We start from the raw sequence: 127,321 nt of genomic DNA on the forward strand, positions 1-127,321 counted from the left end.
ATTTCTCTGCTCACTACGAATTGAAGGCAAGAGAGGAGAGGCTGGCTACGTTGGCACCGTGCAAGAGAGAAAAAAGACAAAGGTATACCCACTGAGATTGGAAAATATAGAGCACTCGTATGCCAACATCAGATCACTGCAGCTCACCGGGAGGATTAGAACACCGATGTACTGATTCCAGATATAATCACGTCTGGCATACGAGCGATAATTAGTACGTAACAAACAGCAAGCACCAAATTGCCAATAGTGTTGCAAACGGCCGCTTTACAGATGGTAGAAAATGCAAGATTTCGTTGTGTATTTGACTTTCGTTCACAGAAATGCTGTATGGGTGGTTCCGTGACTTTATCAACGACGGCCTATGCGAAACAGTACTTTGTTATAGTGCAGGAAAGCTAAGAGGGACGTGAACTTTCTTATCGCGCTATGCTCGAGATCTCGGTTCACAATTGGAAGTGGTTGTCAGAAACAGATCCAGCTACGTAGCCATTATGACGAAATGCTGTTGCGTTGTGTACTTCCACAGTTCACACTAGTTGTATATTTACAATATATGCTGATTGTGCATGACAGTGAGTAATTCGATATATGCATCGTATCGTCTACCAGTCGATTTTTATCAATTATTGATAATTGCTGTAAAGAATATTTCAAATGTTACTTGCTTTTCCAGACTCGAATCAGTATTTTGTTATGAACTAGACTGCAATCATTTTCTATCTGAATGCGGAAAGTGAATAGTTCCAGAGTACCAAATCGAAATGAAACCGTTGCAATGCGCTCTTCTGAGGGGAATATTCCTGCTCATCGTCTTGACAGGTGAATATATATTTGTGTCTTATTCACTGTTACAAAATGTCGCGCATTTGATTAAAGGTTTGCGTGTAAAACATTATTTGATTCGTACAGAATAGAAATAATTTGCTTTGCGGTGGAATGTTTACCTTATAACGCGAGGACCGGTCGGACGATTTTGTCGTGATAAAACTTTCTGCAGATATCATAGTCTTTTAGTAAGTCAGGGCACGGTAATAGTGCCCGGTATTTGTGCGGAGGCCCGATAATAAATTATAAATATTAGTAGTTCCAGACTCCCAGTACTCCTCTTAGAAGTGTATATATCGCATGCATAATTGCATATTCACTATCCAGCATGCGTGATGCGTCTAGCCTATGGCCGATCCCTGGGCATGGGCATATAGCCCGAATAGCTATCAAGTCCTTACGACTACGAATCTACGTGTATCCCCTCGATTTTACTAAAGCGTTCTAGAAACTTCCTTGCCAAAATCTACAAGTATCACCAATTACTATTCTTTACTCAAGTGGTGGGACCACGCATGACGCGTGGTATAGGGGGGCACCAGAGATCATTACGAAACATCAACGGGGCCTCTAACAGTCACAGGTAACAACCAGCAGGCTAAACCCCCGGCGGACCATATGTGCCAGTCATAAATTGTGTTTGATAATAATAAAATGTGATAATATATCGACTTCAAGTCGTAAGTAATGAATATCGCATATGGTGATGATAATAAATGGACGCTCCCTGAGAGCATGTTATTCAGGATACCCTTGGTAAATACCAACAAGTCTTATTGTTTAGTTTCGGACTAATTCAGGATATCGTCGACCCATCGATGAGTGACTCAGCCCGGGTCTGATAATTTTTAGCGTGGAGCAAGCAACGAGCGAAAGCGTAGGTCATGTGCGCTCCGAAAAGCAATATCGCGGCACAAACTTTTGATTATTGGCGACATCGCGATTATGTCGTAGAGCGGAATCTTCCAGTTGTTGAAATTGTTCTCTATATAGTTACGCCGGGTTTGAACCTAAAATTTATTCGAAACCAATCGAAACTGTAGTTTGCTTGCAACGTAACAATTTCAGAATTGAACAAATTGAATCAAGAGCTGCGACTTGGGCAATGTGCTGGCTATTGGTCGAAAACGGTCGGTGCGTTTCACTAAATCGCATATGGTGTGCAACGTGCATTTGATATTGAGGAAGGGTTTCTTCAAAACATTGACACTTCTGCGCTCCGTGCACCATACAATTTGACGCAAATGTTTTAACCGCGGAGCTGATATCGGCAATCGACAGTGGATATTTAGCTCGGAAAGGACTACGTCACAGTGCGACTGTGCGTACAAGAATCGCTGACGACTAATTCCAGCACGCATCCTTGCAAGAAACCGTATTCGTTCGTTGCCGATCAACGATTCGTATGCTCCACACATAGTAAACTAAGGGTGCCTTGTAAATCACTAGGTTTTCCTGTAATCCGGACCCAATGTACAGATTTCACATGCTGGCATATAGCAATAACACACCAGTTATCTTTTAATTCTAAGCACGAAAATGATTTTAAAAAAAACTGATTAATGCGCATATACAATATCACCGCCTTATAGATTTGTGACGACTGAAGACATATCAGTCAATTATTATTGTTAATCTGTGTTTCCTAGGAGTTCTTCTATTCTTCACCGAATTTAAATTTGCAAAACAGGCGCGCTTTTCGCGTGCAACGAAGCCTATATACTGAGTACTGCTGCACAGTCACTTGATTCAATACTTTGTTCACTTGCAGTAAGTTTGTGCTATGGACAAGCGCATTACTTCTTGCGCCAACCTGCAATCGAGACCGTAGTTCGGTTGGGCGACGTCACCACACTGCAATGCGCCGTTGCAAATATGGTGGTAAGAGTCTATTTTTCATCGACCAAACGCTGTGTCACAAGTGATAGTCGGTAAGGTTAACTTTCCTTGCGCTGTAATTAACTGACTGTTTTTTGCTGAATCCGCATCAGCTTCGAATTGTAACGTATACTGCAGTAATTTCGACATTCGAGATATTGTATATTACAAGGCAGTTCGTACAGTCATTTCTGCGTAGTCTGCGCACAGTCACATGGGCCGCGTAGCTAAAATTTATTTATGTTTGAAGTTTAGCATTTGCCACTTTGCGCCGGCGTTATAGATATGTGGACTTTGAAAGTCACCGCGAATGATGTACCAACGATACATCTGAATATGTTCAAATCTTAATGTTTGAAGTATTTCTCGCCTTTGCCGGAGTCGAGCGTGCTAATGTCATAATTATTCTCTTGGGGTTAGAATTATTGGATTTTGTAGCACGAAACGAACTGTACTTTGTCATATCACCTCTGTAAATGAATTCAACACTATTTTAATCAGACATCAGTACAATGGGTGGTCAACGGCTTTGCCATGGGACCTCTACGCGACGGAAGGTATCGATATGCGGGAAATAAGTCGAACGGTAAATCAAGCTTAATACGAGGAAGTTCCGTACTTAATGATTGAGATTGCAGGCGAATATAATCTGCAAATAAACAACACTCAGCTCGTCGACGATGGGATTTACGACTGTCAGGTGTTGAAGCCTAAGGACGGAAAACCTCTGAGATCGCGATTCGCCAATCTTACCGTACTAGGTAGGATCATTGCATAGCAAGGAATGCTAGCGTCAAAGAAGTGATCAATCGAGTGCTATCTTCGTTCCAGTTCCTCCCAAACAAATACTAATGACACCAGTCACGCGCGGTTTGATCAATGCGAAATACCCAGGTACTGTGACGGTAACTTGTGATGTGCCAGACACGAAACCTGCTGCCCAAATTCAGTGGAGAGTGGATGGCCAGGTTTTTTCTGACGTCAGTAACGCGAAAATGTCAGCCGGCAGTGGTGAGTAAATACGTAACGCGTGTCAGCTATGGATCCGAGCTCAGTTTTTGATTTTACACCATCAGAACCCAAGTTGCTGAGCACGGTTAGCGGTATCGCATTATCTACTGCAAAACATCACGATGGCTCCTTAATCGAATGCATTGTGGATCATCTGGCGTTGGACGAGCCTGTGATAAGGAGAGCGGTTTTGAACGTACTACGTAAGTACATTTTGTCATTATATGACTCGGATATGGGAATGATAACTTGCTTGATTGGCGTACACATCAGAGAAATACCGGTTCCTTTCGGGAATCAACAGTAGCAAAAACGTCCTGAAATCACTCCCATCATTTCGTCCGTCTAAAAAGCAGGTTGATTCACCTACTTCCATCGCAATCTTTTTTGTGATTGATCATAAATCATAATTACTCATTTCACAATTAGCTGTTATCTAAGCATTAACATTAACCCATTGAAACCCAATACCGCACAGTGTACAAATCAGGAACAACGGGGCGTAGATCCGATGTCAGAGTTGTATGAGATCCGGAAATAAACCCAAGTGTTGTGACTAGAGCCCGGCCGATACCGCGAAAACCGATATCAAACACCTTCACCGATAACTCGGCTGATATTCAAATATGGTGGAATCTATACAACAAAAAGGCGCATTTTCAAAATTACGGAGCATTTGATTCAACGAGGTTACAGCCATTGTCATACTAGAACATGAAATATACTAGGAATGCTCTATCTGGACACCTTGAAGGTGTAGACTATATCTGAAATACGGCAATATTCCCAGTCTAGCGGTCAAGGATTACACCTTTCTGACTTCCTACAACCATGTTGTGACGTCATGAAAATTGCCGATATTTGGTCACCTCCAATGGCCGATACCGATAATTCTTTCAAAGTGTGATATCGACATATCGACTCGATATCATTGGCGAACCGACGGTCGGGCTCTAGTTGTAACCAAGTCGCAATGTTCCGAGTCACATCTCAAGTTTACTTTCATAGTTTTGACTCTAGTCACGTCGTGGTTTAGTTTCATTTCGGACCTATTCAGTTATTCGTTTTCTTTTGAATCCGTTGCATTGGACGGTGTTAGCGTAACCAATCACGCCTAATATCAACATCAATTTAGAACCTCCGAGCCAGCCGGTTATCTCCGGATTCCGAGCAGGACCGATGCGATCCGGTGACGATTTGACGGTACAATGCACTTCGGCTGGCGGCAATCCAGCAGCGTCCATCTCCTGGTCGATAGTAAGTAGTGAAAGATATACTGCCGTCTCCGTGAAACACGATCGCTGCGGGTGTCATTCCGAATTCGCACCATAAAGCGATCTATCTCCTTCGACGTTGACGCGACTGGGAATTACATCGCCGTATCAATTTTAATCTGCGGATTCGCGACGTCGAACGACGGGAATTGTGTGTGAGCCTCCAACGTGTTCATCAAGTTCGGATGCTTATTATTAAAGCACAATCCGTAATTAAATATTGATGGTCAATCGATTATAAAGCGATCAAACGGAAGACGTCGCCTCTTGATACGCGAAATGATTCCCTTCGCGTCCCACACCCGCATGGTCCGTTCTAGTTTCCAGCAGCTTGCGTGCTATTTTCCTTAATGATGTTAATAATTGTAATGAGGGCGACCTTTTCATAGCGCGCGCTCACGCGGCGCAAGTAAACGTGGACGTTTGTCTATCGTGTTCACTGTGCACGTTTAATACTCGTATTTACGTCTTTGGATATGAAAATACTCCTATGACCCTATGGCAGTTTATAAAGGGTATTATTGCCCACGCGCGTGGTTCCAGCGTACATAGCTGAGCAATGAGCATGGATGGCCCGTCAAGCGGGCTAATGGAAATGTGCTGAACTGCTGATACTTTAAAAATCTGATCAATCCAGCATGAGTCTGTATTGTCAATACGTTGATCGAGGTTCCAGCAAGGGGGCCTGTCATCCAGTGACACGGCTATGTGTCGTGACGTCACTTCGAACTGGAAATATACTCCAGTACTTTTTACAATTGCGGCCTTGCTGTTGCGTTCATGGGCATTTTAAAACCTGGTTCTGTTAGCCGCTTCCAGTGTACACTGAGAATTGCCTTTCTCCAATAAATTTTGACGTTGGTTACACCATCTTAAATAGTTGTGCAGTTTTGAATTGTACATTATATCGAACAGTGTGGTGTCGCGGTAGGTGCGTAACCTACGGCAATGAAATATACCTTTGTATACATTTGTTCCGTTTCACTAATCAATATGAACTCAATAATACACGAAATACAATGTATTGCTGCCGACAGCCACCATGCAACTATACTATGTTACGAACAATACAGCTATAATTATCACATCACATTTCGGCACCGACGTCAGTAATCTTTGCCTGTGTTTGAGTACAAGTGTTATCGCAGGTGCGGTGAATCAATAATTTCAAATAATATAAAGAAGATGAGGGTGCATGTCACGGTGGAAGGCTTTTTTAGGAATATTCTCGATGGCGTGCCTTTGGTATTCTCGTGTAGTACGTGCACCCACCTCGCCATCCAGAAATGCTAAGAATAATTAACGATCGACTTATACTTTTGATGTTCGTCTCGTTCGACATACGATCTTGAAATTAACTCGCCTCTCACCCAAACCAATCAATATGCCCCAATGTTCACACGAGAAAAAGTATACTGACTGCCTTCGAGTTCTGATGGTAATTAATATTGTTGGATAACGACTAATGTGTCGAATTGGCGCTCACAATTCAAATCGATATTCACAAGACATTTCATCACGGATTTGCTAGGTCGAATGGTTACACTTACGAGTACTACAGGTCACGTTGATGATGTTCGATGATATAGTGTTAACTCTATGCTGCTTAATGTGATAGCGACTCAGAACTGTAGCTGCACCCATGCGCTGTCGGTTATTGTACCAAGAAAACGCTGAAATTTGTTATTTATCTCGCACAGGGCGAAAAGATTCTGGAGGGTGAATACCAAATATTGGACGACGGTGCACGTAATACTTTGCGGCACACGCTAACGCCTGAGGACAACGGGAAGCTTTTGAAGTGTACCGTTACAAGTCCTGCAATTTCGACCCCACTAAAAACACACGTGCGACTGGAAGTTCACTGTAAGTAATTGGACACGGTTCCTAGCCTAATGCCGGGTTGACTGCAGCTTATAAATGTTTTAGTCATAGTGTTGACGCATTTAGGGTGTGTGGTATTGATCTCTAAGTTGACGCATAGGTGGAAGTCGAGCCGTACTGTCCGCCAAATGGTCGGATTCGAGCCTGGCGCGGCCTGGACTCTTGAATTTTGTATTCGACCTCGTAGCTTGTGGCACTATCAAACGTTCATTTGTTTGTTTTGTGATATTCATGGTGTTTGCCGTCTACAATGGTCATTTACACCAGGCCGATATTTCTTGTATTTTTGATCCCGTATCTGCCGACTTGTAGCACGGCTCACTTTTAGGCTTTTTGTAAGGTAAGACACCGCTTACGCGGATGAGATGGCGAGGAGGAATCAAAAGTTCGTGTGCGTGGGTCAAATTTTTTTCAGTCAAATTTCGCCGCTGCTTCAGCGATATAGGACTAATGTCGAACACCGGTTCGAGATAGTGTCAAATACGCCAAGACGGGGATATCAATAAAGGTACAGAGGCAAATGGCGCAGAATCAGATGCATTTGCAGCTCAGTTTGTAATTTGCCTGGTTATAAACCTGTTGCAGAATGGCAAGTCTTTCTCGACTAGTCTGGCTTACACGTTACACAGTCGCGATGCGTCACTTCGTAAAGATAGCAATTAACAGCTTGAAATTGCATATATTTCAAGATCATTGTCAAAAGCAGTAACCTCGAGCCGGGTAAAATATCGCAGAATAGATCATTCGTATAGCAAAGTCAAAAATCGCTGAGTTGAAGCTCGCTGAGTTGAACAACATATAGCAGAATCAGCAATATTCTTAGATAAAAGGACATACCGTCGCATGAAATCGCCAGGTGCTCGTTTCAATTCGCGGACCAAGACTTCAGGGTCAGAGCATCAAAACACCCGAGCAATGCGATATAAAGCATATTAGTTATATAGCGAACGATGCCAATGTATACGAAAGTCGCGGAACCATATCGAAATGCAATTTCGAGTTGATCAACGACCGTTTGGGCAACAACGACGGTCAAAAACGTGTGTAGTCTTATTTTAGCGCATCAACTTGCTCACATTTTGAAGCGAAACAACATATATCTGCCACATATCGATTTGAATCACCGTTCGTTTTCGATAGATCCCCCAGAAAGCATCGGCATAGAACAAACCCCGAAAGACGGAGTGGGAGAAGGCGAAGAGATTACCTTCATCTGCTACCACACCGAAAGCAACCCATTGGCCACGTTGGAGTGGTAATATCGCAAGTTTTCCAGCCAAAAAAACGCGGTGGGACGCATTGGTTTTCAGGTTCATTGGCGAAGACAGACTGCCACACAAGATTGGTAGCAGCCAGGGTAGCATTCAATTTCACACGTTTACGCCCACCACCGGACGAGCCGGACATAGCATCGGATTGAGGCTGCAAGCGGTCAGGCGGGAAGATGCGACGTTACCGATCAAGTGTCTGGCTAGGATACCGGAGATTGGATATGACAATATGGTAGAATATTTCTTTCCAACATTTTCTAACTTCGTGTTTGGATTGTGGGAACAGTGAGGGTAGGGCCGTAGGCCAGACAAATATAATGGAGGTTATACATACAACGACATTACATTGCAGAACGCCAGAGAATAATTGGAAGACTGCCACCCATTTCCCTTAGATATTTGTGAATTGTGATGCGCGGCAGTGTTAGGATTTCGATGGGCAGGTATAAGTAGCAGTTATTTATCGACGGGAAAACGCATTCTCGAGGTAGAAGTGACGTAAATGTTCCGTATTGACGCGACAATTGCGATAGCAATCCGCAATCGTGGGTACAACAAACTACAAAAAAGATATTGCCTTTTCATGAATTTAATACTACATTACATGCAAATATTTTATTATACGATGGGCTTGACCGAGAGGCTTCGTGCGGTATTCAGGAGCAGAGCGATCGCCTTATTCGAATCAACACATAAAATATTAAATCTACGTTCCTTATCCCACAGAAATCCGATTCCAAAGTAATACGCGTGTGAAAATTTTCCGGTGTTATGCACATTCATCTCAATCTCTCACCGCAGGCTTCCATTCGACCCAAGGTTAATTATGCACCGAGGACGGTGTCGATCACAATCACAAACCCGCTCGGCTCGCCGCCAATCAATATCAATCCTGAAGACGTGTCGCTTTCATCACCTGTCCCTGGCGAAAAGGTGGCTTACAAAGCGGGCGATACGATATTGCTATCATGTGAAGCCGAGGTGAGAACGGTCAGAGGTGGTTAAAGTAATCAGCATTTCTACTGGAAAAAGCAGTCACGACAAAAATGTCTATTCACGTACATGTAGAGGGAGCGATTTATCAAGACGTATCAAAACTACTTCAAGCAGAGGTAGAAAACTTATATGATCTGAAAGGTACTTAAGTAGTTTTATAAAAAACAGATTTGTTCGGTGTCGAATACTTTAGTCGTGAATCAGAGGTGCACTGCTTTCGGAATTGCGATTGGCATCTTCGTGGCATGGCAACGTTACTGACGATGAGATGATGACACACACAATAAGCAGAGTGAATTTTCGAGGATATATTTTGCCACCGCATATACAGTAGGTTGGTATGATAATTTTACTCCCAACAGTGATGCAACCAATCCCAAAACTACCTTCTGGTTTACAAAAGCCGAAGGAAGTAGTTTGCGTCAAAAACTGTTAAGTATAAGTGGAAGTATAGTCTGTAAACGTGTCCCTTTTCAAGTAGGTAAAAGTTCTCAGAATAAGTAGAAGTATTTCGTTACTGACGGCTTCTGAGAACCGGGAAGAATGCTGACTTTTATACTCCGACAACACAGGGCGGTTTACCTCCACCGGCCCTGTCGTGGTTTCTTGAGAACAAGGGGCAAACCGAGGAACTTACCGCCACACGTTCCTCGAACGCGAAAATCGAAAGCGAAAAGAATGCGCGCGATGAGCTCGTCACGACATCCACTGTTGAAATCAATCTGAAGCCATTCCATAACGGGGCGACAGTAACTTGCAAGGCTTCTCATTCCCGATACCAAGCCGGAACATCCACGAACGTACATCTAACGGTTGGTGAAATACTTTTTGTTATCGTTGTTGCTGTGCTTTGCCATAATGCAGTACTTTTTTTGCTCATATATCCCTAAAATATTTTCGAACTTGCTGCGGACCCAGCCCTAAATAGGGAGGTATTTCTCAAAGTTATACTGCTCAATATTACGTAAATTCGTGTATATGTGTATTTAGTAATAATGAGGTCACATTTAACGCGTGTGAGCCATCAGAGCTCTACAAGAGACGAGGTTCGTTCACGCCGTACTGCGGTATCGAACGGTATATCCCGTAATACAGTAGTGGCGATCATCTAGTCGTTAAAACTTGTATGCGTACTGGGCCCTGTATACGACCGATAACGGTGACGCAACGAGAGCTAAAAGAAGGGTCTGCACCAATCGACATAGGCCGCTCAATACGCGAAGGTTTTCTGGATAAATAATGAATTATTTTAAAAAACATTCTTTATGCAAAAATGGCAGAATTCGTGTTAATTCAACGGGGAATTTCGGGTCCCCTCGGGCACGGTATTTATGCGAGACTGGTATATTTTGTATTACTTGAAGTATTCAATTTTAACCCCGTTTTATTAACGTTACAGGTAGCTTTTCCGCCAGACTCGCTTACTGTCACGCAATTTCCGTCGCGCTCCATCGCCGATAAGGCGATGTCGTTGACATGTTTAACGGCATCCAGTTTCCCAGCATCGGAAATCACTTGGTACGTAAAATTAATGTCCAAGTACCTTACCGTGGTGATAACTCACTCGTTCTCATTGTAAAAGGTATCGCGATAACATAGCCGTAAACACGGAATCGGTAATCAACTTACCGCTCGCTAACGGTACGCATGGAGGGTTTGTATCGTCCTGTCGCTTGAAGCTCATCCCGGATGTTAGAGATAATGGAGCGGTATACACGTGTAGGTGAGTAATCTATCATACAGATTGTCAATCAAATAAAACTCGCTTTCTAAGAAGGCAGCAATCAAATTTGCGCATTACGGCAACAACGTTGTCAAAACAGATATCGCATGTCCTAAAACCGTTGCGTATTGTAAGTCGTACGGGATATTCCAATAAGTTTTACTCCTGCGTGTAACCCTGTAGTTTTAGAGACGCCGATCGATTTCCAATCTAATCTAGTCTAGAGATACGTACTAGCACAGTATAATCTTATATTAAATAACCGCCACCTACTTATATTGCAGAGCTACGGTTGCATCTTTGCAACAAATGATAGACGATCCGTACACTCTCACCGTGGAATACGCCCCAACTTTTCGACGCGAGCAGACGTTTTCGTACAATATCACCGAAAATTCAAAAATGTCGGAAATCAACGTTCTAGTGGACGCTAATCCAAGCATAGTATCGTTCGCATGGTTTCGATATTTATCTTCCGACACCGGGTCTACGAGACTCGTGAAAGTGCCTTTGGTGTCGGACAGTAAACTCGAGTGGGAGAAGGAAAGTGGCGTGCTCCGCATTCGTGATGTGGAGAGGTCCGACGAAGGCGTCTATACCATATTAGCGAGCAACGGCATTGGGAGAGTAGAAAAAAATATCACTCTCAATGTTTTATGTGCGTATTTGGGTATTCCCAACGGGTTGTTCATCTCCTTATTCACTTGACGCGTGATTTCAGATGCGTCAAAAGTCATTCGAATAACGAAATCTTCCGAGTCGCTCGAAGAAGGGGATTCGGTAACACTGCGATGTGAGTTTGACTCCCATCCGCTAACGAAAACCCACGTCAACTGGGTAAAGGAGGTAAGTGATTGTACGCGTTGCAATGTGCACTTAGTATTATCAGAGTTGATGAAAGTGGTCAACGTTGGTGCTGTAGTATATTTCGTCTCAGTATCAAGTATAGAAGTATTGGTTTCGAAGGCATGGAGAAGTAGAAAATGAAGGTAGAGTTTGTTTAAGTTCGTATAGTTGTAGCGTTTAATCGGGGGCTGCTACTCGAAAAAGCGATGCAAGCACACCTTTTAAATTTAATTTTAACTTTTTACTTAACAAAATAACTATAGTCTTGGCTATAATTGTATCAAGTAGAGATGGAAGTATAGCCCGAAGATATAAACACTTCGGTAAGTAGTACAAGTCGACAGAACCTGCGCTTGTTCGTCGACAATTTCGTGTCCGGCTAGGCAGATTTAACGTGCGAAGAATCTAACCGTGGTTTCAGCTTTTTTCACTATCACAAAGTTATTTGCGTTATTGATCCAAGTGGTTCTTCATTCATCAGAAATCAACACCCCATATTCATGCATTGTACAGATGGTATTACCCCATAGGCACTCCGTACCACATGAAAAATTTAGAGCAATACGAATACAACAGTTGGAAAACACATCTATCGTAAATTTTGATTCATTCATCCAGGCAATTACATTGTTCGAATGTATAGCCAGGCACCATTACTTAACTCTGCGAGAGAGTCGTAAAACACCGCGAATGTCCTCATAATGTGGCGTATCATAGAGCAGTAATCCAATATGCTTTTATTCGAAGTACAGTCATGGATACTGTGGTGAATTATGCAGGGAATTCAGCTCGCAATCTAGATATCGGAGGACAGCCCTCCTCATACATTGCAGGGGTCGTGTGCACTGTGCATATGACGCCACTAAAATAAGGAAATCGTGTACCATACAGGCATTTTAAACACGTGCACATTTTACGAGCTCTGATCTTGACAGATCCCAGGTACCGGCCGATCGCATTATGATGTTCTTACCTACAAGCGTGTCAGCGTCCTGTCGATAACTAATCTGACAGCTGCGGATCGGGGAGCGTATAAATGTATTGTTGACAACGGTATCGGAGACGGCGATTCAGAAAGAGTTACGATCTTTCTTTCGTGTGAGTGAAAATGCTTGTTTAAAAGATATTGCGTTCACAATTGCAGTGTATGGTCATGGCCATTAGTCAGGTCGCGATCTTGTTGAAGTACCCTGAAATACGTCAGCGTTGCTTTCTCCACAGAGCGCAGTTTTCCTGCAACTTCCTTTAGATAACCGCATTTATAACATCCCTTGTTGTATTGCTAATTCAGAGTGTGTGAAGTAACCACATTCATAATCATTTATACATATGCTGACGTGGTAATTTCCAAACATAGATAATGGTCAGCGCCGCCATATTGTTTTACTTAGTCGAACAATCTAGAATTTTAGTTCGCATATTGTTTTAAATTCCCGCTTGAGAAAAATAGGGTGTCTACTCCGGTGGCGTATAGAACGCTCGGCTGAATGTAATGTCATTTCGAAATGAAGAACACGCAAATCCAGTTGCATGAGTTGAAATACCGGTACTTATAATTAACTTCGTTCTTCGTGCGATATAGAAATCATTGAATATTCCCGTATATTTTCAAATACTATTCGCAAGATCTTACACGAAACTTATATTCAGATGCCCCAGTATTTAACGGATCCGTCCCTGAAAAAGTACCGATATCGTTGAAAGCTGGAAACGCCGCTTTGGCAGCAACCACATCGCTAGAGTGCATCGTATACGCTCATCCGACCGCGACCATTGTGTGGCTGGACGGGAATAACTCCATTATCTCATCTGACGATGAAAGGTACGCTTTTTCATCCGCTTGCGTGATACAAGTTCTGAGAATATCGCTAGACTATGAAAGAAGCAGAGCGTATGTATTTGCGCTTAAATCCGCATAAGAAAAGGTGTCAAGCGGGTTCTTCGACGTTGAATGCCATCCTTGACTAATCCACAACTGTCGCTTCAACTTAATCCACACGCAGCGGTGGTAGAAGCAGTCAGTGCTGGTACACAAGTAGAAGTGGAAATAATGCCGTGATATTCTACTAAATTACAAGTAGAATATAATATACTTCAAGTGGCAATAGAATACGAATGTCTGAAAAGTACTCGTGTAGTAGATTTGTTCGAAGGGCACGATTAGCAGTTGATCGGCGGTGGCAAATTTGGCATTGTAGGCTGCATCTTTGTGTCAAACGCAAAATCACCTAAGTGACACTACAAATAGGCACAACTTTCGATATATATGCAGTAGGGCTGTTCAAAAATGATTTTTTTCAAATTGTAGGCCTACTTGATAAAACTGTTAGGCTTATTGTAACTTAAAAAACGCTGCACACCAATTTTGGCTCAATTCCGATCTATAGTGGCATTGCTGTAAGAGAAACTTTTGGATTTATTTAATAATATAAAATATAAATTTTATTCAAATTTTAATGGCTATCCAGTGAAATTGTTATATTGTCTGAAAAAAACGATGCACAGCGAATTTGAATCGATTCTAACCAGTAGGAACGAAGTTGTTGATGCTCAAATTTTTGATTTCAAATCATAGTATTTACGGTGAGTAGAGTAATGTAATAAATAATTAAAGAATTTGCCACCGTAAATACTATTTTTTCCAAATCCAAAATTTCGTACTCAATAACTTTGCTCGTACTGCTTGGAATTGAGCCAAATTTGTTGTGCATCATTTTTTTCGGACAACCTAACAATTTCATGGGGCGGCCAGTAAAATTTGAAAAAAAAATCATATTTGTTTTTATCAAATAAATCTAAAACTCATTTCTCTTACGGCAATGCCTCAAAGGTTGAAATTTTACCAAATTTGGTGTGCAACCTTTATTTAAATAACCTAACAATTTTTATCAAGTAGCCAGTACAATTAAATAAAATAGTCATTTTGCACAGCCCTAATACGCAGTTCCCGTGATACAGGTGCTATATAATCCAGCTGTTATGACACACTCATAATAGGCTATCCAGACAAATCCAAAAACTACTTTCTACCACACAAAATCGAAAGTGTTACAGTCAAGTACATTTGATAAAACTGTTAAAGTACAAGTTGAACATGATTGCTTGAGTTCTACAAGTAAGGAAAACCTACTTGAGAACTCGGAAAACGTCGTAGTACCTCGTTGTGTATAGACCACCGCACACTTACCAGTCTATAAATCAACTCAAACCGTTAGCACTCCTAAAAATAGATAACTGGTACAGCATCACCATATTGAAATATCGTTCGTTCTGCACACGAGTCAAAACCAGTTACGTAATGTTAGTAAATCATAAATCACGCATTCGAAGCCTCAGGAATCGCTCCCAACCGGATTTTAGTTGCATTTACGTCCGTCCGTATTAATTTCTCGTTTATTTGCAGTGCAAATCACATTAGTCTCAATCGTTTTTGAATTTAGCTACTCGATTACACAAAACGCCATCGATACGGAAACCGTCCAAAGCACTATGTCGGTTACGAAATTCACGGTCCCGGATCTCAACGAAAGTACGAACGGCGGGCCGTTGGCCACATTCGCCTGCGTGGCCTCAAATTCGCGCGGAGAGAGATCGAGACGGATCGAAGTCGTTCTACGCGGACCCCCGGACACGCCGAAAGAGTTATTCGCCCACAATATCACCGACACGAGCGTCACGCTGTCGTGGACGGCTGGATTTAACGGTGGATCTGAACAGACTTTTATTGTTCAGTACCGTACGTACTCAAAATCTACACAACAATCTGTTGAAGTGACGGCGGCAAAAAATCAAGTCACCATCACTAATTTGCGTCCAGATAAAGAATACGTGTTCGCTGTACTATCTACTAACCGCGAAGGACGAAGTGCTCCAAGCGGTAATGTCCGGTTTCGTACTAGATTAGGAAAGGATAGAAGCGCATCAGTTGAAATCGGAAACGTACAGACTTCTCAAATCATAGTCATCGGTTCAGTTTCCCTGGTCGTACTCGCGATAATAGTAATCAGTTCCGTATTGGTGTACCGTCGATGTCGCATGCCGAAGCAAACCTACAAGCCGAGGACCATCGAGACAGATTGCGAGAGTCTGCACACCGAGTCCAACCTGTCGTCCAGATGTTCTTCCGCGAAGAGTCCGGAAGGGAACAAGTCGGGCGAAGACAGCGAGCTGATTGAGATGCAAGGCGTCGAGTGTCGGAAGCAGCTGTTGGAAAACGAGGACGGGAGGTCTTCGTGTGGCTCTTCGGCGATTGTGGAGGGAGGTCGCGTTCATTGCTTCGAGAGAACTAACTCTCGGCTTAGTGACGAAGTCGCGATGCTGAATCGAGGTAACCGATTCATCAGATCATTTTAGAAATATATATGTATAGTTATGACAGTTGGTGAATTCCGATCACCCCTACGGAATAGGGATGGGGTAAATTTCAGACCTCTCGTTACGTATCATAATCGAAGTTAGATGATCAGTAAAGAAGTTGAAGTTTATCGGATTGCTCAAGTATTGCATGTAGGCTATATTAGGGATGGTGTGAACCTCTGACAGGTTCAGGTTCGCGTGAACGTGAACCTTTTTGAAAGGTTCTGTGTGAACACGAACGTGAACCTCATGACGTCACGTGACGTCATATTGCTAATTTAAACCCCATATTTCAATTTGGTGATTGCCTATATTAATCTACTGTACACGATACCGAGCGACGACTCGGGGCCACATAATAGCTCAATACTTGAGTACATATTGACGTTTGAAACGTCGCCAAATGTATCAACTGGGGCAATCAAATGACACAATAATCACATAAAATCAGTATCTTGCGTCGCTTTGCCAACAATTTCGACCTGATCGGACAATGTATTCGGCGTCTGAGTATTGCCACATGGATATTGAGCAGAGTGTAAAATGGGTTTCTATACTTGCTACCGATTAACAAGTTATACAGCAGTATAGCCAACACCCCAGTCGCACGGATTTGGTTTTTATGATACAGTATACATATGTAGTCAAGATTGACCCCGTACGCCTGCTAGATTTTTACATCAGAAGACGATATCAATCTCATTGATTGGTTGAATAAGGATCATTTGCTGACAAAATACAGTGTATTTCGCTCTTGATGTCATGTGATTGCGGGTCAAGCTCACAGCACAGAGACACTAAATATGCACAAACGGAAGGATGGATATTTCGAGCAAACTTTTGTAACAATACAAGTAAATTTTTGATATTGTCAAGGGCATGCTCGTTTAGTGTTGAATGTTTATGCTGCCAGCCCCATGCATAGAGTGGCCCGCAGTTGAAAGTCAATAAATTTGAACCAAAGATGTTATAATGAAGTGAAAATTGCATTATATGAAAAAGGTTCACAGTGCCGAACCTACCAAGGTTCTGTTGTGAACGCGAACCTCAAATTTTCCGAGGTTCACACACAGAACACGAACGTGAACCTCACGTTCACACCATCCCTAGGCTATATATTCTAAATCGATGAAGTAGAAGTATTGCAAATAGCTGAATCTATTCAAGGTAATATTTAAGTGGCTATCTACCTTTTTAGGCCACTTTGAAACAAAACTACTTCTTAGACATTCTATTTTCGAAGGTAGAAAGTAGGTTCTATGCTTCCACTTTGATTAGCATCCTTGAATACTTTCAGCACTTTGTTCACCTCCGCTGACATGTATCTTACCATTCAGGGTGTCGTACTCTCGGAGGATGCACCTTTTCCTCGTTCAGAGGTTTACCGGAGCCCGACGTATCGCCCAGCAGAAGTCTATTCGATTTCCGCAATAAATCGGCCAAATACACTCCCACCATAGCGGAAGAAGTATGCTCTCGAAAGGATTACGAGCCAACATACAGAATCGATGTAGCGCCCTCGGACGAGTTTCAGACTTACAGCAACAGTATCCGGAAAAGCTGCAGTACCGAGTTTCAACTTTCGCAACCGTTACGGCCCGATTATGAAACGGAATATACCATGATGAATAACCGCGGATTGACGAGTGGCACGCCGGCGGAAGACTATCAGCTCGTTTCCCAGGATCACCTCGGTAAGAAGATTAAAATATTGAACCTGATTGTTATAGCATTTGGTGAGACCAGTTTGCCGTCAATACAGATAGGTAGTGTGGAGCATGGACCGGAGCCGGATTGGATATCCGGCCGGATTTTTACAATTTTGGCCGGACCAGATCGGAGCCGGATCAGTACTTTTTCTGTTACGGCCGGAGCCGGATCACTACTTTTTTGATCCGGCCAGAATCTTTATGGATAAGCATGACTTTTATAACTATATAACTACCAACCAACCACATGCAAGTAACCTCCAAATCAGTGTGAACATAAACGAGGCATATTTATCAATTCACGGAACCTCCGTACCGAGTAGGGCTGGGTTTCTGGCCGGACTTTTTCATTATTGGCCGGACCGGATTGGAGCCGGATCAGTACTTTTCCTGATACGGCCGGAGCCGGACCAGAGAATTGAACAACCGGATCGAAGCCGGACCAGAGAATTTGTCGATCCGCTCCGCACTTAGGTATCGGACTATCGGTGAGGTGTATCTTTGCCTTTTGCACACAACTGTAGTGTACATGAGTGCTTAGTCCGTAGTAGTAAGTCCAAGTATAGTCTCAGTTTCAAGAAAGCAAGCCTTTTTAAAGACATTACCAAGTTAGATTGGAACGCGCTATGCCTGGTCAATTGGTGTCCGCGTTTCAAAACTTCGCACACATTTCTGTAGTAGACAGAGATGGTTGAAGTAGTCAACGCTTCTGCTCGAGTAGAAGTTAAAATAGCGCCATAAATTCTACTCGATTACATTAGGAGTTGCAACTTCTAAGGCGTGTTAAACTACTTCAAATGGAACCAGAAAATGAAAGACCTGAAAAGTAGTCGAGTATAGTTTCCAAAAGAACCTTTGACAGTTATTCGGTGGTGGCTACTTTCAAAATGACTAATGACAGCTAATCTAATAGGTGCACCGTGCAGTCCTCGAAAATATGTACAGCAGTTACCGTCATGGCTATTTTACGCCGTTCTTGTGACGAATTCGCAAACAAAGGTGGTAAAAACTTCTTTCTACTTTCAAAATCCTAAAGTAAATAGTTTGACATACAAAATATCAAAGCAGAGGTGAAAGTAGTCTAAAACATAGCTACTTGAGAAAGCATTACATGTAGCCCTTGGGCAAAAACCTACTTCGGGAAAGTAAACGCATTCGACACTGCAATTCGCAACTGAAAATATTTCTTTCAGGTCAGCCCCAATTTGACGCGTCTCGCTACTATCAGTCCCTCAAGTCGCGAATGTTCAACGGAAATCCACGTCACAACGGTTCGCCAACCACGCGAATGAACTGTGACCATCCGCACAACGCTGCTGTCAGACAAGACGACGGGTACACCACGATAGCGTTACCCGCGGGCAGAAATAGCCCGGGGAATATATCTGCCGTTAACAACGGTGGGTTGTATGTGAGAAGTATTGGAAATGTGGCTGATCGCAACCCCGGAATTTTAAACCAGGTGTGTGGAAATGTTGCGTACCCATGGCACGATCAATTTGAGTGGTCTGGTGAGGGAACATTGACGAAATCACGTAACATGTTAGTTGATTAGTTCACATGGCTACATCGTAGACTGCTGTAGACAGTCAAATTGCACAGTCAGCAACTAAATTTACGTTGTAAAAGAAATTGGTTTCCTTTGTATATATAGGGTGTATCCGCACCGAAGCACGAAATATCTACCCAGAAGAGGCCATCGTGTCCCCTATCCCCTGAATAGATTCTCGATTTCGTCAGGGCTGCCGCGTAGAACAAGTCTGTATTTAGCGCTCAGCGATTTTGTTCGTTTGTTTTTCAGGTGTTTAATTGTTATCACCTAAATTTAAAAGCCTATCAATCCTTTAAGAACCAAACTTGCCCTAATGAGGAATTAAAATACCTCTTTTCACGTGTCTAAAATTAATAGCCATCGCTGTTTGAGTGTCAAAAGAGCTTCCGAAGCACTATGGTAACTTCGTATTCTCAGATGGACGCAGACGCGCGTTACAGTACGACGATCGAAGCTAACTCTTCCGATTTCCCACCCCCGCCTTTGGAGGTTATCGCAGAAAGCAATCCCCAAGCGATAATGCAGTCGTACGGCGGACACGGCAACGGTAACTCGCTCCCAACGGACTATTCTACCCGAGACGATATCTACTCGAGACCAAATCAAGACAGATTTAGCGGCAGGCGAGCTGCAACAACTTCGGTCAGGTTTAGCGACGAACTTACCACGGCATTAACGCTGAAAAGAAGAGGGAATATACAAGGTAGAAGCGACCAAACTGCTCAGCATGACTCTACAGACGACGATACCGACAGCGGCTGTCACACGAGTGCGGACGATCCAGTACACCGGATTCGTGATATTTCTCCTGACAGAGCTGCTTGCTTTACACCTAACCAATTTTCGGGTAACCGAGAGATAAGGCTTTGAAATGACCACGCGGTCGACAATCGACATCTGCACTAACAAGCACGTTGTTCACGACGCACTAGCGCCACATGCGGTTCTCATGAAGTCATCGTTCCCTGACGCGATAAGCATAAATAACAGCACCACGCGCCGTCATGGTCCTGAATGAACTTGATACATTCCAATCCTGCAATCTTAGTATGTACATCGAACAAGCTATTTGTGTCTCACTTCAATATTTCCAACTGCACTGTTCGTTTTGAATATTATTCAACGGTTGGCTTAGTCGTCAACATTCTGAAATGACGACGGGTCGTTCACGTTTTTCTCGCGATCGTAACATCACAGTAGGATTGTTAATTCAGTCAGAACAATTATATTCATTTCATCATCGTTTGCACACGATTCCTCAGGCTGTGGATATTTTTCGTTCAGAATGGTGTGATGAAAATGAAAATTTCGTGAAGATGAAACATGCCCGAATCCACGCTGATGCACACTGTTCAATAAAACTTTTTTCTACGTTTTATGATGCGTGGTTGTAAGCCAATATTAGGGAGTTCTTATCAACGAAGGTCACACATTTCAGAGTAAACCAAAGTTATATATATAAGTGTGTGGATAATTCTCGAGACCAGTGGAAGTACGGAAATCATGGTTTTGCCGTTATTATGATCGGCTAATCAATAAAACCTAAAGCTTCACTTGGAAGGACGGCTTTCCTCGTTCTCTGCATGTACCAAAGTAGGCCTACATCGTCACGAATGACAGATACCTCTTACAAGCGATTTTGAACATACGAGAGAGAATGAGACTAGCGGAATTTGGAGACTTCTTTACGGAGTACCAACAATTTCGCTATCACAAAAGTTGAGGAAAGTTAAGAATTTTCGTCGTGCTTCGCGCGAAACGGATATTGAGTGACAAGTAGGCCTATGTTTTCACGAAAGTTGATTTTATCATTTAGGTAATAACGGGTTCCTTTCACACCGAATTTTCGCCCATATGACATGGTTCATCGCAGTCAATATGGCTCAGCAATAATATTTAGAATTTCTAATCGTAATCTAGCATTCTATCCGCATAGGGGGTGTTCAAATAGGGAACAAGTGATACTTGAATTTTTAGCGTTAGACCGTCGAGCGTCCAACCCCGTTGAAGCAGTAAGGACAAAATACATGAAATATATTTCCACTTTTAAAAATTGTAATTGTATTTCTCTTTATGCACGGCATCGTTACAACGATGTATTCTAATTAATTTGATTTCTTTTGTCCGGAACTCATGCACATAGAAGTTTAAAATTACGAAGTAAAATTAAATGTGAATGGCATTTTACGAGCTACCATACTGTTGTTTCACGTAATAATTATCGCAATGCAGGTCAGTAATGCCGTTTCTAATAAAAGTCCGTATTGCGTTTGCCTCAACCAAGGACCTTATAATACGGCAAAGGGCACAATTCCATGACATTATCTGAAATGGAGCTCTGGGGTAAGCAAAAGTTAAGAGCCGCTTCTCCAAAGCAAAATGATCATTTGCATATCCCACAATGCGGTTCGATTCTTCTGTGTGGAAATTTTGTACTGAGCAGCACAAACCCAGCTCTCTGTACCGTCCGAAGGACTTATGCATTTTTCGGCCTTTGACAGCCCCCGAGAGCGTATTTGCAACTGCTTTTAATACTTGATTACTTGAGTACACTTTAGCGTCGCCACTTTTACTTCTACTTGAAGTAGTTTTAGGATCCTTTTAAATGGACTACTTCTACTCGTAGGCCTATTTGAGTAGATTTTAGCTTCACTTCTTCTACTTCTACTTCGGTAGCTTTCTTGACTGCTTTGACCACCTGTGTATAAAACACAGTTTGTTTCAAAGGCAGCCCTAGTTGCACGGCAAATTCTGGTTTCCAGTGTGCGTACTGCGGGTGCAGGAGGATCACTTTGAACAGTTCAGCGCGAGTTCGCGCACTCGTGAGCGAGATAGTGTAATGGTTATACGTCCGGCTGCTCGAACGGTAGATCGTGCAAAGACTCGAAAATTGGTATCCGCAGCTATCTTACTAGGCGCTCAGCAATCACGGATAGCATGGAGGAGAAAAAAAACGGGGGCGCAGACTAAATGACCTCACGGCCGTATCGCAATTCCGTCGTCAAAGCATCTCGATGGTGCAGGCGAAAAAGAATATCATCTCTCTTTCTCTCTCTCACGGCCATTATGCACAGTGCAACTGCCTCGAAGCAATGTGGTTCACATGCACCGAACGACCACATTATGACTCCATATTATTGTGCACGAGTGCACGCTGCGAAATCCCAATTATTGGTCGTGAACTCCTGCGATAACCTAACCGTTGACATCGCTGGCCAACCAATTTCCAACACTAAAAAATGCCAAATACCTTGGTGTTTTACTGGATACGGACATGTCGTGGAACAGTGACATACAATCACTCAAACCTCAACTATCGAAGGTATGTGGTCTATTTCGCCGCCTTAGCTACACTCTGCCAGTCAGGATGCTGTTGATACTCTTCAACGCTCTATTCCTATCAAAGTTACAATACGGAATTCTTTGTTGGGGTGCTGCCTGCAAGAATGCAATTGACCGACTGCAAAAGCTTCAACATCGGATCATCCGTATCATTGCCAAGGCCTCGCGGGGGTCTGGATGTGCAACTGATAAATCGCTTCTTAAAAGATTTGGTTTTCTAAACATAGAAGATATTAGGAAGTTAGAAATTGCCAGGGTTGTACCGACTCGAGTCATGACTCGACTCGAGTCCGACTCGAGTCGCGATTTTCTGATGACTCGACTTGACTCGAGTCATTTTCTGAAAATGCGGTAATGACTCGACTCGACTCGAGTCAAACTGTGTATTGACTCGACTTGGACAATGCGCAATGACTCGGACCAAGTTATATGACTCGAGACTCTGGCGGCCGAGACCGACATATCATTGTAATTTCGAAGAATAGTAAAGTAACCACACTATTGGTATTTCGTCTCCTGGTAGTGGTAGCCTACTTGAAAAGGCTACCAGAAACTGATAAAGGTGAGAAAAATTAGTATATTATAAATGCGAACCGTTCGATTTCACGGAACAGAGTTATAAAAAGTGTTAAATAACAAAACTTCAACTGGAAACTGAGCCGTTAACGCAATGACTTGGACTCGGACTCGAGTCATAATACCATGACTCGGACTCGACCCTCTAGTCGCTGACTTGGACTCGGACTTGACTCGGCGGTGAATCGAAAATGACTCGATTTGACTCGAGTCAAAACTATAAAAGTTAGCTTGACTTGTGACTCGGAGCCTTGTGACTTGGTTACAACCCTGGAAATTGCCAAGTTTATGTATCAGTTCCATTGCGGTCAATGTCCCTCAAATTTCAACGACTACTCCACCTCGGATACAAAAGCGCACAAGCACAGCACACGCGCGTCAACGAAGAACAACTACCATATAATCAGGACGGAATACAAGAAAACGCATTGCTCTATCAAGTATGTCGTACGCCAATTGTGGAACATCATCTTAACGGCCATCAGACAGTCGCCGAGCATGTCCGCATTCAAGTCGAAATAGAAGCAATTTCTTCTGAATGAATATATTAGCCAGCCTTCAGGATTGCCGGACCACGACCCAGTGTTGGGATCAAGTCACTACCTTCGAGTCACGAGTCATTTCGAGTCATTGCACATTTTGACTCGAGTCAAGTCAAGTCAATCGATTTTCCAAGGTGACTCGAGTCAAGTCAAGTCACTCGATTTTTGGAGGTGACTCGAGTCAAGTCGAATCAAGTCAAGTCACGAGTCAAGTCACAATTCAAGTCAAGTTGCCTTCTCAAAGTATGGGGCATGATAACGTCATTGCATTTTGCTAGCTGTCTGAAATGCAGATTGAGTGGTCATTGATTTTGAACCGATGAACGAATAAAGAGTTAAATTTACACGTAAGAAGGCGCTGTATCGCTCACAAATACGTAGAACCGCTAAACCACAATTTATAGTTACCAGCCAAAATAGAGAATAGATACGCATTGATAGGAAGCAATACATTACCCATTTGCAAATCGATATGATACAATTCCAGCCTGCGCCAATGGTTGAGGACAAGATAAACTATATTCGAATTCAATTTCAATAAAAAAATAAGTTTGGTCAAGGTGAAAACAGAGATTAATTACTTTACTGTACTAGTTTACGACAACGTAAGCTGTAAGCTTCGATCACTTTGATTGCGGTCAATTTATTTGTGAGGGAACAATGGAGGCTCAGTAAACGCACGATCATTAAATGATTGGTCGCTCTCACGGTTACACCAGCGTTTCGCGAACAATCCGAACATATGCAAGATTCAGTGATTTTTATCGACATCGATTACTTGATGACTTGAAATTGACTCGTGAATTTTGCTCCGAGTCACGAGTCAATCCATATTTTTGATACGCCGAGTCAAGTCAAGTCAAGTCATTTTAGCAAAGTGACTCGAGTCAAGTCAAGTCATTCGAAAAAGGTGACTCGAGTCTGACTCGAGTCAAGTCATGACTCGGGTCAACCCAACACTGCCACGACCTAACATCGACGTCGCCCTCCGCCACATGCCACCTCATTTTGTCGCTTGCGTCTTATCTTCGCTGCATTACTTTTCATTCAGTGTGCACTGTGCAAGTGTGCAATGTGCACGCCTCTTCTTTACTTCGCCTAGGCTAAGGTGGGTGTCTGATCTTAAAGGCTAATCCAAGTTGTTTCGACAAGACTGCGATGTTCTGAAACGATGAAAATATTAATAAACCTGGTTGATAGTAAATGACTGACAGAGTGTCACAGAAAAGAGAAATATACTTAGCCTACTGTTGTATGTTTAATTGGTCAGTATCAGATGGCAAGACAGTGGCATCCGTTGTACCAGTTTTACTTTTAGGTCTTTGGTCTGTCCAGGTCGGGGATTAAACCAACGACTTACTGATCAAGAAGCCGGACGCCCCACCATTAGGCTACGCTACCTTTAGCATGTCCAAGATAGGACCTCGGGTAGGATCAGTTCGACGTAATATGTGTTTCCAGCCTCCAGTGAGCAAGTGGAGATACTGATAACCCGATTTCCTCCAAGACTCAAAGTTCTGTCATGGGTGAGGGGACCTTTAGGAACGGGACGTTTGTATTTTGTCCCTGATGTTTTGATACTCATACGCACGACAAGGAGGGCACATGAGTTAAGTATTTTAAGTCTTGCATCAACCCTCCATGCTAAGCACGAAAGCCACGGACACCAGATTTACTGCGCGGGAGTTGCGTCATGGTTGCGATGAGCGACTGCTACCCCGGTTCGATTTAGCGTCTGAGATTATTCTGGGCTCCTCTTCCAGGTGAAAGAACGCACCCACAAGGAACGAAAAAGAAAGAGTCGCGTAATAGAGATTAACATCGAAAAAGAACGGTGACACCGGGCGTGGTGGATGCCAATTGAAGAGACAGCAACTGTTGGTCGTTCGGCATCCTCCTATCTGTTCATTACATCGCATTGTACATGTAGGTCAGATTATCAGATGTTTGCAGCAAATTGAATTCACTTGTAAATGTTTTCAAAGTCCCTGATGATGTCGCAGAAACGAGGTTTAAATGCAAGCACAGGCTCTGCTTGATATGATATGCAAACTATGTTGGATACTATGCACTATGCAGCATTGTCTGTGTTTACCTTTACACCCCTTTTCTGCGCGATTATTAAGGAATTTGACATATCATATCCAGCATATTATGTGCTTACTTTTACGCCTCTTTTCTGCGTCATCATCAAGGACTCTGACAACACTTGCAAGTGAATACAGTTTGATGCAAGCATCTGGCAAGTGCCAAGCATAACCCGCTGATTCAGCCGACCCTTAGAGCTTTCAAAACTTCAACTATGTACTACACCCTGAGCGCAATGAGATCACACAAACTATAATAGTGTCATTGTTAAGCTTTATCTTTGTATTCAATAATGATATATTATTTCTGAAACTAGGAATCCGTCGCCACTTGCATAAGCGCCTATGCTTTCCCTCGTTGAAAACAAGGCATATAGGCTACGGCGGTTTCTTTCACAATATAGCAGTCATGCTTTAGACGTTTTTGTGAAGCAGCTGTTGTTTGTTCATCATGTATTTCGTACCTCAATATACCCTTAATCAATCCTAAATCATTATCTGTCAACCTACATACAATGCGCTTTCAGAATCGCCGCCAGTAGCAGACTCCTTGTTCGCCTAATCAGCAAGCTGCTGCTGACGTGGTCATTGAAGCATAGCTGATTATCCAATCAAGAGCCGTGGTTTCTTGATTACTAGTCTTCTCGCCGTTCTATGGTCGGTGGCACGCCTATTCTTCGGCAGCTACTTTCAAACGCTTTGCACGAAATCTTAACGGCCTTTCTGTGAGCTTCTTTCAGGCTCAGTGTCGTTTTTTATGAATAATCTATCGAATAAGACATTACAACCGCGGATTTGTAAGATTTTCCAAATTATGGACAACCCTTGTACATAGTGTGTGTCTTGTTCAGATGGAAATATAATCTCACGATTATTATTGATCATGTCTTTGGCTGACCTGGCCGGGGATTGAGCCAACGACCTACCGAATAAGAAGCCGGACGCTATCTTGTATGATGTAAAAGCATGGTTTTGGTTAGTCGCCGCCTTCTATATATGATGGCACTGACTCAGTACATTAGGCCAAGTGGCATCTCGGCTATGTTTTGTGATTTGAGTGCCTGCCTTGCCAAGTTATCTATATAGTCACATGTTCACTGCCTATTCAGCGTTCAAGCGTAAGCACGTGACGAAATAGCAAATAATTTTTTGATTAAATGGTACTCTCGATGTAGTTTCTTTACTCGAAGACATCGACGCTTACTACCACACGAATAATTACAACAGATACTTGACGCGATCGTTATTTCCAGCCGTAACAATCCCTAGCCCTGTGATTAGCAAAGTAGCTGCAGACACCTCGACACCCAGCACGTTTCCTAGCAAAAATGTATTCCAACATCAAAATAAAAAAGTTGAATCGAATCCCACGACCATCAGCCGGCGGCCATGTTGGATACTCCGCTCTCGGGGCTAAAATCTCCTCGCCACCTCGTCTTCAAGCCTCTGCAGTTTGGCCTGCAAATTTTTGTATCGCGTCCTGGTTTCGACCAGTCTCTCGCTCGGCGGCACCGTAGACTGCAATTCGACCAGGGCTACCGCGATAATGTCCAGCGCGTTCGAAATGAAATGTCTCCTGTCGAGAAAGGGCCGAGTCGAACGCATGCATTGATGGTACCCAAGTAGAAGTAATGTCGTAATTTCTACCTAATTTCAAGTATCATTTCCAAGACTTGTCAAAACTACTGAAGTAGAAATGAAAGTCTCAAAAGTACTTGAATAGTTTCAAAAGGCAGATTTGTTAAAGGGGTTGCTAATCAGGGTTCGCTATACTTTGGAAATAGCAAAAAATGACCATAGAGTCTAAAAATAGGTGTAATCTTTGAATCAATGTTCATGTTGTTACTTTAGCTATTTCATGACGTTTTTGACTGCCACTCCTAAAAGTGATGAAAATTTGGCTCAAATCAACTTGCACTTTTCAAAATCAAAGTTTCCAGCAGAAGAGGAAGTAGCCTAAAACAAGTACACAAAGCCTAGTTGAGTGCTTCAAAATGTAGAAGTACTTCATTATTGACCACTTCTCGTAATAAGCTCCAGAGCCACAAACGTACAGATTTTGTGACATCCCCAAAATGACATTGTCGCAAAAGCTCCACCACATGTCAGAGCAACTTACCTTTTCGGTGGAGTGACGTACTGCGATGGGTTGTCCACAAAAGCCATCAATATCCGATGGATAACCCTCAAGATGTGAAACGGCTTCCCGCATTCGTTCCAATGTGGCAACTGCAAAACGTTGCGATACGAAATTGAGAGAAATTGCAAAGAAAAAATCGTCGAAGAAACATGCCTTCTGACGATGGATGTCCGAATACAGTTCCAAAAGATGGCCCAGTTCGACGTCGGCGGCTAATATAGACATGAAAACCCAGTCTTCCGGCCAATTGTTTTGGCATGACAGACGTTCCAAATAGTCCACCAGAAACTCTAAAGATTAAGAAAGTAGTGATTGGCTTATGTTGGAGAATTTCACTATGTGATGTGGCAGTAAGTGGTTGTTCAGTTAATAATTCTACCAGAATGGTTTTTGAAGCCACATTTTGTCAAAGGCAGTTTACTGGTAGTTGTTGGGCAATAGAACTATTTCACAAGGTTGTGCCAGCATGGAAATTGCACCTTTTTAAAGAGTGATCGGCAATGTTCCCTCTAATTTTTCACGAGTCTGCGCGCACTCACCAGCACACTGCGCAGTTCCTTGGACAACAGTGTGTAACGACTAAAAAAATGTCGTAGAAGTACTAAGTACTACAATCAAATGTTTTCTACTATTCTAGAGTATTACTTTCTGCAACGACCCCGCAACATATCGGACAAAACAAACCGTCAACATACTGTGTCCAATTACTTGGCAGATTGTAATGAGTTCTATTATAGTTTAGCTTCTAGCGATGCAGTCAGCAATAACTGGGACCCCTGTGTGTATATTCACCAGTGCATTACATGCAATATCACGTCATTTGACATTCGGACCTAGTGCAATATTCACACCCTCCTTTCAATAGCAAACCAGTGAAACTGCAGCCGTATCATCAATATCTGATGTAAATAAACTGATATTCGATGCATGCTCGAGAATGAAGAATGATTCTCACCGACAGGGAAATATCTGCTCGAGTTGCTGTACTTGCAGCCCAACTGCGACACTTTCGCCGATAACATCGCGATCTGATTTTCCCTCGACTGTTTTTGCAGCCTTATGATTTCCGAGTCCAAGATGTTCTGCCACAAGGCGTCGATCAACGATGGGTCGTAGTGTCCCGCGCAATGGACTATGGCTAGCTTGCATTCCGCGAGTTCAAAGGGTTCCGCGTATACGCTGTAGAGCTGTGAAGTAAAATCCAATGAGGTTTTAAAAGTCAGCTCACACACCAACATTCATAATTTCCCAGGTGCGGTCTGGATTTGTTAACAAAATCACATTATTAACGGTTGCCGAATAGTTGTGGCAATAGGCACTAAGTACAAAAGAGTGTGAAAAATTTAGTGGTTAATTCACAGCAAACGCTTTATATACAGATTGGGATAAACTTATTTCATTCCTCGACAGGAAGCCGGTGCTTCAGTCCCTGACAACCAGACAGTTAGTAATTTATTGATATATTATCCATTTAAAAACACCACAAGATCGCAATATAATGAAAAGATAGGATGGTGTCAAAACGACTTGAAGTAGTCTTTAATCAGACATCCCAGCTTGGCCTAAAGATATGAAGAAGAGGCCTGCACTGCACAGTGAATGAAAAGTATTAGGAGACATCGTAAAAGGACAAGCGATGAAAATGAAGGCGGCATGTGTCTATAGGGCTGACTAGAATGACCCCATAGCCAATAGTGGGTGTCAAACGGTAAAAAAAACACAAACCTTCGTGATATCCATTAACTCGCTGTTGAGTTCACGAACAGCCGCCTTGTGCCCACCCAGTTCCAGAGTCTGCAAGATTTGTCGCTGCAGCTGTGCTACCTGCGGTCAATTTTCAGTGAGTTAACAAAAACCATCCGGCAGTTCATCTAAATGCGTCTCACCTCCAACTTCTCCTCCAGTTCGTGAAGCAGCTGGCCGCTCGTGTCGGCCGCGGTTACGGAGCTCGCACTTTTGCCGTTCATTTTGGCGCGCGACAAATATTCGATCCGCTGATCCAAGTCTCTGTCAGCGCTGAATGTTAAAAACAGAGGGCGTCAATATCGGAGTGCTTCAACTTTTTTAGAGTACTCAAGTAGGTTCACCAAGGTATTTTTTTTAAATGAGTCAAGTATTCGAGTACTGCTCACCGTGATGTCACGTAACGACTTCGAAAATTCTAGAATGTACCTATTTGCCATAAGTTCTACTTATTTTAATGTTTGGCCATAATAATGTACTAGTTTTTGCGGCCAGCAGTCGAAAACTTCAGCCATATTTTAAGTTTGGCAACCCCGACGCTGCATTTCAACTGTCGTCAACTGAATCAGCCATTGTTTTATACAGGTGATTACACTTGTAATCACATGAGTCTACGACGTTACTTCTACATCCGAATGAGTCAACTGCTTAACAACCCCTGGCTGAAATGAAACAGGTTTGGCCTGCGACTCTTGATACTAACCCGGCAGAGTCTGCGAGTCGCGCCAAGATCTTGGCCGCCGCGGCATGGTCGCCAGCCCGTTCGTAGTACTGCCACAGGATGTCACAGTACATCTGGTCGTCGGGGTGGCTAGCGGTCACTCTCTTCAAATATTGCTCCAGATACGGCGATGAAATCTATGTAGAAAGCGAACCGAATTCATTCTTACTGCGCTAAGCCGCTAACCGATAACTACTATTCCAAAGCTTGATAAGCAAGGTGTCAGTAATAATTGGAATGAATACTAAAAATAGGAATAGGACGTAGTACATTTTGTCCTTGATGTCTTTGCGGCATATACACCGACTCATGATATACACACACGATCTGTGCCTATACACACCACGAGTGCATGATGTGTATATGCCGCTGGATAAGGAAGGTGCAGATATAGCCTTTGAAGGCTTTCCAAGTCTTGCACCACCCCTATATGCTATCCCGGTAATGCTGAGCAAGGAAGTCACGGATACCAGTGTTACTAATAAGGTCTTTTGGTCAGACCCAGCCGGGGATCGAACCCATGGTCTACCGATCAAGAAGCCAGACGATCCACCATTACGGTATCTCGCCTTTAGAATACTAGCAACAGGAGAAAACTGAATCCGTCAAGACACTTGGTGGTCAGTAACGGAGTCTCAAAATTAGAAGTATAGGAAATATCAAAATATTATCACTTGAGTACGTAGTGAAAGTAATGAAAACCTGCTTGAGTACTCCAAAATTTGTCGCAAGTACTCACACGTAGTAAACGATCGGCAAGCTTCTTTCTCAGCATCCAATCGTAGATGGTAACGTGCAACAATTCGTCGTCTGACTGCATCAGTAGCTGCATGCAGCGCTCCGCGAATCTCTGCGCTTCGTCAGGCTGCAAGTTCTGCGTGCCTTTCGAAGTTTTCTGATTGTCCAGCGACGGCGGTCCGAGCTCAGCCGGGACACTGGGCGTCTGGCGGATGTTCTCGCTCGCAAACATCAGTTCGTCCATCATGTCGGTGATGGTTTTGTAGCAGAGAGCTCTGAAATTGCCGAGTTATCAGTGTGTCGATGGATTTTGTGAATGAATTGATGATTATGTCTAAGGTGACAGTAAAGCGAGCAAAGAAAAAACACTGCATATACATTTATAACACGTATTTCATACATGCATCGCTCAAACGAAAATTTATGACAATAATATCATTGTCCCCAGCAATTCGCACACTTTGAAGTCTTAACACTTTCTCACAAAATAGATAAGGTCAATTCACAATCCAGGTCAGGTTGTAAGTAACAATGTCTATTATAAGATCGAAAAATATAAATAAAGATCTAATAATTCAATCAAGATCGACTGACTCTCCCAACAATTGTCATCATTCAGTTCCTGTGACGATGACCAGGGTTGGAACCAAGTCACAAAGCTCCGAGTCACAAGTCAATCTCAGTTTTATAGTTTTGACTCGAGTCAAGTCGAGTCATTTTCAATTCACCACCGAGTCAAGTCCGAGTCCAAGTCATTGAGCAGAGGTTCGAGTCCAAGTCATTGCGTTGACTGCCCAGTTTCCAGTTACAGAATTGTTAAACCCACTTTTACAACTCTGCTAGGTGATAGCGGATTGTTCGCATTTATATTCTACTGATTTTCATCACTTTCAACAGTTTTTGGTCGCATTTTCAAGTACCAGTACCAATAGACGAAATTCCAGTAGGGAGGTTACTTATAGACGAAATTCCAGTAGGGAGGTTACTTAACTGTTCTTCGAAATGACAATGAGATGACGGTCTTGGCCATCTGAGTCTCGAGTCATATGACTTGGTTCGAGTCATGGGCAATGACTCGAGTCCGAGTCATGGGCAATGACTCGAGTCCAAGTCGAGTCAATACACAGAAATACACGAAAATGACTCGTATTTTGAGAAAATGACTCGAGTCAAGCCGAGTCATCATAAAATCGTGACTCGAGTCTGACTCGAGCCGAGTCATTACAACACTGACGATGACACGGCTAGAGTATCACCAGCAATAAATTCGAAGTGAGAAGCACAGCTACATGGACCAATCCCACAGTATTGCTTAGGTTTAGGATTAGATTTATGAGAAGCACGCACACGGTTAGATTTTTAAATTCGGATTAGAAATTGTAATGGTGCGACGAAACAACGTATACGACAAAAATGGCCAGTGTCCTGGAGTTTGACGGAGAGAATAGCCTTACGTCATCAGGGTCCCCAGACAGACACGATTCGATCATGAATTCCAATTCATATTTACAGCATATTGACACTGACCTCGCCTCGTAGGCATTTTTCCCGTCCGCGTTATCGTCCGAATCGCTTGCGGTCTTATAATAATGCAAAGCCAGATTTCTCTCATCTCGCTTTTCGGCGGCGGCCGCACAAAGCTCGACGACGCCTTCGTAATAGCCGACTGAAAAAACATCCAAAACGATAAACACGGCTGTGCCGACGCCAAGCACGACTTTGCGTACTCGTCTGAAATTGTTGCGACACCGCAGACAGATTGACGCAGCGTCCGACTTTTTGGAATAAGCTCAAGCACTCGGCGAGTTTCATGTCTTGCTGATGTCCGCCGCAGCGCTTCGCGTTGTTCAACAGCTCATACGCCTGGACGCAATCAAGACATCAGTTATGACGTCACCGAAATCATAACCGACAGCAGACCCAGATGTGAGGAGAACTGGAACTGCGTTTGAGGGCTTGCATTTAAAATACCGAAGGTCAAACAGTGTCAGTGAGAGGTACACAGCTTACCCATAACCCAAACTCAAACAGGCGTGATTTACTTACGCCACTGGAAGATGACATATTCACACAAAAAACAGCAACAGCATTAATGCTTCCGAATGCATTAAACGTGAAACGTGCACGTCTGGTAGATACAGTGAATGTGATAGCCTAAAACTACATGGTAATAATGTTCTGTGGCCAGCGGCACTTTTTGCTGTTAAAATGTGGCCCGTTAGACATGGGAAGTTGAGAAACCCTAGGGCAGGGGTGAGCAATTATTTTCCTCCGCGGGCCAAATGAGAAGTAGAAAATACGTTGGCGAGCCGACTTTAAATTTTTAGCTATATTCCCGAGCGTATATTAATTTTATTCTCAAATTACATTGTTACTAAATGCTGCTCAGTTAATGTGTTGATGTTAGGTAATGAGATAGCGGCGGTTTATTAAAAAATATCTATTTGCCGTCATGACTCGAAACAATGTTAAACATGATTCATTTCTAACTCTCTTTAAATCCCTATCCAATCCACATTCTTCTATTAAGACACTAAAACAGTGGTTCTCAAACTTTTTAGGCATGACCCCGTTACGATAGTGAAAAATTTCAACCACCCGCCTAGCATGATATCACAACGTATTAAAAAGAGCAACCAGAATGTTAGAAATCCCGGATAGTTCGGTGGCATGAAAAGTTACGTTTTTTATGATGAGAAAATTCTTTGTTGACGAGAAAATTCTGTAATATGAAAGTCGAACATTACACAGAGCAATAACTATGCTACAAGTTGACGGTTGCTCGCGCATAGCCCGAAAATTGTTCATTCAACTGCGACTTCGCGCCTAACTCCAGTATGCAGATATTTAGTGCTCGAAATCTTTGAATTTCAGCTTTCGCCTTCCTCTTTTTGACATGCCCGGCCCGATATTTCTTTACGGGTGATAGTTATGATGAGTCATATAGTAATCGCGAGCACTGATTGACTTGTTTTTTGAATTAGGGATTTAGAAACACCTCTCGTAACAATTCGTGGCATATTAATGAACAGGCTTCGAAGTAAACGAATTTCTTGTTCAGTTGATACAGCCTATCGTTTTAGTCCACACATCAATAATGAAAAAGCCGGATTAATGTTATGAGTTTCCAGCAACCTTTCGCGGGCCGCACTTTGCCCAGGTCCGCCCTAGGGTATGGTTTCAAACCTACCGTGTTCGAGTATAATGTAGTAGAGATGTAAAGGATCGTAATTTTATATTCTAACTGGACAGGAAGCCCTTGCTACTATGATACACGCTGTTCTGATATTTGCTATCCCGAATGTCTCGCTATTTGGAATTTGCTATTTTGTCCTCATCCTGTTTCCGAGCAGTGTGCTACCACGCCGCATACCCGAGATATCATGACGTCATCGAGCGAATACAGTGACGGGCACAGTTCGCGCAGCCTGCAGTTGAGAGCGTCCACTTCTGCATTGTCGTCGATGTACTTGTTCACTATGATCGATATCACTTCGGCGCTAATCTGAAATTCAAAGACGCCCCGTCGTGAGAAAAACTGCGGAAAAACTGTACGGACGCGGGCAACGTTACTTTTTGACCATCAAGGGCGAAATCTTGAAACGTCATCGATTTGAGGGATGTCAGCGTGTCCTGAAAAATGACAAAAGGCGATGAATGCTGGTGAACTTTATGTAGCGCAGACCCATAAATTTTTTTGGGTTGTCGCGTGGGCCCTTAACCCAGGGTTGTAACGACTCGAGTCACGATTTTCTGATGACTCGACTCGAGTCAATCTGCGCATGACTCGAACCAAGTTTCATTGTCATTTCAAAGAATAGTAAAGTAACCACACCATCGGGATTTCATCTACTGGTACTTGAATATGCGACCGGAAACTGCTAAAAGTGAGGACAATTAGTATATTATAAATGCGAACCATTCGATATCACTAAACAGAGTTATAAAAAGTGGGTTTAACAAGATTGTAACAGGAAACTGAGCAGCCAACACAATGACTTGGACTCGGACTCGAGTCATAATACCACGACTCGGACTCGACCCCCTGCTCGCTGACTCGGACTTGACTCGGTGGTGAATTGAGAATGACTCGACTTGACTCGAGTCAAAACTATTAAAGTGAGATCGACTTGTGACTCGAAGCCTTGTGACTTGCTTACGACCCTGCCCTAACCGCAAAATTAGGGAAGCTGATCACTAAAATAAGTTCATCACTTTCGACCATTCCTAATCATGGCTGCAATGTCATCTGGTCTAGTCGATGACTAAAAAATGTCTAGTTGATGACTAAAAAGTATCCGAAGACAAGAAAAAGGTTATCACTTTAGCCAACCCTCGTCACGACCCGATTACCAATTAGGAGTTACAGACCATAATTATAGTGTTTCTAACGTCTGAGTGGCTGTCGTGATCTGTGGTGAGCACTGAAAATAAGGACCCAAGTCAAAAATTTGGACAGGTCTTGCAAAAATTGTCATATTTAGTTTAATAGTTGTAGTTTCGACATTGACCTTTCATGGACGCCTTAAAACTAGTCTCTTGACCACAGGTGTAAAAGATGGGGTCAGGCGCAAATACATATTCCACGTACCGTTGCCAACGACCTGCAAATGACGTGCACTTCGTGATCGCAGATAAAACGCCAGAGTCCTAAAACTTGACTGGTATGATTGGAGAGAGCGTACAGCGAACGAATCAGCTTCGATTCCGCTTGAGTTGCTTGCGCTGCAAAAGATTTCGAGTTCTTCTGCGTTCGAATAACCGAAATTCCGTCTTCGCTACCGTGAGTGGTCCTTTGAAGATTCTGTCTCGTCGATCCGCCGTGATAGCTCGAGTCGAATCGCGGCATCGTCAAAACAGGGTTTCTACGGAAGAACAAAGTGGGCGTCTCACCAGAGATTCGATGAGGGGCATGTCACAAACCTTCCGGCCGCGTAGAGTCTGGGAATGCAGTGCGCTTCGATGAAGGTTTTGAGAGAGTTCAAATCGCGGAGTATGTGGCTTAAAATTTCCGGTCCCGTTCGATTCGTGTACTGAAATAAGATTGGATTAAAAAAGATATCAATCTGGCTGGCCTTCGGGAGTGCCTATGATGATGAGTTCGCAGTTGACGATAATATTTTCTTATGATCATCATATTATAAGGAACAGAAGTTCAGGTTTTGAGGGATATCTGTATCAGTGTCTTCCGATACCATTACAAATGAAGTACATTACTGGGAAGTTAACTTACATTTTGATACTTACACATGAAAAAATCGGCTCATATCCATTTTCCAACATCACACGATATAAATTGACTCGAACAAAACATAAATTTGGGTAATCACAACGACTCATTCGTCAAATTACCACGAGTTCATTAACCAGACCTGGGTTGCTTGGAATTCAAAACATAAAACTTGCTTTTTGAATGACTAAAACCACAGGCTGTATAAACTGAACAGGAAATCGGTTTACTTTGAAGCCTGTTCAATAATATGCCACGATTACCCTGCCTACATACCTGGCATGCGTAATCCAGATTCAAAATAAAGGCAATGTGGCAAAATGTGAGTAGCAATTAAAGTTACAAGAAATCATTCATTTCCATATAGTTTAGTTCCAACCTTCTTTGTTGCCATTGTCACATTAGTCATTATACGGTATGTGTTTCAAATTGTTACGTGATCACGTTTCCAAATCCCTAATTCGTAAAACAAGGCAATCAGTGCTCGCGATTACTATATGACTCATCATATCTATCACCCATAAAGGATGAACCGACATGTCATAAAAAGAAAGCAGAAAACTGAAGTTTAAAGGTTTAGAGAGCACTAAATATTGGTATACTGGAGTCAGGGGTAAACCCCTCTTTTTAGTTTTTGCCGAGCATGTCGCCAAGATTAAGGATTTCAATTAAAGTCGGTCTTATGACAAAAACACGAAACACTCGTTCAAGGGAGGGCGAATTTCAGAAAAACTGCAAGCTTCGCTCAACATCAAGGCTATGACGCACACTGCTCGGAATGCAGCTACCAAGACAATAAGCTTTGTACTATCGCATATACATTTCAGTGCAGTGGTTCTCAAACTGGGGGGCGTGAAAGCATCTGAAGGGGGACGCGAAGCCGAAGTTTGATGATCGATTTTTTCGCGCTCGGAGCGATTTACCCCCAGCTTATAATTGTTGTTCAGTGTATTGTCCGACTTTGATGTATCAGAATTCTCTCATCAACAACCATAAACTTCCATGCCATGGGATTGCTAGCATTCTGGTTGCACTTTTTATTATTTTGTAATATCATGATAAGGGGTGGCGTGAAATTTTTCACTATCACAAACGGAGGCGTGCTTAACAAAGAATGAGAACCACTGTTTTAGAGTCTTAATAGAAGGACGTGGATAGGGGTTTGAAGAGATTCAAAAAATGCTTAACAGTGTTTCGAATCATGAGGGCAAAGCGATATTTTCTAATTAACCGTCACTTTCTCATTACCTAACATCAACACATTCCCTGAGCAGCATTTATTAACAATGTAATTTAGAAATAAAATTAAAATACGCTGAGGATATAGCTAGAATTTTTCACTCGGCCCGCCAACGTAGTTTCAACTTTTCATTTGGGCCGCGGAGGAAAATAATTGCCCACCCCTGTCGCTAACCATAGAACAGGTAACACCCATCGTCAACATATGAGATATCAAAATATCCGCCATACCAGAGTGTGTTGAACATTCCCCTCCATAACGACGCATTCCTCAACCAGCCTGCCTTCCCAGATGGGCCGTACGACGCGCGAAAACATTTTAAACAGACCCTTCATCGTATCCGAGTAGGAAAGCTCCAGCACGGCAGGTCGATCTGTCACGGAGAGCCAAATTTTCAGCAAAAAGTCAAGGTACAAAAACACACCTTCTACCGTTTGCCGCGAACGTAGTGTGCTGCATGCGGGCAGGGTCTTTCATATCCCGGAATGTGACGTTGGGGGCGTGGGCGCCTGGCATTGGGGTGCTGAATATCGGCACTGGAAATAGACGGCAGACGTTGCTACGGCACTACAGAAAAACTGATACCATGGGCATTACATCGTCCTGGACTTTGCGTTGTCAAATCTTGAACTTTCTGTCCGTGTATAGGTGACATGGCAGTGTGGCCGTTCGGCGGGTTGTTCTGCACTTGACCCAACGTTGACGCAGCTGCAAGGGTAAGTTTCAAATTCAAGTTTTTCCATTGAGTTTCAGTTAGCCGCGGACAGAGTACTCAGCACTTGTACTCGAGTGGAAGTGACGCAGTAAATTTTCACTGCTTAGGAGTAGAAGTAGCGATAACCGAGACGTTTCAAAACTGCTATAAGTGGAAAATGAATGAAAAGTATTTCAGCAGTAAATCGGAGGTGGTTTCTTTAGAAATTATGACCTACACATTCGCGACGAACGCTAAATGAGTAATGAAATTCCGAATTGGTAGAATATTAGAATTTGTATTCACTTTATTCAGTTACGTAACACATTTCTTGTCCAGTTGTTATGACCATTGCACTCGTTAAAGGGCTGCAAACTGGTCCCAAAACTGCTTTCTATTTTACAAAATTTTAAATGTAAAAATCTGCACTTTTACCACAAAAAGAATTGTTTCGTAGAAGTAGAAGTAGCCTACAAACACAACCACCCGAGTAAGTAGCACAAGCAGGAAAAACCGACCGTGATTTTTATGGCCTTGAGTGTAGCAATGGGATGGATTTTGGTCATCAGTGGCAGGGTTTTAGCGCGACAACAATTGAGCCATTGATCTCAGACTTGTTTTGAATGTAAAAAAGCTTTGGAGTCCCATCAATGGAAAGGAAAGAAATTGTGAGTGTAAAACCATATGATGTCCTCCCCTTGAGATATATTCTACCAACTCTGACATTTACTGCTAAAGACCACTAACACAAGCACGATTAGCACGAAATCAGTCACAAAACTCGCAAGTACTGCTATAGCCAAGAAGTGATCCACTAACGCAAGCCAATTAGCAGCACATCTTCATAACGTACGCCTGATCAAAAATACCTTGCTGACTTTCCGGGAACCTGTAATAAGCCTCTTCGCCGTGTCGGAAGAAGGCGGCCACCGCTAAATTCGCAAGTGCCCCGTCTCCGACCAGAGCAGACATCGCCAGTATGATGCACGCCGCGCTGGCCTCTCCGTTCTGCGCAAAACAGAATTGATATAAAGGCTCGTTATGGGTTTTTCGGGCCGTGTAAATCAGTCGGACACGGGCACACGGCGTACCTTATGCAGTTTGAAGAAGTGTGCCACCGCGTCGCTATCGGGGTCCTGCCGAGATTCCAGCAAATGCCGCAGCTGGTCGACCGGTCTCATCTTGTTGAACATGTAACAGCCCTGAAAGTGCACGGCGATTTATCGCTAGTGCCGGCCGCAATGATTCAAGTGCTCGAATCCGAATTGGGTGTTAACTGTACTGATTTGAGTTTCGTGGTGAAAGATAATTTGTTCAAGTACTGATAATATATCTCCCTCTCCGTACATTGATATTAAAGAAAATTATCGATTCGATACTTTTTCCTTAACATAGAAGTCTTGAAATCTTAATTAGATACCAACCTGTGCTGACACTACCACGTATTCCGGGGGCCGTTGAAAATGTTGAATAACGTGGATCGGCGGGTCGGGGGGTATGTCTGATATTCCGACGGGTAGACAGGCGACGGACAGCGGCGAAGACGGCTCGGGTACCTCGGTGATGACCCACGTGCGACCGTCGAATGGCAAAGAAACCTGATTGAGGCGAAAAAATTTGCACGGTTGGTTGCCATACCATCCATATTTACACGATTTGTCCAAATTTGGAAGGAAGATGTTTTACAAAACTACATTTTCCTAAATTGTAAGATTTTTCCTCACTTTGAAGGGCAGAGTCTTATAAAACTACATTTATACGATCAAAGGTCAAGGTCTTATACAATTACAATTACAATACCAATTTCGACACAGGTTTACGGTTTCGGCGCCTTAATAGCCGAAAATCACAATATCGGTGACAATTACCAATCCAGCAGGCTAACCGAGGTTTCGGTTCTGTGCGGAACAGACCCGACATCAAGAAAAAAACAGATTCCTCTCCACAATGTCAAAGACTGACCTGCGTTTCCGATAAACACTTTTCCGACGTAAAGTGATTTTTGCCGACGCACCATACGACATCGTCGTTTTGATATGAAGCTGCCATCAACAGAGTCCCTGTAACGTTGCAGGAACGTATGAGCGGGCTACGTTGCAGATCAGAAAGGCCTGGTCAATGTAGCGAGTGCCGCTACTCAAGTAGAAGTAGCAATTCCAAATACACGTCAAAAGTACGTAAACTAGAAGTAGGCAATTTTGACAATTGCTCTCAAACATGGGATGATGGGAAGCAAGCACACGACAAAACTGCTGTTGCGTAAAAAGTAAACTGTAAATAGTCTTCAAACATAACCAATTTAGTAACTAAGTAAAAGTAGGTAAAAACTACTGGATTTCTCAGAAAAGGTAGAAGTACAGCACTTCATTACTGACCAACCACGCAAATCAGTAATTACCTGAGTTGTGGTGTGCCTTGTGAACGTTGACCGGGGCGGTGGAGTTGTTTTGGGTAAAACCAGGCGGCATTCGTACGTGGACAAGTTCTAGATAGCACGGCCTTCGCGAATAGGAGTCCAGCAAATCGGTAGGGGGGCTGGAAAACTGCAGTGTTGGTGGCACAGTGGGAGACAGGATGCTTGGCGCCGTGGTCATGAAGTACAGTCTCACTCCTGCGCAAAAAATAAATTGTGGTTTTCAAAAACTGAAAATTCTTTCAACGCATATCTGCAAATAAAACACAATTGTTGCTTGGCCAGGTTTGAGCTCGAAAGTTCAACCACAGTATATTCCTGCTGATGTGCCGAGATATTTCAAGGTCTGCTACAATCACCACGGATATGATACGATTTGAAAATTCAAGTACACCCACGCACCAGTTTAGAATACATTCCAGCGTGCTTTGAAACATCACCGTCCAAGAAATACAGAGGTTACCAATTTCTTGTGAAACATCTAGTACAGTGGTTCTCAAAATGGGGCGTGAGAAAGCATCTGAAGGCGGGCGCGGCGCTGCGGTCAACTGAAATTCGTTTACGCGCTCCGCCCGATTTACCCCGAGTTATTGCTCTGTGAGTAGTCCGAATTTCATATTTGAGAAGTCTCTGATAAACAGTCACAACTAGGGCAAGTTTTTGTTGCATTTATTTTTGACGAAAGTTGCAGTAAAAAGCTGCATTTATTTTTTCACAAAAGTTGCACTAAAAGGCCACATTTTGCTCGGTTGACTTAAAAAAAAAGTCAACTTCCCAGATTGACTAAAAAAAAAAAGGTCAATTTTCCGGCTCAGCTCCCGAAATACCCGTAAAAAGCGTTACTTTGGTGCTGATTTACGGTGTTTCAGTCGAATTTGGCCGTGTATTTCACCAAAATCGAAAATACTTTCATGAAAAATCGAAAAAGTTGCAAAATGTTGCAAAAGATTGTATGCAAATAAATGGACAAAAGTTGCAAAAAGTTGCACTATAAGATTCCTTCAAACAGCTTAAAACAGCATTCTACATATCTTACGAGTATTTCGGAAGCTGCCGGAAGCTGTAAAAAAAAGTTGCAAAAACTCGCCCTAGTCATAACCTTCCAGGCCATCAAACTATCCGTTGGGATTGCCAGCATTTTGGTTGCATTTTGTCACATGACGATTAGGGGACGCGGAAATTTTTCGCTATCATGAAAAGAAAAAAGTCGGAAAAAGTTCGCGGACCACTGATCTGATTAAATCGAAAAGTCAGCAACAAATTTCTGATTAAATCAAACTTTCCATCAAATCACGAACTGGTCATCTCTGATTTTTCAACGTTCACCAGTCCACAAAATTGTTTTGAAATTTTACCGGCCCCCTGAGTGTGAATCACTGGCTGACAATATATATAGTCCACATGCAATTAGGTCACAGAATATAACGCTCCTATCGAGACCTGTGGCTGCCTTGAAAGATTACGCTGGTCAACAAAATGAAAAAAATTTTTTAGGCAGAACATCTGAGAGCCGTTTCTGGGGTTTTTGAGGTTGCTAATTACGAATATCACATTAGTTTTGTCAGATAGGCTCTCTGTCAAAAGATATTTATACCCCGAAAAAAGCCCGAAATTACTGTATTTACCCTTGAATATTTCACTTGGTGGGAAGAAAACCGTAGTTTTTTCTAATTTTATACTGCGCATAAATGGCTAATTGACTATGACGAACCCTCATGTCATTCTCAGTCATTCTATCAATATTAACATGGCATGATGCGAAATATTTGTTTGTCAAAAAGCAGTTGGTCAAGTCTAAAAATTGTGCTTTTCCAAAACGGAAATTCCTCTTCTCCTGTATCAGTTGGTCATTCTACCAAGATTAAAGAAGAATATAAAAATATAAAATTTGTCCTTGAAAGGCTTAACTACAATACTTATGTGTCTCATTTTTTTTGACTGGTAAATGGATAATGCCTATACCTAGTATACCTAGTATACCTGGTACCGATACCGATGAAAGATTCCAATTTCACATTAGGAGGAGTTCAAAGCATGTAATTTCTCCTAAGATGTAGTAAATAAAACTTTTTGGCTGATCACAAAGCACCCAACTACAAACAGTTGGTCGGAAAATTCGTATCTGCATATCGAAAACTTGGAACAAAGATGAGCACAAAAGTTCACTTCCTGTTCAGTCATCTTGATATATTTCCCGATCATCTTGTTGATTAACAAGGCGAGAGGTTCTAATAAGACATCAGAGCAACAATAGAAAGATACCAGGGCAGATGAGATGAACCATTGATCATATTATGTCAGACCGTTGCCGGAACCTTTCGGGAAACTGCACTAATCGTACAAAAAAAAACAATTTCGATTTAAAATATATAAATAATATTGTATTCCAACTGATTATTTCAAATTTACAATAGATGGTTGACGTAAAACTGATTGAATTAATGCCACGTTATTTGAGTATCTAGGTAAATACTTCTATACACGACTGGAGTTTATTTATGTACATGATATCCGTGAAAGTCTGTAACTATGATAAATCTAATACCCCAAAATACAGTGCTGTTGCTGTATTTTGATTTAATATAGTCTTCTGTGTGTAAAAATAACAAGTAGATTGAATTTCCAAACTTTATAGTACCACTAAGTCGATTTTATATCTAGTCATTACCGCGAAAATGGAAGATTTTGGTCAAAACAGCCCCATGGGTTATCTCCACAACAAGAGTCAATTTGAAAAAATTAAGGTCATATTCGGAATCAGTGCCCTTCAGAACCCCCAAAACCACTCTTACTTTGTCTGCCTAAAAATATGTGTTGACCAGTGTTACACACTAAAACATGCTGAGGTTATGCAAATGAGCCGAGGAATTCATCAGCCAGCATGTGCGCACTCGGAATGCAGCAGAATCTAACCAACCGGATTGCGTGACGGCGACTAGCTGCAGATTTTTCGACTCCCTCCGCGTTATGGCGGCGATGTGAACGATTTGACTGAAGTGGGTGTGCGCCACCGTGGCTGCGATTGCGGCGGCTTTGCGTTTGACCGAGTCCATGCTGATTTGGGCGAAACAAGTCATACCAGATCCGTCCGCGCCTAAATCGTAACCCTGAAAAATGAACGTCACTCCGAATTGGTCAAAGAAGTCAACGCTGGCACTCGGTAGAAGTATAATGATACAATGATACTACAAATAGGTGCAATTCTTAAAAATACAAACCCTGGCTATAGAAAGTGGAAAAGCAAAAACATAACCATGCTAGCAGCCCTAGTAGGCAAACCTGGGTTGTAACCAAGTCACAAGGCTCCCAGTCACAAGTCAATCTCACTTTTATAGTTTTGACTTGAGTCAAGTCGAGTCATTTTAAATTCACCGCCGAGTCAATTCCGAGTCAGCGAGCAGCGGATCGAGTCTAAGTCATAGTATCATGACTCGATTCCGAGACATTGTCCTGCCTGCTCAGTTTCCAGTTAAAGTCTTTGTTAACCTCACTTCAATTTACAACTCTGTTTGGTGATATCGAATGGTTCGCAATTATAATATACTAATTTTCCCCACTTTTAGCAGTTTCTCTGGTCGCATTTTCTTGTACCAGTACCAATAGACAAAATCCCAATAGTCCGGTTACTTTACTATTCTTCGAAGTTACAATGAAATTGTCAGCCTTGCCGGTCTGAGTTTCGAGTCATATGACTTGGTTCGAGTCATTTTCGTATTATGAGGTCACGATTATCTACTTGACCACTCCAAAAAGTAGAGCTTCTTTATTACTGAACAAACTTTATGACATGATCATGGTCATAATAAGATCCATAGGCATATTGTGGGATGCCACAAAAACACAGGTTAACATTATTTACACTGGAATCGTGTTGCTTTCGCGTCGCTAACTGCTACGCCGTGACTACTAAGTAGCGTATGGAGAATCGGTGGGTATTTATCATTTCATAGACGAGTTCAGGCTGTCTGTAGTCCATTACATAAAAGGCATCAGATTTGAAAATAACATATATCCCACTTCGAAACAGAATAGAAACAATTGTCTAGAGTCACACGAATGTTGAAGTATAGTGGATTCATGCATGTTCAACTTACCACAATATTCCCTTTCTCGGATCTTGTAAAAATTACGTTCCTCGTGTCGTCAACAACGACCTGACTGATTGGATCTAGAAATTAACGGTAAGAGATGAGAGAGTGGCAAACATACATCAAGACATCAATGACACACAATATACGAACTGCTTGTTGGAGGTACAGAACTTCAATATACAATTGAATAATTTCTTCATATTGAAATGAAGCTACATCACGCTCGGTGACAAGCTCACCCTTGACTAATCCTATCAAGCTTGATGCGGAGCAATCTAAGGCCTAAATTCTACCATTGCCAAGCATCTGTTGGACGATCCCGCCTGTGCGAAAAATTATCTAGACGACAGATCTTGCGTCGTCAGAAGGGGCCGTTTACACTTTCATTAGTGTGCCTTGGAGTCGACTTCGATCAAAATACACCAGCCAAGACTGTGTCGACAAAAGGAGTTAGTGTACCATCTAAAAATAGTACATCGAAAGCTCTTATTCGAAATTTCATGCGGGTGACGTCATATTTTGTGATACGATTGCCGATATACAATGTTCATTCCAATTCTCTACTAGTTGCTGACGACTACCCCAGACAAGTGCCAGCCGAAAATATTCGAGCTCATTTCAATACGAATACACTAAGATATGAACTGTGATAGACTTTCATCATGAAATCGACCTCGATAATTCAGTATACTTAAATCCTATTAAAGAACCACAAAAGCGGTGATTGCGATTGTGATCAAAGTCTTCAAAAACATACTAACCGTCGTCATTGAGCCAGTTGTTAACACGATTTGGCAGCAAAAACGATAACTTGCTCCTGGAATGATTGATCTTACTGCACTTTCTTCCAAACCACCCGCCGCTCGGCTAGCAAAATAGAAAGCTGTCTTCAGAGCATCGTCATGGCAGTTCCAAGATAAAAACTAAGGACAAGAGTTTCAACCAGGCCAAGTTGTAGCATTGAGCTATTGTTGTTGTAAAGGCAGGATGATATACCCAAGGTGCCACTACAGTACTCAATCATGCAGTTTGGAACTGCCACATCTGCTCCTCTGATCTTTTTATAAGATCCACAAACCTGATAGCAGATTTCATACAAGCAACCGTCTTTACCACCGATGAATATGCGGCCGGCTTCTGTTCCGACAGTGCAAAGCAAATCGATGTTTTCAGTCGCAATCGTAAATAACGGGTCAGGCAGCAATTGCATTTCGCCATTCGGATCTGAAGATTTCAGACTATGACACCACCAAAAATACGACCTTAATCAACCGCTTACAGCTTACCTTCACCTGCGAAACTTACTCCCAGTATAACAACCTCCAGGTGAGTCGTGAGGACAAGGAGATACTTAATTTGATCTTTAAATATATCTGCAAGTTCAAGAAATCGGAAATTTAGTGATGAGCACTGAAATTGCAGCTGGTGATTCGGAATCATTAACTAGGCTACCGTATATCATAAATAAACGCAGAGCTTCTTGGAGGTACAGAACTTCAATATCCAATTGAATAGTATATTCATATTGAAATGAGCCCGAATATTTCCGGCTGACACTCGTCAGCAAGTAGTAGAGAATTGGAAGAACATTGTATATCAACATTCATTTCACAAAATATGACGTCACTAGCAGCTGAAAATATCCGGGTTCATTTCAATATGAATATACTATTCAAATAACTGCAGTCACAAAAATTATAGCAAAACCTAAACTTGATCAAACTGGATTATTTCCTTACCAGGTTTAGGCTTGACGAGGGCGGCACTCAGAATAGTTTCAGAGAGCCCGTCAAAGTAAGCGAGGTCCTCGCCGTCCGCATATCTCCAAACAAAAATATCCGAATCGACCGTCAGCCAAGCCCGGCCTATCTCCGGGAAGATGCCCATGAGACAGTTGCTCTGCATGTCTGCCCCGAAAGTTAAGAAAATAATCGATTTTGCTTAAACTATTAAGGATGTTGTGTTTCTTGCAAGTGATCAATATAAAATATATTAGAATTTTGTAAGGATACGTGCAAATTGCTCGACTAGTTCGGGAGGCAGGGTTTTATGCCGAACTTGAGTTAGTTGAGGAAGCCTTAGTTCCGGATACTCTTCGTCCATTGTCCCTCCGCACGACCTCGAGTCTGAGAAAAGGAATTCAGAAAATCATAACGATATCACCCTACGACAGGGGTGTCAATCTCAACTTGCGTCGCGGGCCGCATTCAAACCCGTACACCAGTCAATGGCTGGACCAATCAAATGGTTTCTAAATGTTACCTCAAAATCCATGCCCTTGTTTTCAAATGAATACTCAATTATCAAGCCTATACACATAATATATTGTAGTATATCACGGGGTTCTATTTTATCAACACCTTGATTTGCATACATTGGAATTGGCAAAATTACGACGATTGGAAGGTTGAATACAGTTATATTAACTGATAAAGCAGCGTCTTTAACGACAATATACCTTGACAATATTGACATATTGCAATGATTGAGTTGTTTTGGTCGTAATCTGGCAATAGTCCTGTGTATGGATTGTGAGGAGGAGTACAAGCGATTTTACTGTAAACGCAGACATCAAAAGTTGGTTCATTATTATTATCACATCGCGATTTGGGTTTCTCTAGACGCCGATGAGCTGTTAAGTCATACGCGAAAAAGGAGTGCGACCACATATATGTCAATTATATTTTTATGAAACAATTATATTTTCCATGTAACATGCATATACCGGTTTCTAACTGACGTTTTCACTTCTGCGAATATTTACTTTTTGGTCCATTTTGCATAAAACTGTGTTGTTGCCTTCTCGGAATTGAGTGTGAATGGTAGCAACTGTTCCTGATGAGGACTACAGTGCAACCGCAACACGACTCTAGGTGGCCCATGAACAGTGAACACATTCGGCATTTGATGTTTTTAAGGATTATTCAATGAAAGTATTTCGTACTAAAAATCTCAACATTTGTCAAAATGTGTGGGTTAATACAATCATTTTTTCAAAATCCCGTCGCGGGCCAGATGAAACGCTCTGGCGGGCCGGAATCGGCCCGTATGTTCGACACCACTGCCCTAATGCCTACTTTACAATATCGCAGTCATTGCAACGGGGCAGAGTAATTGATTGCAGCAGCGTCACACCAACTATGCAAAAGTGATAAAAAAAACAGTGTTTGGGTTCACATACACCATCACTGATAAGGTACACCCCTTCCGATGACGCAAAATCGGTCATCTTGATAATTTTTCACACAAGCGGGATTATTCAGCAGATGTTTGCCAATGGCAGAGTTTACGGCCTTTGATCGGTCAGCTTCAAGCTTGAGCGGATGAGTCAAGGATGAGCTTTTCACCGAGCACGATGCAAATGTTCTGATAAATCTAGGGACATTCTGGTTTAAGCGTTCCTGCAAACGCTTCGATGTTCTTCCTACGTAGCCACAATCGGTGGCACTTATATTCGTACGCTACATTACTTCAAATGTTGAAGTGCAGGAAACACGTCTTTATGTGCATATCTGTATGCCTTGGAGTCGACCTTCACCAAAATGCATCAGACCACACTTTTTTGTCTATAGGAGTTCGTGTACCATCTCAAAATATTGAACGCTCTCTTATTTGAGATTTCAATCCATGCTGGTGACGTCATATTTTGTGATACGATTGTTGATATACAATGTTCTTTCCAATTCTCTACTAGTTGCCGACGATAACCCCTGCCGAGTGTCAGCCGAAAATATTCAGGTTCATTTCAATATGAATATAGGCTACTATTATCTCATAGGGTCCATTATATGATTCGACCCAGCATCTGGATCAGGTCATAGAAGTATTATGAAGATAGGTAATGCCACTACTTGAAAAAATCAGCAGGCAAATATTAGGCTACATTATGCAAGTGAAAAGTAGCTGATGGCAGTGGTACTCAACCATTGCCGCAGCCTCACTAATTCTTCCAGGGACCTATGGAAAATCAATTAAGACTTTTCCATTGTATTTTTTTCGGCTTGATGCTGCAATCCTCATTTGTCTGATACTTATATTGATTGTGATAGAATTAACCGCACGATCTGTCAGTATAGCACTTTACATGAACATTGAACAAGGTTGTGAGTGGTACTTCTACTTTGTGCATGTCCACCAAGTCGCAGATATGTCGGTAGGCGTAGGAAATCAACTTTGACGATACCACTGTGCAACATGTAATAATTTTAATTTCAATGTCATTATGTGTAGCTTCTCAATAAGGCCGTCCTTCAAATGTTTCGGGCAAGGTATGGGTGCATTTTAGAATGGAAGTCTCAAGTCTTGTACAACTGCCTAGTCGACATGCACAGTAGGACATAGCAGACAGAACTGGTTGTGAGAGCCACTGGCCAGCAAATGATGTTATTGACCTTGATTAGGTTTGCTTTCAAATGGAATATGGTACCCACACTATCAACAAGGGAGAAATTATATCTAGTTATATTTTGTCTTATGGTTACCACCGAAAATTGTTGAATTATAATTTAAGTACCAGTAGCCTATTTGTTAAAACGGCCAAGACCTATACTTACTCAAACCAGTGGCGCCAAGCAGCTGGGCTAAATCCAATTGATCTCGATCTGCTGCTAAGAACGAGCGGATCATTTCGGGCACGCCTGCCACCTCCTCTTTAACATTTTTATTCATACTTGAGGAGGCCATGACAAGTCAAATTGCTCTAAATCTGCAAATTTATTTCAAGCAACAATTGAGACTGCATTTTTGAATAGTGACAGTACAGCAATAAATCAATTACCGTTAAAATTGAATAGCCAGTAATGCGTTGGAAACAATTGGATATGTATTTTTGTGTTCAAATGATGTTTTTGAATGACCGCAATTACCAACACGTGATGCAAACTTGAATTTGGACGCCCATTTGATAATTCCAAAAATTTTATCAGGCACCAAAATTATAACATAATGGACAATGCAATGATTTACACATGTCTGTCTAAATAAAAACAACAGTTCTGCTACCTGCAGTTGAACTGGTGGCAACATCATGCGCCAATTCATTGCCAAAAACAACCACAGCTTCCAGACTGGGCTACTATACCATATCCCAACCTCAATACAAGAAATTGAATCTCAATTCCAGATTTGACAATGTGAAGTTTTATCATTCTTATCCGAGAAGGAAATACACTTGTGCTATGTGTGACGTTGACATATGCAATTGTTAGCATCAATAGGCTTAGGCTAGTCTGGCAATGGTAAGTGACATCTGGAAATTCCTGACCGAGACACATAAACCCCAAGTGGTACAACCTCACACGTGTTCACAATCTGGCAGCAAACTGCGTAGTCCGTCCACAATATAAGACTGTAGCCACAAACAAAAATTGCCATCAATTGGATGGTTCAAATAAAACATTACACATTACATAATAAAGGTACATTTGCCGCACAAATAATGCAAACAAGCGTTTGAATGAATACCAGGCACAGAAAATTACCACTGTGATTGTAATATCATCAGTGCACAAGCCCATACACATCAAACATATGAATGCAAAAATTTACAGGTACTTAATTTGAGAAAATTGAACATTCTAAAATGCGTTCATATCAAAGTGTAATTCACATTTCCATGGCATTGATTATTCAAAGAGTGTAATTAGGCTATAACGATAGAAATTCAATTATATCAACACTCAACACACAAAAAATGAGAATCTCTTTACAATAATTCCTCCAGTACTGCCAAATATAAATCAATTTCATAGCAAAATTCATAAATATATCAAGTGTAATATTCTACTTTTCCTACACTGGTATAGCAATTAATGTCCGCGATCGCAGATTAGTTGACAACTTCGGATCTCAATTGGCAAACGGCATAATAAAAAAGGCCGGCTAGAAGCAGACCAACAACTTCTGAAGTAATCCACAGGTCCCTCGTATTGCCGGGATGGTGAACATCGATCACAAACAGAGGTTTCACGCCGGAAGTGTCCTCATCGTTACGAATGGCTTTTCTGATGGCATTGACGCCTTCATCATCAAAGAATCTGACCGTCTGGTCACCAGCTTTTGCTTTTGAAGCTTGAGTTACCCAACTCAATTGATAGACGTTTCCTTCAAGAGATTTTGTAACTGGAAAAATTTTACCGTTCAGTTCAGCAAATAGCGGCAGACCTTTTGCACTGGAAGAACATGATACGCTGAATTTCGTCACGAAAGCGGTGTTTTCGGATAGCCTTCTTTCGGTAGTCGTGTACATTTCCTTGTCCGTTACTTTAGCAGTTCCACATACCTCTGCATTTGCAATGCCGACAACAAGCAACACGATGATCAAGTACTTCATGATTTACTCCCAATTTTCGACACTACACTTCTGCGAAAACGTGAATTAAATACAGCAGCGTTAGCAGGATTTTAATGACAATTTGCTGGCGCGCTACAAAATATTCCACACGGAGATTTGTAACGTGCTCCATAAATAAATACAAAACGATTCTCGCTAGGCACAATGAAGTTTAACTGAAATTATCATGAATATAAATAGTATAATAACTTGATTCAGGGATAATCCAATTCATTACTGAGTTTCTAACACATCGCCAAGTATTTATCATGCAGTGTGACATTGGAAGTGCAGCTTGCAATATTTCTCGTATGAATCAGAATGTTTTGTCTTCGTGACGTGTTCACCACGGAGGCTATTTACTTCTCGACGTGGAACGCTGGAAGGCATTTTCTCAATGAATCGAAGGCTCGACACATTTTTTGAAAATAAATATCAATATCTGTAAGGATTACAATCGCTGCAGCGTTGCAGTGTTTAGATTGATCTGAAATAATTTGCGTGCTGATCACCGTCGCCCCAATAGTACAGCTGGAGACTGATATAGCTCAGTGCTGGAGACCACGATTTTTTTCAATCAGGTTTATTATTATACTCATCGGTTCAAAACATCACAAGACTGCGATACAATGAAAAAATAGGAAGGTGTCGAAACAGCTTGGAGTAGCCATTAAGATCAGACACCCACCACGATATCCCTAGCCAGCCTTCAGGATTACAGGACAACGACCTAACACCGACCTCGACTTCCGCCACATGCCACCTCATTTTGTCGCTTGCGTCTTATATTATCTGCATTACTTTTCATTCAGCGTGCATGCCTCTTCTTTACTTCGCCTAGGCCAAGTTGGGTGTCTGACTAATCCAAGTTGTTTCAACACCTTTCCTATCTTTTCATTGTATCGCAGTTTTGTGGTGTTTTGAAACGATGAAAATATTTATAAAACGAATTGATTGATTGATCCCGTGCACCATTTGATAAAGTAGTTAGTCCCCGAGTAGTCCCATTTTCCACACGAAATTCAATGCTACAGACAGCGTTCAATTTAACGGATCGCGTTTTTGACTTATCGCGTACATCTATGCGCAGGATCAACGCATGCATTGCAATTTTCATTGCTTACCCGACGCTCATAATCATCAAATATTTGTCCGTGGATTTTTCGTTTCAACATGTTTTCTAGTATGATAGCCTTTATAAATGTTATGCTAGGACTCTGCCCGAAGTGGATGTCAAGGTGTTTTGGGTGAATAAAACAATAATAAACGAATGAATGATTCCATCTTTTCAATCACAAAGTCATGCGCCCGATATCTATATTGAATTGAGGAAATTATGTTACTCCATAGACTACTCCTTGTCGCTTCGACATCTTCCTGTCTTTTCATTGTATCGCATTTTGTGGTGTATTGAACTGATAAAATTGCTAATAAACCAATGATGATGATGATGATGATTGGGATTAGCCTAATGGATTAAACCCGCTAGCTAGCGCAAATGATCTAGTCATATCGCCGCAGACGCCACAGTCAAGAATATGCAAAACATATCGGAAACTGCATTGATTTAATGGGTGTAGAGAATTTAAATCGTTTAGTATCTAATTTGACAAATTACGACCCTATTATGAACTCAGCGAGCTTATAACGAGCATACACCAAAACCGTGAATGTTAGTACTGGTTTCGGCCATGAGATGTCGCACGCCACTGCCAAGAAATTATCACGCCGCATGTCGCTCAACGCCAAACGGTCTTTCGACAACTAGGCACTATGGCGGACGCAGCACCAGCCAGTGGGGGATTCCGAGGCGGATTTGGAGGACGTGGACGAGGCGGCCGCGGTCGCGGAAGGGGTAGAGGCAGGGGCAGAGGACGTGGTAAAGATGACGAGAAGACTTGGACTCCGGTTACAAAGTTAGGGCGTCTTGTTAAGGACGGCAAGATCAAATCTTTGGAAGAGATATATCTTTTCTCCCTTCCAATCAAGGAGTTCGAAATCATCGACTTCTTCTTGGGCTCCCAATTGAAAGATGAGGTACTCAAAATCATGCCTGTGCAGAAGCAGACAAGAGCTGGTCAAAGAACAAGATTCAAGGCCTTTGTAGCTGTTGGAGACTCCAACGGCCACGTCGGTCTTGGAGTAAAGTGTTCGAAAGAAGTTGCAACCGCGATTCGCGGGGCAATCATCTTGGCCAAGCTCTCCATCATTCCCATCAGAAGAGGGTATTGGGGCAACAAGATTGGTAAACCCCACACCGTACCGTGTAAAGTACACGGAAAATGTGGAAGTGTACATGTGCGATTGATTCCGGCACCGCGTGGAACTGGCATCGTTTCTGCTCCAGTACCAAAGAAACTGTTGCAGATGGCGGGTTTGGAAGATTGCTACACTTCCGCGAGAGGTCAGACCGCTACTTTGGGAAATTTCGCCAAAGCAACTTTCAACGCCATCTCCAAGACCTACAGCTACTTGACTCCGGATCTGTGGAACGACCAGCCGCTGGGCAGGACACCGTATCAGGAATACACTGACCACTTGTCGAAGCATCACATGCAAACTGGCACTCAGCGCCAGGAAGTGAAACAGTACTGAGATGAATAGAGGGATAAGGCAGCAAATAGATGGGATATGTTTTATTTGGTTTTTTGGTGGACATCCTGATCTTACATGCCTCGAATTATTAGCGGCTAGTCCGAAATTGCTAAGAATAAATCCCCAATCATGAAAATGTCTCATCTTTGCGTTGCTCCGAGTGTTTTGTTGAAGACTTCCAGACACAACGGTAAAAGAAACACTTCATTCATTTCTGCAGCACGGTACTGCACAGATATCTGACCTATTCATGAATTGGTTCTGGTACCTACCGTGCATCATGTGACAAGCTGAAAAACCTCTAATTTGACTCCTAAAATGTGTAGGCCTACTGATGGCTTGCGAAGCGGCTAAATGAATATATCCAGCCCGTACGTCTATATCCAACTGAGGTAAATTTAGCACTCCCACATACTATTATGCGGCATAAGAACATGCAGTTCCATGCTATTACGGTGAATAGCCAATGCCAAGAATTTAGCTTACTGATACTAGAAAATCCATACCGAATGTGGCCACGCCATGATGCACACTCACGACTTGTTCATATGCATAACATGCCTGCATTGTATATATTGCATTCTCGGTAATGTCCAATCTCGGTGGTGACCAATCTCAGTACTGGATTTTTCGGTAGTGAGCGGACGCAGGATGAACCATCTTCGGGTGAACTTGAAATCCGATGACATAACTGAAGTTTTAGGTGCATAATCGTTCTTTTAATCATACATGACCAATCCATTATGAACAAAAGAGCAGAGCAAACAAAAAATGTTTAAGCCTCCCGCGAGCTAACATATTAATTGTAGACAAAAACTCACTACCTGGTACCTGCAGCGATCTCATGAAACGATGTCAGCAGTAAGACGTCATGTCGAGGAAAAAAATAATTTGAATTTCGACAAGCAGCGGAACAAAAATTGCATTTGGAAATAGTCGTCAGCCGTTGCCTGCTTATATACTCTAGGCATTGAACTACTGGTGTTGTCCAGGAAGTTGCACAAAAAGGAACATTCGTATAAGCACCATAGCGGAACTGCAGTAAAAGTAGGAATTACGTTTCACAATCAATAACTAAACGTTCACCAGACAGCAGCATTTAGCTTCACTAGTAGTAGTAACACAGGAATTCTCACTAGGTTATTATTTTAGGAAAAGCGACGTTTTTTCAGCAGGGATTGCCCCACCAGTGAGCATATGACAACAGGCTCGAAGGAAATGAACCTGTGCACCGGCGTTTGATTGCACGAAACAAACACTCAGCAGTCAATCACCAACTGGTCTCGTGAGACCCAAACTGAAAGCTACCAGACTGGTTCTGACTAACTTCGTCCAACATATTAGCGAACGCGTCAGCCTCGTTCGCTTGTTCTTCGGCGACAAGCAATTCGTACTCCACACTCGCGTATCGCTCCCAATCGGTCGGCTTTTCAACGCCCGCCTCTTCGTCCTCCTCGGGCAGAGGGTTAGAGAACGGGTCCTTCTGCTCGTTCTCCAAGTATTTCTCCACGTTTAGAAACGTGTCGAAAAATATGGACGCTTGCCCGCATCGCTTCAAATCGCTCAAGGACACGCAGTCCGGTTTTGCCGGTCTTATCATGTCTAGCATGGAGCACACGCAGTCGATGAAGGGTAGAGGTTCAATGTCGAGTAGTTCAAGCTTTCGGACTTGTTCCTCGTAAAAGTGTTCCATCTCGTACAATGATATGTAGCCGTCGCCGTCCAGATCCATGCATCGAAACCAGTACTCGACGCTTGTCTTGGTCGTCTTGTCTTCCTCGGAAATTAAGAACCACACAAAATCGATGTAAGACATGGATCCTTTCCTGAAATCTTCGTTTGCCCTGAAAAATTCAAGTTTACGAAATGGTGAGGATGAATTATAAGATTATCCCATCAGTAGGAGAAACATCATAAATATCTACTTGATCACAAGTAGAAACCTTCTGAGACATGTGAAAAGCACTTCAAGTTGATCTTATTTGAAAGCTACAGTCACGCTGATTCTGATAACATACATTAAATTTTCATCAAGGCAATGGAACCACCCCGAAATAGCCTTCAAAGTCTGAAAATCGAAATTGTTATAAACAATCGCAATGACGCAGCACAATGACCGTAACAAGGGTCCTTGCGTGGTTGCGATTGTTCAGAACAATGCCAATGTTCAGACTTTGAGGGGCATTTCGAGGGGGTTCCATTGCCCTGATCAGATTTTAATGTATATTTTCAGAGTCAGCACGACTGTAGCTTTCAAATAAAATCAACTTTATTCAATTTGAGCGCTCCGGTCGTCATCTAGGCGATTAGCAATTACGTTTCATGCTATGAAGCGATAACAAATCTGACGATGTAGCATGGCTGTAGCGATTCGAGTCACGATTTTTTGATGACTCGACTTGACTCGAGTCATTTTCTCAAAATACAGAAATACTCGACTCGAGTCAATCTGTGTATTGACTCGACTTGGACTCGAGTCACTGCACATGACTCGAAACTCAGACAGCCAAGACCGACATTTCATTGTAATTTAGAGGAATAGTAAAGTAACCACACTATTGGGATTTCGTCTATTGGGACTGGTACTTGAAAATGCGACCAGAAACTGCTAAAAGTGATGAAAATTAGTATATCATAAATGGGAACCATTCGATATCACCAAAATGAGTTATAAAAATTGGGTATTCAAGACTTTAACTGGAAACTGAGCAGTCAGCACAATGACCTGGACTCGAGTCATAATACCATGACCCGGACTTGACCCTCTGCTTACTGACTTGGACTTGACTCGGTGGTGAGTTAAAAATGACTCGACTTGACTCGAGTCAAAACTATGAAAGTGAGATTGACTTGCGACTCGGAGCCTTGTGACTTGGTTACAACCCTACCCTACGATGTAGCATCACTCGACCGTAAATCACGTGTTGCGCATTCATCCGTGGGTTAGTTATCGATACTCTGATGATAGAACCTAAAATGCCCTGATGGCTCGATGCCCGAAATCTAGTTGATGACAGGTTTTAAAGTAAGACATTTTTGACAGAATTCTTGGTGCTAAGTAACGAAACCATCCAGACTTTCCGAACACCAACACTTCCAGACATGCGATTAGAATATAGAAGAGATGGCCCACAGATCTTTTACCAAAGACTTCTACCTGTAATTGAGTAGTAACATAGCGCATTACTTCTTATATATAAGTATAATAAGCAACGGGGACTATTTTGGCCACTTCTGCTGATGAATTGCCACGTGAATCGAGTCGAGACGTGTTCATCTCATCAAATATTCAACATCACAAGAAATATTGCCATGGAAATCGCAGAACAGCAATGAAAGACACGCACCTTTGCACCGCTCCTGACATTAGCCGAGATATAAGTCGGCTACCCATCACGCCATCGCCATGTCTGGCCAAATCGTTGGCGTCAATAAACAAGTCATGATCAGTATCCAACTCCCAAAACTTGCAATAAATAACGTAAAAATGCTCGTACGAAAAGTAATCGGTCACGGAATTGATATCCTGCTCGTCCTCGAGTGTTTTGAGTACGGAAAGAAAATTGCTTCTGCGCAGTTCATTCACAGTGATCTTGCCGGACCACGATCTGTTCACGGTGTAGAAAATGCGAGCGATCACAGTGTTCATGTAGCGTGTGTGAAATTCAGGGGCGTCTTTGAGAAATGACAGGCCAGGATGGGTGTCGACAATATCTTTTAGCAGTGGCAAAAAGTCTTCAAATTCTAGGTAAGGTGTGTCGTCTTTGCAAAAGATGCTTACAAACTTTGAGGCATCATCGTGGTTCTTCGACGATACATTTTTCCAGAACAGGCATATTTCCGATTTTGTGACAGTCACCGCGCTTGGTTTTTTCGACTTTTGGAACAGACACGACTTCCAGTACACGGGACAACCGCAAGCCTTGCAAACGACGTCCATATCTGATGGGTTTATACGTGTTCGCCCAAAACTCGTAAATATGTCATCGAGCTTTTTATCCAATTCAAGCGTGGTGGTATCGTTCGACGGTTTGCCATACGGAAAATGAAACCGAGGTATCTTGGAAGCGATATTCAAAGATTTAACTTGATCCACGACAGATTTATTGAAATCGCCACAATCGTTTTGTGATAGTTTTGGCTTCTGTGATTTTTCTTTCTCTTTTGGTCTGGAGGATGAATTTGCCGGTTTTATATCTCTAGACACGCGGCGGGGGCTTAGTATAGGCTTTGTTCTGTCATTTGACCCATCCCCCGATGACAGTGCGTCTGATTTTACCGCAAGCACTTGTTTGCTCTCAAATTTCTTGGTGGGGCTGATGTGAAACGGAGCCTTCTGCAGTTGTTCAAACAGATAGCTCTGCTGAGGCATGCTAATCCATCTCAGGAACAATTCATCGACCTTTGCATTCAACATGGGTTCAAATGTAGTTGCATCGTCTCCTCGAATCGATTGGTCCATGCTTCGCCGTGTGACTGGAGCAATTTTTTAAATGTATCATTACAGAAAAAGTGTCACTAAAATGTGGTAAGACATGTTACATAGGGTTACCATATGTCCTCCATTTTCAGGAAATCGAAAATGTCCTCCGAGGACCCCTAAATGTCCCCCTTGATAGCTTTGACAGCCAGGCTAATGGACAGGCACAACTAAAAATATGCCATAAATCAATAAATGACACAAAACATTTTTGTTTTAGTCAACACAACCGGATTTCCCGTAAAAACTTCAACTTTTGTGGTTTTTAAAATGTGTTCTCCTTTCCGGATCCCAAAATATGGTAACCCTAACGTTAACCGTTCTGTGCTGCCCGCGAGAGACTGAACACTACAAAAAAATTAGACAAATTTGGTCTCAAATGTAAGACATGAGGATGATTTGGTCTGATTTTCAGCAATTTCAGTCTTGCTGATGAAGTGAGGTCTTAAAATTAAGACTGATTCAGCTTTTTAAGACCATATAAAATTGTCACAATCATTCGGTCTTAAAAATCAGACCAATACAGAGCATCTTATAAGACATATTGTGCTTATTGAGACAGTTTTTGATTCATCCGTTTTTTTGGTCTTGTTTTGAAGACGAATTTCGTTAATCATGAAATAACATGGTTTGTGGTCTCAAAAATGAGACCGGATAGTTGACATGGGCCAAGGCCCAAGAGCCTAAGACATAACTAGCTCTTTGAGACAGTTTTTGATGCGTCAGTATTTTTGGTCTTGTTTTTAAGACGGATTTCGCTAATCAAGAAACAACATTGTTCGCGGTCTTAAAAATGAGACCGGAAAGTTGACCTAAGCCAAGAGCATAAAATCAGACAAATTTGGTCTCAAATCGATTAGGCTATTTAGAAAAAAAGTCTTAAAGACCAGATTGTCTTACCAAGTACTTTCTGTCTCAAAAAGTAAGACCCAGCTTGATCGATAATAGAAGCAGTGCTTAGGGGGCATCCTTTGCAGTGTTAGGTTCTGAGTGAAGGGGGAGAGTGATAGAGACCATGGGACAATACTGCGCCAAGGACTTTACAGACACAGCTAGCTTATTGAGATAATTTTTGATGCTTCAGTTTTTTTGGTCTTGTTTTTAAGACAAATTTTGCAGTTTTTTTGGTCTCGTTTTACCCACTCACCACAAATGCTAGTTTTGACTCAGACAACCGTATATATATTGTTCTGAACATTACATGTCAGAAGAGGTGGTCAAAGTAGTCAAGAACGCTACTCAAGTAGAAGTATCGACGAGAAAGTCTACTCAAGTACGAGTAGAAGTACTTATTTTATAAGCAACCCAAAACTACTTGAAGTAGAAGTAGAATTGACTGACTTTAAATCTACTCAAGTAAGTAAGTAGTTTTGAAAACGCTCGTAATTTGTACGCATGGACTGTCAAAAGCTGCAAATTGAGCTATGCGGGAGGTGCAGAGAGCTTGATTCGTATTGATGCATCCCAGGAGGTATCAATTTTCGACAGAATAAGCATTCGTCCGCATCGTGGGATGCAAATTATAGTATTGATATGAAAATTCGATAATAACCCTTTGTTTACTCGAATACCCCGTTTTAGAAAATATCATGACATGACGCCCTACCCCAGATTATCAGGCCCCTATAGTTTAGGCGAAGAGCAATGCGGATAAGCTGTATCGGAGACGCTTATACGTTAATAAAAAATATGGTGGATCGTAAAATTGTATATAGTGAAGCTTTATTTTCAGAAAATAGAGGCATTACTACACTTGCTTTTATACTTCAACAATCAACATGTTCTGCAGACAAAAGAACTGAATTTAATGAAAACTCGAAGTAGGATACTCGGAATTGAAAGAGAAATACAAAAAAGCGGAAAATATATTTCACGTCTCTAGTCTAGAAAGGTGGTCTGCTAAAACAGATGTAACGTTCAAAAAAGCCGGAGTCCACTTTTCCAGATTAGGACACGTCATGGGCTTGTAGATTACGATGTGATAGGCAATTGCCAGATTGCGAAACGGTAATTTCAAGCGTTATGGTGGGCCATATTTACTGCGATGAAATATTTGAAATGGGCGACAATGCGGTGTGTGCGGAACCACGCAATCCGGTGCCTAAATTATATTCACTGATACTTTCGTGAAATCATATACTTGACACTCCAAAACTACTGTGCGCGAAGCGCAACAAAAGTTCTGGACTTTACTTGACTTTTATGAAAATTAATTGTTGGTACTCCATGAAAACAGTACCGAAATTTGTTAAGCTATCTTTATCATTGGAGGATTAAACTACTTCTACTTGACAAACTGAAAATAGCAAAAAGTAAGCAATTCACAAGATATTACGAAGTAAAAGTAGAAGTACCGGTGGCGGTAGCGAAAATCAGATCTACTTGAGTAAGTACCAGAAGTAGAGGGAAACTACTTGAGTACTTCAAAAAAGTAGAAGTACTTCGTTACTGACCACCTCTGCACGTCAGTAGTAAGTGGCATGTACCTTGATAAAGTTATCTAGTGAATATCTTGTAAACTCCTTAGTACAGTAATATCCCAACACTGCAAATTCAGGTCTCTCTCATGCTTCCCCTTCGCACAGACCCCAACATTGAAAAGGATGCCCCCAAATCGCTGCTACTATTTTCGATCAATTTGTGTCTTACTTTTGAGACAGAAAGTACTTGTTAAGACTAATTGGTCTTTAAGACTTTTTCTGCTAAGAAATCGATTTGAGACATTAAGACCAAATTTGTCTAATTTTTTTTTTGTAGTGAAGAAACTTAATAAAAATAATGATAAAATGAATACTAAAAATCGAATTATTGCAGGGATTTGATTTAAATTTTTCTTACTATATTTCACCATGATAATTCTGAGGCAGTGGGACTCAAACTGAGCAGCGCGAAAGCATCTGAAGGGGGGGAGCGAAGCTGAGCTCAACTGAAATTTTTTTCGCACATGGCGTGATTTCCATCCGATTCATAATTATTGCTCTGTATTTAGTCTGAATTTCATATTTAAAAATCTCTCAACCACAGTCGTTACCTTGCATGGTATTAAACTATCCGTTAGGCTCGCGAGCATCCTGGTTGCGTTTTGTGATATGACGATAAGGGGGGCGCGAAATCTTTCACCATCATAAGGGGCGCGTCTTAAAAAGTTTGGGAATCACTGTTCTGAGGTAAATACTTCCTATATTATTTTTTCATGTTTAATTTCTGGCGTGGCAGCCCGATCCCAAGGCCAAGGCCCACGCAGTTTTAAAGGTTTCAACTGCTATACATCACAGAAATCCTGAACGAGATTGACATAATACAGATCATGAGTGTGATTTCAGATTGGCCACTTCAGTTTTAGTTATTTCAGTGATGTGCTTATTAAAAAAGATTCGCGTGTGTCTTAGGTAGATTCGTTCGCAGTATGCGTAGAATTGGGGCATTTATATTTTTTCTACACATAGTAGAAGCGTGTTTGAAGCTAACATGGATATGATGCTGTCAGCATTGTGTGTCCCCAGGTTGGAATCCCGGTACGTTTAGCGCAATATCTTTGGTGTGCCAAGGCGGTTTTCAGCGTCACACCTGTGTGCAGTCAGTGGAATCTTTGGTGTGCACGAGACACCTATTCCATATTGGGTGTGTCCTGGAACGAAACCAAAAGTGGAATTAGTAAGTCTATGAACAGATCGCTTTTCACAGATTTAAATTTCAATCCTGTTCCAAGAATCGGGAAAACCGACTTTCATCTCTATATAACTTTGACAAATTGGTTATTGAGGTTGACCAGCTTATGAAATCCCGCCACTTTTTCTGACGCGTGTACGATATCGTCAAAGCAATGTTTGTTTTGTTTTAAATAAGCATAAATAATGTCTCAATTAGGGTTGGATTATCCGGATAACGGTTAACCGGTTAACCGGTTAACCGCAGGTATTTTCACTATCTGATATCCGGATATTTTTCTGCCGGTTAACCGGGTAAAAAAGAATCGTTGCTGATGCATTTTACACGTTTTAGTAAGCTTCAATAAGTCGTATTCAGTGTTGGCGCGGCCGATTAACGAGAAGCGTGTTGCCAATTAGCGAGATGCGTCTGTACACATCGCAAAATGTAATGTGACGCGATCTCCTGCTGAGAAGATCGTTAAATTAGGTCATTGATTGCCGCGCGCTCGGCTATCGTCTCTGGCCTGATTTATCGCGTCTTCAACAAGCCGATAGTTCCACTGGATTGAAGAATCGCATCTGCAATAGGCCATGTGCAGTGTACACACTATTCCATCGCTGGCCTGCACAATCGCATCTTCATTGGCTTGGTGCTCACGATATTATCGTTGACCTACACAATCGCATCTGCAATAGGCCTACGAACGATATAATCGCTGGCCTAACCATCTCGGACCCAGCATGCATTGGCTCCTATCTCTCGATGGCTTGTTGACGATATGCCGTTAAGTGTATTCTAATTAGTGATTCTGAGAGAGACACCGCGAAACTGAATGACATCGAATGTCCGCAAAAATGTGCGTGCGTGCAAGCGTAATTGATTTCCGCTGATGATTAATTCGAAAAAAAAAATCGAAACCCCCTGATTTTATTTCAATCCCCCTACATTTTCGGCTGGCTGCGTGCCTGATCACGTGAATTAGAGCGAGGTATCATGAAGGCATCAATTCCAGTATCAGCTAGTCGTCCTTCTAGTACTCCAAACCTAAACATAAGGATGGTCAAAAGGATGCCAACCTTTTGACTCTCTACGAAGCGCTGCTTTCTATTCAGCCCACTTCTGTGGAAGCTGAAAAAGCATTCAATGAACGTGGACTCTTTGTTACAAAATTCCGGTCCCGGCTACAGGATCCCACAATTGATGCATCTGTGCTTTAAAAAGAGGGCATTGCAGAAGCAGTGAACATTAAATTTGCGTGGTTTTTCTTGTATTCGCTCATACTGCGCGCGTAGGTAGGTAGGCTACTCTACAATAACACTGTGTAATGATTTTGCGATCCGTTTTACATGCATACCTAATGAAATCGATTGTCCCACTCAGCAGTTATTATCCGGTTAACCGGTTAGATAAATTCCAAAATATCCGGATATATCCGTTATCCGGATAGTGAAAATTATTGATATCCGAACTAACCCTAGTCTCAATGTCCTCACTACATAATCAAATACCAATATTGTGTTTTGGTTTATAATCCCAATTTTATATAGTGCGGCCCGCGAATGGATTCAGATGTTGAATGCGGCCCGCGAGCTCGAAAGTTTGCCCACCCCTGGCTTAGAGTAAATAAATTGCGATTATGAACGTGTTGTTTGTTGCAATATTCAAATTCTGTACCGTGAGGAACTTACTACATGTTCAAGGAATGAAGCAAGTGAGAGCAACAAATCAAAATCTAGGCATCATGTTCCATGTCATCTATATGAATCTGAGTAGATACACTATAGACAGTCTTTCAGAAACTACAGGGAAACCAGCAAATCTATATAAATTTCTCGCAAATTACCTGACGGATGATGAATGTTTGAATAGCACCGTTCTTAGTCACCGGGAAATCGGAACATCAATTAAAAATCATGGTAATCTTTAATGTAAACGCTATGTTAAATTCTGCCCTGGGTATAACGCATAAAAACGTTCATACGATGGCACCAACCATCTACTTCCGAATCCTTGACAAACGCGTAGAACCGCTGGCTTCGTTCCTCTGCATGATGATGACGCAGATTGCAGATCACCAGCGTCTCTACGATTGCAGCTTTAACTTGCAATTATAGAATGTAAACGTGGAATGGCAGCGACCGATTTTGCAGCTTCGTTCCGCTTCGCTGAAGCTTTACTCGGACTAATTTTACGGCAGCTACTGTAGGATTTCTGGCAATCCAAAAGTTGTCTTCCAGAGCTCAGAATTTACTGAATCCGATCTTGATCGAAAGCTACTGTCGCACTGATTTCGAAAATATTAATCAAAATATGGTGAAGCGCCGTAGTGAGATGAAAAACCACCCTCAACATCTAAAATCTGCATTGTTCAGAACAATCGGATGACCGCAAAACAATGACCATAACAATGACCCATTGCGGCTCTTCGATTGTTCGGACAATGCCGATAATTCAGACTTGGAGGGCGAATTCTAAGCGGTTCAGTGCCTGATCATATTTTTATTTAGATTTTCGGAATCAGTGCGACAGTAGCTTTCGATCAAGACCAAATTCATTAAATTCTGAGCTCTGGAAGACAACTTTTGGATTGCCAGAAATCCTACAGTAGCTGCCGTAAAATAAGTCAGAGTAAAGCTTCAGCGAAGCGGAACGAAGCTGCAAAATCGGTCGCTGCCATTCCACGTTTACATTCTATATTGCAATGCAGGTTCATCTGATCGGCAGAGCACTCTTCAGCGGACCACGTGACTAGAAATTGGCGTTATTTGTCACGGTAAGCCAGCTGCACACTGCACAGTTCACAACCTTGATCCTTCTACTAGTCGCTGTGGAATCAAAGTAGCTTATGTCCATTTTGAAATCGAGTTTTTGTAAACTTCTCATTTTTCGGTCATATCTTGTCCATGATGACGTTTGTCACCATTGTTTCAAAGTTAGCCATGGCCGAAATGCATTGAAAACTATACAAAAATTGAATTCTCTTAAAATGTGTAAAATAGTGCGACATATTGAACATGAGCTGCTCTGATTCCATAGCGACGATAGAGCTCAATGAATTACCCCCTACTCACTAATTTGCCAAAAATGGGCCGCAAGCAACATAAATGGCATCCAAGCAGAATGAAAAATTCTGGCGGACTGTTGTCCGATGGCCGTTGGTAGATGAATTGAATAGAATAGCTCAGATTTACGTGATATGGCGTTGTAAAGGCTAGTGCTCTTTGTCTCACTTAAGCCAGTGCATGCGCGACTTGCTTTTACGGCAATCAGTGTGGGTGGAGTTAAGTTAAGAAATTCGGACTCCCGAATCAAATCCATTCTTTGAATGAACTGTTGCGTAGCAGCCTGTAGCTAAATGCTCTGCTCAAACATGTTCAACTTGTACCCATTGGCGCTCAGGTCACACCCTCTTGCACGTATCCCGTTTGCAAATATTGCCGGTTGCAATCTAACTGTATACATGAATAGGGTACCAAGTGCAATTCTTAAACTGCTTCGTGGATTTCTCCGACGCACATAAACAGGTTACGATTCGTCTCGCAGTTTACAATATAGAACAATATGTAAACATGTTATGCTGAATGGACCGCCCAGAAGAACCGTCGGCCTAGGAGGCGCACCGCCATCTATAACATTACCCAGTTCACCAGTCACCACGCGATTCAGTACCCTGCTGAGCAGCCACGTTATTTTTTATTGTCAAACATGATCAGAGAACAATCACGACAGATATTTCGGTACCGCAGAGCACATAGAAAAGGAACTTCAATATCAAGAAACCAGAATAATAATATAAAATTGACTTGTGGCGAGTTAGAATGTAAATAGATAGAAGACACTGCGAAATAATAAGGTAAACAGTAGAAAGTCCTGTGATCAAACAACTGTTATTCTGGTTTCTACACAGAGCTCAATTACGATCAAACGAGGCAGGAAACATTGTTTACAAGGCTTACTGACGGCGCACAACCATTCCTAATTACCATCGGGAACACTTCCAGCTGTTAACAACAGATGACCAGCAATATCACATATTACAAAGGGTACAATTTGTTACTCGTACTGACAAAAAACGATGCAAAGTCTTAGAAAAATATAGACAAGTTATCACAACAGAAAACACAAATCAAGTCTAACGTAGATTTACAAGCTACCTAGGCGAGTATCTTTACGTGCTAAATATCAGCATAATACTGGTCAGAGATTGTTCATTCAAGTTTCAAGAACATGCCATCAGAAGACTGATCATTGTATTCGTGCCTTCAAAACGCTTTTGGTAGTTATTATAGGTGGTATTGTTACGATCGCGTAGGATTAAAAATTTTTGAGATCACATATGAAGATGTACGGGTAAGCCTCACCAGCTCATGATATTCACCGTGAGACAAAACAGGCGTTTTCCAAAATCCTTGCAACCCGACAATCACAGTCGCACGATAACATCAACATTTCGAACCAGATTGGATCGCTCAATTACAATTGTTCCCAGGTCGTCACCGGTAATAGTGGGATCTCTTTTTAGTCACCAGCTTCTCAGAGAGTTGGCTGTCCTTAGATTTTGATCCATATCTATGGCAAACCCGCATGCGGCTCAAGAGCTAAAAGAAGTTCTCTACAAAATAGGCCAATTAGAAACGGTAACCACGACAAGCTACTACGTCCAATGAAGTCTCAGGCCAGCGGTTTGCTCAAGTAACAATCTAAACTGCCGCGATAGCACCCGGGCACTCGCCTTCTCCCGCGACGGACTTTCCTCCCAGGTAATCATTTTCAAATTCGAAAACAGGTCCCGGCGATATCACGTGGCTTCCGACCGCATGCTGTGAATGTGAATGCCGGGCGGAGGCGACATCCCTCCGTCTAGATCGACCTCGACATAATGAGATGGCGACATGCTCTCGTCCTCGTTCGGCTGCGGCCAGTAACGTCCCTGTGCCCGCGACGTCGGCGGTTTACTTTTCTTCGCCTTGCCGACGTTCGCGTTGGGATTGCTGGCATCAAGCATTGGCTGCAGTATGCGTCGTCTCGCGTTTATAAACCTGTAATTTAGCGGAGGCGGTTATATGTAGAAGTAGTGGCTTTCGACGCTTGCCGTAAGCCCTGGTAAGTACTATGAATGCGTCTACCACATAATCGCTTGTGGCGATGTGAAGTATATTTTTAAAACTATGTTACTGTCATAGAGTGTCCGTATCGACCGATTTTCACCCAATTTCACCCATGACAGTGATGCGATGCTAAACAATCCAAATACTACTTTCTACTTGACAAAATGTAAAGACTGTAGTTTGGCTTCAAAAACTGATCAAGTAGAAGTGAAATTAGCCTACAAACATAGCCATACAAGTAGTGGAAGTCGACAAAACCAGCTTGAGCATCTCGAAAATCTGGAAGTACCTCTGCAATTTAATAATTTATATGTTCAAATATTGTTATAATGAGCATCTCATAACCCTGAACCAAATCATGGCTTGACTGAACAACAGCAAAGAAATAGTCAATTTATCGGGATTCAGTTATATTATGAAATTTCACATTCCAATCAGAAATTTTAAAGGAATATTGCCGGCATATATATATATATATTGATAACACTTATTCTTGAACATACTGAATGGTGTGCCAAAGTACACGATTAAAGGAATTTCTAAGCTTGAAGAATTGGTTGCATTCTGCAAGTTCAGATCGACTGCCCTGGCATGCCTAATTATAGTTATACATTCTGCCCATGATGTAAATGTGGCACACCCAACTCACCAATTATTAACTTGCAATAGAGTCAAATTCGTTTGATTAGCGAGACTCCGCTTTTCGTCTTCAGTGGGATAAGGATGCTGAACAGTAATCGTAGTTTATAGCGTCTGTCACCATGGGAAGAATAATCCTTCGCCTTACCACTATATGAGAAAACAACCACGATCGCAATATTTCAGTGGCTTGTTTCGGTAGCACTCCACGCTTCGATTTTCTGCTGCTAGAGTCGTCCATACCGTGTGACAAATGAAACATGTGCGCAGGAGTCATCTATAAATGAACAGGAGATTTGAAATGGTGCGCAGAACCCATAAGTTGCGTCGAATAAGGTGCCACAATCCACCGCCAGGCCAGTGAATTATTAACAGCCTTAAAAGTAGCCTATTTCTTTTGTGAGAAAACCTACCTATCATTCTATTCGCGAGTGTGCCTTCAAAGTACAGGGTTGTAGTAACAAATTTACATACAGTTCCCTAGTCCACAGACAGATGCTGGCCAATTTTGTAAGCACCTACATATAACGGACCAGAAGTTTGAGTTCGAAACCGAGAAGTAACACGCCGATTTTGATCCGAGAAGGCACGAGTAGAATGCACATTTTTTGGGTTATATAATTGTAAATCCGACTCTGAAGTGGTCAATACCTCTCCGTACTTCACTGGCACAAGTGCTGTCAGTACTCAAATTTGCAACAAGTTTCTGAAATTGATATGTCTCACCATTAGGGATATTAAATTGCTCTGAACTTTAGGGGAATAACTGCACTACACCCCTGGAAACAGGCGATGAACAGCTTGAGAACCAATGGAGCACGCTAATTGACATCAAAACGAGGCAATTGTCTACTTAATGAGACACATGATGGCCTAATGCGGGGAGCTATGGAGCAAGAAGTTGTGCCTGTATGTGTATGTGGTCTGCAAGTGCAGAATAAAAAGCGCAGAAAGGTTGAAAAGCACTGCTCAAGCATATTTCCTCTATTTGAACCACATAAAAAACTGGATGGTTTTCAGGTCAACTGATTAGGTCACTTTATAATATATTATTTTACAATTACCTTTTCCACTACACATAGGAATTACATATCTGCCACATTTTCTGGGAAGAACAGATGCGGAACATATTATTCCAATGAATTTCTAGTCTATTTTTACCTATTTTGGTACAACCCATTTTATAGTTTTACTTGAGATTTCACAGTCTAGTGTTAGTATGGTCATCCAAAACAGAGTAACATCGATTAATACTCTCACTAGCCTACCTCTGTATTAAAATATGAAACGTTAGGACTGTACTTGAGGAGGTGGAGCTGCCACTCCAACTTGAGATAGAGGCGTTGATCCATTGACCACAGTCTCGCTAGAGTGAACTTCCGTACCACCCCCTGATTGAAATCCTGCTGAAATTCACACATCAATTGTAAGCAAGAATATAGCGAGCAGAATTCATACAAGACCCGCTTACCATGAAGAACAATTTCGCCCTGCTGATTCACCGTCACATTTGCGTTAGGGGTGCTAGCGAGCTGAAACAATGCAACGATTCAAACCGAGCTAACACAACAGTAGAGTTGATAATAGAAAAAAGCCGCTGGAAAAGAGCTACCAGAAGCGATGTAATAAGCAACAATTGCTCAGTCAAATTAACATTGGAAAAAAAGATGATTATGGTCGAGTCAAGAGTGTAACTAACTAGAATTGTTATTTGCGAAGCACTCACCTGGCCCTGAATGTTTGTTGGAACATCAGTGAAGACACTCGAGTCGGATCGCAGCAAGTTTTCGCTGTGCATTTTGCTCTTGAGACAGGTAATGTACCTGTAAAGTGGCATAGATTGGCATATTCCATTTCAAGCGATGTCGACTGTGAAAGGTATTGCAATCCTACGTGACATGTTCTATGAACTGATATTCCACTTCTCATCTGCAGATTTCAAAACTTTTAAATTCAATGTATTTTGACACAATGGTCTTGAGCAAACATCTGTACGCGTATTTTTCTAACGGAGCTCACAGAACTTGCAGCCTACATAGACCAAGCTATCCCATCTCAACTAAAGATGAGATCACTAAGTTTGTCAAAGACTAGCGAAACAAAACAATCTGAGCTTATAAAAATAGCAGTCTCAAATTTACCAAGTCTGTAGATGAAACGCTAAGAGCGCAGAGTGCATAAGGCCCAAGTTTCTTGGATACACACATTTAATGACTGCGACTGAACAGTGGCCTTGTAAGTGACTGAATAGTGGCCATTTTCCAGTATAGACCTCGGACTGCAGGATGTATGTTAATTGCAGTGTGACGGAAACTGTACGTAGATGCATATGCCGGTACGTCATACGAAACCGTGCCACAAGTTGCAAATTCACTAATGAAGGTGTCGTGGTGAAGTGATATGCAGTCCCTTGCTGAGGCTGGGAATTTATGCCACAACAGAAAATGTTTTAAATTCTAATGGGTTAAATCCATACACAAACTAATGCAACAAGGATCAAATAATCATGATCGTGTCTTTATACCAGTCAAGGTACCAATATATTAAAATATAGATTTAGAGAGATTTTATCCAATTCAGTAGGCCTACCGATACGTGGATAATGACTCACTCACTAAGCAGGGGAAGCAAATCACAAGCAAATTTCAGTGTACGATTGAAGACTGAATGTGGGGACATAATACAGTATGTCGAATGATCAATTATGAAGATTTAGGTCGTTAAGGCAGTGTACAGCACCTGCATGAAGAAACATTATGCAAATACAGCCAGCATGAGGGACAAGCAGATCACTATCTCCTAGGGAACAAGTAGGGATTTAAAACAGGATAGAACGGAGGAGGGGGGGTAGAGGGTTCTCTGATTCACCCCGCTATCTACGTCACTGATCAGTATGGCTTTTTATTGAGAGTGAAACTAATCACAGCAGTAAAGGACCAAACACAGCCCATCAGTAGGCTATTCCACATCTATAACATTATGACCAAAATAGAAAAGACACTGATACAGTACCATCCTCATCGGCACGAATACATTTAATCACTCAAAACAGCATCAGCATCCTCACACACAAGTGACAGCTGATTAGCGATTTTGATCAATAATTAGCTCATAACTCGTACCCATGCCCTAATCCATGATCTCAAGTAAGGCAAACTCCGCTTGAGATGTTACCAGACTTGGTATTGTTCTCAAACCATTCACATGTTGGTATTTTAGGTAACTCTGTTCCACACTAAAACATGCAGTTGATATAGTGTTCGACCATAACCTAGTGAAAAGTACTTACCGATGACAAAAATCTTTACATAATTCATTGACTTTTTCAAGCTCCAGTAAGTGAATTCTCAAAACTTGTATTGCTTTGATCATCTACACAACAAAAGTATCCATAAATTTGAGCTCAACATTCTTCTTAATATGATTAAACATCAGACATGAATATTTACCAAATTATCAATTTCATTATCGTTAGTCAGTATTGGAGTCATTTCGTATTCTCTTCGTCTTACAAACTCTTGAAGCTCTTCATCAAAAGCATGGGAGGAGAGCGCGTCGTCCCCCCTTGTCGCTAACTCACATTTTTCGAAAAGCATTTCCAGTAGGATGAAGAGTGGATGACTGTACAATTTGGAAAATAGAATAACAAGAATCAATGACAAGGCATAAACATTTGAACACCAACGATAACGCAACAATTCATGAATTAGCTGGTAATCAAGTTTCAGTTCAGTCATGGCCTACTAGGCCATGTCAGTTAATAACTTCATCTTTCCAAAACACTACAAGATTGCGATAAAATGAAAAGGTCGCATCCACCCCGAATAAGACCACCACTTCATCAATACCAAGAAATTTATGAGAAACTCCAATGTCAAATTCACACCTATCAGTGGTTAATTAATTCAAACCTACTTTTTTATGAGTTTCTTGTCTCTCTCGACTTGCACGGCATCGTCAACGTCTTGCGCTGATTCTGAACCGCCGTTTAAACTGTCCTGCAACAGGGTTAGTACAGGTAAGAATAAAAGTCAAAAGAATGCATGAAAAATTTGACAGCTATCAAATCCTTAATTCACCCGATTGAGTTGATTTCGTCATCGGACAAACCATTTAAACAAGTGAAACAAGTTTTACCTATAATAGACCTTCACTTGGTGTAATGATAACTGTAGCCTTTAAATAAATTGTGTTGAACGAAACAAACTCAAACAGATTGCGGAATATCAGAATCTTGAACATTGTGCGAGACAAATAGCAATGACATTACGAACACATAGGTTATCAGATCAAAACAAAGTCACGGAGGGCAAATATATGCTCCACTCACTTGATGATGCTTTTCAGAGTATTGACTCATATTGTTGTGCCAGTTTAGGTGCTCAGATTCTTCGATTATCACAATCACTATCACATCTGCGTGACTTCAATTACGTACTAGAATAACCAAACAATCTTAGATTGAATTGAATGGATACACATTGACTTAAATATCTACGCAAAAGATGCAAGGAAGAAGCGTTAAATAATACGACTAGCAATACAATATGAAGAAATTAGAGACATATGGGAAGGTGTGAAGGAAATTCACAGATTAATGTTAGGATGTGCATCATGATATACCAAGCATACCACAATGCAGCTTTCCTGCATTGTTAAAGCGCGAAACAATGAAAGAATGAGCTTTTCCTGAATATCAATGTGCATTGCACAGTGCATGCTGATAGATAAACACCTGTTACATGATACCTGGAAAATTCGTAACTCGTGATCGATTTTAAATATATTACACAAGGTATGACATGTTTCAACATCAGGTAACATACTATCGGCATGTGTTCCTTCAATCAAACCGCCTCAATTGTCTAATTTATAAAGGGTACGATTAAATATAATATTAGTTATTAACTTGATTAAAAAAAACTACGCTATGTCATATAAGAATAAGGCTCAGGGCAGGCGAAGAAATAATTAGCAGCAATCTAGCAAATGAATGCAGTCGTAAGAAAACGCAAATCAATTAGTTTATCAACAAACTTGCACGACCCTAACTTCCAATACCATGTCATGGACTATCACCAAAGAATATGACGTTCAATACCGCTAATATCATCTATATCTTCCAGCTAAACGTCTGAACAACCTAGAAAGACCTGTCACTGCGCAATCACACACCAATTTGCTCGAGCAAGGCAGTTTGACGGACGTGCAGCCGCTGTCAATCTTCGTCACCGTGATGGCAGTTATGGCGGACGACGAGGAGATTGAGATTGACAACGTCAAAATCACGTGACATGGATTGAAGACGTGATTGGTCGTCTGTTGCCTGCCGAAAGCGCCGTCAAAAATGCCACAAAGAACTGCAAAACGATTCGAATCATTCGAGACTGCGGAATGCGGATATTGTTCAATCAATCAATCAGGTTTATTAATATTTTCATCGTTTCGAAACATCACAAGACTGATATACAATGAAAAGATAGAAAGGTGTCGAAACAACTTGGAGTAGCCATTAAGATCAGACACCCGCCACCTTAGCCTAGGCCAGTGGTTCTTAACCTTTTTTCTTCCAGCGCCCCCTTTCAAAAATTATCGTGCTCCAGCGCCCCCCAACTTCATATTGTAAGGAATGTAATAAAGACAATGAGTAAGAGGGAGGGCCGTAACAGCACTTCGTTAACCCCCCTAAAATCGATTGCCTTGCGCACCCATAGCGTGATAAACCGAACTTCTTAGGGCTTCGCCCCCACGAACCCCATATCGTGATTTTGATGGTCAGCAAAGTTTGTGTGGCCTGGTCGCCCTAGGTACCAAAATTTTCCATGAATAGGGGGTAATTACATATATAAGTCGCTATAAACTTTCTATCCTCTCAGCGCACGTAATCAAATTTACCAGAAGCACTGAGTGAGCTGTTGTATAGGAAAATAAAGGGCTCGTAATTAATAATTAAACATATTCGGGCGTGCCCACAGGTACAATTATGCGTTACCAGGGCCGTAACAGCACTTCGTCAGCCCCCCATCCCCAAACAAAAAACGTTGGTCCTTGGCCCCCATCGGGTGATAAACCAAACTTCCGGGGGACTTCACTCCCAGACCCCCATTAGGCTGTCCGGTATTTGCTGATAGCCTATTAGGTATCTACATTGGGTGTCCATTTACTGAGGCAGCTATTCTCGCCTATTCGCGCGAAGTGCGAAAAATTTCACTAATTAATGATTGAATTGGTCAATATCATCGGGAATTGCATGTAAATTGAGATCAATTTTTATCCTCTCTCTGCTCACGTAAACAAATTTACCGGTAGCGCTGAGTGAGGTGCAATGTTCCCTCTAAGCTGCGCACGTGCGCAGTGCTGACACGGTCACTGCGCACGGAAAATCTACGTTGCGCACAACAAATCCGGAGTTATTACCTTTTTTTAGTCGTTACGCACTGTTGTCCAAGGGTCAGCGCAGTGAGTTGTTGAGTGTGCGCAGACTCATCAAAACTTAAAGCGAACATTGTGAGGTTTCTTGGAAACTGTAGGGCCCGTTACTAATAATTAAACATATTCGGGCGGCCGAACCCGTTGGTATGACTTCGTTGCATGATGTTATTTCGTGACCCCCTGTCTGCAATATCAAAAAATATAGAATCGCTCAACGGGGATATCGCCCAACAGGAATATCCCTGTCGCTCAATCGTACTAAACTAAAAGACCCACACGATTTCATATTGGTATTTCTTCACTGACATATAATTTTTCCCTGCCAGATGGAATTCGTCTTCTGGGGTTCAGATTGCCAAGACAAGAACATTCGGTGTCAGTCATTTAGGCGCCGATGGACAATTAAACCTATGTGTATTTTGAACGATATATGTATCGAAGTTTTCGGTGTTAATTTGCTCTGAATACTCATTAAGGATATGTCCTATCACCACATCATCTACTGCGAAGCCATTTTTCTCCAGCGCCCCCCATACCGCCCCCCGGAGCCCAGCGCCCCCCATATCGCCCCCTGAGCGTTTCCGCCCCCCTTCAAGATCGCCAGCGCCCCCTGGGGGGCGCTGGGAGCAAGGTTAAGAACCACTGGCCTAGGCCAATGAAGTAAATAAGAGGCATGCACAGCACACTGAAAGAAAAGTAATGCAGAGAATATAAGACGCAAGCGACAAAATGAGGTGGCATGTGGCGGAGGGCGAGGTCGATGTTAGGTCGTGGTCCGGTAATCCTGAAGACTGGCTAGTTCATTTGACGGTGTACATTAGACAGCAGATTCTTCAGTGGTTTAGTAAATTATGACTGCATTTTACGTTCATCATTCTTCTGGAATTGCCTACTTCACATTTCGTGGAAATATATGCAACGCATATTGTATGCAGTGTCTATATTCGTTCCAATATGATATACTATAGAACAGGGGTTCTCAACCCGCGGGCCGCATGCGGCCCGCAGACGTATATTTTGTGGCCCGCGACATCTTTCATTATAAACGCAATCACTAATGACACGGTATTGTTACAAATTAATTTAGATACTTAGCTCTTTTATCGCACCGTCTCTGTTTCGTTTGATTACTCATTCTTGAAGACAGTGGTTCTCAAACTGGGGGCACGCGCCCTCTTTGGTGCGTGAAGCATCTGAAGGGGGCGCGAAGGTGCGGCCAACAGAAAAAAAAATTCGCGCTGCGCGCAATTTATCCCTAATTCTCTGTTATTTCTCTGTGTATAGTCCGAATTTAATATTTGAGAATTCTCTGATCAACGGCTATATAACCTTCCATGCTATCAAACTAGCCGTTTGTATTGCTGGCATTCTGGTTGCATTTTGTTATATGACGATAAGAGGGCACGGAATTTTTCCCTATCAAAAAGGGGGGGCGTGACTAAAAAATGTTTGAGAAACACTGCTTCAATGTGCTCTCGTTTCTTGATGTATGCTCGACTTCAGATTGTTATTGTTTTGAATCATTATTCGGCTTGACTCTGGTTCAAGAGAATCCCGCTACTTAGTAGGCCTACACTTTTAAAGAGTGTTTAACTCACTGCGAACGGTTGTTGAGATTGCCGACGACGTTACAGACGCATCGTTTAAAATTGCTTCGAATATCGCTAAACCCAAGAAATCTGATATAGAAGGTGTGATTTCAATATAATCGTAACATACTTTGCGAATATTTGCTGTTTCCGGAACTTAGCAGCAAGGAAAACATCACCAGACAAATTTCGAAGATGCAATCGTCTGATTCAATCCTGACCAGACGAGTAACATCAATATCAGTCAATCTTTTATCGCCTGTTCTGAAACACGTTGCCGCGTAGACTACTTTTACGCAGCCTTGGATGAATCCACCGACATTGTATAACTAATTATCTGCTTGAATTTCATCAGAGTGGACATATATGCAGAGAAATACTGGCTGGGCAAACGTGGGGAGGGGACCAGCGAAAAATATCAACTTGACAAAGCTGACTTCTGTAACTATTGATAAAGTGCCTTAGCCCTTAGGCATGAACGGAAAGGAGAAATGTTGATTGTTTTGCTCAGAAATGCCCCCAAACACCAGACTTCTTCTCATATCACTCAGAGCTCAATGTGATAATATGGTCTCTGTAACGCAAAAGTTATAGTAATTTTATACCTGCTCGCCCACGCACTGGAACAAAGAGTTCGGCTCTCTGGTGGAAGGATTTGAAGTTGCATATACCGACTTGACAACGAATGTAATGCACGCTCCATGAAGGGATTTACATGCGCCGCTAGAAGATACATATTCTCACAAGCAGCAGCTGCAAACTTTCGAACGCTGTTCATTATTACTTTATAATGCATAGAAATGTACTAAATGCCGGTATACGACTGGTAAATCGGCTACAATAGCCTAAATTTAATAGTAGCCCATGTAGGACGCCCTGCGCCCTCTCACGGTTCATACACTTTGTAAGATACAACATCATTATGGTACATCGCCCATATCTGTATATCACGTGACTTATATCTTTCTTCTCGCTACCACGTGACTTACCATTTATCAGCTCGTGCATCTCATTTTACAAGCTAGACTCATCTGCGATATCCTACTGTATATTCCATGCATATTCGACCAATATATCTATCTGAGGCAATACTGTCGTTGGATTCACGTTGAAGTTGTCAGACCAAGGACTAACGCAGGGACGTGTGCCTACTACCCTGAGCTAAGTATATCTACCCAGCCACCCATTACGTGGGACTCAGGTTACAACTCTAGCATGTTATCAGACGACCCACTTCTTCTACATGATGCCAACTCGTGAGATGATTTCAGCTTCAACGAAGGACGAATCGCCTCCTACACAATTGGACTTACAACTGCTATATGGAGCCATCCAGGACTTTTCCACCCTTACACGGTAAATCCGTTTACTTGACTTCGAATTTCGGGAATGCATTTTGCAGTGAGAATGATTTATCTCACTTGGCTTTATCGGCTAGCAGCAAATTTCATCGTTATTGCTCGATTCGTGCTTTCTATATAATTATATTACTTGCTTGTGTTCCTATATTCAATGCCATGATATTCAGAGAACCAGATTTGAGTGATACTCTGACACTGACAAGACGTTGTTCATTGGTTTCGTTTTTATATTACGGCCTTCATAACTATTATTTGAATCTTAGCGTTTTGCTTTCTAACGAAATTATCACACCCATTCCTCGTCGGGAATTATACTCTCGACCACCCGATAAAATTGCTTCTCTCTCCCGTGAAATCGAATAATTACTACCGATCCATTATTCACTAACTTCACTTTCGCACGAATAGCCTACCTTAGTCGTGTAACATACCATTTGCTTACAGTTGTCTAATTGTTCAGCAACTTAATTTCGATTGTGATTATAAATTTTGCGGTTTTTCCTACCTTCATATTACCGCGTAAATCACTGCCAACCACCGTCGTTATTTACCAATCTATTTTTTGTTCGTTTTGTTATATTTACGGCATCTCCGTGGAACATAACTACCAATTCCATGATTTAATTTCGGAATACTTCTTTAAACCTAATTCATACATTACTTCTTTTTACGGTTTCAACTTCCACCTATTCATTCGTATCGCGATTTTATGTGTAATTCATGCGACATTTACTTTTGCGCGTATTTAAGCGCTGCCTTTTTAACTACCGTAACTATAACGTCAATGTGAATTCGATAACAATAATGACGCGGCTTTTCGGCCGACTATAACATTGCATTCCACCGGCAGTCTATATGATAATTCCGCGGCAAAATCAGCTCTTTTTAACCGAAAATTTAGATCTCGGCTATGAACTATTAAGATATACCAGTAGCACTGGGAATTGGGATTTTATAATTAACTTTATTTTTCTAACGTCAATTCATCTTATCTAATTACGCGTATTCGCATAGCCTCGCTTTTGCTACAATTTCTCATAATGGGTATTTGATTTTATTCACATATTTGCATTACTTAAAACTCAGCCTTATGCCGGAATTTATGAATACGGAATTAATTTCCCATTTTTTTAACATTGACTTATTTACTTTCTTTATACTAGGCCTTTTACATATTCGCTTACTTCTACTTACCCATACCTTAAATAAGGCCGCTTTAACACGGTGACAAATTGTCATTTTTCTTAGTAATTTACGTCCTTACATACTTACCCGCGATAATGTCATCTGAACATACTCAGATTTTACAACCTAGTTACATGCTATTAACGATACATTTATTTTACCCGCAATGCCATTTGGACGCAATATTATCTAAATATCCCGTGATTTATTTTGGCCACGGACATTTCCCGTTTTATATATGCTACTCCGACTAGGAAATCAAGAATTGTTTCGGCTTATGTGTTGTGATCTAAGGCACAAATTTCGACCCGGGGGTATCCGAGTCTTCTCAAAGCGTCGGCCACGGGATTGCATATCTGGTCCCGCTTTACCGCCTTGATCAAGCGGTGGGGCGGAGTCAGTGTTGTAATTAGACTCGTGGTCTCCAGCGCTCAGACTCGCGATATTACGAAATCTGATGCTGACGTTCGCACCGCAATCTGAGTCATTTCTTCGATCTACTAGGAAGTCCGTACTTACAAAAGCGTTACAGTCACTGTATATTATATATATACTTTTAATGTGAAGCACGATTCTTACTTACGCAATTGTGCATTAACTGTCGCGACGTGTTTAACGGCACACGTCAATTTATTTCCGGAAACCTTTTTATATCTGGAGAGCATATGGCGCGCAGATCCAGCGATATGTCTAGATTTGTGGTATGCCATGCGGTGTACATATCGCTAGGGACTTTTCTGGACATGACTGCGTGTTCGCAGCACTAAATTCGTACATGCCATTAGGCTACCTAACAATACAAACATTTGTCATTACTTCGGCTATTGTTATTACATTCTCTTTATAATTTTTACACTATACTTTCACGACTTACTTTGTCATATAATTAAATGACAAATTCCCCGCGTTACGCTACGATTACATTCATCTTGACATGCTTTGATGCGAATATTCCATTTCTAGATACTTTTGATCTGATTAATACACCCGGATAACCCGGCATAATTTCCATTCACTTCGAGATTACGTAAATTTTTATTAATTTCTACTTGAAAGCTCAAATTACTCACAAGGCTTATATAACCGCCTTGCGCCCGTCACATATGGAATCGATTCAATACTTAGTACTTACGCCTACATTATAGCGTAGGCCTACTCGGCTCATTTCACCCCTATCGGTGCAGATTTTCACCACTTCATATCTGGTTCGCTGACAAATAATGTGTCTATTGTGTTTAATTTCTTTTTCAATTTGTCATTAGGCTATCTATACTATTATTGCTATTATTAATATTTTCCTACTTTGTGAATTAGCCTGTTTGCTGCCGATATTGCATTGCATTCTAGAATTCGTCGTCGTCTGCCAACGGGTCTACCGCGAACTGCCGAAATGCTCACTACTACACGACTTTCCTCCGCTCTCCGATTCCGCCGCCTATGTCAACATTTCGGGACATACCAGTTCAACATTACTTTGGTAACACCACGTATATACGCATTTTTAAGTCGACTTCGACAGTCGTGAAGAATATTCGCACAACAGGCGATACGCGTTTTAACCTTGGCGGAGTGAACTAATTGGATCTAAATACAATCCTTGAGCAATGAGCATTGACTTTTAATTATTCCAGGCAGGTTCGCGGCCCACGGTGCATGGCTTAACTGTATATAAATAATTATTCGGTCTTCCGAAAGACTGATGGACTGTTCACTTTTCAAACCCGGCGAATTTCGTAATCCCTATAGACGCGATTATGATTCATGTAGGCTACTTTTATCTATCTCTCCCATACGGACTTATTAGCATTTTAAAATTCATTCGTATAGGCTAACCCATTAGCGAATGCGTCAATACGACTGTTCTTGCCGAAAATATATACGGCTCGCATAATTTCGGGCCCCGGTCTTTGTGACTATTTCAATGGTCGTTAATCTTAATGGTTCAGGAAATTTCCCACAAATCTCGCCATTTTAAGCGGTTCGACTACCAGACCATCACTTGAGTAATTTTTTCTATTCAACTCCATTGACTCATAAAAGCAGTCTCTGGTCGCTAGAAAACCCAGACATCTGTTTCCTACTTTCGTTACTTCATCTCTTCTAGTACCACGTGTTTCGATTAATTTCAAAAGTAGTTTTGACTTCAATACGTTCCCAAACCGTACACTACATTCCGCTTATAAGATATTGCATTTACAAATAACAGACACTCATTTTCGATTTACCACCAATTTGTTCTAGCGTATGACGCATTCGCCAGACCTAATGTCAATTCCTTTGTGTACATATTTTTTTCTTCTTTCGTTTATTGTTCTTTTAATAAAACACAAAAATTGCCTCAGATATGACCAATTCGCCATTTTGACTATATATTCAATCTAACCCTTAACGTGTTATCGATACACTATCTCATATATGGTTTCATTGCTATCATGTTGTATAAATATTGCAACATCAGGCTACAATATTGCATTTTAATTTGGTGTTATCGCCTTTCTACCAATACTTTATTAACTATACACTTCGACCTTACCACATTAAACCACACACTATGTGATATCCGTTGCAATTATTACGTTTCGTAATTGTACTGCTATTCAATGCATGTAAATTTCATTTTGTATTGTCGCTATAATCACGCCTTTTTAGCAGGAGGCGATGTAGGACGCCCTGCGCCCTCTCACGGTTCATACACTTTGTAAGATACAACATCATTATGGTACATCGCCCATATCTGTATATCACGTGACTTATATCTTTCTTCTCGCTACCACGTGACTTACCATTTATCAGCTCGTGCATCTCATTTTACAAGCTAGACTCATCTGCGATATCCTACTGTATATTCCATGCATATTCGACCAATATATCTATCTGAGGCAATACTGTCGTTGGATTCACGTTGAAGTTGTCAGACCAAGGACCAACGCAGGGACGTGTGCCTACTACCCTGAGCTAAGTATATCTACCCAGCCACCCATTACGTGGGACTCAGGTTACAACTCTAGCAGGTTATCAGACGACCCACTTCTTCTACACCCATGAATGCAAGGTAACATAGTTCTGCGGCCCGCAGCGTCTTTTGCTGTTAAAATGCGGCCCGTTATACAACGGAAGTTGAGAACCCCTGCTATAGAACAACTATCATATGATCAGGACGGAATACAAGAAAACGCATTTCTCTATCAAGTATGGTATATCGGACCCCAATTGTGGAACAGCATCTCGCCTGCTATCCGACAGTCGTCGAGCATGTCCGCATTCAAGTCGAAATACAAGCACTTTCTTCTAAATGAATACTAGCCAGCCTTCAGGATAGCCGGACAACGACCTAACATCGACCTCGCCTTCCCCCACATGCTGAACTGTCGTTTTCCATTGTGTCGCATGCTCATATGTCGGGCAACCGTTATGAAGTGATGAAATTTTATGAAGAAACTTGAACTTGAACTTGACCCCCCTTGGCCTAGGCCAGTGGTTCCCAACCTTTTTCGACTCATCGCCCCCCTTTCAAGCTCAACGTCGATCATCGCCCCCCAGATTTTGTGAACCGAAAAATCGGTATACAATCTGTAATCATAGGCGGGTTGACTAAAAAAAAAAGGTCAACTTTTCGACTCGTTGTCGAATTTTTACACTTTTGCAACTAAATTTCCGTGGGTTAACTAAAAAAAAAGGTCATTTCTCCGACTTGACTCCAATATAGCCGTTTTAACGCGTCATCGCCCCCTTCGCTATTTTCGCCCCATTTGTCCATTTTCGCCCCCCTATCGCCCTCTTCGTCATTTTCGCCCCCCTAGGCCGCCAAATCGCCCCCTGGGGGGCGATATCGCCCACGTTGGGAACCACTGGCCTAGGCGAAGTAAAGAAGAGGCATGCACACTGAATGAAAACAGAGAAGATAAGACGCAAGCGACAAAATGAGGTGGCATGTGGGGGAAGGCGAGGTCAATGTTAGGTCGTTGTCCGGCTATCCTGAAGGCTGGCTAGTATTCATTTAGGGTTGCCCGACATATGAGCATGCGACACAATGGAAAACGACAGTTCAGCATGGAACACATCACCATTCAGCATGCGTCACTTCAGCGTGTGACTGTATAACCCAAAAACTTACCCTAACCCGAAACATAACCTAACCTAACCTAGCCTAACCTAACGTAAAGCCTAACCCTAACCCAACCATAAATCCAACCCTAACCTACCCCTAACCCGTAATTTAACCCACATGCTCATGTGTCGCATGCCAAATTGTCGCATGCCGAAGTCTCGCATGCTGTAATGTCGCATGCTCATGCTCATATGTCCACGGACCCTTCAGAACATCACAAGACTGCAATGTTAGGAAGATGCCGAAACGACTAGGAGTAGTCTTAAGATCATACACCCACCAGGGCCTAGGCCCTAGGCGATGTAAAGAGGACGAGGCATGCACACTGAATGAAAGTAAAAGAAGATAGTGGCAAGTGACGGAAGGCGAGATCGATATGTCAGGTCAGGTCGTGGTCCTGGCTTTAGTCTATTCATTCAGCAGAAATTGCTTGTATTTCGAGTGTGATCTTGAAGACTACTCCAAGTTGTTGCGACACCTTCCTATATCTTTTCATTGTATCGCAGTTTTGTGGTGTTTTGAAACGATGAAAATATTAATAAAACTGATTGATTGATAACACTGGACAACAAAAAAAATTCATCATGGTAGGTGAGAACGATATTAGGGTAAATCGGAGGCGCTGAGCTCGAAAATGGCATTGGTTTCTGCAGATTGGTTCTATTTTTCAAGATATCGCCGAATTTGGACATTTTTATTTTTTTATTTTATACAAACTATATGTTACATTTCATTCTAACAGTCTATATTAAATGTTTTAATAGGTCAGTCTACACCAGTGATTCCCAACCGCGGCCCCCAGCTAGCCTTCTTGCGGCCCCCAAAAATATTAAGAAATCGAGTTATGACAAAAAATTAAATTTATATTTATAAAATACACTTGCTTGGCTTGGAGTCTGAAGTTTTTAATTAGGATTGCAGGAAAGTTGTGAGTAGACTGCTATCGTTACGTCACTGCTGTTTCAATGCAATGTGCCGTGACTTTCCAGTTGAACATGCAGTAGCTATAGATATAGGTAAAGACAGGGCCATAACTGCCGCACGCCAAACACCCAATGAAGGGGGGGGGGGTGAGCTTGAACGGGGCTCAAAATTATTTCGTGAATTAACATAAATTAAAGAGTATTATTGGAAAATTTTTGCATCTTTTTCAATTTTTTGCTCTAGGCGTGATTTCATGCTGCCAAATATCTTGATTTTTGGGTACTCATCCCCAAGAAAAAATGCGCAAGATTTATAAATATGGGCATTGGGCATGTCGGGGTTTGCCATTACCGCGCCACGACGCACCAAGACATAATAAGTTTTAGGTCATATAACATGCGACTCCAAGAAGTGTGTCAGAACGAGTGTCATCGAGAAAACCTTGGCCGAACAGGACTGCCCCTATGCAGACCGAAAACTTCGTTATATATACAAAATGCTGTCTTGGCAATATGAACCTCACAAGACAAATACCATCCCGCAGGAATAAATTATATTCCAGTGAAGAAATACCAATTTGAAATCGTGTGCGTCTCTAGTTCATAAGCCTACGTTTGGGCGATTCTATATTTTTTGATATCAGACAGGAGGTCACGAAATGACATGTTATGGAATCATACTAACGGGCCCTACAGTATCCAAGACACCTCACTCAGCTCTACCGGTAAATCTGATTACGTGAGCACTGAGCAGCGAGGACAAGAAATTGATAGCAATATATATGCAATTCCCGATCATATTGACCGATTTTATCATGAATTATCGAAAATTTTCGCGCTTCGCGCTGGCTCACTTAACAGTACAACTAGTTTCGTGGAAAAAGCGAACAAGGTGATACGGGTAGGTTTATCACCCTATGGGAGCCCAAGACCCAAGTTTATTATTTTGGGGGGGGGCTGACGAAGTGCTGTTTCGTTCCAGCCAACGGGTATACGCCCGAAGATGTTTAAATATTATTGAGGGGCCCTACTTTTTCAAACACACCTCCCTCGGCTCTACCTGTCAAACTGATTACGTGAGCAGAGAGAAGATGAAAATTGATGGCAATATATATGCAATTCCCGATCATATTGACCAATTCAATCATGAATTAGGCCACAGAAAATTTTCGCGCTTCCCGCGTCCAGGCGATAAAACCTAACTCACTAAATCGCCCCGAAAGCAGCATAATTGGTAGTCCTATAGCTCACGACCGAAGCGTCCGCATAATTTGATAGGTCTGGTCTTTATCGAAAGCTAGTTTCGCACTGATTCCAAAAATACAAATTGAAATCACGCCAGGGTAATAAAACTACTTCAAAATAGCCACCAAAGGTCGATTGTTCTGAACAATGGGAGCGCAGCAACACAATGACCATAGCAATGGCCAATGGCGTCAAGCGATTGATCGGAGCAATGCCAATTTTCATATTTTGATGACTATTTTGGGTCCGTTTCATTGCCCTGGTATTCGTGCGGCCCCGACCGTACTCTGAAATTCTAAATTTGGCCCAGACACCGAAAAAGGTTGGGAACTACTGGTCTACACCGAAACCACGAAAATGAACACAATCAGATCGGCGGAACGAAACTGTGCTGCATAAATCTATTCTTTTCCACATATCGAACACAAAAATTCCCCATTTATTCGTATTTTCATCGGATTCTCCCAATATGTTTTAGTTTGTGGCAATAAGCTTCACATACCGATAAATGTGCTTGAAATGAACAACAAATAGCAGTAATTCGGTGGTAACAAACCAAGAATGCCTGCAATGAACCTACTAAAAGACGACAACTTGTAAACACAGACGAAATAAACAAGCAAGAAATATTTTTGTCTACTAATGAGCATTTAAATCTTCTCGTAAAAATTATTTATTATCGGGCTGTGCATTAGTGAAGTTCTCAGATTCAACTCCTGTAATTAACTCAAGTCAGCTTGAAGTAAGCTGTACGAAAGTACTCTTGTACGCTTTTGATGGGAATAGATTCCAGAGGTGGTCACATGGTCAGTAACGAAGTACTTCTACTTTTTCGAAGTACTCAAGTAGTTTTCCTCTACTTCTGGTACTTACTCAAGTAGATCTGATTTTCGCTACTTCTACTTCTACTTCGTAATATTTTGTGATCTTCTTACTTACTTCTAGCTATTTTCAGTTTGTCAAATAGAAGTAGTTCGATCCTCCAATCAGGAAGATAGCCTGAGGAATTTCGGGGCTGTTTTCACAGAGTATTAACATTTAATTTTCATAAAAGTGGAGTAAAGCCCAAAAATTTCGTCGCGCTTCGCGCGCAGTCGATACGGAGTATTCAGTATGATTTCACGAAAGCATCAGAAAATATAATTTAGGCAGCGTGTTGACGTGGTTCCGTTCACACCACATTGTCACCCTTCGCCCATATGAAATATTTCATCACAGTATATAAGGCTCATCACAACGTTTGAAACTGATGTAACATAACATAACATAACATAACATAACATATCGTAATCTAGCATGTCCAGTCCATTGTCCATGGCGTGTCCTAATCTGGAAAAGTGGACTCTTACTTTTATTTTAGTTTTGGAGCTGTTTCAGCATACCACCTTTGAAACTTTCCGGACTAAAGACATGAAATACGCCTATACATGTTCCGCTTTTAGAAGTACTATTTATAATTCATTTCAATTCCCAGTATCATATACTTTGAGTTCTAATTAATATCAGTTCTTTTGTCTGGATAACATACATGTTGAAGTATAAAAGCAAGCGTAGTAATGCCTTTGATTTACGGAAATAAAGCTACAAAATATGGCATTTTTACGGTCCATCATATTTTTTATTAACGTTAACTAATCGCACAAAGTGTTTACACCGTATCCTGAACACTTCTCCGCATTGCTCTTCGACTAAACTACGGGCCTTATTATATGGGGAGCGCGCCATACAATGCTATTTTCTAAAACGTGCTGTTCGAGAAAACAGAGGATTAGTATCGCATTTACATATCAATATAGTATCCTTTTCATCCCATAATGGGGACGAATGCTTATGCTGTTGAAAATTGGATACCTCCTGGTATGCATCAATATGAATCGTGCTCGGCACCTTTCGCATAGCTCAATTTGCACCTTTTCACAATCCATGTGAACGAATAGGATCGTTTTCACAACTACTTACTTACTTGAGTAGATTTGAAATCGGTCAATTCTACTTAAAGTAGTTTAAGGTTGCTGATGGAAGAAGTACTTCTACCCCTACTTGAGTATATTTTTTCGTCGCTACTTCTACTTGAGTAGCTTTTTTGGCTACTTTGACCACCTCTGATAGATTCGCAATAGGCAGCTGGCAGTAATCAGTCATAATGTGAGCATCCCACTAACTTGATATTTATTCTCTTCCATTTATTTGATTTATAGGAGAAACTTTCCACCTCGTTCCTCACTCATATTTCCCGGGTTTTTGGCGAAGAGATGATACTGAACTTTTTCGCTCATCCTTATCCTTGATCCAAGAACGTTCGTGAACATCACTTGCACGTTAACCCCATATAGTTTCTATTTTGTCGTCTTAACAGAAGTCAAGACCTTCGTTGTTTAGTTGATCTTGAGTATAAAAGGCGTTGCTTTCACTCTGTATTCGTAATAATGTTGAGGAGTCGGTGTTAATGCATTTTCTACAGCATATACTATTGCCATTTTCATCTTCCACTGTCCTATATCGTAGCATCATTCGAAATTTCAGGGGAGCTGGTAATTGGCTGTAAAGCAGAGTAAATGTTGAGGAAGTGCTATGACTTCTCGTTTTTGTTCCAACCTTACATCTCACTCATGTAAACATCAATGATTATGGCGGCTCTTTGGCTCGCACGAAACTACGGGGAGTACAAATTGTATCATTCAGAGTAGACTTTACCTTGAGTCCATAAGCGCGAAGTTTCAGCCTAATGCTGGCACACCGTTTGCGGTCCCCGGCGTTTATCTTGATCTCCCAACGTCAGACCAAATCACTCCTTGTAAGTGCACTTGGTGGCATTTCACATACTGAATCGCTTCATGTGCAACGTGTTCTCGTACTATGTGTAGCAAAACAAATCTAGGTCTGTACGACACCTTCTCTGTCCAGCTATATCACTCATTTTGTAACATACTTGAAACACCCATGAATTGAAATTTCTGAAAATGATAGCAAGGGACAGTGTCTTATATTAAAAAGCGTCGGAAAGCGTAAATGTCAAATTTGAGCCCACTAACCATCGGTGATGAGATATGTGTCATTTGACTCTTTTGTAGCTCAAATGAGGGGGGGGTGATAATTGTCGTCATTTGCCGGGAAGATATAGTCTCTAAATGATATTTTTCAGGATAAATCCAACTAATGCTTTATCAGTGCACCACAACGCACACGTTAGTACTGGATGGGAGATGAAATAAACTAAACTAAGCCCATATTCACCTCCTCAAGCGCGAGTTAACCTATATTTCCCACAAAAATACCATTTTCGTGGCATATGTCGGAAGAGGCAATATCTCAAAAAATAAAGCCAATTCGACAAAAGTAATGCCGTTTTCGGACTCATCCCCCTGATATAACCCTAAATCAGGGGTGGGCAAATTACGGCCCGGAACACCGTTTTGTGCGGCCCGCGAAAGCCTCGAGAAAATATAATGCGTACTAAACTGTAATTGCTGCAGCGACTTGGCATTAATTTTTCTTGATATATTTACCCATTATTAGTCTTACTATGATAGTTATTCTATTGCTGACGTAGTAGCCTGCTGATCTCAAGGCCCACGCATTCTCAAAGGTTTCAGTTGGTAAACATCATAGCAATTCAAAACAGAAAAAACATAATTCGGATCAGGAGGGCAGTTTAAAATTGACTACTGTTATTTGGGACACCGCTTCGCGGGTGTGTTAGGTATTGATATGTTCTCGATATGTGTGGAAGTATTTTATATTTATATCAACTATATATCGTAGAAGCGTGTATTGAAGGTAGGATGGTTATGATGCTGTAAGCATTGTCTTCCTGGAGTTAAACAAAAGTACAATTACCAAATCTATGAAGAGATCGTTCCTCAGATTCAAATTTACATCCGCTTCTAAGAATCGGCATATCCGCCTTTCATCCCAAATTTTACCAAATTGGTTATTGAGGATGGCCAGCATGAAAAATCATGACAATGTGTCTAACGCGTGTACGTTGTCATTAAATTATTGTTTGATTTGTTTTAAATATATAGCCTACATAGATATCATTTCCATAATTCCCCGGTCGCCATATAAGTACATAATAATATTGCGCTTTAGCTAATAATGCTGATTTAAAATAGTGCCGCCCGCGAATGGATTCAGATGTTCAATGCCGCCCGTGAGTTGAAAAGTTTGCCCACCCCTGCCCTAAATCGTTTCCTCATATCATGATTTTTGGGAAAAATATTTTTTTTGCCCTATGTAATATATAAATTATTTGTTCTGACAGAGCATTGACTTCATGTTCGGTTACAGCGGCTCAGATCTCAAGATTACCGAACCACAATCTGACATATCGACCTTTCGTATACAGACACATGCTGCGTTCATTGTCGTCGCCTCTTTTTATTGTTATCCTTTCTCCTGTCAAAGTTGATACCCTGCCCAGTGATCAAATGACCAAAGTGCATGAGTGGGTGGCCATATTTAACATTTGCGTCAACGCCGCGAAATTACAATTATTGGCATAAAATTTCGAAAAAATCTTTCGATAAAATCGCTGGTCAACCTATTTCCGACGCGAAAAATATGAAACACCTCGTGGTTTTACTGGACACATTTTATTTTCACCTGCACAACACACACAATGCGATGTAATGAACAAATAGTGGGATGCCGAACGACCAACCAACCAGTTGAGGTCTCTTGAACTGACATCCATCTCGACCTAGTGCCCGTTCTCATAGTCTTCTTCGATGTTATTCTTTCTTTGTTGGTCCTTTGTTTAGAAGCTATCTTTATTTTTTATTTTTTCGTCAGGTCTATTTTTTCTGGGATTTTTTGTCGCTGTAAGAACAACGACACGGGGGACGATGAGAATAACCTCCGACGGCGGGAGTCGAACCCGTGACGCCAACGCTCGCCACTACGCTATCTCCCTCGTATATAATCAGGTCCTGGAAAAGTCACATGCCATCGCTAAAAACAAAATAATCACGAAAATGTGGTATTTTCTACAGTTTATGCCGCGCGGGTTCCTTCTGATATAGGCTATACTCTTTAAAGTTTAAGTCCTTATTCCAATCGAAGTTACAACATGGCATCCTCCTCTGAGGGGTCTGCCAGTGTTAGCGCACTCAGGCCTCTGCAAAAACTATAATAACATCAGGTCATTCGTATCATAGCCAGAGCCCGAGGGGGCCAGATTTTAAGGACGGTTGTGCGTCCAACAAATCACTGTTCAAAAGATTCGGTATCCTAAACATAAAATATAGAATAGAGTCAACTAGAACATGTATCAGTTCCATTGCGCACACTGCCCCGAAAATTTCAATAACTTCTTCACCTTGGAACCAAAAGCGCATAATTATAACATCCGCACGTCCTCGTCGTCCAATTATCATATGGTCGACAGGAAAGATCATCGCTCTTTCAAATATGCAGGACCTGATTTGTGGAATAGTATCTCGACAGCTATCCGACAGTCATTGAGCATGTCCACTGTCCCGTAGTCCACATTCAAGTCTAAATACAAGCAATTTTTACTGAGTAAATACTAGTCAGCCCTCAAATTTATCGGCAAACGACCTGGCATATCGATCTCGCCTTTCGGCACATGTCACCTCATTTTGTAGCTTTATGTGCTTTTGTAATATTCTTCTTTTACTCTAGATCCGGTGTGAAATCTGTGCATGCCTCCTCTATAGTCATCTGTACATCGCCTAGGCCCGGGTGGGTATCTTATTTAAAAGACTACTCCAAGACGCTTCGACACCTTATTATCTTTTCATTGTATCGCAGTCTTGTGGTGCTTTGAAATGATGAAAATTCCTTATAAACTGAACTGAATTGAACTGAACTGAAATCTAGTGTGCAATGTGCATGCCTCTTTCTGGATCGGTGCTTTTCAACCTTTTTGAGCACCATCCGCACTTTTTCGCAATCGAAATCTGTTTTACAACAATAAAATACGGAGTAATAATCATTTTTAGTTCAGATGGGCAACAGAGTAGCCTATATAGGCTACCGGTTTAGGACATCAAGTATAGGCCTATCATTAAAAAGGCAACTTTTCCCAATGTTTTGATTTCTACCTGCACAAATTAAATCCCTTTTCGGCCAAATATGTTGTTGGATTTCGTACAAGAACGCCTAGAAGAATTTGGATAGCCAGGTGTTTATAAGAACTACCCTCCTATCCAAAATACAGCGTATTTTCCGAGGGTGAAAATGCTGCTGACATGACAGAAAGATGCCGGAGGCACAAGTTCATCGAATGGGTTCAATTCCACAACTTTGTTTTCATGCTTCTGCTTGATGGCTTGAAAAATAAGCTTCAAAACTATATCAAGGAGAGTGGGCATGCCTACATGAGAGCTCGCCACCTTATTATACGCTGCTCCTACTTGTGTTATGTATTTCTCTCAAATTCCCATTTTATAACTAGCGAGTAAGTGAGAAGAGCAAAGGAAGTCACTTTTAGCTCAGGGGTGGGCAAACTATCACCCGTGGAACACATGGGACCCGGGACAAGGTTTTGTGCGTCTCGCGAAAACCTAGTAGTGTTTGAAATATTCTTGAACTTTGATAGCTAGACATTGGTCTCCCAGCATGGGTGAGACTGACGTATAGTGAAAGTGTGCTGGTTTTTTGGGTGCGTTTGAGTTAATCTTTTTGATACTCCGGTATTATTGGTCTTAATCTGACCACTGACTCGTCTCGTGGTAGTGTATTATACGTCGCTCGCTGTATGAGCACTGAGCAGGTCCGCTGTAACTAACTCTGCTACGTGCGTGAATTGAACTGATAATATCAAATGTAAGAAAATATCTCAAGCTGCAAACGGTACACATTCGGAATTTCATCAGCGAATTGACTGAACTTTTACTAATACATTTCACCAGGACAATGATAAGTTGTAGTCTTACTATGATGTTTATTCTATTGCTGGTGGAATAGCCTGATTTCAAGGCTCACGCATTTTTAAATGTTCCCATTGCTAAACATCACATAAAGGCAAAACGTAAATGACATAGTTCGGATCAAAAGTGTGTCCTGGAGGTGAACCAAAAGTAGAATTACCAAATTTATGAACATATCGTTCCTCACAGATTTTTCATCTTCTTCTCAGAATCGGCACAGCCGACCTTCTTTCCTAATTTTGACAAAACGGTTATTGAGAATGACAGCTTGAAAAATCTTGTCAATGTTTTTGACGCGTGCGAACTGTACACGTACGTCGTACAGTCGTACACGTTATCATCAAATTAATGTTTGGTGTGTTTTAAATATATTATCTCCATATTTCCTCGGTCACTATATAATTAAATAAAAATATGGCGTTTTGGCTAATAATCTCAATTTAATATAGTGCGGCCCGCAAATGGATTCAGATGTTGAATGCGACCCGCGAGCAAAAAAGTTTACCCGCCAATGCTTTAGCTCAATCAAACTTAAAAGTTCGTAGCAGTTCAATTAGGGTTGCATTTAAAACCAGCGGTGTTTGAAAACACTCTGTTTAAAACATGTTTTAAACAGTGTTTTAAACCAATGCCTTTTAAAAAAAATTTCAAATGTATCATTATGCCATAATTGTGTAAATACTTTCGAAAAACATGTAGTATGAGCCTACACGATTTGCACCTATGAATATAGCCAGGGTTGCCATACCGTCCTTATTTCTAAGATTTGTCCTTATTTTGAAGGGCCACGTCTTATAAAACTCAACTGTCCTTATTTCTAAGAAATGTCCTTATTTTCGACTTGCGTCCTTATTTTGTCTTATTTTCAACCGATACAGAACTTGGATCGTTTTCCTCTGGTATCTGTGTAGCATAATATTCTAAAATTATGCTTTTTCGTCGAGATTTTATGACATCATAAATGAAAGGCACTCTCGTGACGTACACTCCACAAGATTTGACTCCTAAGTGGTGATATAGCTCGGGCAGTGAGTGGTGGTATAGCAGTTTCGTCTGTATTAAAGGGGCACTGCGCTCTAAAAATGATGTGGTCTCAAATTGAAGGTAAAAACGAACAAAAATTTTTGGCCGCAGCCATTTCCTTCAGAACGCCACCGTAATGGAGCTGCAATTTATTGAAATTTCTACAAGACCAGCTGCCGCGGTTGCTTAACCCGTTACATGGCACGATGTCTTCATCATCGCACTTGCTCGACGCGATAAGGCAGTCACGCAGTCCTACATCCTCTATAATGGTACGATGTTATCTCAACTGTAATACTGTACACCGCTTGATTGTGATGTCATAAGCAAATATTTCTCCTATTCATTTAGCCGTCGGCAATAGACCAATGGTTCCGTTTGGTGTTGGAAAGTATGCAGTTATCAACAAACATGTGTTCAGCTAGTCCAGACCTGGGCAAAGTGCGGCCCGCGGGCCAAATGCGGCCCGCGAAGCTATTCTGTGCGGCCCGCGAAAGGTTGCTTGGAATTCAAAACATAAAACTTGCTTTTTGAATCACCAAAACCAGAGACTGTATCAAATGAACAGGAAATTCGTTTACTTTGAAGCCTGTTCATTAATATGCCACGATTACGCTGCCTACGATTCATAATAAAGGCAATGTGGCAAAGTATGAGTAGTAATTGAAGTTACAAGAAAACACTCTTTCCATATAGTTTAGTTCAAACCTTCCTTATTGACATTGTCACATTACGCATTATACGGTATGTGTTTCAATTTGTGACGTGATGTGTTTCCAAATTCCTAATTAGTAAACCAAATCAATCAGTGCTCGCGATTACTATATACGACTCATCATTTCTATCACCCATAAAGTATTCACGTGCATGCCAAAAAAAACCGAAAACTGAAATTCAAAGAAGGTTTAGGTTTATAATTTAGAGCACTAAATATTCGCATGCTGGAGTCAGGGGTAAACCCATCTTTTCGGATTTTGTCGATCATGTCGCCGAGATTAAGGACTTTAATTAAAGTCGGTGTTCTGACAAAAACACTAGACACTCGGTCAAGGGAGGGCGAAGTTCGGATAAACTACAAGCTTCGCTCAATATAAAGGCTATTTAACCTGCATACTGCTCGAAGGCAGCGACAAGAAAATCAGCTTTGTACTATTGCATATAGGCCGACATTTCAGTGCAGTGGTTCTCGAACCGGGAGACGTGAAAGCATCTGAAGGGTGGCGCGAAACCGAAGTTTATTGACAAAATTTTTCGCGCTCGGTGCAATATAGCCCTACTTTATAGGTATTGTTCTGTGTATTGTCTGACTTTGATATTTCACAATTCGCTCATCAACAGCCATAATCTTCCATGCCATCAAACTATAACCGCTAATGGGATTGCTAGCATTCTGGTTGCACTTTATAATATTTTGTGATATCATGTAAGTGGGCGCGAAATTGTTCACTATCATAAAGGGACGCGTGCCTAAAAAATTTTGAGAACCACTGTTTTAGAGTCTTAATAGAAGAAAGTGGATACGGTTTAAAGAGGGCTAAAATGTATCATGTTTAACATTGTTTCGAATCATGACAGCTAATAGATATTTTTTAATTAACCGCCACTTTCTCATTACCCAATATCAACACATTCACTGAGCAGCATTTATTAACAATGTAATTTAGAAATAAAATGAAAATACGCTCGAGAATATATCTGAATTTTCTCACTCGGCCCGCCAATGTATTTATTTTTCTCATTTGGCCCGCGGAGGAAAATAATTGCCCACCCCTGAGCTAGTCATTTGTCTTTTAGTGATTTTTGAGGAAACCGCCGCGATAGCTCAGACTTCTTGAATCAGTACTTCCTACCCGACGTTAATAAATGTACCGCAATGCACATAAATGAACTGACGTAGCCAGCCAGGGTCGAAACAGCTTCCATGTTGAAATCGAAACCCTTTTGTTTTAAAATGCCGATTTTATGTCCAATATTTCGCCATACAGTTGCAATTTTGTATTTTGTTATTAGTGATCCAAATTAGCGACAATAGACTGTGTATAGCGGCATACGATCTGAGGTCACTGACATCTCTTGCAGCCCATGTGCTACTATCGACTGTGTGTGGTGTGGGGCAGGCCTGATACGCAGTAGGCTGGTGCGCCTGCTATCATCGCTGATCTGAATTACCGCTTCTGCAGCAGTAGCTTTACCTATACTCTCTCCCCAATACAGGCAATACTGTTACGTTTAGGTTGATTATCGTTCGTAATGTCATGCTGTTTTGGGCTGACACGAAATAAATTCCAATTTGCGTGGCGGGCGGTCTAACTGGCTGCGAATAGACTCTGTGATCAAATACTATTTTATTCAAATCCAAATTTTTTGACGGCAATAACTCCGCTTCTACTGGTTGAAATTGAACCAAATTTGAAGAACATCATTTTTATAGACAACCTAATACTTTCATGGGGTGAACAGAAAAATTTCACATTTTTCGTTATTTATTTTTATATTATAAATAGAAACTTTCTTCTTCCGTAGCCATGCGGCTACTGGTTGGAATTGAACCAAATTTGGTGTGTAGGCTTAAGTTAGGTAACCTAACAATTTAATCAAGTAGCCAGTACGATTTGAGGAAAAAGTCATTTTTGATGACCCCTATAATGAACAGGGGTGTACGAGTTTTGAGCAAACGTTAAAAGGGTGTACCACGTCGAAAAAGGTTGAAGAGCACTGCTCTATATGACATGGAGAGCGCACAGACAACAGTTGTACGCAACGCACCTCTTTGAAACATGTCTGATCCACGCGATTCGAAATTGGGCTGGGTTATTTTCCTCTGTGGGTCGCTATTGAACTGTTTTGTACTACTGTCCATCAGATTGCAAGTAGCCTATATACGGGAGTATTTGTTGCCGACAATTTCGACGACCGGACTTATCAACATTGAAGGTTTTGACCTACCGCGCAGCGACGGTCATTTTTGTACGAGGTTTTATCGACGCTAATCTTTTAGGTACCGCACTATGCCCAGCCGTATATTGGTCAAACTTCGTGTCTTCATGTGTCACGGCGCGGAAGGGTTTGACTCGAGATACATGTGTCTCATAGTACCGCCCCCGCTGGTTGCACACCCTATATAGACTAGCATATCTCCAGTCTCCGACGGCGTTTTCCAGGGAAATCAATGTCGGACAAATCTTATCATGAATTAAACCCAATTGGTGTACTACAAAGGTCGACTCGACACAAATCAAACCATCATATTGTAGTAAACAAGCGTGTCTTGCTTATTGACTATAGTACCCAAGGATATATGCACAAAGTATCCGTGTTATGTGTTTCGGTTAGATGAAAATAAACGCTTTCTCTCTCTCTCTCTCCCTCTCTCTCTCTCTCTCTCTGTCTCTGTCTCTGTCTCTCTATCTCTCTATCTCTCTATCTCTATCTATCTCTTTATTTTTTTTACAATAAATTCAACAAGTATTACAAATGCCTACCTATAAAAGATCGCTCTGGTGTCGTCGCGACCCAACATTATACTCTTGAAGCGAGAAAAATTTGCTTTACAGTAAGCTGTTGCAGGTGCGTATATAATGGTGATATTTATTACCATATCCCCGTGCCTGTGACATTCTTCGTGCGATTTAATATCGCTATATCGGTGAGTTATATTTTCATCTGAACAAGACACACACAATGTACAATATGCGATAAGACACAATGTGCTGTAATGAACAGATAGGAGGATGCCGAACGACGCGCAGTTGCGGTCTTTTAGACTGACATCCACATCGGCATAGAGTGCCCGATGTCACAGTTCTTTTCGATGTTGATCTTTTGAAGCCGTGGCCCTTTCTAGTTCTTTTCCATTCCTTGTAAGTGCTTTCTTTCGTCGGGTCTTCGTCGAGCCATCATTACGAAATTATGATGATTGTTAAAGAAAGAAAGAAAGCGGGATGTTAATTATACGTCGTTTTCCCGCGAGTCGTACGCTCAGACGTGCATGATACGCCTGCCACTACACCCGCTTTGCAGACTTCTGATTAGGTAGTGCGCAAATAATAATTCACTACGGGTACTAGTACGAGACAAAAAAATTGTCAAAGCTACGATTAGTGGTGCGTCGTAAAACAAGATTTTACAAATGCGTCTCAACTAAAGTTAGTGAGCCACCGAGCTTTAATTTCCTCTTAAGTTTATTTGAGTTTCTCCCAGTCAGAAAAAGTAACAAATATGGACGAGTTTCATCCGCACTCACCACTCATCCGCACCACGTTTGTCCTTCGCGCTGCAATTTTTTTCATCCGCACAAGTGCGTATCATCCCACATGTTGAAAAGCACTGGACCAGAGTATGGAAAGTTTGGACATTGACCAAATGACCATCAATAGCGCAATATATTTCTCAGTCATGTGATCGCACTTCTGATCGACACTCATCACAAAAAGCGCTTTTGTGTTCACTGTTCATTGCCGCGGCGTAGGTTGACATCTACAGCCGTGATCAGCCTGCAGCATTGTTTCAAATCGCAATTACATATTTATTGTCAATAAATTTTAAATATTTCAAATAAATAAATGTAACTGTCATTATTCGCGTCTCAGTCGTCGAGGGAGTGCAACGTGAAAGAGGAAGTGCACAAACAGCACTGCATGAGTTACATCCACAACAGGGATATCCCTGATCCACAACACCGGCCACGGGGGCAGTAGCAAGCAGGACTGCTTCAGCTGTGTCATTATAGAGCTTATTTATATATCTAGAGTTGCATTTAAAACAAAAATCAATTGGGGTTGAAATAAAAATCAGTATGTATCTCGGGTTGCGTTCTATAGTATAATACCGAAAATGCTGTTACCAAGACATTACCGAAAATATCATCACCGAGAATGGACATTACCGAGAATGTACATCACCGAGAATGGACATTACCGAGAAAGACACGACCGAGAATGGACATTACCGAGAAAGACACGACCGAGAATGGACATCACCGAGAAAGACACGACCGAGAATGGACATTACAAAGAAAGACACGACCGAGAACAGGCATTACCGAGAATGACATTTACGAGAACGAGATTTACATTTGAGATTTGTTAGCGACTATACACAGGGTTTCGGAAATCGGTGATCAAAATTCCTTGAATGTCGACTGACTGTTACTGGTAGTGTCTTTCTCGGTAATGCTCATTGTCGATAATATACATTCTCGGTCGTGCCTTTCTCAGTAATGTCCATTCTCGGTAATGTCCATTCACGGTAATAGCTTTCTCGGTCGTGTCCATCTCGGTAATAAACATTCTCGGTATTGTCTTTCTCGGTAATAGCGTTCTCGGTATTGACCGGACACGTTGCGAACCGCTGTCTCATATATGAATAAGCGTATGTTATCTCTTGAATGTAGACGTTGTTTCATGCCATATATTGTTTCATACATTGATTTATCGACATTACGAGTTGTGTTATGACTTGTACACAAATTACACACGACTTTAATTTGTTGCTGACCTGTACTGATTTGGAATTTATTTCATTCGATATTAACCTCCTCACTCGATGATAAGGTAGCTTTGTTTGCATTCGTAAACCGCTGAGTACAGACCATATGACGATTACTCGTAACGGTACATACTCTGTTAAAAATTCAATGTTAGCACTCTCAAATTATTTATTTACGGTATGATGTCCATATGTAGCCTATCACCGTTTCAAATCTTACTGCCATTATATCGCTTAAATATCCGGAAGGGATGGCGTGTTGCTTGCTGTGATCGGCGAACATAAATGTCTCTTGGAATACTATTTGGAAGACTCGCAGCAGTCATAAAATCATTTTAGGACCTAAAGTTGTCAAAAATCCTCTACGGGTATCTTATATTGGTGGATCCTTCTATCATCTCTGTGATGTTGCTCTTATAGTATATAAAATCGGGGATATACCAATATATACTTATCGTGGTTGTGGTATGGTTTCCTTTCGATCGCAATGTTCCATTCCGGGTAGGAATCGAATACGCGGAACAGTAGGAGGTATTTTAAACACTAATTCTTGAAGAACCTCTCATTCACTGACTCATTATTTTGTTCGTTTGCACGCTTGCAAAAATCAGTTAATAGCGATAATGCCCGAGAAGAGGTAATCGAAATAATTTAGTAGCGTCCTGCATAAGATGCAACCCTTGCATAGTCGACGTAAAATGGATAACACATCACATCAGGGCGCGGCGTGGACAAAATACATATTTGAAGCGGGCTATAGAAACATACTACAATTAAATGACGTCGCGGACTCTTTGTGACGTGACAACCGATTACGATGTCACCATGACAAACATCCCAAAATCTGAAGGGGCAATCGTTTTTTGCCTCCACTATTACGCCAGCACGCAATAGTGGCTGTAAAGCAATATATAGATTCTGTAGCGCATTCATAAAACCTTTAATGTTCGAGCCTATAATTAACTCATGCAGGACCTATGCACTAGTAACAGGAATGCATACACTCAGAATGTAACGCAACACAAAATCAACCGTGTTCGAACGATCGGTAAGCATTCAATTCATGGAAATCGTCTTATATAATCAAACTGACTGTGACAAGCTAAGGAGTTCAAGAGTTCGATTTTGCTGTTTATTCATCAATCATCACAAATGTGTTGTAGATCTGATAACAAGTGCTCTGCAACAAAATATGACAAAATATTTTGTGCGTTACACTGTAACAGTGTGGCATCACCGATCATTTCATTTCGACCGCTATGATGTATTGATACTGCGGCGTCAGTGAATTACAACCAATCATCACAGCTACGCATGTACGCGGGGAATCATGCTATTTCCTTATCATAAATGTTTGCGTAAAACGGGTCGGATTTATGTGTCCAACGATAAGGAATTATTTATTTCACTTTTCGTGGGATGGTGTATAATATTTTTTACCGTTTTCCTGTGGGAAGAGAACATATGACTTAATATGTTATAAGTGATTTCATATCTGGTTTCGCTAACGTTATTTATTTATCGCATGATACCTGGTTAATCCTCTGTTTGCAACATCATATATCGCATCAAAAAGTCCATTCAATTTCAATGTGTTCAGAGCAGGCTCGCTAAAAATAGATAGTGAGCAAATGTCGTCACTTTCATCGAGCAATCGTTGATGCAGGAGATAGGACAATCATAATCCATGCCGAACTGCGTTAATGCTTTGAAAACCGCTATTGTGACGTACGTCAAATATTTTTTCGTCGATGTGAAAAAAGCTTTTCAGCTGCAGCATACTAATCGTTACTACTTGAAGAATACTAATCAGCTGCCGCAATCCAGCGGTTAGGTTTCGTATCAATAAATCGGAGAAAAAATGCCGGTGGATGAATGGTTAGTGCCTAATTTATAGAGTTTTGACAACACTACTCTGTATTCGAGTCAGAAAGAGTTACTGTTCATGCGGCATCTACTTTTACATATTCCTAATATAGACTATATATATTTATTTGATTTCGCTGTAGCATGAAGACACCTCTCCAGATATCATTCGCATTAATGATACTACTTATCAATGTCGGAACAAGTAAGTTCTTTTACTACAGTAATCTTATGCTGCATAGTGTAACTATAGCAGATCTGTGTTATTTCATGCATACGTGCAGTTACGGCTTCATAGTCTTATTATGGGAGAAAGTATACATAAACGTTACTATCTGCATGTGCGCAAGGATTGGAAAATATCGTGTTAACACAGTAGAAATTGTTTCCTGACTACATATAATTTACAGTATTTCTAGACGGAGGCCTAATCTTAGTAACGTTTATATGTATAGCCAGTCGCTTATGCATATTCGTGTAATGTATGCTCATGCTCAATGAACAGTGCTCATTCACCGTTGTGACCGCGCATTTGATAATGTTGGTCATCATCAACCTATATATGCTACTGAGGCGCGTTTTGAAGAACTGAAAAACAGTCCTGAATATCCCAGTTTACCTACTTAATTGTGAATCATCGCAAGTATCTATACAATTATAGGAAAGACATTTACTCTGGAGTGTCATTATGGGAGCAAGGAATATTACAAAAGATCCGCACAGTTACGAGGAGCAACTAGTAGAAGAAAAATTGAATGTGACGACGACAGTTACAAATGTGCCAGAGTTCATTATCGGGGCACCGACAACGAAAATGGTAGGCCTACATACAATATTATGCATTGTATAATTTTGGTATTTTAAACGCGACAGAATATTGTTTTGCGCGAAAAAGTATTCTTTTATACTTTTATAAGTATAGTATCTATCTATGGTCTCATGACAGAAAATCATACGTCGCAAAACACAATGTCAAAACAAGCCAGCTCTTTATATATATACATCACAAATAGGGTGACCAACAAAACTTCTTGGAGGGGGCTTCGCCCCCCGACCCCACATTTCCACCACTGCGAAGGCGCGAGTTTTACTCTGTGGTCACGGTGTTACTTTTTTTTAGACGCGTGATTAAATTTGTCAACAAAATTGGTAATTGCATATAATGCGATCATTTTATCCTCTCTCAGTCAACGTCATCAGAGTTACCGATGGAGATGAGGGATATGGTCCCTTCGATTAATTTGAGAGCGTAATAAATAATTATACATCTTCGAAAGAGCCCGTTGTAATCAATTACTCTGTGACATGTTGTGATTTCGTGACCTACCGTCTGCTATACAGTCAAAAGTTATTGGAATCGCCCAAACGTACATGACTAAAGGAAAACTTCTTTCGTGAGATGTGCAAGATTCAGAATTGCCATTTCTTCACGGAGTGCATCATTTCCCCATGTGGCGGACATTTGTTTTGCGGGTATCATATTACAAGGACATGACTATTTGGTGCCAGAAAGAGTTACGGGCAATGGAAAATGGATAAATTGGACGTATTCAAATCGAGGTCATTTTCGGTCAAGGTTTTCTCACCACCGATCGCTTTGGCAACACACTTCGAGTATATTCGCATTTTGGCAGAAACTTCCTATGTCTTGGCGTGTCGTGACACTGTAATGGATGGCATCGAAACGTCTAATTTTATAAATTATGCGTGTCTATTTTGGGGGGTAGGGTACCCATATTGAAACAATACACGTAGCACCGCTAAATCGCGCAATGCACGCTCGAAGAAAATTTTCAATCTTCGTAAATCTCTCAACAAATAGTCTATAATTTATTTGATATACCTGAAAATAAAGAGTAAGTAATCTTATGATGGGCATTACGCATTATCTATAGTGGTCTTTTTGATTATGTAACCTACATAGCCTATATAATGTTTGTATTGTCTCGTGACAATAATTTTTAACTCATATATCCTATACGGCGACTAGACTACAAACATTGAATCACCGGTGCTTACGACAATTTCCCAGAAAGCACCGCCGACCGGTGCCGTAATTTAGGATTGGATGGGGCCAGGTCTATAGTCTCACTAACATCTATGCGATATTACGAACGGCGTGCGTGTCGATGTGCTTAAAGTCGGAATTAGAGAGCTGTAGACCTTGGTAATGTCCCTCAACTTATTTCTAATCTCTAGTTTGTGATGGAAACACAGGGATATCTATAGAAGTTCTCTAGTTTGAGATGGAAACACAAGGATATGTAGAAGTTCTGGATATCCCTGTGGAAACATTTCAATAATTGCGACTGCCAAGGCAATCAAATACAATTTTCACAGGCAATTTGGTATCCGGCCACCAAGCATCTTGCCTGGACGTTTCTAAGTGTGGATACCCTGCTCCGTGCGGCTTGGGCCTTTTGAAGAACTTGTCGAGCACTCAGGGCTTGAACCTTACTATGTGCAAAACTATTTGCTGCGAGGGGAATATGTGCAATCACCACAATCACAAGCAAGGAGCAAATAATCGTACGGTGCTTCTACAATACATTGAATACGTGTGTGATGTGGATGTGTGCAATGTGCATTCAGAATCTCCGCACAAACGTCAAAATTTGATAGAGAAATATTGTTAGCGATGAAGTTATATCAGTGTGTGCAGTCTACACGCTGGTTATATCGCGGCATTGTTAATCACTTTGTCTATATATTGCGCAGAATCGAAAGTTGATGCGGGTATAAACAGTTGCACTTGATCTGTGTCAATTTCATACGGGTTCTGAATAATAATCATAGCATCGGACTGATGTATTCAAAAACATGATGTTGCGCATCGGAAAATTTAGGCCATTCAAGTGCAACGGTCATCCTCCATGTATCAAATGTGATGTCACAAAAATTGACATCAATGATCACAATCAAAGTCTTCTTAACATATTTTAGGAGAATGAAACTCACATTTATCACATTTGCATGCATACATGACATTCGTACAATTGAATAGTCTTAATATAGCATTGATAGAAATTTGAAGTTAATATTCTAAACGTTTGTTCGGGGATTATGAATACATGCCATAAACGCGAAATGGCCAGTACACATCGGACCAGTAGTTCCCCACCTTAACAAACGATGTCCCCATTCCATTACTGGACGATATTGAGTTAAATTCACCAGTTCTACAAGTAACACTAAAATGCAGCCGTTTACCTACCAAAATATCCACATTAATGTCAACAGTTGAAATGTTGACAAAACCTTCGGCGAGGTGCCGATAAATCCGCAAAAGTCAATAGTACACGAGCTCGTACCACCTCTGGGGTAGATAGTTAATGTTGGTGGTCCCTGAAAAGAAAATATAGTGGGATTGAAGATATTTCATATTCCAGGTTGATTTTTGGGTATGATTATTTTATTGGTGGTTGAGGGAAACTTCTCTTTTAAAGTGAGCCCAAAGTCGAAGCCAGAAATGTTGTGGTGTTACGACATATACAAAGAAACAAATAGCAAGGAAGTGCTGTATGAAGAGATAAGCGAGACTATCTGCACTCATCAAGGCGGAGAATCGAGATTGGACAAAGCGGCTCGATGTTACACGATAGAAGAAACTCTCACTAACGCCACCACACAAGGTAGCCACATAGCCTACTATATACGAAACAGACATAAACAATAGTTCACGGATCAATCTCGATGCCGATGTAGGCAAATAGGGTTGCATTTAAAACAAATGGTTATTGTTTAAAACATGATTTAAACACTGTTTTAAACAAAGGCCTTTTTGAAAAAAACAAAAAATTTCAAGTTGTATAATTATGCCATAATTGTGTAAATACTTGTTAAAAAACATGTTGTGTGAGCCTACGGACGATTAGCACCCAATATAGGTGACATATATACGATATGGGATAATTGGAACCCTCAAAATAGTCAGTTCAACAGCTATACTACGTACGTAAATACTTAGTCAAAGGAGCTATATTCACCTTATATTTTCAATTGTCAATGACAATCCACGATGGCGTCACAATTGAGTATCCGTGACGTAATGGCTTCAAAAAATGTTTTAAACAAGGGCCTTGCTTTAAACATGTTTGTTTTAAATGCAACCCTGGGTGTATAGACCTATGTCCCAAAATAAGAATATAGCAGCATAAATGTTCACTTGACTAGCCCGAATTTCATCATCTCTGCTAACATATAGCCTACAGTACACGACACTGATATTAATATACTAACATTATCAGTTCTCTATGTTTTTAGAGGAAAGGGTGATAACCTTTGGAGGATGTATTGTCGCAGACATGTGCATTGGTGCATGCGAGAAATTTGCATCAAAAGTAGAGGCGAAAACTCAAGCATCCTGCGAATCGAAATGCTGCAGCGGGCATCTATGCAACTCTTGTGACAATGTGGAAATTCCAATGTTTCTTTTGCTGACCATTGTACTTACCTCTTTCAGCATGAACTGAACGTTCGATGATTATATGCTGAGAGAAAGAATATTTATAAATCCAAAGTGGGCCGATATACGTATATAGGTTACGAATAAGTACATTGTGGCATTGCTGTAATTATTATCTTATGAACAAAAATATACTTAGAGTACGAACATGGTATATTTGTAATAAAATATGACTGGTATGTAGTTCTACATCAGGGGCGGCCAACCCGTGGCCTGCGAGAAGGTTTGTGTGGCCCGCGAGGTAATTCTCGAAATTAGTTATAACATCAGGTAAAATTGCAATGTCAACCAAAATTTGATTAGCGTGACCGCGAAATTTGATGATGACTAAAACATCAGTTCCGACGCATTGGCGCAACCAGGGGCCAGCCCCATTTATCGCAGACCTTCGCATATCACCATAAAGTAGAATATTTTGGAGCAGATTTATTTGACTTTGGGGTTTTGTGTGAACGCAAGCGTGAACCTCATGACGTCATGTGACGTCATATTGCTAACTTCAACCCTTCATTTCAGCATAGCCTTTACAACAGGGGCGGGCAACTTCTCCGGTCGGCGGGCCGGATATGGGAAGATGAAGCACTTCGCGGGCCGGATTACAGAATATATACATTATACCTTAATCGCATATTTATCCACCTATACAAGGAATCAATTGCATTTAATGTAAACTTCAAGTTTAAAGCATAGAGACCAAAACAGTATTTAATGAATTTATTTACAACAGCTATTGAAGTCAATCAGACATCTGTATTCGTTCAATATTGTCAACTAGTTTTTTGAACTCTGGTTGCATGTCGTATGCGGAAACCCTTCGTAAAGACTGCACGCGAACATCAGTTATATTGGGACGCAGCCTTTGTTCATGTTCCTGGCAGTGTTGGGATCATGTCGTTACCTTCGAGTCACAAGTTATCTCGATTCAGTGCACATTTTGACTCGAGTCAAGTCAAGTCACTCGATTTTCAAAGGTGACTCATTGGGTCAAGTCAAGTCACTCGAGTGAAGTCAACGTGAGTAAAGTCGAGTCAAGTCAAGTCACGAGTCAAGTCACTCGATATTTGCAGGTGACTCGAGTAAGAGTCAAGTCAAGTCACGAGTCAAGTCAAGTTGAAATTTCAAAGTACTAGAAATGATTCAAAGTCATTACATTTTGCTAACTGTTTTTAATACAGTTCAAGTACTCATTTATTCTGAATCGAGGAACGAATAAAAAGTTGATTATGCACGCAAAAGGCGCTGTATCGCTCATCTGCTCAACTACACAAGTATAGCGGTATAGCCTCAGTCCACAATGTATTCGGCGTCTGATTTTTGCTTACGTTCATATTGAGCAGAGTGTAAAACAGGTTTTACCCCATTACCAAGTTATACAGCAGTAGCCAACGCACCAATCGCATGGATTTGGTTTTTATAATACAATTGACATGTGAAATCGAGACGATGGACCCCGTACTGCTCGATTTTTTGCATTAGGTATTTACATCAGACAACGATATCAATTTCATTGATTGATTGATTGAATAAGCATCATTCGCTGACTACCTACATGCAGCGTATTTCGATCTTGATGTTGTGTGGTTTCGGGTCAAGCTCACAGCAGCGAGTCACTAAATATTCACAAACAGAAAGCTGGACATTTCGAGCAAACTTTTGTAAAAATGCAGGTAAAAATTTTGAGATTGTCAAGGTGCATGCTCGTTTAGTGTTGACTTTTTATTCTGACAGCGCCATGCATAGAGTGGCCCGCAGCTGAAATGCAATAAATTTCAACCAAAAGATGTTATAATGACGTTAAAATTTTAATACACGAAAAAGGTTCACAGTGCAGAACCTGACAAGGTTCGTTTGTGAACGTGAACCTCTAAATTTCCGAGGTTCACTCACAGAACGCGAACGTGAACCTTACGTTCGCACCATCCCTAGTGGACATATTCCCAGAGGAAATGTTGACGGGGAAAACGTGGGAAGGGGACCAGTGAAAAGCATCAACTTGACAAATCTGACTTCTGTAACTATTGGTGTAAGGCTCCAGCCAAGGAAGGAAAGGAGAAGAGTTGATTGGTTTGCTTTGGTTCGTTGATTGTTTTGACCTCTGGGACGAAAAAGTTACCGTAATTATATACTTGCTCGCTCACGAATTGAAACAGAGAGTTCGGTTCTATGGTGGGAGGGTTTGAAGGGTGCATAATTGCATATACCGACATGGCAGCGAATGCAATGTACGCTTCATGAAGGGATCTACTTGCGCCAGTTGAAGATAGATATTCTCACAAAAAATAACTTCAAACTTACGAACGCTCTCCATAACAATTTACTAAATGCCCATATAAGACTGGTAAATAGGCTACAGCAGCCTAAATTCAATAGTTGCCCACAAATACATGGTGATAATGTTCTGCGGCCCGCAGCGTCATTTGGTGTTAAAATGCGGCCCGTTATACGAGAGAAGTTGAGAAACGCTGATGTGCAGGATAGTCTATATATTTACGAAGATGCATACGCGATTACCGCTACCAGTTAACTGCTCTGGAATGTATAGCCTTTGTATCGAAGATTATAAATTGAATGCGTTCTCGGAGAACGCCTAAATGTCCTATTTTTTGAGAATTTGTCCTCTTTTTCTTTGAAAAGGATTTAAATGTCAAGAAAAATTTGACTCCGACGCAGCGAACGTCAGAGTTACGTAAAAATTCGGGATCCGAGTCAAAGTGATGTTTTGTTTAGTCAACACAAAATACTATCGGTCAAAATTTGTTCAAAATCCCCAGTTTCTTGGAGCTTTCAGAATTTATAAAACGTGTCCTCTTTTTAGGATCTCAAAATAGTGTAACCCTATTATAAAGGGTAAATGGTAGTTTTGGATAGTGGGGAATGAAGACTTGGAATAAATGAGAAGTGGGAAATGAAGTTAGCAATGATGGGAACCACTGCATTAGAGAGTTTGCGTAGCGATGAAATCCTATCATAGTTTTTCCTGGTTCGGTTATCGCCATTATAGCCGAAGCGTCGGAGGTTTATCTGGGCTCCTCCCACCTTGTCGCTCGATTTTACGACGTCAAAAAAGTCCGGAGAAAAACCCGACTAAGGAATTAAGGACACACATTAATTGAACGAAAAGAGCGGGGAAGACAGTCGAAAGATCAAGCTCTAATTCTGTTACAACGGGCACTAGACAGAGATGGTTACTGGTTACCAGATTGATTTACGTTCGATAGTGTAGCCTGCTGCGAATGTCGGATTGCTAGCCAACAATCAGTGAGGCAGATTGGTCTGTTCGTTACTCTGTCCTGTCATTGCATGAAACAGAGCAGAATTTCAGATTTGTTGGGGATTTTGAGTGGATTCTGGTGCTGTGACATTATAAATAGTTCGGATTTTCGGAATCAGTGTGAAAATAACATGCGATTACTACAATTTACAGTCGGCGCCGCTTAATTTGGTCAGTTTGCTTCCGCTGCCACTGGTTGAAATTGAACCAAATTTGGTGAACATCGTTTTTATAGACAAACTAACACTTTCATGTGGTGAACAGAAAATTTTCAAATTTTTGTTATTTATTTTTATATAATAAATTGAAACTTTCTTCTCCTGTAGCAATGCGGCTCCTGGTTGGAATTGAACCAAATTTGGTGTGTAGGCTTAAATTAGGTAACCTAACAATCTTTTCAAGTAGCCACTACGATTTGAGAAAAAAAGTCATTTTTGAAGAGCCCTAACGTACATTAGTGATGCCTGCAGGTCAGTTGTATTGTACAGTGTTTTCGACACCAAACAAATACTGTACTGTAGTTGCTAGTTGCTGACGATTACCCCTGACGAGTGTCAACCGAAAATATTCGGGTTTATTTCAATATGAATATACTATTCAATTGTATATTGAAGTTCTCTACCTCCAAGAAGCTCTTCAAATACTGTACAGTGTACACTGTACAGCTGTACACTCATACTGTATTACTGCATAACCTGCATCTAGGGTTCAAATAGTATTTTTTATGTATCCATTGATGCAACTATAGATAACTAAGGTAAACCGTAGATGCGACACTCGCGAGCATTACGTAACGTCACGCTCCAATTATACTCTACGGCGCTGTTGTTGTTTTGCTTGGCGCTTATGCAGCATGAGGCAGATTTCAGCATTAGGATGGTAATATCTATCCATGGGGGTATGTTTAGCGAGTAGCTGTTCCGTATGGTTACTAACCAAGGTTGTTGGATCCATGCTACACAATCTGTGCTAGGAAAACGAGCAATCGAATACAAATTTGAAGCCATTAAATACGGCTGCCCGAAGCGTGTTTCTTGTTTCTCTATAGATAGAAGTTCCAAGGTGTCGTATTGAAAGTAATTATACTAGTAATGACGTGTAGTATAAAATCAATCAGAAGAATAAGAAACCGCATTTCAGTTGACGCGGGCTCGGCCCCTTCAAATTCTGTAGATACCGTTATGCTGCTTAGCATGGAATCGCGCCTTGTAGTAATAGGAATTATTGTTACTTGACAGAGGATAAGTTCTTTGAATCTACTTGTAACCGTTGTGACTTGGCCGATGAAGGTGGATTTGATTGAAAGTCACTGCTCACTGACCATGTTATCTGCTGTATAATGTGCAATGACATAGAGGACAATGATGGCAAAGAAGCAAGTGGTTGCTGGATATGAAATTTATACAAGGGTCACTCTCATACCACCTACCAGCTATCTTCATTCAAGAAGTTAGTAATGGAATCACGCTATCCGAAAACGACAACCGAAAGATTGATGGATTTTGGTACGAATTTTAGTCAAAGCTGGTGATCCAACCAAGCATTTCATGCATGGGACTATTTCTATGAAAATTTATCAAGGACCAAGTTTCTTCTCGACAAAATGAAACTAAATGACGATGCTGAGTCCTGTCGAAGAGGATGAAAGTAAAGGTTGTGAAATTTGTGTGACATAAGACCTACGTAACATCATTGATGATCCCTCTATTATTGCACAGCTTTGCCAAAGAGACTCTGTGAATGCCTGCATGATGGAGTGACTAGCGTAACTCCACAGTCAGATATCCAAATCACCGCTGGAATTAATCTAAGAAGCACAAAACTCCATAAAATCAGCGCAATGTCAATTTCATCGTTTAAGCCGTCAGTGAAATGATTTTTCACATTTGACATAATTTAACTGGATGATTTGTTACCGCAAGGCGGCTTCTATTTGCCACATTTTTGACACCAGTATTTTCAAAACATGCAGTTCAACCAGCAGGATTCGCAGCCCATCTGCTTTCAGATGTAGGAGCACCTCTACGTACCAGGTTGTCACCTACCCTCATTAAGCATTGAATTCTACAAGATAATAGTTACACACAAATATTTTCACTCTCATACTACAAGATCCTTGTCAACGGGCAAATCTATAGTTATCTGCATCTAATAGTAACCTGTCTCGAAATCTATTGTCCGCTCAGGGTCTCTCATTTGTAATTCACTGTCACAACATCTATCCGTGAACAGTCGTATGATGGATGTAGAAAATCTTCATCTTGTCGTCATATCATTACTGTTAACCTACTTAACCCTTACATTATTCTAATAATATATGTTTACGACTAGTTATACAATCAGATGAGACAGTGTACAACATGTTTGATGTGGGTGTGATCCGACAAGTTGAATGCGAAGGTCTCATCACTCATTCCTATCCTAGTATTGCGCATGTGTAGGCTATATCGTCCATGTCATTATTGATGCTGCCTTATTTGTTATGTATTTCGGTTTGATGGAAATATAGACACTCCCTTACTCTGTGACTTATGACCATTGATTCGGTTCTCTAATCCTTGTCAGGCTCTCCCAGGTGAGACAAATTTGGTAAAATCGCATTTTATTGCTTCCTTCTTCATGATGATATAGAAAATAAATCACGAAATATGGCACATAAAAACAGAAACACATGGACTGTTGGTTATGTCACAGTCAGATATATTTTGGCAGATTCCAACAGGTGGATAGTGACGAAATACTTCTACTTTTTCAAAGTACTCAAGTAACCTACTTGTAAGACTTACTAGCATGGTTATGATATTTGACTACTTCTAAACTCAGCCTTATTGGAAATCGCTACTTTTACTTGCGTTTGAGATGAAATTATTCATCGAATATTTGGCCAAGCCTTCCTCTTCATAAATGAAATGAAGGAGCCACGTGGTTGGAAATTGCAATGCGGATTTTACAATTTCCAAACCGCGGTGTTCTCCTCCGAGAGGGCCACGTGTGTTGTTGAAAGTGCCCATGCAATGTACAGAGGACTTTTGCTCACAACGCACCAAATTTTCCTCCTTAAAGTTTCTTCTTCTTTGACTGGACTCATTAGCTTCATTGTGCCGAGCAAAACGTTTGATAAATTTGATCCTTGATAAACTTTCATAGAAATAGTCCCATGCGTGAAATGCTTCTGCGTTATCACCTGTTTCGACTGAAATTCACATCGACTTCCATCAATCTTCTGCTTGCCGCATTGGGACAGCCTGATTCCATTACAGACTTATTGAATGAAGATAGATGGTAGGCAGTAGTATTGTGGCTATTCTGAGCAATGCACTAGGTTCCAGAGTCTTATCACCAGCTGCCACTCACTCCAAAATCCATCAAATTTCTGCCTGCCATAGTCAGACAACGTGATTTTATCACTGATTTGTTGAATGAAGTCATGAGGTAAAATACTATTTATTATAATAGCCGCTTTAGCTGTCGGCTTCTCAACTTGACCAGATGCTTCTTTGTCGTTACTTTCTTCCATGTCGTTGTACAGCAGGTCATGAATTACGTCGTCAGTCAACAGTAACTCCCGATCAAATACACCTCCCTCCATCCCTATCACAAGTTATGTACGATTCTAAATTTATTACAGTTAATCGCCTGTCAAGTAACAATAATTCTTATCACTGCAGCATAACTTCATGCATAGCAAGATATCTCCAATATTAGAAGGGATTTAGATCAGGCCAACCAAAATGCTTTTTCTAATCCAACCTGTAATGAGTAACTATACTTCCAATCTCTGAATTTCTACTTGTGTGGTATAGCCATTTATTATGGCTTAAAAATTGTATTTACTTGTACGTTTCGACTGAAATTCCGTTTCTTATTCTGATTGATATGATACCAACACGTCATTAGTGGTATAATTACTTTCAATACGATACCTTGGGAACTTCTATCACGAGAAACAAGAAACCCGCTTCGGGCAGCCGTATTTAATGGCTTCGAAATGGTATTCGATTGGTCGTTTTCCTATCACAGATTGTGTAGCATGGATCCAACAACGTTAGTTAGTAACCATACGGAGCAGCTACTCGCTAAACATACCCCATGGATAGATATTACCATCCTAATGCTGAAATCTGCCTCCTGCTGCATAAGCGCCAAGCAAAACAACAACAGTGCCGTAAAGTATATTTAGAGCGTGAAGTCACGTGATGCTCGCTAGTGTCGCATCTACGGTTTACCTTAGTTATCTATAATGCAACTAACTGCCGGGCTGTGAGGGGAGCGTCTTTACTTTTTTCTTCGTTTACTTTCGTGACTATAACTTCACTCTTTCTGCTAAACCTTGTACCAATCTGTTATACAAGATGCACGCAATTGTACCCAATTAAAAGCTACTATGAAGCTGACACGGCCTTGTATGAGTTCATTGGCGATGTTACTACACGGATCGTCGTTGTTCCACAATAATCACCCATCTTGTGTTAAAACGAACGAAGAACTGTTTCTTTTGCCATGCCCGATAGGAATTGCCAGCCTGTGTCTGAATTGAGCGAGTTTTTTACATGTAATTTTTACTTTTGTTCCGTTCCTGATTATCTCGGCCGAATAAAGCGGCTATTCGGGAATTAAGCGGAGTCGAATGCATCGTAAATTCCGAGTTATTTGTGATGAATCGCACTATCAGCCAAGCCTCGCCTGTTTCCCACCTCTTCTTTCGCGCTTTATTTTGCAACAATTAAAATGCAAATTTCGTGATTTTGGGTGTAATAATGGCCAAAATGAGTCATTCGTGAACAGCGATAGAAAATAACAGCAGTCATTGAAGATGTCACAATTATCTTTTACTCATCCTCACGACAGGCACTGCGGCTCCCTCACTTGCCTCCCCTGGCCGCAAGTCGGTGCGGTACACGAGAATGTTTCCTTCTAATAATTTGGAGAGATTTGACGGTGTCGTCGAAGCGAGAGCGCGCGCTTGGCTGTAGCCTGTAACCACGACGGAATACACAATCCAGACGCCGACGCTGTGTTACAGGTTGTAGCGACGCAAATCTCTTGTTTTGTCGTATCGCGACTCGCGAGAGTCAGTGCGCATAAGGCTTTACGATACCAATGACTCCACCAGTTGCCGTTGATAGTCAAAGTAGTCTGCCAGCGCCTATCGCCCCAGCCCACAATTTACGCTGACAATAAAACACTGATCAAGATGCAGATTTAAATTAAATAGGCCCCATGTATTGATAAATAACGGTATCGGTTGTAAAATTAGTTACCTCGAATATTATATGGAATGAAGTTCCAAGACATTTGGTCATCGAGCTAAACTATAGTATATTTTCTATGTACGAAATTTCTGCCGATGTAAAGCCGAATTCACATCGGGCAAGATACAAGCGATAAAATAGGACCAGTTGTGTCCTGAAGGAAGAATTTTCGAGTCGAGCCGACTTTTGACAGCATACATTTCATGATATTTTTGAATAATAGAGTTTAAACGACCAAACAGCAGCAGCTCTGACAAACGCCTCCTTTGTATTATGGCATCATATCCGATAAGAATCCAATGCCTAGTATCCAAGTGAGAGAGTGGTGGTGCGGATTCGTTCCATCTCCAAATTCTGATCTTGTAACGAGCTGTGGCGTACGCACTCTATTTTCGCACAGTGTGTCGTCCATGCTTCCTTTTTCCTTCATTTCTTGCTCGTATTCACAGTATATTCTCATACTGTATGATTGAAAATCCACATCGTGCTGGTCACTGGTTCTTAGGTTCACTTTATTGCATAGTAATGAACAGTGACGAGTGTTGCGCTTTCGGCGATTCACGAAAAATAATAATCCACGCCCTTATACTAATACTGGCTCCGGTACGTGTTTCTGATCTAACGACAAAGGTCTTCTGTCGGATGCATGCTCGTCTTCTTTCTGCGAGAATGAAGCAAAATTTGAAGAAGGAATATAAAAATAGCACTGTTTGAATGATGGGGGACAAAGAACTGTGACCAGGGCCGTTGCAATTATGACGCCAATCGTCTTCACTACGTCGAAATGAACATTCGTGACATCGAGATGTTATTTGAAATAATATTACCCACAAATTTGTGATGTCGGCTATACCCACGGTTATCGACATAGCCGTTATTTAGTTCGATAACATGGGTCCCAAGGTTAGAGGTCGGCAATCTTTTTGAATTGCGGCCGGTTGCTAAATATGAATCGGAGCAGGCAACGCAATTAAGAGTCGAATGTCAAATACACCTCTACCAGAGTAGTCATAGGGAGCAAAGAAAAAAGCTGATGTCACAATATCCGAGTGGAAGACTAGACCAGTGGTTCCCAACGTGGGCGATTTGGCGATCTAGGGGGGCGAAAATTACGAAGGGGGCGATAGGGGGGCGAAAATGGACAAAGGGGGCGACGGGGGGCGAAAATAGCGAAGGGGGCGATAGGGGGGCGATGACGCGTCAAAACGGCTGACCTTTTTTTTTTTTTTTTTTTTTTTTTAGTCATCCACCTAGCCATTCGGGGAGAAAAAACGTTATTTTCAGCTCTGAGCAGAGAAAGATGACCTTTTTTTTTTTTTTTTTAGTCAACCCGCCGGTGATTACAGCCTGTATGCCCAATTATCGGTGCACAAAATTTGGGGGGCGATGATCGGTGTTGACCTTGAAAAGGGGGCGATGGGTCGAAAAAGGATGGGAACCACTGGACTAGACGTTGAAATCGCAAGTTGTAGCCTACTCAGTCATGATCACTTGCGTCGGTACCGGTGGTTTGGGGTGCTTTCATCATAATGCGCTAAGCACAATATTCTCTCATACAGCGATGTTACGAAATCGTTTGCAGTCATGCGAATAATTATGATTTTAACAAGCTAACATACACTGAGACGTCATTTGATTGCTGAAATCGCTAAAAAACGTTTTTCCTTAGCCGTGTTTCATTTGAAATTTGGATTGGATCTGTTAGACACAATGTACGCACAAGGTACAATGTACATTGTACACAATGTGCTAGTAGCCTACGTATACCAGGGGTCGCTAACTCAAAACGGGTCGCACTGTCTAATAACCACGTTTTTAAAACGTTACGCCAGCACAATGTGGGGAAGCCATCAGGGGATAAGTCGTTTCCTAAGCGTCTTGTCTTTGCCATTGCACGTGAAGGCAATATGCCCTGCCCATTCATATCAGCTAATTCTTCCTCCATGCCATTGCCATCGCCGAAGCCGTATCAGCTAGTGAGTACAGCGATGTCGGGCATAGGAGAATAGTTTATTTTGAATAACAACGACAATATTCTGAATCTGAAATCAATATCAGCATTTCAAAACGCTACACTAAGAGTTCTTCCTATATCTCAAATCAGTTCGCGGGCCGCAAAACATGACCGGGCCACGTGTTGGTTATCCCTGATGTACACTTTTGTAGACTTGTACAGGGCCTACTTACTTTTCGGAACATATTCATCAACGAACTGCGAATGCTCTTGGACGCTACCGGTGGTTTACTTGGTAAACTTGGTGGCAAGGCGGAGCTACCAGGAACCTGAAACGTAGTAACGCTTTCAAAGATGAAGTTGTAACAACTTTCACCTAGTCAGCCTACCCCTGCGGCGGTCATTTTTCGAGTCGATGAAATCTGACGACTCGGTATCAAAAAGGCTTGTTCGCTCGTCGAAGCATTGGAGTCGACGTTCGAAAATTGAATAGTATTCGCACTAGTACCTGATCCAGACTGAGACGGTTGCGAATGCAGTCGGCTGGCGGTAAACGGCTTGGTTGTAACGCCGTGTTCTGCCGACACGCTTTTGGTCCGGAGCACCTCGGGTACGAAGCCGCCACGCTTTTTGTACCTCGGAGGCGACCTGGTTACCGATAGACTCGCGTCGGACTGTACTGTGAGATGGTGATGGGGTGCTGGCGGCCGTGAACGCCAGTGGGTTACGTTTTCAGCGTGATCTGGTTTCGGGCTTCTGGTTAGGCTCATCGTCGCCGATTCGCCAAGCAACAACTCGGATTCCAAGTCTTTCGACGAGTCGCTTTTATCGCAGGACTGCGTTGTTTTGTCTGCGGTGTGAGGCGAGCTTGGTTCACCTGAGGCTGCGTAGTTCGCTCCGGTTTGATCCTTGTCTCGTTTGGACGAATGACGTAATAAAAAGGAGCGCCTGCCGCGCTGTGAGAGAGTCGAGTTTCGGCTAAACGGGGACTTCCCATTTGAGGAGTCTTGTTTGAGGAGAGTCGGTTGGTGCCGACGCGAGCCGTCCGCCGCTAGTTGGACGTCGATCTCCGCGAGTTTCCAGTCTTTCTTTTTGTAATGAATGTAGGATATCAGTATGATCCAGCCGTACATCTGAACGGATGCGATAAGCGATTCAGAATGGGTGAAACACAATGAGTGCGCGAACGCTGTGTGAAAATTCGGCTATCAGCTGTGAGATTCGGTGGCAGAAGCCACTGAATGGTAGGTAGGTAGGGTCATGAATGATTCTCCGCATGTACTGCGTTCAGCATCTCAATATACCCTTCTTTCTGGACTCACAAAAACAAATAGGAAGTTTGAAACTCGATTGAAGTTTGAAACTGCGTGGATGACTCGGAATGTTCAAATATGCAACTTTTATGCGACCACAAATAAAACAATGCCAGTCGCATTACATTGAACATAATTTTGTATTTTTCGACCATAACATCTATGTCATAGCGCTTTTGTAACAACGTTGCGGGACTGCGGGTTAATTACTATTTCTCAGAAATGTCACTTCCACCAACGTGATCACTTGATCAGCCTTGTGCTACTGGCTTTTGGTACTAGGATGATTTCGGGACTTCCACGATTCGATTCGATTTAAGTCAGCCGTTTTGACGCGTCATCGCCCCCCTATCGCCCCCTTCGCTATTTTCGCCCCCCGTCGCCTCGCCCCCTTCGTAATTTTCGCCCCCCTAGATCGCCAAATCGCCCCCTGGGGGGCGATATCGCCCACGTTGGGAACCACTGATCTAGGCTACTCTTTGACATCTGATCCACGTAAGCGGTGTCTTGAAAAATCCTAGCATTGGACCGTGCCAAGTCGGCGGCTACACAATCATTATAAAGAATGACCGTTGCAGTCGAAAAAAAAAACATGAATACCGCAAACAGCAGCAATCGGATGGACAGTGGACAGTGTGGACACCAATATTCATTCATTCATTCATTCACGACGCATTTGCGCATGAGCACAGAAAGCATCAATCTCGCATATCGCGCCCGTGGTAATCAACCGGGAATATTGATCATGTAGGTATCGTTATCTTGGAGTGCAATAATGTCATTAGGAGAGCCGGATTGGGTATGACGTAAATTAGGTCATCAAAGGTAAGAGGTACTTGAGAGGGATGACTAGGTTACTTCCGTATTCTGTGGCCGATAAGTCATTTCAATCATGCTACGTATATCTCCGACGTCATAAATTAGCGGTAACTGCGGGTATACGCGTTCTGTCTTTGATATGTCAACACCATTTGCGCAATGTACCAATAACGAAATACGACCGCATACTGGAGTAGGTGTTGCGAGCTTTAAGTCTACAATCTGTACATGTTTCCTGAATTGAGATACATAAATTGAACTTGTCGATACAGATGTCGTCACCATCGGAAAACCAAGACCTGACGACGAATGAATCATATGCTTATTTACCAAATCCGCCTAACCAAACTAAGCAAACAAACGTCTAAACGAGCATCTGCTTGCGCTGATTTCGTGAGGAATATAACTGCTGCACCTTCATCGAATTAGAAACCTTGATCGGGTCGAATGTTTAACGCATTAGAGAAGGGTTTTTTGTCCTGGGTCCGCGGACTAGTTTTAAGGGGTCGGTGAAAGGTCAATTTCAAAACTACAACTTTAAAACTACAGTGTCCTTATTTCTGACGTACTACATCGTCCTTATTTTCATCGCTCACGCACGGGTCACAGGCCAAAGGGATGACCTTTTTTAGTCAACAGGTAAATTTTTAGGTAAAAACAAGATTCATGGAGCCACAAGTGATGGCCGTTTTTAGCTTCCCGCGCATCCACCCAAAGAAATTTAATGGTCGGCGTTAGAACAAGGTCAAGAAACACTGTATTAGAATGGAACATGATTATAATTACTCTTTTGAGAAGAGTCTACTCAGTACATAATGCGATGGACGAGCGACGATCTACACCCGGCTCAAATCGTAGCCTAATCCAGCCATAATTTATCCCGTAAAAATTGTATTCGTCGCCCTTGAAAGGAGGGTGCGAACCCGTAAAAGGCGCTGGTTTGTGTGAACACAGACTTTTACAAAAACGCACGCTGCGAACACGAACATATGACGTCATGTGGCGTCACCCACAGTGCTAATTCAAACACAAATCATTTTTCCCGTCACGTCTGTACCTCTGTTTGTATAGGATAGTAGTAATTTATCAGATTATACGGTTGTTTGCATTCGAAAGATGTCACTCATGGATTGAAATGTCCTCATAATCCTATAACAACTTGTTGGTGAAATACTATACTCATTCCAGGGCTGATATTTATGTCACAAAGACCCTTTTTTGCACCTAGCATCAGTATTGTTCGGCTGCTCAGAGCATCTCAGTGAGCTCAGAAACAATTTGCTACTGTGTGACCCAAATATAATTTGAGGCTTCATCACGAATGAGCATCTTTGCCACAGCTCGAGCATATAAGCTCATAATCCCGCTCCTCTCCGTTACTGGGCCAGGCACGTAGCGATGACCGAAGCTAGCCATTAGATTAGTTATAACCGGAATACTGCAATTTCCTAGCAAAATTCTGGAGAATCGTTATAATTTTCGACTGCGGTAAGTCTACCATATTATTATGGTAATCTATTCTGAGCATGGTACAAAAAATTCATCGGTTGAAAGCGACACATTTTCCATATTAATGTTAATAATGAATATATCTTAGTTTTATTTTCATGTTCCTTTCTTGCTATTACCGTCATGGATATAATGATAGGAACTTGCAGTTCAATGAATTTTGATCGAAATCGCTAATATTATAGAAAAATGCTGCTATTTCACAAAAATGTTATCAGTGTAGAACCTTCCAAGATTCGTTTTCGGCCGCAATTCCGGCAGTGTCGTGGTATCTATGAAAAGGGACTCTTTTAATCATCCACACGGCAATCTTAAAATAATTTTATGGCAAATCGTGATTTCAACGAATATCATACCGCGTTGCGCTCCAGCGAGAAGGCGATGGACGATTTTAGATCGACAAATTACCTACGCAAACATTAGTACCGCGTCCTTGAACAATGAACACATCGTTTCAATAAATCAAACGATATCGTCAATGAGTAATTAAAGCGTGAAAACCAACATATAACGCACATTGTGTGAGTGGGCGAAAGTATTAGCTTTCAAAATGATGACGACAGTCTTACTCGGCGCACTGGTCCCTAATCGCTGCGATTCCACCACGCTAATGGCTATAAGCTAATCGTGAAAAACTCACCAAACTCAGACCACGAAACCAGACTTCCACCAACGAGAGGATTCCGAAAGAGGTGATCTGTAAATGATAGCAATCTTTCGATACGCATCTAGTTGGCGTTGGGCTTCAGCCCCGCGATAATTTCACGTTGTATCATTTAAGTTTACATAACTCTACGGCAGGTGTTGTTAATATTGTTATAGCCCCGGCCACTTTCCGTTGTTTGGATGGGGCGGGAAAAAGACGCTTTCCTCACCCTGTCTACTCCCATGAGGGCAAAGTGAATTAACTCGAGAACGACATATAACATACCCTTCGACTCCGGGAATATTTTAAATTGCAACGTACGAGTTGTCAACCGGATTTGTTCCCTTATTGGAAAGCGAGATTTTCCATATGTTGATCATGAAATCTTCGCGATTAGTATGCATTTCAGTCAGTTTACGGCCCTTACTGACGCTTGCTGCTGGCGGAAATCGGAAGCTTGGAGCGTAATAAATTTAGGAATGTGAATACATTGTTTGTTGGGATACTAGCACATTTTTAAGAATGAAACTTTTTGAAATTGTTTTGGTCCCACCCAATATGCTCTCGAGGTTGCCCGGTAAAGTTCTGAATATATGCCGTGGTCTCAAATTAAAGTTGAACGTGTTAAATCATTTAGGACAGGGGTTCCCAACCTTTTTTACTCTGTGACCCCCTTTGAAAACTTCAAAAACTTAATGCCCCCTTATTACTTCAAACCTTGGAAAGTTTTTTTTAAACGTCATTTTACGGTGTGTAGAATTGCAGTGGTGTGGACATAGAGATGATAAATGGAAAAAGAAAAATTTAATTCTACAATTTTTTCTTGGCTCATCGAAATGGCTCATGGCCACCTAGGGGCCACGGCCCACAGGTTACGAACCCTGATTCAAGAGCTTCTGCTGACTGCTATATACGGGAACACTAAAGGATGTTTTCCTTTTTAGAGTTACTCATGCCAACTCCGTACTACATTGTAAGCCACGAAAGGCAAAGATAACTAATGTACTAATGTACCACTTCTACTCGGATAAACTGTGTTCAATAGCGTTAGCAGTCCACTATGATAGGAATAGGAAATAGATGAACTGAGATCGTTACCTCTGGTGTTAGGAATAGAGCTGCATAACACGTCGCCTTTACGACGATATCTACTACGAAGCAAACAGGAATGATCACGAGAGCCGGATAAAGCAAGTAGAGGTTGTTCTGAAAAATGTAAAATATCATTAATACATCACGAAAAAATCTTTCTCAATCATAATCAACGTACCGACCACAGTGCGAAAAGAACAATAATTCCATTTCCGAGTAAGGTGGAAAGAACTCCGTACTCGATGTAGATGCCGACAAGCTTACCCGCTAAAATAGCAGAATAAATATGATGGAATATAATTGAATAATCTTCACTGCAGTCGCTGGCGGCAACTGTAATCTGCTGGCGAAGGACCGAAGAGGCTTTCATTGGAATAGAGCTGTGATACTACCGTTACTGTGACGCCACTACACTTATGATCGTTGAGAGTGTCCGGGTCAAGTAATAGTGATTGTGAAAAGCCTCGACCCAACCAAGGAAAGAAACGCAGTGGCCCGAAATTGCGCTAAAACTTGAAAGGCTTTTGATTTTGATGATATCCCAAATGATTAACCCTTTACTTGATGAAACAGGTCGCATTTTGGAAAAACTAAATCAGGATTTCGTGATTGAGGTTGATGGTAAACATCCATGAACATCACCTTCCAAAACCTTAATCCATACACAATTACACATAGCATACTCCAGAGCCAGTTCCATGCAATCATGAATTAGGCTAGTGATAATGAATCAGGAAATCTATACTTAACTGTGTCAAGAGCGAGAATATGCTTCAAGATTGCTAACGCATACGTACATCGTACACGGGAACTCAATAATGCTAATATACACTGAGCGAAGCAGGGACGGTCATAAATAATGCAACGGATGAATTCGCATTACGGCAATGCCATCCCGCCGTCACTGAATAGCCCGGTAGCGGAAAGCAACTCGAGACTTCTGACCTGTTTGCGGCAAGGAGTAATTGATTGACTTTAAACCCCAGGCTGACAACAGCAGAATCCTCAGTGCGCAGCCGAGCTGCAATAATAAAAAAGGAAATTGGACAATGCATAGAAAATGTTGTGATTATACTTCGCTATCAATATCTAAAACTGATGTTGACATGCAACACAAACTACCTAACAGGAAATGATCAATACAATCCCCGCTTTTCAATTAATCAATACTAGAATTGATTGAGGTATCAATTGTGGAAACGTGTAGGTTCTAGACTCCGAGACCCGTTATCATCAATTTTCAGTTGATCACCGAACATGAAAGTACAATCGCGACCTAGCGTTGATTTGGTAGTTACCGGTGGTTACCTCATATGACCCGTAATTTTACCCTAATCCCTAGCATAGGGTTACCATATACCATATGTCCTCCCTTTTCAGGAAATTGAAAGTATTAGAAAAGCTTCTTGGAGTCACAGAACTTCAATATACAATTGAATACTATATTTATATTGGAATAAATCCGAATATTTTTGACTGATACTCGTCAGGGGTAATTGTCAGCAACTGATAGAGAACTGGAAACAACATTGTATGTTGATATACGATGTTCTTTCCAATTCTCGACCAGATGCTGACGATTACCCCTGGCGAGTGCCAGCCGGAAATATTATGGTTCATTTCAATATGAATATACTATTCCAATGAAAATTGGAATAGTCCTCCGATGACGCCTAAATGATCTCTTTTTTTTTCTTTTTGGAAATTCGTCCTCCCAGCTTTGGCAGCTAGGCTAATGGACAGGGTCAACTGAAAATCGACATAAATGACGCGAAATGCGAATCGCGGGCGTTCGAGCGGTTTGTTCGGGAGTCGAGTCAGAGTGATGACTTTTTTTGGTCAAGACCACAGAATGGGTAATTAGGGAGTGAAGTCAAAGTGAATAGTGACGACCTGTTTTCGAGTCAACACAACAAGTTTTCCAGTAAATATTCCAAAATCAGCGGTTTTCATTTTCGGAAACTAGCTTTTATGGATTGATAAAAGTGTCCTCCTTTCCCGTTTCCATAATATGGTCACCCTACCCTAACCTGATCAGTGATCAGTGATCACATTAATTCATGCATGCCGAGTGCAGAATTCACCAAGTGCCGTATTTCACAATTTAGGCTAATATTCAATGAAACAATCATTTTCGAATATATTAATGCAATATTGACACACCGCCTTCATAATCACAATAATAATAAATAAAACAGTATTTTAATTCTAATTCCAATAATTTTGCGTACTCGGAACTTACATTATGAAGAGTGAAAAATTTAGGAAGAGATTTTGAATATCTGAAATTTAGTCGACAGTCTTACGTATGCAAAGTCATCGCGAGTATAGTACATTTACATAGCAGTGTATGGTTAAGCTCCGCATTCCGTAAAATTTGCAAATGCAAAATAACAACTTGAGTCATCTATTTGTGTTGTGCAAATGTACCTGGTTGCGCAGTGGGACGAAAGCAAGCGGTGTTCAGCGCATCGTATAATAAATGTGTGGCCGTCACTCTCATCAAAATTTAGCGAGTCATGTCTACAACCACATCGTATTTTTGCAATGATCAGATAGCCAAAAAACACAACTGAAAACCTCACTTATATCATTCAATTCCAACAAGGTCGGACGAAATCAATTTTACTTACTATTTGTTGCCACCCGGTGCTTGTCACTCCTCCGGCTAGTGTTCGTTTTATGCAAAACACATGGTACCTTGTCACTACGGGAATTTGTATCAAGCCATAGCCTATTGTTTTCATGTTAGTACAATTAACACAAAGAAATCTAAAAAAGTGTGTACACGATCGAGAACCAATCACAACTTGGGCAATGTTAAGTTGATAAACTCGAACAGTCGCAGCAATCACCTATGCTATATTCCACTATGTCCAAAATGAATACAATATTCATCACCATCGAGATAAAGTATAACATTGCTACCTCGATGTTGATTCCAGCTCCTCATCGCCAAACCATTAATATATATGCTGCATAGTTCATCAGTATAATAATTATTATTGAATAGGCTTCTGAATGACCTGCTGCTATATACGACTCTACATTTTGTTGCCCTGAAGCGGCACGCGCGCCATGCAGTCAGCCTTGACGCCGTAATAACATAAGTTGATATTCGGACTTGGTTCACTGAACGTTAGCGATATTGATCGCGTACGCTACAGCTGATTGTCACGCGGGATAAGGGTATTTGAGATGAATGTGTCGCAACTGCTAACACCGAAGAGGAAACAGGCGAAAGCCAAAATTATGAATTAGAAATGTGTTCGTATTGCATTCATGTCTCCTATGAAGATAGCTGTATCACTGTATCATATTCAACGATAGTTACATTATTACTCTTACCTTCGCGTATCTCGCAGTCATAAATATTACATATTACACCCTGTTTCAAATGCTCGTCGTTGTCGTGTGTTCTCATTTGACTCTCAATGCACAATGCACATATCTCTTATTTAGGAATATTGTTGGCCGTGTTGGGTGTGTCAGCAGCAGACTTCACTCCGACACTCTCCCGTCATTGTCTTTCAACATTGTGATCGATAAATATGATGCATGTCTAATAAATTAATGTTGGCTAATATCCTAATACATATCTCGTCTGCCATCTGGCTCAGTCTCGATCTTTCCTGACTATTTATTCCTATAGGCAGGCATACATTTACATTCGCATTCGAGTCGCATGTTTGACCTGATGCTAGTGATGCCAAATGCTAGCAAAATGTATAGTACACCATTCGAGTGTACGACTGTGCTGCATAAGTGTACTGTACAGCGTACAGTGTACACAGTACAATGTCGTTCACCTTTCAGAAAAACCTTACTTCCCTGACTAGTTAGTTGTGCGTCGTGGTCACACTGCATCACGATGTGCCACTCCTGCTCGAACGAAATTCCCGCACGGTCGCTCCGATCAAATTCTATTAAACATTAACGTGTCTTTAAGCATACCACATACATCTTGTAGGTATCGATTAAGCTATACAGGATAGATAATATGCTGCTGGTTATGATATTTAAATGCTCACGATGACCAAGTAAAAACCTTATTACATCCAAACTAGGACCGCACCGTCCTAAAAGTATTGCCAAATGTCGCTAGATAACGCCTAATTTAAAAATATTGAAAAGTATCGTACAAAGTAACCGAAAAACATCTAACATGCCTAATAGCTCAACAGAATATGGCTGTTTTCTTCGCAATGCATTGATGCTTTGTAGTCAAGGACTTGCGCAATAATGTGTTTATAACCCTTCAATAAACACACTACTGTTTTCATTGCATTGGCGAAGACTTCAACAGGTGCCAAAACAATTCTAAGGCATTTATATTTAGGAGAGTCATCTTACAATACTATGCACCAGTATAATCCCGTGTCACCAGGAGTCAATTCATTAGGTTGAGAATCATGACCGACCATGATTAAAACATATTATTTATTTTTCAGCAATGACGTCACGAATCTTTGATTGTGACGTCACAAAGGGTTGACATTGACAGTTGAAAATATAAGGTAAATATGGCCCCTTTGACGAAAAAGGTCTCCGACCCCAGTCATAAACTGACAAAAATATCTTTAACCAGGACTCATCATGCAGCATTTTTGCGCTAAGCTGTCATCATCATCAGAACATCCATTCCGTACCAATGATCTATCTACGTGATATAACTGTTGAACCGACAACGATTTCGTGGTTTCCAAGAATTCCAGATTGTATACGTTTTCTCTGTCGGATGCAAATCGTCCGTAGGTTCATACTACATGTTTTTTTTTCAAAACTGTTTACACAATTATGGCATAATTATACAAGTTTTGAAAATTTTTCTAAAGCGCTTTTTAAAAACATGCTTTAAACCAGGGGGGTCAAGCTCAATATTTGGGTCGCGGGCCGGCTTCAAACATTTTTGATCGCCTGATGGCCGGACCAGTCTAATGATGCTAAAATGTTACCTCCGAATCCATACCTTCATTATTCACTGGACTGATTCATTATTATTATCATGCCTATACATAATACATATCATTTCGGATAATGAGCTCGTATTCTGGCAACACCTCCATTCGCAAACAACGGAAATGGCAAAAATACCATGATATGCCGATTGAATACAATTATATACCGCTGCGGATTGCAAATGTGGATGCTGATATTTGATTCATTGCTATTTAATCGTTATTCGAATTTCTACGGAGATCGGGAACATTTTTAATCATTAAGTTATACACCATCAATACCTGCACGATATTTTTCGAGTAACTGTAACAACGCTTAGCGTTGATGTTTACGCCCGTATGAAGAAATACCTTTTAAACCACTTTCCAGTAAACCCTGAACCGAGTGTGAACTTTTTTGCCTTCACCTATACTTGGAATTTTGTGTCGATGGCTCCGCGGTTTATTACAAATAGTTAATATCGAGTGAAAACGCAACACTGCCGTGGGGTGGTTATATTGTAGCATATTGATTTGTTCATTTCCTGTAACGAGGGATTATTTACTGGGAATTATTTCTAATCAAAAAATCTCAACTTTTGATAGAAATTTAGTGGATAATAAAAAAACATTTTTTCAGTTACTCAAAATTTCTCCAAGGGTCGCATTAAATCGTTTGGCGAGCCGTATGTTTGACACCCCTGCTTCAAACAAACTGTTCTAAAACATAATTTGTTTTCAATGCAACCCTAGTTACTCTATCACGATCACCATTAATAACAAGTTGCAAGGACGATGACAGTGAACAGCGTCAAATGCATAAACCGTATTATTATGCTTGTTATGGGACCGAGCTATTTCGTGTCAGTGTTTCGCCGCTGGGCATTCCTTCATCATTTTGGGATAGGGTTATATCACCTCCGGCCGAGCCAGGTCTTATTGACAAATCATTTTTCTGCGTGTCGGCAATTAATTTGGATATACCCTGGCGGTATAATGGTTGGCGCCAAGGAATAGTGCCACACCGGGGCCTACGTAGGCCCCGGCCACACATAAAGCTCAGAGTTCACGTTCAGCTCTCTCAGGCCCATAGTACACGATCAAGATCATCTCACCTATATATGCTTAAAATAAAATGTCCGTTTTGTGCCTCTAGTATGGTTGCCAATCTATCTTCACGCCCAGATCACATTCTCCGCGAACTATATCGCTTCGAAGTATCAAAAGTTGTTCACAAATATTTTTCCAATAGTCTGCCTACTGTGTTTGATGACTTTTTCATACCTGCTAAACATGTCCATTCCCATTACACGAGATCCTCGTCTAAAGGAAACATCTACTTACCCCCACCCAATAGCAACCTAACTAAGAGATCTATCGACTACTCGGGACCTATCATCTGGAATGCATTACCACCACATATCCGTGAATTGCCTTATAATAGATTCAAAAAAGCCCTACTTGATCACCTCTTGTCGTTACACTAACACTGTTGCCCTACCTCGCCCAGACATTGCTTCATTGATCATTTGCCACCATTTTTTAATTTTTTTTCTATTTTCCTTTAACTAAACATTTCTTTACAGCCAGACTGTTCAGAGTCAAGTGTACCTGTTTGATGCTGGTGTGATCAGACTAGATGACCTTCACGGTCTTATCGATCATTCCTATCTAATACCGAATACTGTGCACGCATATTTTCTGTACCACCATCACTGCCGTTTGTTATGTATTTTGGTTCGATGAAAATAAAGACTCTCTCTCTCTCTCTCTCATGGGATCGTCTACCTTCACTTCACATACACTCGCCTTGTAGGATCTCCTGGCGCACGTCGCCTAATTTAATTTGTCATGCCTGTCTAATGAGGAAAAGGAGAACGAAATATGCCGATATTTGATAGAGGTAGACACATTAGCGAGTGTGCCAATTCTGAATATATACCCAATTCAAGCCTTATTCCAAATCGCGAAAATTCAAGCCGAAGGCACCCCTAAAACGCCGGAATCGTGAAATTTGGCATTTAAATATGCCAGTTGGCAAATCCTGATCCAAATTGGAATTGCTTCGTGGTACCGTCCTCGACACAGATCTCCAATTTTATTTGCCGTTTCACCGCCACTAAATAGCCTACCCTATTTATATCTCGCTTCACTTCGACGGTTTTAGAGTTGACCAAGCGCAAAATCGTGATGCACTGCATTCACCTTCAGTTGCAGCTTGCTTTAGATTTAGAGATACTGACTTCGCGTGTCAATGCC

At 41.4% G+C, this 127,321-nt stretch overlaps 8 protein-coding genes and 1 long non-coding RNA gene across 15 annotated transcripts; 3 read left to right on the forward strand and 6 right to left on the reverse strand.

Moving 5' to 3' along the window:
- The first annotated feature begins 204 nt into the window (after positions 1-204).
- On the forward strand, positions 205-20,704 carry LOC145444740 (nephrin-like). 2 transcript variants are annotated; one of them, XM_080322750.1, is made up of 22 exons: positions 205-822; positions 2,600-2,709; positions 3,208-3,292; positions 3,345-3,467; positions 3,538-3,717; positions 3,783-3,920; positions 4,853-4,974; positions 6,692-6,857; positions 8,016-8,130; positions 8,186-8,378; positions 8,948-9,127; positions 9,715-9,954; positions 10,542-10,660; positions 10,725-10,865; positions 11,150-11,523; positions 11,587-11,711; positions 12,647-12,809; positions 13,362-13,533; positions 15,152-16,038; positions 17,405-17,761; positions 18,970-19,176; positions 19,746-19,822. In XM_080322750.1, the coding sequence occupies exons 1-22, from the start codon at positions 765-767 to the stop codon at positions 19,784-19,786; spliced, it is 4,296 nt and encodes a 1,431-aa protein (XP_080178876.1). In that variant the 5' UTR covers positions 205-764; the 3' UTR covers positions 19,787-19,822. The 2 variants fall into 2 exon arrangements, with proteins under 2 accessions (XP_080178876.1, XP_080178875.1); XM_080322749.1 differs by having other exon boundaries at positions 651-822; positions 18,970-19,238; positions 19,746-20,704.
- Positions 20,705-27,190: 6,486 nt separating this feature from the next.
- On the reverse strand, positions 27,191-49,581 carry LOC145444886 (nuclear pore complex protein Nup155-like). 2 transcript variants are annotated; one of them, XM_080322932.1, is made up of 31 exons: positions 49,439-49,581; positions 46,898-47,011; positions 46,625-46,792; positions 46,172-46,258; positions 45,964-46,109; positions 45,647-45,752; positions 44,889-44,962; positions 43,712-43,901; positions 40,780-40,992; positions 40,344-40,441; positions 39,806-39,979; positions 39,473-39,583; positions 39,251-39,389; positions 38,285-38,395; positions 38,119-38,223; positions 37,918-38,060; positions 36,141-36,250; positions 36,000-36,082; positions 35,809-35,942; positions 34,791-34,850; positions 34,591-34,722; positions 32,945-33,080; positions 32,745-32,883; positions 31,219-31,492; positions 30,462-30,616; positions 29,902-30,031; positions 29,741-29,839; positions 28,971-29,202; positions 28,169-28,305; positions 27,995-28,104; positions 27,191-27,451 (listed from the first exon to the last, which is right to left on the reverse strand). In XM_080322932.1, the coding sequence occupies exons 1-31, from the start codon at positions 49,566-49,568 to the stop codon at positions 27,289-27,291; spliced, it is 4,203 nt and encodes a 1,400-aa protein (XP_080179058.1). In that variant the 5' UTR covers positions 49,569-49,581; the 3' UTR covers positions 27,191-27,288. The 2 variants fall into 2 exon arrangements, with proteins under 2 accessions (XP_080179058.1, XP_080179057.1); XM_080322931.1 differs by having other exon boundaries at positions 35,809-36,082.
- An 8-nt stretch (positions 49,582-49,589) lies between these two features.
- LOC145444893 (translocon-associated protein subunit delta-like) lies at positions 49,590-51,292 on the reverse strand. Its single transcript, XM_080322944.1, has one exon. It carries the CDS (start codon positions 51,214-51,216, stop codon positions 50,713-50,715), a length of 504 nt encoding a protein of 167 aa, XP_080179070.1. The 5' UTR covers positions 51,217-51,292; the 3' UTR covers positions 49,590-50,712.
- Positions 51,293-52,955: 1,663 nt separating this feature from the next.
- Positions 52,956-53,947, forward strand: LOC145444892 (small ribosomal subunit protein uS5). The gene has a single exon (XM_080322943.1). It carries the CDS (start codon positions 52,990-52,992, stop codon positions 53,809-53,811), a length of 822 nt encoding a protein of 273 aa, XP_080179069.1. The 5' UTR covers positions 52,956-52,989; the 3' UTR covers positions 53,812-53,947.
- Positions 52,972-64,451, reverse strand: LOC145444889 (serine/threonine-protein phosphatase 2A regulatory subunit B'' subunit beta-like). Of its 3 annotated transcripts, none has more exons than XM_080322938.1 (3): positions 63,828-64,451; positions 57,159-58,287; positions 52,972-55,655 (listed from the first exon to the last, which is right to left on the reverse strand). In XM_080322938.1, the coding sequence occupies exons 1-3, from the start codon at positions 63,841-63,843 to the stop codon at positions 55,082-55,084; spliced, it is 1,719 nt and encodes a 572-aa protein (XP_080179064.1). In that variant the 5' UTR covers positions 63,844-64,451; the 3' UTR covers positions 52,972-55,081. The 3 variants fall into 3 exon arrangements, with proteins under 3 accessions (XP_080179064.1, XP_080179065.1, XP_080179066.1); XM_080322939.1 differs by having other exon boundaries at positions 63,786-64,070; XM_080322940.1 differs by having other exon boundaries at positions 63,936-64,045.
- A 1,157-nt stretch (positions 64,452-65,608) lies between these two features.
- LOC145444890 (homeobox protein PKNOX2-like) lies at positions 65,609-73,042 on the reverse strand. 2 transcript variants are annotated; one of them, XM_080322942.1, is made up of 10 exons: positions 72,020-73,042; positions 71,605-71,687; positions 71,139-71,310; positions 70,979-71,061; positions 69,416-69,512; positions 69,161-69,221; positions 68,992-69,092; positions 67,838-67,966; positions 67,700-67,776; positions 65,609-66,981 (listed from the first exon to the last, which is right to left on the reverse strand). In XM_080322942.1, exons 1-10 carry the CDS (start codon positions 72,047-72,049, stop codon positions 66,741-66,743), a joined length of 1,074 nt encoding a protein of 357 aa, XP_080179068.1. In that variant the 5' UTR covers positions 72,050-73,042; the 3' UTR covers positions 65,609-66,740. The 2 variants fall into 2 exon arrangements, with proteins under 2 accessions (XP_080179068.1, XP_080179067.1); XM_080322941.1 differs by having other exon boundaries at positions 68,992-69,095.
- Positions 73,043-89,303: 16,261 nt separating this feature from the next.
- LOC145445575 (uncharacterized) lies at positions 89,304-90,031 on the reverse strand. Its single transcript, XR_013917085.1, has 2 exons — positions 89,853-90,031; positions 89,304-89,485 (listed from the first exon to the last, which is right to left on the reverse strand). It is a non-coding gene; the product is annotated as an uncharacterized LOC145445575 (long non-coding RNA).
- An 8,548-nt stretch (positions 90,032-98,579) lies between these two features.
- LOC145445371 (uncharacterized) lies at positions 98,580-104,452 on the forward strand. Of its 2 annotated transcripts, XM_080323564.1 has the most exons (5): positions 99,473-100,009; positions 100,466-100,621; positions 102,145-102,333; positions 103,251-103,436; positions 104,068-104,452. In XM_080323564.1, the coding sequence occupies exons 1-5, from the start codon at positions 99,949-99,951 to the stop codon at positions 104,274-104,276; spliced, it is 801 nt and encodes a 266-aa protein (XP_080179690.1). In that variant the 5' UTR covers positions 99,473-99,948; the 3' UTR covers positions 104,277-104,452. The 2 variants fall into 2 exon arrangements, with proteins under 2 accessions (XP_080179691.1, XP_080179690.1); XM_080323565.1 differs by lacking the exon at positions 102,145-102,333 and having other exon boundaries at positions 98,580-100,009.
- Positions 104,453-112,275: 7,823 nt separating this feature from the next.
- Positions 112,276-124,850, reverse strand: LOC145445050 (uncharacterized). The gene is made up of 8 exons (XM_080323144.1): positions 122,759-124,850; positions 121,071-121,146; positions 120,304-120,392; positions 120,132-120,239; positions 119,028-119,084; positions 115,136-115,879; positions 114,980-115,075; positions 112,276-113,453 (listed from the first exon to the last, which is right to left on the reverse strand). Exons 1-8 carry the CDS (start codon positions 122,870-122,872, stop codon positions 113,376-113,378), a joined length of 1,362 nt encoding a protein of 453 aa, XP_080179270.1. The 5' UTR covers positions 122,873-124,850; the 3' UTR covers positions 112,276-113,375.
- Positions 124,851-127,321: the final 2,471 nt, after the last annotated feature.

Source organism: Botryllus schlosseri, chromosome 8, assembly GCF_051294905.1.
Source record: "Botryllus schlosseri isolate E-star chromosome 8, Bs_hap1, whole genome shotgun sequence".
In the NCBI taxonomy this organism is placed as follows: Eukaryota; Metazoa; Chordata; class Ascidiacea; order Stolidobranchia; family Styelidae; genus Botryllus; species Botryllus schlosseri.

Excerpts from the sequence above, each read along its gene's own strand:
- LOC145444740 (XM_080322749.1), top strand. The coding sequence starts at position 765 with ATGAAACCGTTGCAATGCGCTCTTCTGAGGGGAATATTCCTGCTCATC. Across the intron at positions 3,921-4,852 it reads AGCGGTTTTGAACGTACTAC|AACCTCCGAGCCAGCCGGTT; the intron begins GTAAGTACATTT and ends ACATCAATTTAG. Across the intron at positions 12,810-13,361 it reads AGTTACGATCTTTCTTTCGT|ATGCCCCAGTATTTAACGGA; the intron begins GTGAGTGAAAAT and ends ACTTATATTCAG.
- LOC145444886 (XM_080322931.1), bottom strand. The coding sequence starts at position 49,568 with ATGGCCTCCTCAAGTATGAATAAAAATGTTAAAGAGGAGGTGGCAGGC. Across the intron at positions 46,110-46,171 it reads AGTAAGTTTCGCAGGTGAAG|ATCCGAATGGCGAAATGCAA; the intron begins GTAAGCTGTAAG and ends TGAAATCTTCAG. Across the intron at positions 38,396-39,250 it reads GTTCCCGGAAAGTCAGCAAG|CTGCGTCAACGTTGGGTCAA; the intron begins GTATTTTTGATC and ends TTACCCTTGCAG.
- LOC145444893 (XM_080322944.1), bottom strand. The coding sequence starts at position 51,216 with ATGAAGTACTTGATCATCGTGTTGCTTGTTGTCGGCATTGCAAATGCA.
- LOC145444892 (XM_080322943.1), top strand. The coding sequence starts at position 52,990 with ATGGCGGACGCAGCACCAGCCAGTGGGGGATTCCGAGGCGGATTTGGA.
- LOC145444889 (XM_080322938.1), bottom strand. Across the intron at positions 55,656-57,158 it reads ATGTCAGGAGCGGTGCAAAG|GGCAAACGAAGATTTCAGGA; the intron begins GTGCGTGTCTTT and ends TGAATTTTTCAG.
- LOC145444890 (XM_080322941.1), bottom strand. The coding sequence starts at position 72,049 with ATGAGTCAATACTCTGAAAAGCATCATCAA. Across the intron at positions 71,688-72,019 it reads ACTCTGAAAAGCATCATCAA|GACAGTTTAAACGGCGGTTC; the intron begins GTGAGTGGAGCA and ends ACCCTGTTGCAG. Across the intron at positions 67,777-67,837 it reads GGTTGTTTTCTCATATAGTG|CATCCTTATCCCACTGAAGA; the intron begins GTAAGGCGAAGG and ends ATTACTGTTCAG.
- LOC145445371 (XM_080323564.1), top strand. The coding sequence starts at position 99,949 with ATGAAGACACCTCTCCAGATATCATTCGCATTAATGATACTACTTATC. Across the intron at positions 100,010-100,465 it reads ACTTATCAATGTCGGAACAA|GAAAGACATTTACTCTGGAG; the intron begins GTAAGTTCTTTT and ends ATACAATTATAG. Across the intron at positions 100,622-102,144 it reads GGGCACCGACAACGAAAATG|GCAATTTGGTATCCGGCCAC; the intron begins GTAGGCCTACAT and ends CAATTTTCACAG.
- LOC145445050 (XM_080323144.1), bottom strand. The coding sequence starts at position 122,872 with ATGAAAACAATAGGCTATGGCTTGATACAAATTCCCGTAGTGACAAGG. Across the intron at positions 120,240-120,303 it reads TTCTTTTCGCACTGTGGTCG|AACAACCTCTACTTGCTTTA; the intron begins GTACGTTGATTA and ends TACATTTTTCAG. Across the intron at positions 119,085-120,131 it reads CTCTATTCCTAACACCAGAG|ATCACCTCTTTCGGAATCCT; the intron begins GTAACGATCTCA and ends TATCATTTACAG.